The 144,179-nt window shown below is 43.3% G+C and overlaps 2 protein-coding genes and 1 non-coding gene across 4 annotated transcripts; 1 reads left to right on the top strand and 2 right to left on the bottom strand.

The window, feature by feature from the left end:
- Positions 1-24,038: 24,038 nt before the first annotated feature.
- Positions 24,039-113,071, bottom strand: LOC131926762 (24-hydroxycholesterol 7-alpha-hydroxylase). Its single transcript, XM_059282354.1, has 12 exons — positions 112,660-113,071; positions 104,411-104,546; positions 102,555-102,729; positions 100,722-100,871; positions 97,997-98,087; positions 92,039-92,143; positions 84,162-84,252; positions 51,336-51,469; positions 45,552-45,647; positions 44,603-44,691; positions 29,332-29,419; positions 24,039-24,714 (listed from the first exon to the last, which is right to left on the bottom strand). Exons 1-12 carry the CDS (start codon positions 112,843-112,845, stop codon positions 24,643-24,645), a joined length of 1,413 nt encoding a protein of 470 aa, XP_059138337.1. The 5' UTR covers positions 112,846-113,071; the 3' UTR covers positions 24,039-24,642.
- On the bottom strand, positions 87,531-87,712 carry LOC131893995 (U2 spliceosomal RNA). The gene has a single exon (XR_009374789.1). It is a non-coding gene; the product is annotated as a U2 spliceosomal RNA (small nuclear RNA).
- Positions 113,072-113,320: 249 nt separating the features above from the next.
- Slc25a27 (solute carrier family 25 member 27) lies at positions 113,321-141,395 on the top strand. Of its 2 annotated transcripts, none has more exons than XM_059281748.1 (9): positions 113,321-113,587; positions 116,095-116,286; positions 118,265-118,349; positions 122,505-122,627; positions 126,143-126,255; positions 131,125-131,209; positions 132,938-133,030; positions 133,595-133,697; positions 139,806-141,395. In XM_059281748.1, the coding sequence occupies exons 1-9, from the start codon at positions 113,482-113,484 to the stop codon at positions 140,073-140,075; spliced, it is 1,170 nt and encodes a 389-aa protein (XP_059137731.1). In that variant the 5' UTR covers positions 113,321-113,481; the 3' UTR covers positions 140,076-141,395. The 2 variants fall into 2 exon arrangements, with proteins under 2 accessions (XP_059137731.1, XP_059137732.1); XM_059281749.1 differs by having other exon boundaries at positions 139,655-139,923.
- The last annotated feature ends 2,784 nt before the right edge of the window (positions 141,396-144,179 follow it).

The raw sequence follows: 144,179 nt of genomic DNA, 5'->3' as shown, positions 1-144,179 counted from the left end.
TTCATTCATTCAATAACCATTCACTGAATGCTAACTGCATGCCCAAAACCATCTTGTTCTAGATACAACAGTGAATAGGTATCTATTATCGTCTTGTACTGTTAGATTTTATTTTTGAAAATTTAAAAAGATTTTGTTCTGGGATATTTGTACACTGTGTGAAGATATGTTGCTGTGACTGGTATAATATAGAGCTGAATGGCCAATAGCTAGGCAGGAGGTATAGGTGGGACTTCTGTGACAGAGGACTCTGGGAAGAAGAAAGGCAGAGACTCAAGGAGACACAGAGCAAGCAGGATGTGCGGGAGGAGAGGTAACAGCCAAGAGCCATGTGGCAGAATGTAGGTTAATATAAATGAGTTAATTTAAGTTGTAAGAGCTAGTTAGAATCAAGCTTAAGCTATAGGCCGAACTTTCACAGTTAATAAATCCCTGTGTCATTATTTGGGAGCTGACAGGAAAGAGAAAGACTCATTGTAAGACTTTGCATGCCTTTTGAAGACAGACTAATTTAATGTGTTCTAGGGGTGTGTGTGTGTGTGTGTGTGTGTGTGTGTGTGTGTGTGTGTGTATACAAGTGCAGATGCCAGAGGACAACCCAAGGTGTTGTTACTCAGGTGTGGTCCACCTAATTTAGGAAATGAGTCTCTTATTAACCCGGAGCTCACTGATTAGGCTATATTAGCTGACCAGTGATCCTCTATCCAGTATTCAACTCCTCAGTGCCGAGATTACGAGTACATACTCTGACACCTCCAACTTTTTCACATGGGTTCTAATAATCAAACGTGGGTCTCTGTGCTTGTGTGGTACACAGTTTGCTGACAGATATACCTATCTCTTTAGCTTACCATCATAGTTATTACTTAAGAATTTATTTATTTATTTATTTATTTATTTATTTATTTATTTATTTATTTATTTGGTTTTTTGAGACAGGGTTTCTCTGTGTAGCTTTGTGCCTTTCCTGGATCTCGCTCTATAGACCAGGCTGGCCTTGAACTCACAAAGATCTACCTGCCTCTGCCTCCTGAGTGCTGGGATTAAAGGCGTGCACCACCACAGCCCAGCTACTTAAGAATTTAAAGTATCAATAATTAAATACCTTAATTTCATCAACATGAAGTTTTGTTGCACTTTGTATTTTTCTCTTTAATACAGAAGGGTGGGAATATTCTGTATAATACCCTACTTAATCCTGGCAATGAGTGAGCCAAGTGGAGACTACACCTTCAGTTAGCACAAGTGAACTTGAGCTTAAGAAGCTAGCCTACCCGACACATGTAACTCCTAAAGAGGAGTGTTGATTCGGCTGAGAAACGCTCTACATAGACTCCAGCTCCTGAGCACTTGGTCCCATTGGTGGCACACTTGGACAGGGTATGGAGAGGGGCAGCCTTGCTGGTGGAAGTATGTCACCGGGGGCAGGCTCTGGAGTCCACAGCCTGACCTACTTCTTAGTTTTTCTCTCTGCTTCCTACCACCATGGCCGTTGTTTGTCATCGCGTTTTTCCACCATGATGGACTCTTCCCTCTGGTACCGTGAGCACAAATAAACCCCTCTTCTGTGAGTTCCCTTGGTCATGCTGCTTTATCACAGCAACAGAAAAGTACCTAATACAAGAGTAAGTTCAAAATATGTCTAGTAGATCTGAAATAGAAGCCCACCTCCTTTTCTGTCATACCTACGGTCTACTTGTGACATTGGTATAACCGAGCAGTAATTAATAGAGGAAGGAGCCTGAAGCACCAGGAAATTACTAAAGTAAATGGAACTCTTACTTCGCATTTTGTAACAGTCTCTGACTCCCTCCACTTAAGCTCCCATTGCAAGCTCTAGACAATGTCTTATGACTTTCTGCAGAGGCTGTAAGCAGGTGCCTGCTCCACCTCAAAGGCAGAGATGTCCATATTCTTGACATCTGCTGTCTCCCAGGAAATAAGACTAAGTAGAGTATTTCTTTACATGGATGCTGCAAGGAGGAGATAAAGCCAGCAAAGGAGTTAAAGAAGCTTGAGAGAAGAGGAAGATAAGGAGAAGAAAGGCAAGTTCAAACGGAGCTAAAATCAGAAGCCACTCAGAGGTGAGGCTACAAAACTTATCTTGTTTTTCCAGAAGTCCAGGTTCTGTCCACTCACCTGATGTGGGACCTTATCAGGTATCTTGACCTCTCTCTCTCATAGGATGCTATGGGGTATTCCCTGCTAAACCCCGACTTCTTTGATGTGCAACAATGAATTCTCACTTTGGATCTTTTCCCATCATAATCAGCCAAATGTAATCCTAGTTGATGCAAGTGTTATGTATTTTTAGTATTAAAAAGATACATATTTTTAAAAGCCTTTGAGAGTTGACTAAATGTGGGAATGGTTTTTCTCTGAGAAACGCTATTTGAAATTTGCCTTTACAAATAAAACTTTCACTCAACCTGTAACAATGTGCTGTGAGATAATTTAGAGCTGTGTGCACATTCTGCTTACATACTGCGCACTCAGTCTGTTTAGAACTAACCAACCTTCAAGGAAAACAGTGTAATCAATTTTAATATATTTTTATATATACCATCTATGTAATATATATGATATATACCACATATTCAAAGATAAGATAAGATTAGATAGATAGATAGATAGATAGATAGATAGATAGATAGATAGATGTTGGGTATACAGTGTTTCCTATCTTTCCTTTATGAGCCATTCATGCTCCTGACTCAGAACAATGTATGTGTACATAAGAAATGGTGGTTAGTGCTGGGTGGTGGTGGTGGTGGCGGCGGCGGCGGCGGCGGCGGCGGCGGCGGCGCACGCCTTTAATCCCAGCACTTGGGAGACAGAGCCAGGCGGTAGCCTGGGCTACCAAGTGAGTTCCAGGAAAGGCGCAAAGCTACACAGAGAAAACCTGTCTTGAAAAACAAAAAACAAACAAACAACAAACAAACAAAATGGTGGTTAGGGGCCATGTCAGTTTCAGTGTCCTATACTTCTACCCAGTGCCATGGTGACATCTGGGCCAGAGCTGCAGCTGAGGGCCACGTCTGAGTCTGTGGCCTTACTGTAGCCAGGGTCTGTGTTGATGTCCTGCTGCCATCAAAGGCCATGTGGAGGCCTGGGGTCTGGGTTGCCCCCTGAGGCCGTGTTAGTGTCTGAGGGCCATGCTGCCGCTGGGCCATGCCGATCTGAGTGGCTTGCACTGCCACCCAGTGCCATGGTATTGTTTGGGCTTGGGCTGCTGCCAAGGACCATGTCTAGATCTTTGGTCCTGCTGCACCTGGGGTCTGTGTTGATGACTGTGGCTCATGTCACCTCAGGGGACCATAGGAACCATGTGTGATGAATCAGAGGGCCATCTTGAGCCAGCCCCGCCTTTTGTTGGCCCTGGGACAGCTGGCCCTGCTGCTCGCTGGACACTGCAGCAAGAGAGCTGGCCCCACCCCTCACAATGGGCATAGGAGAACTGGCCCTACTGGCATGGGTATAGAAGAGTTTGCTCCCCACCTTGCCTGATGGGGGGTAGCCCCAGTGGCCCCGACTGACCAGCTCGGTTGCCACCAGGCCCACATCCAGGGCATTGGGTTGTCCCACCCTAATATCTACCTCATGTCCTGCAGGAGCTCATGAAGGGACTGGGACTGGTCCTGTGGAATGACACTTGCAGGATCTCCATGACTCAGGGTGGCTATGGGATATCCAAGAGGAGTTTATTGAGGGCCCAGTGATGATGGTGCATCAGAACAAGAGGCCTCGAGCCAGACCAATGACTCATTGCAATGAACATTTGCAATGAAGGCTGATGGGATAAAATGGTATCTGTGTGACACACCACAGCTCCCAGTGCAGTGTCACTAAGACAAATGAAGAGGTGTTGGAGAGGTGGGGAAGATGGAGGAGTGAAGAGGTCTTGTTTGTTTGGTTTGGTTTTAATTTTCTTTTGTGGGGATGCTGCAAGGGTTAGGAGCAGATATGGGAGGTGAGCAGAATTGGGGTGCATGATGTGAAATTCCCACAGAATCAATAAAGAAATTATGTTTAAAAAAAACAAGAAAAGTAGCATCATATAAAAAAAAAGTTGTTGACAACAAAAAAAGAAGAAGTGGTGGTTAGTTAAACCTGAGATCTTTTGCTAAAAACAGTGAGGTGTTGAAAATAATACATCCTCCCAAGAAAAATGTTGAAAGCAATGTATGGGTACAGACTGGTAACATATGATTGTGGATTGTGTTATTCTGAGTCAACAAGGCCAAAAACTGTCTTCTCCCTTGTGAGATTTCTGTAAAAGTTCCTCGTTCCTGCTTGATACCATATTTGCTGTGCTGCTGGACGGGAAGAGAGGGAGGTGCCCTTTGTTCAAGAGATCAGAACCAAGAGCAGAACTCTTCTGGAAAAATCGGGCCCACTCTTGGATTACACAGCAAGGGTCAGTTTCTTTTCTTTTTTTTTAATTGGGTCAAGTAACTATTCAAAGAATTTAAGGGACAGTAAAAAAAAATGATGAGAAAAGAATAAGAAAAAGAATAGAGTGAGATACAGAGCAAGAGGAGTAGGAGAAACAAGGTGGTTAAAGGTGAGGTAGAGGATGGATGAGGAGAAAGAGAAGGAAGAGGGATGATGAGGAAGAGGAGAGAGAAAGGCAGGACCAAGTAAAGAGAAGGAGGGAAGAGGGGGATGAGGGATGGGATATGAGGGCAGACAGCAAAAAGGAAGGGCCGTATGAGGGGTAGTACGGAAACTTAATACAGTATAAGCATCTTAAAATATATACATATATGAAGATGTTCTAAATGAAGTCACCAAATAATGGGGGAAACAAAGCCCTAACTGTTCATCTCTTCTCACCAAATGAGGTTTTCAAAACTGGGCTTGTGTTACATCTCATTGAGATGTTGGCCAAAGGGGCCCCATGGTAACCCTCAAATGACCCAGGCTGTTCCCAAGACTTTAAGTTGCTCTCCACAAACTGATGGCGAGAACCCATTGCTGAAGACAACATGTACACAACTCATTGAACACGGAGAAGCTGTTACTTACACAGTCTTCACCCTTGCCTGCTAGGGTCTTCAGTGTAGGACGGTGCTATGCATGCTACCAAAGGAGAAATGTGAACACCAACCCAGCCACAAAATGCTTGATTTACAATAGCATCCTGCCTACAAGACGTGCTAGTGCCATAGAGGCACCAAGCTTATGGGAGTCACCAACCAATGTCTGATTTGACTAAGACACACTCCATGAGATGGAACCCATACCTGACACTCCGTGCGTGGGTGGAGGAGATCAAAAGAGTGTAAGAGCCAGAGGGGTGGAGGACACCAAAGATTCAAATAAGGCCCTCTGCATGAACAGGATCGGCGCACATATGAACTCACAGAGACTCGGGCAGTATGCACACAGGTCTGCACTAGATGGGGACCTAGAGCTGAAAGGAGAAGTGGACACATGCCCCCATCCCTAACCTAGGAGACATCTCCAACTGATAACCACTTGCAAATGAAAATTTAGTTTCCTCCGAGGAAACTCACTGGGGAAACAAACTGCTTTTAAGGTTAGGCCTCATGCCCAACAGCAGACGGCCAACAAAAGGAACTTAAGAGCATCTTTGGAGGTTCCTTGTCTTATAGTGTCATGGAGTCTTCTTTTTTCTTTAAATTTTATCGTATTATTTTTTTAATTGACATTTTTCTTCTTTCTTTCTCCCCTCCAGGCCTTTTGTGTATATATTCTGGCTTCCAGTTTAGTGTTTTCTAGAGGATTCCTGAGTGTGCAAACAATAGGTCTGGTTCTTGTGCCTTCTCCTAGGCTCTTTGCCTTCTGCTTGTTCTGTTCTGTTCTGATACATTAGTTTGTGTTTTCATTACTATATTTTATTTTATTATTATCCCTTAGAAGCCTGTTTGTTTTCTAATGAGAGAAAGGGGGTGGATGTGAATAGGAGGGAAGAAGGAAGGAATAGAGGGAGGGAAACCATAATCAGGATATAATATATGAAGGAGGGAAAATCTGTTTTCAATAAAAGGAAAAAATGGTAAAAACTGAGGGGGAAATGACCAAGAGAAATTAGGACTGAGAGAGAGAAGAGGCGGCAGCGTGGTCTATGTTCGAGTCTCAGTTTTGTGTCAAGCTTGCTTTGTGGTTCTGAACTCCTTCAGAAAGCAGTGCTATATTTAAACTGGAATGATTGATTGCTGCCAAGTATATTAGTTACTTTTCTGTTGCTGATAAAACACCAAGGCAATTTATAGAAGAAAGAGTTTATTTTGGGTTTTGGCTCCAGAGCAAGAAGAGTCCATCATGGCAGGGAGGTACAGCAGCCGGGGGCCAGGCATGGAGGGAGGAGCTGGAAGCTGAGAGCTCACATCTTCAAGCTCACACAGGAAGCAGAGAGAAGAAACTAAAAGAAGGATGAGGCCCTGAGGCCTCAAAGCCTCATCCTGTTGACAGACTTCCTTCAGCAAGGCCATGCTCTTCAACCTCCCAAAACAGTGCCGCCAACTGGAAACCAAGTGGTCAGATGTCTGAACCTGTGGAGATATTTGTCTTTTAAACTACCACACTAGGAATCTGCTCATCAATAACCGTATAAGCACTAGTTTGAACAGCCAAAGCCAGGACAGGGTTGAAGACAAGGACTTGGAATTCCTGACCGACTTACCATGGAAGAGTGTTGCCTAAACAAAACCGTGAGCAAAATAGAGGAACGCATTCAAGGGTAGCAAAGCTCTGTGTGAGCATGATGCCTGTTAGCGAGAATCTCAGACTTGATGTGTTTCACCCACACAAATCCTGTATAGCCTTATCTACTCACCTGAGCTGGATTCGTCCTCCTTCCTGCCTGTACAGTGTGAAAATGTTCCTTGGGCAGCAGTCAACATACTGTTTACTTAATATGTTTGGTCTTCATTTGAAAAGGAGTAAATTGTTCCAGGCAATGTTAATTTCCCTTGTGTGTACAATTCCCCCTGCCCCATGCTTCGCCATGTGGATGTCCAATAGTCACAACGCTTTTCCGCCTTCACAGTGAGGGTGCTTTCAGGGTAGAGCTAAGCAGGAAGGGACGCTGGGATGGCCAGCCTTTATTGTCAACTTGACTGGATTTCGAGCCACTCAGACATCACACCTCTGGGCATGCCTTTGAGGGTGTTCCCAGGGAGAATTAACTGAAGTAGAGACCCACCCACCCCATATGCGCACTGCACCATCCCACGGGCTGGGATCCTGGGCTGAAACAGGAGAAAACAAGCTGCAGTGCACCAACAATACTCTTCCTCCGCTTCCTGACTGAGGGTGAGCCATGAACCGCTGCCTCCTGCTCCTGCCGTAAAGCCCTCCCTGCCCTGGTGGACTGTACTCTCAAACTAGGAGCCGAAATAAACCCCTCCTTCCAAAAGTTGCTTTTTGTAAGTGTTTCGCCACAGCAACAAGAAAAACAGCTAATTCAGATGGCTTTGGGCTTGGGATTTGTGTGGGTACAACACATTCTTTCTCAGATTCCCCCTAACTGGAACCATGCTCATCCATCGCTTTGCTATACATGAACATGCCTCCCCCATTGCTCACTGTTGGGGTTGGGCAGTTTTCCTTCATGATGTGCCTTTTCCCTACATGGGTCCCCCTTCAAGAACTGGTCTCAGTTCCATTTTCAATTCCAGGACCTGATATGGCTTCCCTGGTTTGCCTCTCTTCCTTTCCTATGTGGCCCCCTCAGCACACAGCTGTCCATCCATCCTCACTCCTGCCAGAGTCTTCTCTGCTACAGACGTGTATCTTTCCCATGATGAACATCAAACAAAAACTCATCAGTCTTCAACTATGAAGTACTGAATGGTAAATATGCATTCTTTCCTCCCTCCTTCCTAGGACAGAAGCCACAGGGGAAAGACAAGAAAACCTATTACGGAATTTCAAACACGAAACCTCCTTGTTTTCTCAGTCCTAAGGGCAGGAATTCCAGGGTCCTTTTCTTCAGTCCCATCCTGGCTGTGGCTTTTAAAAGCTAGTGCTTGTGTTATTAATTGGTGGATGCCTGGCAACAACCAAACATTCTGGATTAAATATAAAACTGCTTTCTGAAGGAGTTCGGAATCACCAAACAAGCTTGATACAAAACTCTTGAAGACTCATAAATAGGACAGGAAACCTTGAGAGATTTATCCAGACATTTCAACACATTCCCTCTCTTGATAGATGAGTTACAATAAATCATATTAGACAAATTACTAATCTGGTATAAATTAATTTGGTTTCATTTCATTTGGTAGTACTTTAATTTTCTTCAAGACAGGAGAGTAGAAATAATTTTCAAGGGATGTTAGGTTTTTTAAAGTTTTATAGTTTTTATGTGTATGAGTGTTTGCCTTCATGTACATCTGTGCACCGTGTGCATGCAATACCTACAGAGGCCAGAGAGGGCATTGGATCCCCTGGAACTGGAGTTACAGATGGTGGTGAACTACCACATAGTGGGTGCTAGGAACTGCACCCGGGTCCTTTGGAAGAGCAGCAAGTGCTCTTAACTGCTGAATTATCTCTCCAGCCCTGATATTGACATTTATTTAAATCTGACCCAAAAGACAACACATTTAAATCATGTTGCATAACTCTAATACAAACATACATGAGGAATCTAACAAAACCCCCCCAATTTTTACCAAACAATGTAAAAGTCTATTGTTTATTATTTTACATTGCAATGTAGGCTATGCTCCAAGAGAGCCCTCTCCACATGGCCATTCAGGGGTCCAATCCTCTTCCATTTAGGGCTGCTCCATCCTCTAGCCGCCTCAGAGCATAAGCAATCCCTGAATCCTGCTGCCTGATGGAGAGAGGAAGCCAAGTAGGACACACGAAGTCTTCTGTAGGCATTCCAATGGTCAGAACTCACTCATGGGCCATGAGGAACTACAAAGGAATCTGAGAAATCTACTGATGTCAGAAGGTCAAGGGCATTCATTTAGTAGGACCATTTGGGGAGTTGCCAAAGGCTGGAAAGAGGCCCCCTGCTCTGCAAAGGAAAAGCAGGTATAGAAGAATGTGGCTGTGTATGAGAGGCACAGAGCAAGGGTCTGCAGCTTGAGTGTTGCCTCTCCAGGTTAAAGGATGCAGTGGCAACAAGATGCAGATAGCCCACTGGTTACAGCATCTTCTACAAGTTCAGGAAGATATGGCCGGGACACTGACCACTGAAGGGGACATCACTCTTCAGCCAGTCTTTGTTCCGCACAGAAGTGTTTAAGTCAACCTCCCCTGTGTGAGAGGAGGTCGGCATTCTATTGCTGACTACATTTAAAAAGAATGAAACCTAGTCATATATCTTTATGATGTGTGCTAATATTCAAAAAATCCTAGGGAAGGAATGTGTGTGTGTGTGTGTGTGTGTGTGTGTGTGTGTGTGTGTGTGTGTGTTGCTGGAAGTAACGGATGATTATTGATGAGACAGGCAGAGGACTGAACTAGTCTAGTGAGAAAAATAATTCACAAGAATGAATTTCCTGGGAGGAATTATGGAAGGTGAAAAGGACATTTGTTTTCCCTGAAACGATACCATCAGGCACCAGCCACACTGGTCATTGCTGACTGGCAGTTTTTATGTTGGAACTATGTCCAAACCCTGTGACATGGGCTGCCCCCACTGTCTCTTACTCACAAGGTCTGAAGATTATTCCTGTGGGAAAATGGAATGCTGATGGAATGCAGTAGCTGTTTTCAAAGTGAAATCACTGGAAAATCTTGACAACATAACAAGCTGGAAGGAGGGAGTGTTTCTTACAACTATATCTCTTCTCTGTGATGTTCTGGTCTTCCCAGGAATGGCAGGGAGAGAAGAAAACATTTGAAGAAAATGGATTTTTAAAATGAAGGTAAAATTGCATCAAAATCACACCACTTTGGGGCAGCACCCACGCAAGGTATGTAGAAAGTTTTGGATAGGTTTGAGATTTCCGTGGCATTTGTGATTGCTTACTTAGCCTCTAGAGATGTGGGGGTGTGAAGGTTTCGGCCAGGTGTCTGGATATCTGCGTGGCTCGCTCCTTGGGGGTTAAGTGCTAGCGGTGACCATAGACGAGAAAGGAGAGATAAAGCGAATCGGTGTTTGCACTGGATCCGGATTCTCCATCTCCTGTCTGTGTGATCTTAGACAAGTCATTGGCTTCTCTACGCATCACTCTACTTCTGAAAAAACGCAGAGGATCTAAGTGTCTCAGTTTTCACAGGCACACCATACTGGCAGGAGACATGATCTCTGTCTGTCTCTGTTTCTGTGTCTCTATCTCTGTCTCTCTTTATGTCTCTGTCTCTCTGTCTCTCTCACTGCTCATGCCTGGCACTGACTGTCTTGCCCTGTTGTAAGTGATGAGTCAGTAACTGACTGTCCTCCTGCTCTCTGGTCTGTAAAGCCATCCTGAAAGCTTTCATGATACCCACAGAGCTCAGCCACATCTCAAGTAGCACAGAGTCTGATAAATGGAATGGCTGCTTGGGGACCAAAAAGCCTTGTGCAAAGCTTACCTTGCAGTCCCTGGCTCTGGGTTTTCACCTTGCTTGTGTTTTAACACTCACTTGGTTTTTGCTTTTTGTTTTCCTTTTGACTGGACAAAAAATTAGCACAGCATGGGAAAACAAGGCTGACACTTGGGGACCAGGTCGCCATGCCTGCCACTTGTTAGAGCTGTTTCGCCCTTCACTCTTCCCGTGATAAAAGACAAAGAAAGAGCTGGGCAGTAACTCACTAACCCCTTTAGCTCCGCCTTCCTTTCTGCTGTGTTGACTGCACAGCCTCGTGTGACAGGCAGTCATGGGTCACAGCCCCAGAGACCTAGGCAAGGCTTCTCATGCTGTAGAAGAGGAAGTAAGGGCAGAAGGTGTGCCTCATCTGTGCACCAGGACCTGGCTGAAGAGGCTTTTCCTCCCAGTCCCATCATTCGGTGCAGTCAGGTTCATCCTGTATCCAGGACTCTCGCAGTGCAAGTATGAGATGCTCTATGCGGAGGAAACTTCCTCCCTAGAGACAGTTATCTTTGTTGCAAACTCTATTTCCCTCTCTTGATGAAGAAATCATTTGGGGGAAAAAACAAACAAACAACAAAACCTCATTGGCTTGTTTCCCTGGGTACAGAAAACTGAAGAGCAGAAATCTCTTGTTTCTGACCAAGTCACTCAGCTAAGTAATACGGACAGTGTGCAGAGAGAAGCTTATTTCATGGCTCTGTTTGTTGCTACTCTTCGAACTGGGAACCCAAATCGGCATTTCCTTATTGAGTACAATCCCTATTAAGGAGATGCAGGTCTAGTTCTTACAGGATGCCAAACAGTGATCTTGAGTGTTAACTTGTGACTTCAGTTTCCTCATGGCTCCGCTGTATCTAGATATATCAACTCACAGAGTGTTCTAACACAGCAATGCAACCATTCTGTTGGTCCTTTCCTTCCCTGCACTAGAAGAGATGGAATGTAACTATTTTTATCACGTCCTGAAAATATTTTCAGTTTAAGCCTTTGTGGCCTTACAATTTAGCTTAGCTGTGGGTTTGATGAGTCATCAAAACCATCTCTGGGGTGGGGAGGGGCAGCAGGGGTGGAGAAGGCCCTATTGCTAAAGCGGTTGTCATACAAGTGTGAGGACCTGAGTTCAAACCCCAGAACCTACATAGAAATTTTAAAATGCAATGCAAGGCATGGAGGCTTGTGTTGTAATCCCAGTGCAGAAGTGGTAGTGGCACGTATTTCCCCAGGGCTTTCTGATCAGCCAGCCTGGCCTTGGAGAGCAGGCCTGTCTCCAAAAACAAGGTGGACTCTTTTTGTATACAGAGAGATGTTGGGCCCTGACCCCCGTTCCTTGGGTAGCTGTTGCCTTGCTTGCTGACCTTGATCAGATGTCCTCCCTATGCTAATTCCCTGTCAGTTTCCTTCATCCAGAACAGCTTACCGGAGGTTCCTTGTTTGTGTATCCTGCATATTGGTGTAAACAGCTAGGATGCAAGAATGTAAAACATCTGTAGTGAACTTCTGCCCTCCGGGTTCTCCCACTGTGCTGTAAGCCTGTATTTAAGGCCTCTTCTCTCCTTCAATAAAGGGCATTCTACTGAGAGGAATGACCTGCTGTCTTGTCTCTGTTTTAATCCACAGCCCTTTGCTCGGACATGGTGAACAGGTGTTATGCCCAGATTGGGACCCCAAAGATAACCACCACAGACCTTAGGTATAGAATGCAAAATCAAGGTTTATTTCTGTTTACAAGCCGCGGGCAGCGAAGCTCGATCCAAAGCACTCACTCGTAGTAACCGTGAGGCCGGGAGGAACTTGCTTTTTCTTTGTGTGGCTAGCTTTTTAAAGGCAAAATCCACAAGCCCTTCAGGGGGGTTGAGGGAGTTTTGCACGGGTGCAACTCGGATTGGTTTATTTTTATCTCTGTTCTCTTTTAATTGGGTGAGGGTATGTAACCTTTGAATTTACTGGTTGGTGGTTACAATTTATTACTTTGGGGGCAGTCCAGCACAAGTCCCAGGCTTTGTCCTTGAGCCACCATGGGGGCTGGCTGGCCAAGCACGTACTGCACATAACTCTAAGTTGGTGAGGGGCCCCAGAGAGTAAACATCTGGCTGAACTTTGAGCAGTCAGAGTACGTGCAGAAAGGGAGCTACTGCAAGGACTATGTCTTTTGTTCATGGCATGGCCCTCCCAGAAACTGCTTGCTCAAGTCTCAGGAAACTGAAATTGAGGCCTGATCTCTGAGAGAAGACTGAGCAGCCTGTTATGGCATCTGCTTGGTCCTTTCATGGGTAGTAGCGCTGGCGCTACAGAGAGAGAGAGAGAGAGAGAGAGAGAGAGAGAGAGAGAGAGAGAGACTTCTGGGAGACCAGAGTGCATCTTGAAATCAAGGCAAGAGCTGAAAGAGGTTCTTCCTGATAGATTCACAACACGCCCCCACGGTTGGGCATGGTTGCTGGTTGTGCATGTCTGGCGGACCTAGACACTTCCGCCTAGCCAGTTCCAGGTCAAAATAGCCATTTCTGGGTCAAAACATCGACCCCTTGGCTTTGCATGGTTGTATAAAGCGCACAACGCAACCATGTGATCTATGCACATGCATGGAGTAGCCACATGAACCTGTTTACGCATGCGCGACCCAGCCTTTATAAGCCGGCGCCATATTCCTGGCTTCCTTCTTTATGCACGTGTCCTTTCAACAGGCCTGAGCACACCTGTCTCTCTCTCATCTTAATAAAACTCTTGTTAGTGGATTCTGTCATGTTTCTTGACATTTCCTCACAGGGTAAGAGCGCCACCAAATAACTAACACATCCTGCAATAGAAAGTCTGGCAAGGGTTGAAGTGGCTGAGCCTGGAGACATGAGAGCTTTGACTATGAGGGACACATGAGACTCAGGGAGTTGGGCAGAGGGAAACACTGGTTCTATGCTGCCAGCCATGCTGGGCAAAGTCCGGAAACCACAGGCACTGTGGGTATCCAGCAAACAACAGAGGTGCAGACACCACAGGCACCGAGGAAAGCCAGCAGACAGAAAAGATGCAGAAAAAGACTTGCAACAGTACTCAGTAGAGCACATCCCACTTTTGGGCACCAGGTGCTCTACCATGATGCTGAGGACAGGGCTCCTTGGAAGAAATCGTCCATAAAGAGTTAACAACTGGCCTCAAAAAGGCACACCAGGGACTCAGAACTGTGATGTTTCACAGAGTATTTAGTAGCTTGTATTTTTCGCACATCTGTCTCATATTCTGAGATACATACTTGTGGGAATACTAACACATTGCTCTCACACACACAATAGTCCTTTAAAGCAGTTTTATTGAGGAACAACTAACATTTCAGACAATTTATCCACCTAACATTTAATATCCAGCAGCATTAGAATGTCCTAGAATTGTGTAACCATCACTACACTCAATTTAAAATGCCTTAATGTGAATTTTAAGTATGCTACCACATTTTAAAATTTTTAAATATTTATTTTTAGGTGCATGAATGTTTGCCCACATGTATGTATGTACACCATGTGCATGCAGTCCCCATAGAGACCAGAAGAGACAATGGATATCCTGGAAATAGAGTTTCAAGTGGTTGTGAGCTGCCATGTGGGTGCTAGGAACAGAACTCTGGATCGTCTGCAAGAGCAGAGTGCTCTTAACCACTGAGCTGTGTCTTCAGCCTCAATATGCTATTTTTTAAACTACAATCACAATGCTGTATAGGGGTTCCTCAGAACCTACTTATCTTTCAACCACAAAAATCTCCACCAAGCATATCTTAATTTTCCCCAGTGCCTGGTTCCTAGCAACCACCATTGTTTTCTGAGAAAGTGAAATACATCATAATGGAGAAAAGAATGTTCCGTTACCCTCAAAGACTACCTCTACCACACAGCTGTTATCCACTTGATCATCACACAGGTGCTTGTGTACACACACACACACACACACACACACACACACACACACACACACGGAGGAGAGTTCCTGCCCAGCCAGAGGAAATCACTAATCTACTTTCTCTCTGCATGACTGCGTGTCCTAGATAGTCCACGTCACATGAAGTCCTTTATGGCTCTTTTCACTTAGCAGGATGTTTTCAAGGTCCAGTATCTGTCAACAATCATTTCTTTCTTTTTTCTGCTGACTTTTCTTTTTGACCAGCTCTAAATTCATAGCACAATTGAGGAGAAACAAAAATTGTATATGCTTTTTTTTTTGTTGCCAAATGATATTTAGGGTGTGGCGAAATGCACTTGGTAAAACAATGTGATCAGCTCACTCTCGTGCAGAATTGTGTGACTATGTGGGATTTGAACATGTGACTTTCCAGAATTCAACAGATATTGTGAGACAACAGATCCCCCCCTTATTTCCTAGAGAGCCTGTGCATCACACTCTTGAATGGTTTGCTTCACTTTAAAAAGTGGAAGAAGATAGACTCTGCTAAATTAGTCTTTGCCATGGTAGTCTTATGTGAAAATGAACAGATGGGAAATATTACATTAGGCATGATGGACATGGCTTATGTAACTATGATCCAAATCAATAAAGCACACTGGGATAACAAGTTCAGAGGGGAAGTAATTAAGCACTTCGTTTTTAGCCAAGGAGAGATGACGGTGAGTGGGTTTGATGCAGAGAGAGATGGAAAGACAGAATGTTCCTTGCTGCCAGGCAGGAAGACATCTTCAGTTCTGCAAAGTGGTAGCAGAGCCAAGTGGTGCTTTAGTTTTACTTGAGACAAGAAATTATGGTCTAATTCCAGCAAGACTTTCTTACGAAACAGAAGTACAGTTTCCCTTCAAAGGCAGAGGGGCTGAAATTATTCTATCCATAATAAAGCCTGTCTTTGTTTCACTCTGATTGTGAGTGATGCTTTATGCACCAGTTCGAGCCACAGCAGATGAGAATGCTTTCCAAGCACCATTTTGGTCTCAGAGGAGGGAGGCCGAGGAACCTGCAGACTCCCACACACTCGGAAATGGATAGGGTTAGAGTTGAACACAAATGACCACAGTATATTCCCACTCCAAACTTACTTATTCTACTGAGTATAGGCCCAGGCATGGTATTGTTACAGGCTCAATAAATGTGATGTTGAATGTCTACTACATGAGTCAGTAATCTGTGTGACTTGGGAATTAAGCTGAGTAGGAATTATTTTCTATTTTATAAGCCAACTAATTGCTCAGAAAATGAAGTAAATAATGAACATATAATTTTGGCTGCAAATATTATGACTTAAAAAAAGATCTCTACATAGAGTATCCATGATAATATTTTGGTATAACATGCTGATGCTCCTGTTGAGAGCATATGACTTCTATCAGCATCTCACTGTAGATGGCAACATCATATCACAATGTCAAAACATTGTACCCACCCCTGATCTATATGGAACCAGATTGGAGAAAAGAGGATTAAAACCAAAAGGAGAGAACAGCAATTGGAGCTCTTCAGCTTCCAAGTTGCCCTGGTAGGTTCTGATACTGCGGTAGAAAATATCACTGTCACTCACACCATGTCCCAGTGTAGGCTGTGGCAAAGGGCTTTTTCCTTCTCAGTGGTACCCAGGAGCAGCCTGAGAAACAATCTGCCCTGCTCTTGCTTCTCCCTCCTCATCTCACAGGAGAAAGGAAGAGGGTCAATTATATCCACATGGCATTGACATCTAGCACCAGGACATTCATCCTATCATCCTATCAGCCACACGACCCAGCATAACTACAGAGCTCCACAAGGGGTTGAACACCCTGCTCAGGTGCATGGTAACTTCACCAAAGTCCACATAGACACTCTTTTTTTTCCCATAAAAATTTTATTGATTATTTCAGAATTTTATATCATCAACTTGGATCACACACACTTCCCAATCCTCACATGTCTCCCACACATACCTTTGTGACCCACCCAAAAAAAAAAGAAGAAAAAGAAAAAGAAAAAAATAAATCCAATTTGTGTTTCTCATATACTCACATAGACATAAAGCTGAATAGAAAGTCTGTATGGAGTTTCTTCAATGCCCATCATCTTCTCTGAAGTAAATTGGTGCTGCCAGGAGCAGATATGTCTCATTGTTATGAAAAGCCTTATGTTATTAAAACATTTTAAATGTCATATTCTATAGGTCTTTGAAGTGTTTGAAAAATCACCTATCTATCTAAACTAAATCTCTGTTTGACCTTGAAAACATTCCTAACATGAATACCAGTTTGTTTGATATATAGGTGACTAACTACTAACCTGCATTTCTTTATTATCCTAAATAGTTTGTAATAATGACTTTCAAGGACTAGAAATTTATATTATATTGTTAAATGAACTGAACAGGTACAATACCTTAAACAAGAGTAGAAAGCTATGTACAGTATGTTCTAACAAAAATAACAAATTTGTATCAATACACAAAAATACCTTAAACAAAAGTAGATATATACAGTATACAAAATAATCTTAAATTTGTATCAATATATAAAAATCCATTCTAATGTAAAATATTTAAGACTAGCAGGCTTTTTTTTAGTTTAAAAGTAGATTTAATACCCTTTTTTCCTATCATTTCCATACTCTATCCTCCCTTTTCTCTTCAGAAAGAGATCCCTGCATCTAATTGCCTTTGTTCGTTTTTTTTTCCTGACCATGACCAATAACAATTTATAACCAATCCCCCTAAACAATGACAAATATCCATAACCCACCGAATGACCAAAAACCACCCATCCCATCCCTTGATAATATGGGTGTCGTGTTCTTTAGACTGCTTCCTGTTGTCCGGGGCACTGGCATCTTTGGGGGACCCTGAGAAAATCAGGATAATGGTCAAGTCCTGGGTAGAATAGTCTGTGAGGCTGGATCATTTCAGCCAGTAACCTTGAAGCTGTTCTGAATCTAGAACTCTGGGGAAATGGCAACAGAGGCACTCTGAGAGGCTGGATCACCTGGGCTACCTGTTTTCATTGGGTTCTGGTCCCCTTGCTCTGAAAACAGAGGTTTTCAAAGGTGACACAAATCTGCAGTAACACAAGTGTGGACTGTGCACAAGCCAGGCAAAGATGATTTTTTTGTTTTATGCTTGAGCAGGTAAAATATATGTCACCTGTCTTGTAGTTTTTCTAGGTTTATTTATGTCTGTAGCCAGGATTTTCAGGGGGTCTCCCCTGATCAAATCTAATCTCTAAATCTCTATCAACCTTGAATGAATACATAGCCTTTCATTTTCTGTGGAAACAAAAGCATAACCTCTTCCCCAATGTAACATATTTTTTTACTTCCATTTTGAAGTTAAGATAGTTTTAAAATATATAGGTTAGTTTAATTTAGTAGTTTTCCCAATCCAGTGTTTCTCAGCAGCTATTATTTGCCTATCACCAATCAAAAAATTTAAAGTCAATATAACACCATACAGGATCCAGACTCTGTGTATTTTCCATCTTTATGTGGCTTATCCTTTCGATATTATTTTTTCTTTAAAGACTATCTCATTTATAAACTATTTTTTCTATGACTGTCCATTCCCATTTTCTTTTCTTTCTTAAGCCTAAGCACATTTTTAAGACACTTCAACCTGTTTAGTTTTTTCTGTCTGAACCTGCTTTGCTGTGTATCTGTAACCTTTTCTGTCTGCATGAGTAAAACTTAGACCACTGTGCAGCTTAGCTCATGATGCTGGCAGTTCAAGCCCTCGGGCAGTTGCTGAGAGACACATTTCTGTACAATGGCCCGTGTGAGAGACTGTGGGACTAGAAAGCTGCATTTGGCTCCATTTTTGTGTGTTTGGAACCTTTTTTTTTCCCCTTAAGCTTTCTTAGGTCTTATGTGGAAATAGGTGCCTCCACATTGTCTCCATTTATAAACAGACTTTCCTAGACCTGTCATCAATTATGAAAGCTAGACTGATAGCTTAGGCTTGTTTCTAACTAGCACTTATAACTTAAATTAACCCATTTCTATTCATTTACATGCTGCCACGTGATTCATGGCTTTTACCTGTCCTGCATGTCTTGCTCCTTCTCTGTCTGGCTGGTGACTCTTCCCTCCTTCCCAGCATCCTCTGTGCCTAGAAATCCTGCCTAGCTATTGGCTGTTCAGATTTTTATTAAAAGATATGCCAAGTGGCATATCTTCACAGTGTACAAAAGGATTATTCCACAACAATCTACCATATAGATAGGGAAGTGGACCAATGCTGTTTTTCTAGTCCATCGCCTTAACCACTCGGCCACGACCAATGCTGTTTTTCTGGAGCAACACATTTACCATTCAATTGCCTAGCCCATATTTGCCCTTAATCTTTCATCTCTCAGAGTATGAGATTGTATGTGTAAGGTAGCTTAAGAAATCCTGCATACTTTTGGTCACGGACACATTGCTTGGAGAGGTAGAAATAGCATTGTTTGAGCCAGGAATCTGAGATGGTGACTGTATGGGCTAAAGAACAAATAAGACCATTTGGTTTGGGGTCCAAATCTGTCTTGTAAAATACTCATTGGTCTCGAGCCTGTATCCCAGTGACTGAATTAATGTCAAAACCTGGAAGTCTGTCAATTGTAGCACAGGAAGTGGGGTAATACTATACACCCTCAAAGCCCAACTTCAGTGATGCACTTCTTCTAGGAAGGCTACATGTCCTAAAGGCTCCACAATCTCCACAGACAGTGCTAGCTGCTAGAGAGTCAAGTGCTAAAACACATGAGCCTCTGAGGACAGGTTTCTCTCAAACTACCACAGCCTCCTCACACGGAAAATCCTACAGATTCAGAAATCCTGGAATAAAAAATAGTAATTGAATAGAATGTCTCTATAAAAGCTCAAATAGTCTAGTGGGTTTATTGAATAATACACATACTTTGGCTTAGAATAATCTTATGGACTTTTCTCACAGTATTCCCCATCAAAAATACCTTAGTTTTCCTATTTCCATTATTATCTTTAGTTTTGCTTATCATACACTAATTAGAATTTTCATTCTTAGCAACTTTAATTTCTTGTGAAAAAAATCTAAATAGTAAGCTTTTTGAACTGCTCTCTATCAGCAGTTTTGAGGTGATTTTTAGAAGTATGCTTCCACATGAAGCAGTTTTTGTTTTTATTATTTTTATTTGAGAATTTCACACATAAATACAATACATTTTGATCATATCCTCCCCTCCTTTCTCCTACCCCCCAACTCCTTTCAGCTCTCCCCAATATTCCCCTCTCAAATTTACATCTTCTTCTGCTGCTTTTTTACACAAGTCCAATTAGTCTTGCCCATGTGCACAAGGGTGTAGGGCTGACCACCAGAGCATGAGCCACCCAACAATGGCCATGTCCCTGAAGAAAACTGACCCTCCCCCACTGCAGCTAGCAATTGCCTGTGGCTCCTCAAACAGGATTAGGGTCTTGGGAGCCCTTCCCCACATCCTGGCTAGAATGTTTGATCTTGTACAAGTCTTGTACAAGCCCCAGGCTTCGAGAGTCCTGGGCACAGCATCCCTGTCATACCCAGAAGACACTGTTTGCAGCAGTACCTTCCTGGGCCCTCTTGCAGTCTTTCTGCCCCTTCTTCCACAATGCTTCTGGGCCTTGAGGTGGGGGTGAGTCACAGATGTCCCCTTTGAAGATGGGCACTTCACAATCATCACTCTATGCATTTTGACCTACTTTAATTAACAACCCAAAATATATTTAGCTACTATATTCAACCATATAACAGCAAGATGCCAAAATATGTAAACTTTAAACTTATATTTAATAAGTATCATCTTAATAGTTTAACTTATTGAGAAATGACCCAGACACTCGAAGGATATCTATTACTTCACATCATGTCAAGGCCTCTAATTACCAGAAAGATTTCTGAAATATGAAGTGTTCATTTATAAATGTTCATGTCATTTGTATTTACCCAGTTTACTAATTTTTGATGGTTAAATTTGAATTGCTTGTGGTTAACAATGCTTATCTCATTTGTTAAATGTTGTCTTATTTTTTTCTTTTAAAAGAGCAAAATCAAGCTAAAACTCCATCAACCAGCCTTGTTCTAGGCTCTTGAGAAGACAGACACAGATGCCTAGTAAGTAGTCCACACTCCCTAGTTGTCCTGGGTCTTGGACCCTCATATAATATCTAAGATGGATAAAAATGAAAGGGTGTGGCTAGATCTTTAGCTCACACACCAGGTGATAAACCCAGGACTAGGGACAAGAAGCTGTAGTAATGATGCCTAAAGTATCCAACCCAACAGTTTCCAGCACGGGCAGGAAGGAGGCAATTCTACGCAGAAAAGATGGAGGAGGCCATAGCAGGCCTTGGTTCACCTGGTAGCTGGCAACCCAGGTATTACAAAAACACCCATGTCCAAAGACCACATCCCAGATCCCAGAGGCTCCCAACCAAATGTACATAATTCAAGGACCAAGGAAGCACCGCGGATGGTCCCAAAGTCTCAGCTCACTGGCAAACCAAACAAATATCAAAAACATCATAAATGGAGCCAGGCATGTTTGTGTATGCCTGTAATCCCCGGATTTGGGATGTGGACACAGGAGGATCAGAAGTTCAAAGCTAGCATTATTATATAGAAAGTTCCAAGCCAGCCCGGACTACAGGAGATCCCATCTAACAATGATCAAATTCAAACATCACAGAGGTAAAGAGACTCAAAATCCAATAGTCAGACACTAATCCTTTTCCTCTCATTTTACTCCCAGGGATGATATAGATGAAGGAGTTTGTTCTCGTACATTTTTCTCCGTGGCTAAACCCTCATTTTGTGACCTAATATATCAAGGGTATAGGAAAGCTTGTTTAACTAGTAAGTCTAACGTAAAATTCTGTAATTAATAACTAGATTCAAACACCTTTTTTCCCCTTTAAGTCAGAAAAACAGAGCTCTGTGGCGGTTCGAATGAGACATATCCTGCATGGGCTCAGGTACTTGAACATGGTCGCCAGTTGGTGGCACTGTTTGGGAAGTGGTACAGCATTTGCTAAAGGAAGTATGTCATTGGGGGGGGCTTTGAGAGTTCATAACCTCACCCTACTTGCAGTTCACTCTCTCTGCTTTGTGTCTGCTGTTCAAGATATGAACCCTCAGCCTCCTGCTCCTGCAGCCAGGCTTCCCCACCATGATGGACTCAGCCCTCTGGAACCACAAGCCGAAATAAACTCTTCCTTATATAAATTGCTTTGGTCACGATGTTTTATCACAGCAACAGAAAAGTGCCTAATAGAAGCTCCTTCATGTATTTTGGTAGACTCAAGCATACAACCCCCCTGCAGACAGATGCAGATCTGATGGCCTCATTCACATTCTTGGTTTGCCAGCTTTTCAAGGTTGTCGTATTCCTTCGTGTTCAGGAGAAACGGAGGCTAGAATACGAAGTCCCTGCAGAGTCTGGAAGGCCAAGTTTTGCATTTCCCTCCGAAAGTGCACTTACTGCCAGAGTCTGTCTCATCCAGAAGCCTGCAATTGGATCCAATCCAATTACTTATGGGACTCAATGCATCTTGGAACTACTCCAGTTTCTGCAAGGGCTTCCAACGGTCAGCAATCGCTTCACAGTGCAAATAAGCACTGGACTCAAAAGTCAAAAGACAGAAGCCAAACAGATTTGGTGCTCAGTGCAAACAGAGCACCAATGCCAAGATGGAACCAACTCTGTAAGACAGAGGGACCCCGGAAGGGGTCAACAGAGCCTCTCCTGCATCCCTCAAGGACTTGGGAGTTGTCAGCACTTTCTTTCTGTCACCTCATCTGCTCTAATAGCTCTGAAATCATTAGAAAATGACAATAAACATGATTTTGTAGCTCTTGGTTTGACTTGCAATACTAGAATTGGATAGCAGTCTGTATAGAAAACCATGCAGATCTGTGCCCTACCAGTTCACAGCACATTACATTTGTGGCCAAAGAAAGCTATGTGCAGAAAATGGAAGATAGGTATTGACAGAGAGCTCACACCTGTCTTATCTGGCCACTTAAGGATTGGAGGAGATGCAGCAAAACATTCTAAGGGCGGGTTATGAGTAGATTACGGTTTTAGGTTCATCATGAGTGGAGAAACCCTTAGGCACATGTTTAAATGCTATGAAGGCAGCTTTAGCCAAGCCTAACAAGTCTTTGCTTGGCAGCCACCACTTTGAAGGTGGTGTGGTGGATCTCAGCAAAGGGCCAGCTGATTGGAGGAGAACACATCCAATGTCACTGTGCCCCCACGCCAGGTGTCCACAGCCCAAACTCAGTTCACAGAATTCAGCAAATCCAGAGAAGCTCAGACTCACCCACTCACTGTGTTGGAGCTTCTCTGGCCATGCAAAGCTGCAGAACCCACTTGCTCCTGAACTCAGCACAGGTTAACTTCTCCAAAGCACTCAGTCACTCCTGCCTCATAGACCCTTGATGCTACAACACACAGCCTGCTAACACAGCTCTCAGGCTTATTATCTGCCTGCCCTGTCTCCTGCTTCCCAAGTAAACTATCTTCATACTAGTCTGTCTCAGGCTCTGCTTTCTGGAAAATCCAGTTAATACAAGAATATTATATATGATACAAACACCCAGCGAGATATAAAAGAAATATGGGGCCTCCAAATATTAACTCTTCACTATTCCAAACACCAACAGATTTCCTTGTCTTTGACAGTTCTTAATGTACATAGGCATGTTAGCGAACATTGACCATTATGAAGCAAGAATAAGCAGACACCAGCTCTGAAATTTAGTTCAACTGTACGCAAATGTATGCAAATACAGCATTTCATTGTGGGCCTTGGCTGTGGGGCAAATAGGCCTTCCCTCAGAAAACAGCTGTTATTGTAGCAGAACCCACCAGGCTGTGGTTGCCACACTCTGAGCTGCTGTGGACTTCTGCACTGCCATCTCCAGACCACCAAGCCTGCAATGAGAAGGCCTGAGCAGCCAGCTAACCTTCAAAATCAATTCACTCACTGGAAAGAGTGAATATTCTTAAAAGCGATCACTTGTCTTCTAGAGATGCAAGTCCTTGTTGGTAAGGAAAAGATGACTATCAACACCCAATGTCAGGAGCTGGGGCCAGGATAGGGAAGGGAAGAGGCCAGGAGAATAGCATGTACTACAAAGCCACAGTGAAACAGGGGAGATGAAGAGAACTTGTATTGGAATCTGGGGGATAAATGATGACACCATTGTTTGTTGTTATGAGAAACGTATATTCCCACGGACATGCTGGGTTTTCTCTCCAGAACTTCATGGCAAATATTCCACTGTCCTGAGACGTGAGTAACAGACTCAATTGCAGTTACTTAAAGGACACAATATCAGATGTGCATTTCTATTTTTTCTTTTTATTTATTCATCTCTTATGCAATAAATCCAGACTAAAGTTTCTTCTCCCAGTGCCCTCCTTCCCCAGATCCACTGCTCCTCCATTTCCCTTTAGAAAAGAGCAGACCTCCCAGGAATATCAACCGAACATGGCCTAACAAGATGCAGTAAGACCGTGCATTATCGCTGTTGAACTATCACTGAAGACACTTTGAGTCAAAAGAGTGCTTCTCCCTTAATTAAAGTACAAATCAATCCCTCAATCGATGTGTACTGATTACCCCCTCCAGAGAAGATGATGCCTGTGCAGGGGTGAGCGCAGCACAGGAACTGGTCCCCACAAGTGCCACAAATCTACTGTTTTCTCCACACTTCTCAGCACTAGGAATGTCTGCGGCGATTGGCATTAATAAGCCTAAGATTTCCAACCTCTAGTTAAGAATCACATTTTAAAAATAGAAAATTCTAGAAATCATTATTTAATTTTTTTCAGTGTCCAAAACTTTAGAGTTTTCTTTTTCTTTCTTTTTTTTAACAAAATATAATTTTAATAATGTTGCCTTCACAGTGAATTTAATGTACCAATATTTCCATTCAAATGACATTTCTACTTGAAGTTCTGATATGGTCATATATGAAGCCAAATTCCAACTTTTTTTAAATCAACTTTTAAGCAATCATTTGAACCCTTTCTCTAAACCTGGAATTGGGGTTTCTGTGTTCCTGACAGTGGGATCAGATGCATGATCTTCAGATAAGAAACACGTATGCCACCAGGATGTCTTCAGGTCAAGATGCTTGGAGGGCAGGAGCCGGGTTACTTCACTCTTCTCGAAGGTTCTGACCCTCTCGAGCCCCAACGGACGTCATGTTCTTCGTTTATATTCAATTCGGCATTTCCCTTCTGGCTGGGGGACACCCACCAAATGGAGACAACTCTAGAAGCAGAAATATAGAAGAGACACAGAAGCTAAGAGACCAAGGCCAACAGCTTTAGTCCTAAGTCTTCCCTGGTTGTGATCTCTAAAGTACAGAGTGGAGGCTGGAAGGGTGGGAAATGTCTGCATCGCTGAGTTTCGAAACCTCGAGCATCAGCTTTACCATTGGAAGAGCAGAGTAGAGAAAGCCAGCTTATTTTAATAATCTCTCAGCTTCACACAGCTCACCTGGGCCCACAGGCCTGTGTTCTGCCCACCCTTCTATCAGGCTGAAGGGCATGCTAAAAATAAACAAGGCTCTTTCTACATCCCTGACTCAAAAGCTATGACACCTCGCGTAGGAAACAGAAGGCCGAATGTGCCACTTTATGTTCAGACAACGTGGCAGTGATATGGCATGAGTCAGCTAAAGCATGGCTGACACCAGATATCGAGGGGACTGAGTCGGCTAACGATGGCTGACAGCAGATGCCCGGGGAACCCAAAGGGAAAACAGGGATGTGATGATACATGACTGTTGCTGATAGAATGCCACTTTCGTGTGATTCTACAGAAGCACGACCTTGAGGTTGGAGGTGAGTGCCTTTGCGTTCCTCTCCTGTGGTGGTTTCAATGAGAAAAGTCCTCCACAGTCTCAGTATTGGAACACTTGACCTCCCCCCACCCCTGTTAGTAGTTGCTTCTCACACACAGGAAGCGTGTCCCTGGGGGTGGACACTGAGATCGCAAAGCCTGGCCTACCTCCAGCTTGCTCCTTCTGCTTCGTGCTTGTGGCTCAAGACATAACTCTCAGCTTCCTTTTCCTGCCGCCGTGCCTCCGGCTTGTTGCCACGTCTCCAAGCCATCGTGGACCCTTATCCATCCAGAACCATACGCCCAGATGCCCGCTCCCTTGATTGAGTTGCCTTGGTCATGGTATTTCATCACAGCAGCAGAAAAGCAACTAGTCCACCTTCCTGCCTGCACTCTACGTGGGAGTCTGCTGGTGTGCCTGTGCCCGCCCACCTGTGTGTGGCCTATGCAGGCCAACCTGTGTGCCGGTAATTATTCTTATCTGTAGGCCAACCTGTGTGCCAGTAATTATTCTTATCTGTAGATGACTCCTTACATTCTCTTCAACCTTCCAGCCTTCTGTAGCCCCCCCCCCCCTTTCCTGGCTCTGGAGCTTGGACCTCAGTCACTGAGTGAAAATCAGCACCTGTGACAGGTGCTTGGGAACTACCTGGAGCTGGTGGACAGACCACAGCCACACCGTTGGGATGACCACCACTTGTGCATCTTTTTTCCTTAGGAAAGAGGAATGTCTGAGTTTGTGGGATAAAGGGACGGGTGACAGTGTACTACTAAAAACACAGAAAGGATTCTAAGGTTTAGAGATATAAAAGGTTCTGTCAGCCTTGAGCTTTGGGGTCAATGAAGAGTGAGAAAAGAGGGGATGCAGTTTAGGTAATCAGCCTTTTTTATTTTCAAGTGTGAACACAATAGAACACAGAATGGATTCCTTAACTCCGCTGATAGAATGGATTGCATAGTTCCCATGAGCCCACTGAAGTTGAACCCATAGTTATACATGAAAATGTATGCACTTCTCCATGGAGAGATGCACAAAATTTTGTTTTCTAAGGTGCTGGGAGGCCCTGCTGGTCGGAGGTTATAGTCTACCATGGCCTGGCAGCCCTCTTCAATCTCGGCAACATGGACGACTCCCTCCCTGCAAGCCCTGTTCTCTACCTGACCGTATTTGGAGACTGTCTCTAGGCCCAGATCCCTGACTTCTCTCTAGTGTGACCCTGGACACAGTTCCCTGCAGAAGCTGTCCCCCTGCTGCCCACATGATAATTAGACATTGTGCTGGGAGCCTTAGGATAGGACCGCGCTTCCACAGATGACAGTAACTGAGACTTGTACTGGAACTTTATGATAGGAATGTGGTGTTTAATGGAAGTTAGGTGATTCTCCAGCTGTTGTTCACAATCTTATATATTCCCTACACTCTGGAATACCGCTGAGCTGATTCATCTCCTAAAGGGCTATCTCCACCGTACTCACAGGTTGGACAAGGCCCTGCTTGCCACGTCTGCTCCCTTTGCCCCCTTGGCCCAGGGGCCAATGGGCTGAGGAGGAGGAGGGGACCTGCACTAATCTGCACTGGTTTGGGGGAGCCTATTCCCTATGGAGGGATGCCTTGTAGGTGGGAGAGTCTAGGCTCTGCCTCAACTTGGTGTGCCAAACTTTGTTGACTCCCCAAGGGAGGCCTTACCCCCTCTGAGGAAGCTGAGGGGGGTGGGAGAAGGAGAAAAAGGGGAACTGGGGTTGGTATATAAAATGAGAAAAAAAATTAAATAAATAAATAAAAGGATCTGCACCCTAAAAATGTTAGAATGCAACAAAATCACCAGGACCAGTGAAATATGTGCCTGACATTGAAGTTGTTTTGTGGATGGATGCCAGGCTGCCAACGTTGGGCCACTGGTGTGGCATGTAGCTTAAATAAAGCTTTGCTGTGTTTCCTTGTTATTTGGTTCATAATGAGAAAGAAACAAAATTATATTTATTTAAAAGGAAATATGTGGCCTTTGGGTCACGAGAGTGGGAGAGTGGCCATGCACCTCTCCTGAGCAGCACAATAGAGCTGACCCTGCTGACAGAGACACAGGTAGTCTTGCCCCACCTATCTGTGTGAGCGATCTGGCCCCACCCCTCATCTGCCACATGGTGGAGTGGGCGATGGAGAGATGCCCTCCCCCAGCCCCACCCTTTGTCACCTATGGCAGGAGGGAGAGCTGGCCTTGCCTCTCACCAGCTGCAGCCACTCAGGGGAACTGACCCTGAACCTTGCCTGGACAGCACAGTACAGCTGACCCTATTGGTGGTGGTGGGGGTGTTACAAGTGAACTGGCCCTGACGGCAGGAGAGCTGATCCTACCCCCCTCGTCTGCCATTTGGTGGCATGGGTGAGGGAAAGATGCCCTTACCCCAACCCTGGACCCTTGCCACTTGTGGCAGGCAGGAGAGCTGGCCCTGCCTCTCACCAATGGCAGCACTCAGGAGAAAGAGCCCTGCACCTTGCCTGGGCAGTGTGGGTTCAGGTGGGCTGGCCCCGAGGGCTGCCGTTGGTGAAAAGAGTGTAAGAGCCAGAGGTGGTAGGTGACTATAAGAAGACTCTGCTTTCTAGACAGCGTGGGGCTGTTGCGTATATGAACTGACAGTGGTTGTGACAGTATGCACAAGATCTGTGCACACTCAAGCCAGACAAAACCCTAGCATGGGGGCGAGGGATGGGTACAAAGTCCCACCCCTAGCTGAGAAGCTACTGGTAATTGATAGTTGTTGCTAAAAGACAGCTCTCTTGAAGGGTGTGACCCCTGGGCAGGTCTAGCATGCTCCAGCGAATGACCATACCCAAAAGCATATAGGCATCACTAACTGAACTCCACAGGTTTAAAAAAAGAAATAAAGACACAAAGTTGGGTCCATAAAGAATGGGGTGTGGATCTGGGAGATGAGGGAGAGAGATGAATATGATCAAAATACAATATATGAGATTCTCAAGGAATTGATAACATTAAAAAAAAACTAGAAGAGAAATGGAAAAGAAACCAATGGAAAGTGCTTAAGTGTGTGTATCTGTGACATATTTTCTGAGCCACTTACGCACTTAGATAATTTCCACTCAAAGAACACAAGGAGCCAGGCGGTGGTGGCATATGCCTTTAATCCCCAGCACGTGGGAGGCAGAGGCAGGCAGATGTCTGTGAGTTCAAGGCCAGCCTGGGCTACAGAGTGAGTTCTAGGAAAGGCGCCAAAGCTACACAGAGAAACCCTGTCTCGAAAAAGGAAAAAAAAAAAAAAAGAAGAACACAAGGAGTTTCATTTACTCCTTCCTACATTAAATACAAATGGTCTTAGTGAATAGCTCTGATGTAATCTCAGGGCCTCAGGCTGTTTAAACAGCACCCTTCATCCAGTCCAAGCAGGTCTTCACACATTTGGGATGAAACTGGACTTTTCCTCACTCCTTACAGCAGTGCTCTCTAAAGCGTGGTACCCAGGCTACCCGCAATAACAGGCACATCTGTAACTTGTCAGAAATGCAGACATGGAGCCCTTTCCCAGAACCATTGGATTAGGAGCTCTAGGTAGGAGAGTGAACAATCCACGCTCTGCAAACCTTCCAGGGTCCAGGAACTCTGAGGCTCCTGTCCCTTCAGGAGCCACTGTGTCTACATAGAGCTAAGTGACAGACAGCCTCAGTGGCGAGGGAGAAGAAGTCTCAGCCTCTTCCTTTGTGCTCACTATCTTTACAGGGAGATAGTGAAGATTCCCTGCATCCAGGAGATAGTAAAGATTCCCTGAATCCAGGAGATAGTGAAGATTCCCTGCATCCAGGAGATAGTAAAGATTCCCTGCATCCGGTCACCCTCTGACTGGACCAAGGGCTATGACAACACTCAAGACAAATGAAAAGACGATACTCTTCATCTACAGACCTCTGTAAATGGAGCCAAGGTCAAATGTAAGGGATTCACTCAACACGTGGCTAGTATTGAAACCCACATTTAAAGTTTATATCAAATCTGAAGTCACGATATTGTTTGAAATTCTAAAAGCACTTACCTGCTTTGGTAATGGGTCCAGAAGAGTGCAGTCATATTTATAAAGCACTAAGATAATGCATATTTGGATCTCTAACAGAGCAAACCACCTGAAGAAAAAAACATAAGGCAATTACTTGTCTCTAAAAGACGCATGAATACCTCAGTCTTTCTTAATACCACATATTCCACTGGGTGGCTGGGATGGCTCAGTTGCTTTAGAAGATGGATAAATGCTTAGTCAGTAGGTGAACACAAATGAAAATCTATGTCTTTTCAGATGTATTTTATCTTAATTTGTCTATGTAGGTATGTCTGTGTCTGTATCTGTATGTCTGTCTGTGTGCCCTCAGAGGCCAGAAGATAAACAGGCGCATGCACACATGCATAAACAAAAGTAAATCAAAATGTTACATTGTATCTTAGCTAAAGGAAAAGGTATGAAAATATGATTTTACCCAAATTTAAATATCTGGACATTCTAGTAGAACTTTCTCAAGTACCCACTGGAGGTAAATTTTTGGCAATGGCAAAATAGAAGTTTTAGGCATTTACTGCAATGTTGAGTTTTCTTCCATGGCTAACACTAGAATCTGGCCATCTGTGGCACTCAGTATTTTTTTTTTCAGAGTTCATCAGAAGCCAGCTGAGCTATGTTCATGCTAACAATGTTTTCCCAACACTTCCAATGTCAAAAGAGTGAAAATAATGAGGTGTGTTATTTATAACAGATTCAGTTTTTACACTTACAGGAACAAGAGTGCACATCTAGAAAGAAAACCCATTAAAACACAAACATGTTGAAAATTCCTTAGATACTCAGCACTTGTGGATTTTCCCCAACTGTAAATACCCGTCAGGACAGAGCTGCAGGGGCTTTGGGAAAAATGAGGTCCCAGCGAGGCTGCCAAGGCTGAATGGGGTGAGAGGGAAGCGGTAACAACTAGGGCAAAGGGGATATGGTGAATGTGGGCCCAAAGACGCTGCAGAGATCTGGGGCCTAGAGAGCAGTAACCTGGATGTGCCTGAAGGCAAACCTGAGCTAGATCTTCAGGAAGGACAGGCTTTAAATACGCAGGCATGGTGACTGAAAGCCTTTCAGAGCACCAAGAGCAGGGAGCATGGGGGACTGGATACAGGAGGATAACCCCTGGGGGAGGGTTGCCAGGGGCTTCCAAAGATACAGCTGGGGTCACATTAACAGAGAACCAGGAGTCCCGACAGGTAAGGGTCTGATTTCCAGCACTGGTGTCAGGCTCCTAATCAGAGAGCGGCATTCACAGGCCAATTTCAGGAAAAACTCATCAGTGCATACAAAAGATGGGTGAAAGGGAATGAGTGGGAAGCCAGGGTAGCTGACATAAACTATCACCGAGAAGCTGGTTCCACAGGAGAGAACGCAGGTGGGGTGCCAGAGTGGGGGTGGGGTGGGCAAAAGACAACCTGGACCACCAGGTGTCTCGGAGGATAGCAATGTATGTCAAAGAAACGGAATGCTTACGGAGAGCTAGGATTGGGTGGAATTACTGATTTCCATTTCGGATGTTTTGATTTTCAATGAACTTTTATCGTTGCTGTTGTTTTTGTTGCTGTCGGTTTCAAACCCAAGAAGTCCTAGAACCCCATACGTAACCCCAGGCTGTCCCCGAACCTCTTCTGTCTCCTGCATACTTGGATTACAGGTGTGTGTCACCACATCTGGCTTCTCCCTGACTTTTGAAGAGGAAAAACCTCTCTTTTTCCCCTCCTAGAAGTCATTGTAGGCGATGCCAGGGAGGGCTGGAAAATCATCCCCGCTGCCAGGAGCAGGAGCTCTGCCGTGTATTCCTGGTTGCTACCAGCTGCAGCTCATGAAAATAGAATGCTCTTGCCCTGGAATTTGGAGATGGCAGCAGGCAGGCATAGTTTCAGAGGTATCATGCATTGAAGCATAGCTCTTCAAGTTCAAGGGGAGGCGCTTCCCCACAAGCTCATCCTCTTAAGAAATCTTGGAGGAGGGTAAAAATCAAGTACGTGGTAGGAGGCAAAATAACCCAGACTCAGTGGTTCTCCACCGTCAGCATCTGTCAGAATATCCTGGGAGAACGGGGAAGGCAGAGCTCACTGCACCTTACCCTTGGGTTTCTGACTCCAGAGGAAGGGGACAAGACAGAAGCTCTGTGTTTCGTGCAGGTTTCTAGGTAGTTTTTCCACTGGTATTGTGAAGCCCACAACTTGGACATGGACTATCTAGAGGAATTTAGTGAAGAGAAGGGAGGAACGCACCCTGGCAGGTGTAGACTTACCATTGCTCTTAATTTTAGTGCCCAGCGTCCAAATGACAAAGAATGCATGAAAGGATTTGGCTGAGGCACCAGACTTTTAACTGGGGTTAACAGTAGGCACAGACAGGAAGATGGAAGGTAAATACTTTGTGCTGAGTGAGGAAAATCAAATGGAAGAGGATATGACGGTAAGAATGGTGTGCGAGTGAGGAGGGGGTGAGAAATCATGCACAGGGTAAGAGGACTTGTTCTTTCGGAGGACTGGAGTTTGGTCTGCACTGAATGTGCCTTTACTCACTGAGCCATCTTGCTGGCCCTAATATCTCTCTCTCTCTCTCTCTCTCTTCTTCTTCTTCTTCTTTTTTTCTTTTCCTTGAGACAAGTTCTTATTATATAGAGCAGTCTGACCTCCAAATCACAGAGGTCTGTCTGCCTTTGCCTCCCAAATGCCAGAGTTAAAGCCATGTACCACCATGTCCAGCCCACCCCAAGGAATGCTGCTGAATGCAGTTCTGGCATTTTATTGAGATTTATTTTTAAGAATGTGGTTTTTTTTCAAAAATAATTATTTAATTTTTATTTTTTTTAATGTATGGATGTTTCTCTTTTGCCTGAATGCATGTTTGCATCACACGTGTGCAGTAGCAGCTAAGGCCAGAAGGCAGCATGGGATCTTCTGGAACTAGAGTTGTTAGCTACCACCCGAGTGCTGGGCACTGAATCTGGGTCCTCTTCAAGAGGAACAAGTCCTAACCACTGAGCCACCACTCCAGGCTTTTTACATCAATTATTCATAAGAAATGTTGCTCTATCTAATTAGTGTTTGCTTTGTGGTATTTCTGTGTGGAGTTGACTGTGGTAGTGCTGACCTCATCAGATAAGTTAGGAAATTCTCTCTCCATGTTTTGAACAAGTTTGAGAAGAGTTGAGATTACTTAATGATGCACCTGAAGGCTTTGGGTAAAGGAAAACAAACAAAAAGAGAAGATAGGAAGAGATATTCAAAGTCAGGGATGACAAAATTAATAAAAAAGAAAAGAAAAAATACAAATAATCAATTAAGCGAAGAGTTGAGACTTTAAAAAGATTAATAAAACTTTGGCCAAATTGAAAAAAACAAAATTAATAAAATGTGAAATGAAAAGTGAGTCATTACAACAGACATTGAGGAAATTCAGAAAATCATAAGGACAAACTTTGTTCACAAAATAACATCAAGTACCTACAATATACCAAATTAAAAGTATAAAAGTAATACACCAAAACATTGCTGGGTATTGAGAGATGGTGCATATTACTGTGCATATATTTTTCTTCTTTCTACTTATCTATAATCATGACTGTTCTAATAGCTTACAAAATTAATTTTAAATGGAAAAATGAGTTCATGACTTTTTGTGAAAGGGGAAAAGATGTATTTATAATACTGCTCTCCAATTTTGAAAGACAAAAAGTTAATGTTACTAAACTGGAAAAGCTACAAGAAACCAATTTCTAAATGTAGTTGACCTACCAAAGTTAGTCAAGATGAAATAAATAACTTAAACAGACACATAACCACCAATGAGACAGCAGTAGTTAAAACTCTCCCAACCAACAAGAGTCAAGGGCCAGGACGGCTTCAGCATAGAATCCTACGCAGAGTGCAGCTGGCACACATGAACTCACAGTGGCTGGGCCTGAATGCCAAGATCTGTACAAGATCAAGCCAGTCCAAACCCAGCAAGGGTACTAGAGGGACTTATGAAGGTCTCCCCACCCCACCCCACCTCTGTGTGAGGAATTATTGGTAATGGAAGCTGCTGGAAAAGGGACAGTAGAGTCAGTTTTCTTCTGGGTTGCAATCCTTGAATAGATACCCACGTTCCAGTAGATCCAATACCCAGGCACATACAGGCAGTACTACATAGACTCAGCTGGTATTTTTTAAATGAATGAAAGGAAGGAAGGAAGGAAAAAAGGAAGGGAGGAAAGAAAGAAGGAAGGATTGAAGGAAGGAAGGAGGGAAGGAAAGGGGGAGAGAGAAGGGGATAGATGGAAGGAGGGGGGAGGGATGATACAAAGTTGGAGGGGAGAAGTGGTGGGGGTAGAAGAGAAATTGAAGGGAATGAGGAGTGGGTTTGATCCAAACATATTATATGCAAGTATGACTGTTTAATATATTTTTAAAACGAACAACCACAACAGAAAAGGACAGATGCTATCAGTTCTGTGTCTACATGCCTCTTTATTCACATCTGAGAGGAAGTGACCACTCTTGAAGTCTCAGTAGGAATCCTGATAGCTAACTTTCTTGCTGCAAACATCTGCCATAACCTAGACTAACTACTATGGGGTGGAAAAGATGGATCTGGGTTTGAATGAACTGATTCATTGAGGGGGCAGTGACCCATATCAGTATAGTGGGTAGAATCAGAGCCACAGAACACCATGGCTCTCCATGTGAAAATTAAGACTACCAGAAAGTGAGAAGGAACAAAGTCATGACAAGATAGTGGTCAACAGCTGATACTGGGGCCTAGTGCACTTCAGTTCCAGCCCCATTTTCTGAGGAACGAAACCTTCTCTCTTGGGTTTTATTTAGAGACAGGGTCTCACATGGCTCAGGCTGGCCTGGAACTCCTGATCTTCCTCCCTCCATCTCCCAAGGGCAGGGATTACAGACATGCACCAGCACGCCTGTCTCTGAAAGCCTTTTTCTGAACAGCACATATCTCTCTTTCTGGGAGATAATGGAGATAACTAAAGAGCATTCAGTAGCTCACTCAGCTGGGTATCATGAGACATCCACAGGGAAGGGGTTTGGAGAAGAGAGCATACCCCACTGGAAGTGACTCCTTTCTCTCTGTAGACACATGTAGACAAATACCCTCTCCCTGAATCTTGTGCACTACAAAGGGCTTGGGGTTCTATTTCACATATGAAAAGAAAAAAAAAAGACTCCTTTTATGAAAATTTTGCCCAGAAAAGAACATGTTCTGTTTTGGAAGCATGCTCATCTGTTCAGTTCTCAACAGACTTAAATCTCAGCCTCATAATTAGTATCAGAATTACGTGGCCAGGAGAATAATGAATGCCATTCTTTAGTGGCTTCTGTGTTCTTCTGAGTGAGCCAAGGATCCTTAGCAAGGCACCAAGAAAAGGGGTTCTAGCAGCCTGGCTGAGAGCCTTGGACCTAATGACACTTACCCATCATCTGCCCTCATCCCTAATCCCTTTTTATAGACCCTAACAGACATGTCCACACTTGGTAAAAATATTAGAATGCATTTCCAAATGTTAGAGAAATATTAAACCAATGAATACTTTCATTTACTTATATTTAACTAATGGAATTTAAGAGACACACTTATTCACAGAACACATTCCTCAGAATAACATGTTATTTCATTCACTGACCAGTAAGTCCATTGGGATTAGAGTGTGCTCACTCTTCAAAAGTACTGTGCTGTTTCTATGCATGAATGTGTAAAAGCTGTTCATGCTCCTTCTCAAATGCAAGATTATGCAAAAATAATTTACTAATATCTAACCATAAGAATTATAATATCTGCATGATAAATACATAGGAATGAATGTACTCACAGCTCACAAATCCCAAATAGCAGTAGCCTTAATACTAACAAATATGTACATTGCATTCCTATGATTCCTAGGGGAGCTTTTTTTTTTCTTTGCAGATTAACAGGACCATACCCCAAGAAGACATACTTTCTTGAATGTTTTTACATTGATTATTCCCATGTTATGGAAGTTATTCTACATGTAAGTCCTCTTGCTTACCATGTGCCAACTTCCTTTAAGAAGGGCTAGGGGTTGTATTAAGTGTTTGTGTGTGCATACAAGCATATAGGAAGGCACAAGCATGTGAAGGTCGGACGACACCTGTGGTAGCCAGTCCTGCCCTTCCACCTTCTGTGGGTCCTTGTGACTGGGCTCAGATCATCAGGCTGGCACAGCAAGTGCCTTTACCTGATGAGCCACGTTTCTAGACCAGGGCTAGCTTTGTATCCTGCCACATCTAATCCCCCCAACCACGGTAAGCTATTTGGGAACATTTCCTATCTTTGAACCTGCAGTTTTTAACAAAGTGATCTGAGTTAGAACACAGGTTAGAAGCCCTTTTGTGGAGGAAGGAGCTTCCTCTGATTGGTTTCCAAAGGTGATGTTCAGAACCCTACAGTGAGCATAGCATACATTCAACAAGTAGTCACTGTGTCAGTGAGTAATCATGTTAATGTTGATTGCTCAGGAGCTGTTAAATCAGTTGACTAACTACTACTCATCTACATTAGCTGAGTCCATACTTTTAAGGCATTTTTCAATAGTTGTGAGGTTTCCATTGGTAATGCAGGACACATCAATGACTTTGTAGCCTAGCATTGCCCTGGGATACATAAACACCATTGACCCTGCACAACACACACACACACACACACACACACACACACACACACACACAGAACCAGTTTCTATTCTTCAAGGATAAAAAGGATAATTTCATATTTCAAATACTGAAGCCTCACTCTTATCACACCATCTTACCAAAGAATTTATTTATTTCTTGCTATAGATCACTGTTAATCTTGCTAAAGATCAGGGTCTTTAAACATATTTATTTGTATGTGTGTTTTCCTGAGTTTATATGTGTCACACGTGTGCAGGTGGCCTTGGAGACCCAGACCCCAGGAAACTAGGGCTACAGGCAGCTATGAACCACCTGAGGTGGGTGCTTAGAACTGAACCTATGTCCTCTGCAAGAGCAGTAAGCACTCTGAACTGCTAAGCCAACTCTCCAGTCCCAGAGTTGTTGTTTTGCCTTGGAATTTAACCCATAGCATTTGGTACAGCTGAGCAGATATCCTCTTTTAAGTGTGGGAACAAAGTAAAGTCAGCTTCCTTTGATGGACATCCCAGGGGGCAGACAAAGCATGTCCCCTTCTTGTAAGATCACCAGCTCTCAGAGAGTCCCATGCAAGGCAAATTCTCCACTTATAATCCCATCTTTCTCTTCCACTTGAATCTTATAGCTCAGTATGAGCCTGTCTACTATGACAGGGCTCTTCATTTGGCATTCTACTATTTCTAAAAAAGTTTGATTGCTCACACTGCTTCCTCCTGCTGGAAGCCTGAACTTCATTAGCAATAGAATTAATTGAGGTTTTTAATTAGTGAGGTTTTTTAAAATAGATCAGACATAGTCAACATTTGTGTTCAACCCACAGAATATGGTTATATTCTTCCCTTCCTATGATGCTATAGGGAAATGCTGCAGGATATTTGATCACATGGTGTGAAGATGTGTCTCAGTCCTTTCTTATTTGCCTACAGTACCTTCTGATTGGTTTAATAAAGAGCTGAACTGCCAATAGCTAACCAGGAGAGGATAGGCGGGACTTCCTGGCAGAGAGAAAAACTCTGGGAAGAATCCAAGAGGCAGAGATTCGCCAATGAGAACAGAGGAAGTTGGACAGATAGTACTCAGGAAGGGTAACAAGCCACGTGACAGAACATAGATTAATATAAATGGGTTGATTTAAGTTTTAAGAGCTAGTTGGGAACAAGCCTAAGCTAAGGCCAAACTTTCATACTTAATAAAAAGTCTCTGTGTCATTATTTGGAAGCTGGCAGTCCGGAGAAAGACCTGACTACATTGGCATCCAATGTGGAGGCCCATATATCCAAGCATGGGGCCCGTGAGCAGCTGGCATGCTACTCCATGGGAGAATAGGTAGAAATGCCTGTTGCACCCAGCTCAGCCCAGCAACTTCCCAGAGCTGGGGTGGGTAGACACGGCTCCCCAGCGAGTGCCTGCAGGCTCTTGTGGACCTGAGTGGGGCAGAGCCAGCCACCAGTGCCATGTGCTAAACAGAGCCACAGAAGGAGCCTGCATACACATAAGGGCTTTGCAACACTTTCCCAGAGCCATGTGTGCATACTCCTCAGTTTCTCCAGCAAGATTGTAACTGTTCATATGTAACCATCCTTCCTGTAGGGTCAGTCACAGCAGGTAGCCTGGCCCTTTAAGGCTTGGCTCACAGGATCAGAAAGCTGAAAAAAAAAAAAAAAAAAAAAAAAAGCTAGGTCCAGACCAAGAAAACCTCTGAACAGGTACAGTATGCTTGAAAATGTGCTTAGGTGCAGAAGAAAGAAAAGAAAATGAAGAAAATGGGTATAGACAGTCATAAAAAATAAATAGTTTAAAAATAATAAAATCTTTAGAGAGTAAAGTAACATAAAAAGAATAAGCCACGTGAGAATGGGAAACATGACACAGGGAGTTTGGACCCTATATAATGCTTAACTAATTCTTAATTTTTAAAATGCTAATAAGCTGCTAAGAGACATTGGATTGTGAGAAAAAACACTACTAAATTAAACCAGCCTGTATATTTTAAGAATGCCTTAACTTCAGAATGGAAGTTACAAAATGTGTTGTGTTGGGGAAGTGGTTATGCCTTTGTTCCCAAAGGAAACAAAAAGCTATGGATTCCATCAAAATTAATAAAGATCAGATTTGACCAGGGGGACCTCCTGAAAATCTTGGCTGCAGACATATAGGAACAAACCAAAGAAAACAACTCCAAGAAAGGTGATGTAAGCTGATCCCTGGACATGGGAACAACTCAGAACCTGGATGAGACATGATACATTTTGTTGGCTACTGAGTCCTCATGACTTATTATTACATGCCATCCTTTCATATGGCATGGAGATTTATATTACAGTTTGGTTATATAGTTCAAATGGTCTTATAAAGTTGACAGATGCCTTTTACCTGCTCAAACATAAAGCAGAGAATCATCTTTAGCTGACTTGTACACACTGCATATTCCATACTTGTGTTAATGCAGGTATGCATGTTACCTGCAAAGTTTGTGTGTTTTCAGAAAAAAAAAAGGACCAGACACCAATGAAGACAAGTAGCTCAGGTTATCCAGCTTCTCAGAATGCCTCTGTTGAAGTTTCTTCAAAAATTTGCTTCCATAACAACTTCAAAGCTGTTAGCAGAGATGGTCCAGCCTCACAGACTACTCTAGCCAGGACTTCAGATAAGCACTTTCCCATCACACAGAGACTGAACAACAAATGATACAGCTACCTCTTCCAGGACTTGACCATTACCCAATTTTCTCAGGGTCCCCTAAAGACACTGTCAACCCCCAGACAACAGAAGTAATTTTAAGAACACAACACCCAAATTTCCAAGAGGTAGGGTGGGTGGTTTTTGGTCATTTGGTGGGTTATGGATGTTTGTCATTGTTTAGGGGGGTTAGTTGCAATTCGTTATTGGTCATGGTCAGGGATGAAACTAAGCAAAGGAGGTTAGATTCAGGGATCCCTTTATGAAAAGAAAAAGGGGGGATATAGGAAAGATAGGATAAAAGGGTAGATTATTGAATCTATTTTTAAACTAAAAAGCAACTACTAGTCTCAAATATTTACATTGGTGTTCATTTTTGTATATTGATACAAGTTTAAGGTTATTTTTGTTATAACATACTATATATATGTTTCTACTCTTGTTTAAGGTATTGTACCTATGCAGCTCATTTAAAAATGTAAAAGTTCTAGTCCTTGAAAGCTATTATTACAAACTGCTTGGGATAATTAAGAAATGCGGGTTAGTAGTCATTTGTGACAATCAAACTTGTAGTCATATTAGGTATGTTTTCAAGGTTAAACAGAGATATGTTTTAGATAGATAGGTGGTCTTCAAAAACTTCAGAGATCTATAGAACATGGCATTTAAGATGTTTTAATAACATAAAACTTTTCATGACAGTGATATATGTCTGCTTCTGGCAGCACCAATCTACTTCAGAGAAGATGATGGGCATCGAAGAAACTCCATATGGAGTTTGCTTTAAATGTGTCAAAGCTAGCCACTGGGCAAGAAACTGTCCTTGCCTCAACTGCTGACAGTATGCTGTCCAAATTGGACAAGCAAGACACAAAGGAAGCCAATTGCCAAATTTTGCCAAGACAAGGTAGGCCAGTCCTTCAAAATTCCTGCTTCACAGAAAAGTCTGTCAGATATTCTAGGCCTATAGGTCAAAGATGGATGCCCCTACACTGCAGAGGAACCTTGGGTGACTGTCCAGACAGCCAGCTGTCTCTGTCATTTCTATAGCTTTGGAAGTTGCTTGTTCTGCACTTCCTGTTCACTCAGGTAATATTTTATCCTTCTCAGGTCTCTGTTGGTGTTGTAGATTAGATAGTTACCATTTTCATTGTTACCAAATTCAAAAAAGAAACTCATAAAAGAGATGTGAACTTTATAAAGCTTGAGAGACATAAAAACTTAAGTTGTTTAAGAAAATAGTTTAAGTTCTAAAAAGTTATTTTTAGGAGGGCAATACTAGTTATAATAAAAAGTGGTTTAGGTATAGAACTTTGTACTCACCAAGATATGATAGATAATAGAGTACTTTCTTTGAATTTGCCAAATACAAATGGACTAGACATTGTGAATTACTATGTTAGAGTTAAAAACCTTTCCTTTTTATTTAGACAAAAAAGGGGGAAATGTTGTGGGATAATCTTTTTGTACACTGTAAAGATGTGTCTCTGTTTTAACTCACCTGCCTAAGGCACCTTCTGATTAGTTTAATAAAGAACTGAATGGTCAACAGCTAAGTAGGAGAGGATAGGTAGGACTTCCAGGGAGAGAGAAGAACTCGGGCAAAGAATCTGAGAGGCAGAGATTCACCAGCAATATGTAGAGGAAGTCAGATGTACAAGATGGAGAAAAGGTAATAAGCCACACGGCAGAATGTAGATTAATATAAATGGGTTAATTTAAGTTTTAAGAGATAGTTGGGGACAAGCCTAAGCTAAGGCCAAGCTTTCATACTTAATAATAAGTCTCTGTGTCATTATTTGGGAGCTTGTGGTCCAAAAAAGTCTGACTACAGGGAAGTATCTAGAAAGGGGCTCCTCTGCAACCCCTTAGAACTTCCACTATTTCTAAGAGGTGCTACAGCTCTGCCATTGTGTCTGTTAGTTGCTGGTGGCTGTACCAAGTACTTACTTAGCTATATCAGCAAAACTTTCCATGCTCACCCAAGAGAGGGGCTCTCATGGAACACCAATGGCATGAACTCTGAGCAAACAACAGCTGTGTGGCCATAAGAGTATGTGTTTATGATGGACTTTGATGGTCAGCTACATTGCAGGGAACTTTGACTCGCTGAGTATTTTGTGCATGAGAAAATAAGTTGGCCCCTGATATACCGATTAGTAATGGGTGTCATTTGCTGGTGTTTATACTCAGGATTCATAGGATTAAATTCCCAGTGGAAAAGCTTTCTTGGTGTACATTGCCCAAATGAAGTCATTTGCTTGCCTGAACAATTTTTATCTCTCTTTAAAAACAAAATGTTTCATGAATTGCCTGTTTAAAATAAGTGACAGGAAAAAGAGATATTTTGAAACAGAAACTTAGCAGAAACCTAGACTTGATGTGGTTTTTAAAAACATGTAAGACATAGGCAACATTTGTAGTCAACCTGTAGAGTCTAACTATATGACAGACTCTTGCTACATTTCATAGTCAGAATTTCCAAAGGAATACTTACTATCCTGCCCCCAAACCCCTCCTGCTCCTAATTTAGCTATCCACACCATCTGTGACAGCCACTTATATTCAAAGCATCCTAATTTTGGTTTCCAGAAGCAACATGGGGAGGTAAGAGTTTATTTCATCTTACAGGTTACACTCCATCATGGACCCAAGTCAAGGCAGGAATCTGGAGGCAGGAGCTGAAGCAGAGGCCATGGAGGAACATGGCATACAGGCTTGCTCCCCAAAGCTTGCTCAGTTACCTTTCTTCTAAAGCCCAGACCCACTTGCCTAGGGATAGCACTGCCCACAGTGGATTGGGCCTTCCTACATGAATCAACAATCACAAGAATGCCTGCAGACACCCCCAGGCCAATCTGATGAAGGCAATTCCTCTTTGAGGACTTCCCAGATGTGTCAAGTCGATTACCAAGATTAGCCAGCACACCAACCCCACATTCATAGCCAATCTTTCTCCTCAACCAATCCTGATCTAATCTGGCCCAAACATCTGTAAAAACATAAGCTCCAAGCTCCTCTGTGCTGATATCCCTTTTGTTCATTCTATTTTCTTAACCTAAAAGTTCTTTGTTCCCTTAAAAGGCCACTTTTCCTGTGAAATCACCAAGATCCCCCTAACCAGTTATACCTCTATCTTGAATCTTCAGTATGGTATGTGGCATCGTTATTCTCCATTCCTTGAAGCTATTTATGAATCCCATGTCCTCCTTGTCAACACCAGGTGTTCACCTCATGACAGGTGAGAATATGGCTCTTTCATATTCACATCCCCAGAGGTACATAGGACACTGCCTTGCATATAGGAAGAATTCAATATATTCTGAAAATATAATTTTTGTGGTCAAGATATTCTGAAAATACAATTTTTGCCCCAAATAAGATACCACTGATTGAGTTATAGTTTCATGGTCTTCTTTATAGTACCCATTACCTTCATACTCAAATAGATGTCTCTCAGACTTAGAAGCTTGCAGGGAGGGTGGCAATAGTTCCTCTTGGGAATAATACTCATTAGGCAATTGTCTACCACTGGCCCATGCTACATGCTTCACTATAAATACTGTAGTCCTTGGCTTCAGTAGCAGACTCAAAGCCAAAGAAGATGAGTATAAGAGACTCTTAAGTTGCTATGGAGAATTTATGAAAAAAGTAACACCTGCTGTCTTCAGAAGAATTACAGCTATGATGATGTCTTACTAGTGACAAAAATGATGGACTTCTCATTGGTTTAAGAACTGCTTTTCTGGGATTGGAGAAATGGCTGCTCTGGTAACGTGCACAAGTTCAAGCACGCACATCACCACGTCATAATCGCTGGTAACATCAGATCTATGTGTTCTGATGCCCTCTTCTGGCCTCTGTGGGTATGTATACACATGTGTACATACTCACCCAGAGATACACACATACACACACACACACACACACACACACACAGGGAGAGAGAGAGAGAGAGAGAGAGAGAGAGAGAGAGAGAGAGAGAGAGAGAGAGAGAGAGAGAATTTAAAAAGTAAAATAAATCTTTTTCTCTTTAACGAACTGGTTTTCTAAAGTGACAATAGAGAGTCAGAATGAAAGAGGTGAGTTTTGTTGCTGCTGCTGTACTGTTTAAACTCTCCTCATGAAATATCTGGCATGCATTTAGCTCTTGTAAATGAGGTGGATATGTGAGCATGTGTCCAGTTCTAATCATGGAACCTCTAAAACTGGCTTTAAAATGTGTACATTCACTATCAAATAAAACAGGAACTAGACAAGCTCCTCAAAATGCTGCCATATTGCGACACAGTGCTATTTATCTCACAGACCCAGGATCTTTCCACATCTCTGCTCTTTCATCCACAGGCTCCAACCTGTCATAAAGATCGCCACTCGAAACACTGGCTGATTTGTCATTGTTATTGTTGTTGATGAGGATGATGATATTTGATTGGGGTGTGAGGGGTTAAAGTGAACATCTTTCTCTAATTATGTAGATAAAAGTCTCCATTTGTTCTGATTGGGCCATTTTATGCCGACTGCCTAGTGAAGAACAAACACCTGTCTTCAGGGAAACACCATGTGCCAATCTGCTTAGATTCAGTTCCCTGAATCCATCCTAAAGAGGACATTAGATGCTTCATGGTTGGCTAAGACTAAATTACAATCATTTAGGAAGAGATGCAAACTATTAAAAGCATATTGATACTCTAAAACACACAGAAAAGAGGACTAGAGTTGGTGCTTTATAGGATAATAATTGTAAATATGACCTGAAATTACTATTCAAATGATGATGAATGACTTTTTAAATTAAGAAACTAAAATCCGTTAAATATACTTTTTGAAAGGATTTGTAATGATTTCCTGAGTGAGATTATTACAAATAAATGCCAACATTACCCCAAGTGGGTCTTCTTCAGTGAAGAAATGGGACTTATTTAATGTAGACTGTGACTCTCATGAGGCACAGACCATGCCCATCTTCCCCAGTGCCTATCCCTGGCAAAGGGAAATGTTCAATTTTTTTTTCTGGTTGGAAAAATAATATACACAATCCATTAAATGATGGACACTTGTGCTAGAACAAGGGCCAAGTGCACGGAACGCAGATGTATTGAACAGTAAAGGGTGCCCAAGGGAAGGTTCTGCAAGACAAAAGTGACTACATGAAGGACCGTGTCAACTGCTGCCTACCTCTAAGCCAGCAATGTACCAGAACCATAACGAACATCCGACAACGCTGTATTTAAGCAAATGTACACCTTTGTTCTTTAAAATGTGGCACTCGGCTTGGGAGATAACCGCAAGGCTGTCACAAGGACCCAGGTTTGACATTACACACACACACACACACACACACACACACACACACACACACACACACAAAGTAAAACTCAGGCATAAAGGCATGCACCTTTAATCCTAGTACTAAAGAGGCGGGCACAGGCAGATTCCTGGGATTCCCTGGAGTGCCAGCATAGTCTGCTTGGCCAGTTGGAGACCATGAAAGACCCCAACACAAAGAAAATGTGGGGAGTACCTGAGGAACAACACCTAAGGTTGTACTCTGATCTCCACTGGCACACATGTACATATGCATCTGCACACAGGCATCACATGCCCCTCCCATGACATCACACACACACACACACACACACACACACACACACACACACACACACAGGAAAGTAGTGCTTTAAACTGCTCGTCCATGGACTGTGGAAGCCCCGATATCCTCTGGCACCAGCTAGTGCAGTGTCGTCTCCTGAGGTCTCCTGTCAGAAGCTACCACAGACATTCCCACAAAGACACCCCACCCCACCACTGACCAAACAAACAAAATGTGCCCTCCTAGATTTCCCTGCGGCTCCATAATGAAGGGACTGGGTGGTGTGTTTCCCCGTGCGCCACTGACTTTTTGTACACTCTCTACATCGATGCTGCCCAGCTGCCGCACTGACCTTCCAGGACACTGGAACTTCCCGCCTCCAAAAGCCATGAAGCCGTCCAAGAAAGCATTCTTATCTAAATTTGCCTCTTTCCAGCGTTCCTGTGGGAAGAAAACACTTTTTTTTCCTAAGTCAGTCTTATATAAATAAGCTTAACTCTGCTTCTCTGGGCTAAAAATGATGCTGTACAGCTAATCCTTGCATACAAAGTTGCAGAGTTGTGGGTCATTTTTTCCCCCAACCTGTTATTAATATCAGACACAATTGTGGTTTTGGAACATGAACTTATAAACAAAAAAGGCTTAACAAGAATCCTATTAAGTGGCGAATGTAAATGACAACGTAAATCACCTACAGAATTGACCTAAGAAGAGGAAGGCTATTTATAACGTGGCCTCAGGCTTTATCATAAAATTGCTCATAATAATAAATTCAACAGCAAGACGCGAACAGAACTGCCTGCTGGAGGAAGCCTGTGGAATAAGTACATCTGGGTGCCAGTTCTCTCAGACTTTCCGAAAGGCAAGGCATGAACTAGCTGAACTCTTAGAATGGCTCGGTCCTGTGAGTCCCCAAGCACATGAAGTAACAGATCACTATTTTAATTTGCTGTGTTTTTATTTTGTGGGCTCCTTGGAAACCAGTAACAGAAGCAGTTGCCCAAGGAATACAAAATAAGGCTTCCTTCCAGCAGAACCAGGGCTACTGGCTTTCATGTTCCTTCCCAGCATTGTATAAAAGTTCCTCTTTGAGGATGCTCACTCCAACTCCTCTCTCCGATCGGCAAATGTTGTAACATCTACATTGCAAATGCTGTTGGTCCATCATAGCCAACGTTGGGCACAGTTACCAGAAAATATGGCTGCTTACTGATACAGGCTCAGCTAATTTATTCATTCATATTCTTGGCAAGAAACACAGACATTATAAAGAATAATACATATTGAAAGAGAGCACTTACAGGTTTGAATGAGTCGGGTTCGGGAAAATATTTTGGATTTCTGTGTAGCCAGAATGGAGACAACATCAACAGATCACCAGAAGGAACTGTATGACTCTAAGATAGAAAAATCAGCTTCAAATCACTTATTCTGAAATAAGTTTTAAGGAGGGTTTGGGTCATTAAAAACCAAGCTACAACCATATCGTGAAAAAGAGACATTTTATAATAAATGAGAAAAACCTAATGTTCCTGGTTAGGTAATTTTCTCTCTCTCTCTCTCTCTCTCTCTCTCTCTCTCTCTCTCTCTCTCTCTCTCTCTCTCTCTGTGTGTGTGTGTGTGTGTGTGTGTGTGTGTGTGTGTGTGTGTGTGTTCATGTGCATGTGTTTGTGCCATGGCGTATGTGTAGCAGACAGAGGACAACTTGTGGGAGTTGGATTCTGGAGACTAAATTTAGATGTCAGCTTTAGAGGCAACTGAGCCATCTCCCCAGCCCTGTTTCAGGTGCAGGGTCTCTCGCTGAACCTGGAGCTAATCATTCTGGCTGCACTTCTTGGCCAAATAAGCCCCTGAGACCTGCCTGTCTCTTTCCCCCAGCACTGTAATAATGAGTGCTCACTGCCACACCTGGCTTTGCATGTGGATGTTGGGGATCCGAACTCAGGTCTCTATGCTTGCAAGGCAAGTCCTCTTACAAACCAGGCAATCTCCCTTTTTCCTTGGATAGATCATTTCTGTGGTCCAATTAAGAGATGACTAATTTCTAATTCTGCTTATGAGTCACCTGTACATACATGTTTGACTACATAGAGGGATATATTAGTTAAATGTCAGCATTTTATTTTCTTAAAGATTTACTTTATTTTGATTATGTGTCTGTGTACTTAATGCAATATTGGGGTGTCCAGAAGAGGGCACTAGATCCCCTGGAGCAGGAGTTATAGGCAGTTGTGAGCTGCCATGTGGGTGCTGGGAACCCACACTTGGGTGTTCTACAAAAGCGGTACATGCTCTTAACCACTGGGCCATCTACCCAAATTGGATTATTCTTTTAAATTATGTGTATGTGTGTGTATATGCATGTGAGTGTTAGTGACTACAGAGGCCAGAGAGGGTGTCCTCTTGACCTGGCATTATAGGCAATTGTGAGCCACCCAGCATGGGTGTTGGGAACCAAACTAAGCAAGCAACATGTGTGTGTATGTGTGTGTGTGTGTGTGTGTGTGTGTGTGTGTGCACAGCACGATATATATTCAAAAAGAAGATTGACTACTTTAACTCAGTATTATTAATAATTAGTATAATTAATTAAGCAGTCATTGTTTTCTCTTGTGCTTATTTTTTTAATAAAAATACTTTAAAATTTAAAAAAATTCAACAAAACAAATCCAATAATATGTATAAAGAATCAGTAAAAAGTGGTTGAGGAGGCACCCTTTGTCAATCTCTGTGAACCTCTGTCCTCCAGAGGCATATGCATACAACATATAACATACACACACACACACACACACACAGCACATACTACACACACTATGATCAAGTGATTTATCAAAGAAGCAAAAGGCTGATTCAGTATTTGATTACTAGTAAATGTGACCCATCTCAGTAAGACAAACAAGGAAAAGGATATGGTTCTATCAGCTGATACAGTGATTTATGATTCACAAAATTATCAGAAAAGTAGAAATAAAACGTCTTGAACTTGACACAGAGCATCTATAAAAATTCTATGCCCAGCATGGCACTTAATGGTGGAAATGAAAGCTGTCCCCTCAAGGCCAGGACAAAGCACCGTTGGACACTACTAGAGTCAACAGAGTGCTGGAAACTATAGCCAGCGTGATAACAGAAAAAAACAAAACAAAAAGACAGAAATAAAATTAAGGCCTACAGCAAAGACATCACCAAAGTCTACAAACATTCCCTGCTGTTGGCTGGGAATGCGGCTTGGTGGTAGAGTGCCTGCCAAGCCTGCACAGGGGCCTGGGTTCCAGCCCTGTTACCACAGAAAGAAACGAAGAACCACTGTATTTCTACAAACAAGTTGTATAAACCTGAAAACCAAAACTTTAAACAACAATTATGGAAGACCATAAATAAACCAGATAGAGTGGATCACACCTACAACACTAACACTTTGGAGGCTGAGGCAGGGGAATCGCCACAAGTTCCAGGCCAGTCTGAGGCATCCACATGTGTTCTCATAATAAGACCCCGCTTCAAAACCCTGCCCCAAACAGCCATTTATAAAAGTTCTAAAATGAATGAAATATTAGGAATAAATATTTTTTAAAAATCTGTTTGCCTGAAAGAGTCATCGGGACACCCACTGACACAAAGACATCTATATCAAGTCTGGGATTTATTTTTTTAACCGTACTTAGAGAAAGTATAATCCAATCAGGATTATACCAACACACAGAGAAACACACACATTTCTCTGCTTCACTGCAACAAGCAGACCATTTCCTCTCAGAGTACACTCACAGTTTAAAGTAATCAATAGAGCAATTAAAAGCAAAGCTATCTAAATCCCAATAAAACAAAGCGCCATACTTTATGTAAGATCAATGAAACTAGCTTTGTCTTCAGGGGGTGCAAATGTTCTAACTGTTACAAATTGGGATTTTTATCTCTTTTGTGTTCTACCAAAACCCCCTGGTATCAATCCAAAATCTCTCAAGCTATGTATAAAAAAAGGTAAACAAGAGAATGGAGGGAATCGGTGTGATCTCCCTGGGAGGATGGAGGGAATCGGTGTGATCTCCCTAGGAGGATGGAGGGAATCGGTGTGATCCCTCTGGGAGGGTGGAGGGAACCCGTGTGATCTCCCTGGGTAATAAAGGCCCCTGAGCCAAGTAATTCCTGTAAAATTTTGGTTCTGGTGACTGATGACTGATTCACAGATATTTCTCTGCAGTCTGCCATGTGCACAGACTCCGCATGGTGACCTGGAGACTTCTCCCCGACTCTGTCCTCACTCCGCTGCCGTCCTCTTGCCGAGCTGATCCATGCCACACTTGCTCTCTTCTTAGCCATGTTCATCTGTGGCTAGAAACTCCTGCCAGTCATTGGGAGGCACTTGCTGAGAATCAGTGCAGGAAACAGGTGTCGATGGAGTGCGTGCCTAGAAATGGTATGTCTGCATGTTGGTATTACAGCTCCTTGCTGCAAGGCTTAGGGAATAGCAAGGAGAGAGACTGGGGAGGAAGAGTGTGTCTTCTGGACATGGCGGAGCTGTGGCACTCAGGAGCTCCTGGCAGCTGTGGTCGCCTGCTCCAGGTCTGCACAGGCTGGAGCCAACATGGGGAGGGGGGGCAGAGACACAAGTCCCCACCCCTAGCTGAGGAGCTCTGTAAGGTGGATGGCTGCCAGGGGGGAGGACTCCACTCTCTTTGAGGTGTAGCCTCTGGTAGGTTAGCCAGGCCCTGTATTCATGTCAATAGGAGCAGCACTAACTATAGTCAGTGGGTGTTGACTGAAAAAGAGGACACCAAGTTTGGAAGGAGACATGGGGGGATCTGAGAGGAGCTGGAGGGGGAGCAGAGGGGTGAATGTGACTGAACATCACCATATCCATATATAAAGTTCTCAAAAATAAAGTTTTTAAAAATAAATCCTGTTGAGTCAGCTGACAAAAGACCACCTGCTTGGCTTCAGCCACATTATATAACCGATACAGAAGCACACGGCCAAATTTCTATTTGAAAGGTTATACGTTAGTGAAAACCTTTTCCAAAAGACAAATCTCCCTCTGAATGAGACTGTGTCACTTAACTTAGTGTTTCAAACTGTTCTAGGGTCACTTAGAACTCACGGGAACTTAGGGGCCCATATACATAATACACACTATCAAAATCCAATGACGTTTTCCAGTGGAAAAAAATGAAATCTTAAAATTCATGTGGAATCACAAAGGGCCCTAAATAGCCAAAGGAATCTTAACCAGAATGAACAATGGCAGGGCACCATAGGTCCTAAAAGGTACTACAGAGCTACAGTAATCAAAACGGCACAAAACCAGACTCACAGACCGACAGAATGGAAGAGAGCCCTGAAATCAATCCCTCATTTATGGCTTTTTATAAATAAAGAGCCCGAGAACATCCAATGGGGAGAATATCCAATGGGGAGAATATCCAATGGGAAGATGCCAGTTTTCTTAATAAATGGTGTTGGGATAATTGGATATCGATATGCAGATGAAAGAAATTAGGTTCTCATCTCACACAGTATATAAAAATAAACTCCAATGGATTAAACTTGAGTGTAAAACAACCAGAACAAAGCACAGAGGAAAACCTTTCTGATACTGATCTGGGAAATGAGGATTTGAGGAACTCAAAAACTCGGACAAACCAGATTACTCTAAACTATAATCCTTCTGGACAACTAAGGAAGGCACAGCTAAGGAAGGACAGACAACCTTTGGGACAGGATGAGATAGGTGTGATGCACACATCTGAGAAAAGGTTCATGTTCCCAACACAAGCAGCTCAAACAACTCCATAGTAAGAACAAAAGGGAGCTACAAAATATGCAAAAGACCTAAGTAGACATTTCTCAAAAGAAGACTCGAGAACTGGCTGGAGAGATGACTCAGCAGTTTGGAATGCTCTTTGTACTTCCGGAGGACCCCAGTTTGGCTCCCGCACCCACACCAAGCAGCTTGCAAACGCCTATAATTCCAGCTTCAGGGAGTCCAACACCCTCTTAAGGCACTGAACTTGTGTACATAACCACCCCCCCCAACACACACACACACACACACACACACACACACACACACACACACACACATGCACGCACACACGCACACATAAAAATAAAAACATTTACTAAAGAAGACCTACAAAATATTCAACAAGTTTTTTAAAAAACATGCAATACCATTGTCAGGGAAATAGGAATCCAAACCTCACGGGATATTATCTCAGTCTTGTTAGAATCTGTATTATCCAAAAAAGCAGAGGTGTCAGAGGACAAAGACAAACAGGGAACCACTGGAGACTGTTTTTTCAAAATGCACATTAGTACAGCCATGTAAGAAATAATATGGCGGTCCCTCAAAAGATTAATAGTAGAACTACTGTGTGATCAAGCTATCCAACTGCTGAGTTCACAGAAAAGGATGTGAAATTAACATGTCAAAAAGGTAACTTCACCTTCACGGTCACTGCAGCATGCTCTACAGTGACGAGGACATGAATCAGAGTGTGTCCGTCTGCAGATGAATGAAGGAGAATGTACCATGTATGTGCATGATGAGACATCATCCAGCTTTTTAAAAGATGGAAGTTCACAACAGCACAGAAGAAGCCTGAGGAAGAATAAGCCAGGCACAGAGGGACAAGAGCCGGGTCATCTCAAAAATCAAAGATTCAGCCCATAGAGGTAGTGTTGAGAAATGTCGTTATTGGAGGCTGGGAGGTAGGAGACTTGAGGAATGTTGGTCGAATAATACAAAATTCCATTTAAACAGCAGAGTGTGTTAAAGAGATATGGTACACCATGTAGTCACTATAGTCAGAAATAGTGTGCTAACTGTTCATAGAGTGCACAAATATTTTCGTACAAGAATGATTAAGTGTGTGAATTAATATACAGGTGCATGACTTGATTTGGCCATTATAAAACAGGTACATACTTTAAAGCATGCTGTATATGACAAATATATATATATAATTTCTATTCAGTTAACTACGTGAAGAAATCAATAATACATCAACCTAGGAAATGTATGAACAAAACACAAACTTTTTCTAGAAAGCTCACTGTTTTCAAACAAAACCAAAGCTCACCAGAATTTTAATTGGCTTCACGACTTTCCTAGTAATGACACCAGGGGCTCTTAAGCGGATGGCTTCCAGAACACACCACTTAACGAGAAGGAGCTTCTTCAAGTCTTCGTCCGACACTTTCATCTTATCTTTACCTGTAAAGAGAATTGTTTAAAGATGAAAGGAAAGACGCCCTAGAGAGACCAGAAGGTAGTTAGTTTCGAGCAGGCTCGTCCACGCAGGACAAGCTCACCAACAAGGGAAGTGCGGCTGGGTTGTGCTGATTTTGTTTCTTCTCTGTGCCAGGATGGACTGGCACCCAACCCTAGCTGTTACAGTCCTGTGGCTACAGAACAGCTAAGATGGCCTCTGTCTGGAAAGGGTTCAGTGTCTCCTCATCTCATCCTTCCTTGTCAAAATCCCCATCGCACTTAAAGAAATAGCAGTAAACGACTGGCCGAATAAGGCCAGTAAAGTAAACGTTTCCAAAAAGTGCTGGACATACTTAGCCATTGGGGGATGCAAATCGACATTGCCCTAAGGAGCTGGAAGATGGCTCAGTTGGTAAAGATGTGCCATGCAAGCATGGGGATCTGGGTTTGGATCTACGGTCCCTATGGAAAAAGCTAGGGTGGGGCTGAATGTCAGCATTGGGAGGGTCCCCGGGGCTTGCAGGCCAGCCGGCCTAGCAGAATCAGGGAGCTCCACGTTCACTGAAACACCCTGCCTTGAAAAGTAAGGTAGAAAAGCAATTGTAGAAGACATCCACCATCGACCTCTGGCTTCCAAGCAGATGTAAAGAATGTTCCCGGGATTCTGATGCCCTCTTTTGGCCTCCACAGGCACCGCATGCACACAGCACACATATATATATATACATACATGTAGGTAAAAACACTCACACGCCGGGCGGTGGTGGCGCATGCCTTTAATCCCAGCACTCGGGAGGCAGAGCCAGGTGGATCTCTGTGAGTTCCAGGCCAGCCTGGACTACCAAGTGAGTCCCAGGAAAGGCGCAAAGCTACACAGAGAAACCCTGTCTTGAAAAACCAAAAAAAAAAAAAAAAAAAAAAAAACACTCACACACTAAAAATAATTCTTTAAGTTCTAGAGATCATTACATTGAAAATAAACCCAATTGTGAAAGATAAGTATCATCTTGCTCTCATATGCACTTACTTATTCATATACATACACATATACCCATACAAACATACACACACATACACACACACACACACACACACACACACACACACACACACTCAAAAATTACTTTAGGATCACATCTCATTCCAGTAAGAATGACTATCATCAGAAAAACAAGTGAAAACAAGTCCTGGCATGTATGTAGAATAAGCAGAGCCTGTCTACCCTGCTGGGGGGACAGTAACTGGTACGGCTTCTACAGAGATCAGTATGGAATGTCCTCACGCAACTAAAACAGGAACCACATATGATACGGCTATACAACTCCTGGGTATGTTCCCAAAGAACTCTACAGAGCCAGCACACCACAGAGACACTTGCACACCCATGTTTATTGTTGCTCCGTTCATCATAGTCAAGATATAGAAACAACCCAGACATCTGTGAACAGAGAGATGGATAAAGAAAATGTGGTACATATGCACAATGGAATTTTTTTTTTTTTTTTTTTTGGTTTTTTCAAGACAGGGTTTCTCTGTGTAGCTTTGCGCCTTTTCCTAGAACTCACTTGGTAGCCCAGGCTGGCCTCGAACTCACAGAGATCCGCCTGGCTCTGCCTCCCGAGTGCTGGGATTAAAGGCGTGTGCCACCACCGCCCGGCGCACAATGGAATTTATTCAGGTGTAAAGAGAAATGACATGGGATTCACTGGAAAATGGATACAATCAGAGATCACTGGGGCTGGAGAGATGTCTCAGCAGTTAAGAGTAGTGGTTGCTCCTGAAGAGGACCTGGGTTTGGTTCGCAGGCAAGCATATGACACACATACACACATATAGTCAAACACACATACACATAAAATAAATAAGTTTTTTTAAGTGCTGGAGACCATTATTTTATGCAAAGTAAGCCAGACTGGGAAAGAAATACATGGCTTGTTTTCTCTTATGTGCAGAATCTATACTGAAATGTGTGCATTACACATACATATGATACAGCAGTAGAAAGAAGCCGGGAGAGGGAAGAAAGGTCTGGGGAGAGGAAGAGAGGGTAACGGGGTGTGTATTTATGGAGGAGTCAGTAACAGGAGAGATCAGATGGGTGAGGGCATCCGGGGGTGAATAAAAACAAAGTACATCGAGAGACTCGTGTATGAAAACATCACAATGAAACGCATTTCTTTGTATAACCAAAAAATAATTTTAAAAGACATACAGACACACACACACAGATACACACATACACAGACAACACACACATAGACAAACATAGACACACACACACACACACAGACAGACTCACACAGAAAGACACACAGAGATACACACAGACACAGAGACACACACAGAGATATGAAAAGTCACCTGGCCTTCCTTCCCAATGACTATTGTTTGTTTTTTGTTGTTTTGGTTTTTGTTTGGTAACTGGAAACCAGGTCCGGCCTTGAACTCAAGATCCTCCAGCCTCATCCTTCTGATACTTCGATGGAAGGCATGCACCACCATGCCCAGCTCTTTCACTTTTCTGTTTAATCATTGATTACAGATGACGCAAAGATAGGGACAGGGGGGGTGGGGGTGGGGTGACCTCTCTGGAATGAAGAGCATGCCCTTTCAACACAGACATACCAGACTTTCCTAAGATGAATAGCTGAAGATACTAGACTAGATCCAGTCTTTACAAAAGGAATAGACTATGTCAATCTTTACATGGCCTTAAGTGTGGTCATGGAATTTCAATCAGATTATACAACTTAATGGTGAATAATTCAAGGAAAATGCATTCTGAAAATTCCTCAGAACAACACTGCTTTCAGTCTGGTCCTGACATCACTGACTTTGTAAGTCACCATGACCAATCCATCCAAGTGGATTCCTGTGGCCCTTCCCTCTGTCTCCTCACGGCACCAGAGACAATGAGCCAGTCGACCATGGACGAATCCTAAGGAGCCCTGAGCCAAAAGAAACCTTTACTCCTTGATCTTCTTTATCTGTACTAGTCACATGTGTCTCTGTATATGTGTGTCTTTGTGTGTGCACTTGTCTTTGTATCTCTGTATGTGTGTGTCTTTGTGTGTGTGTGTTTGTCTATGTGTCTCTGTATATGTGTGTCTTTGTGTATTTGTGTGTCTGTATATGTGTGTCTTTGTGTGTGCACTTGTCTATGTGTCTCTGTATATGTGTGTCTGTGTGTGTGTGGACATGCACTCACCTGCGTGTCTGTGTACACACATGTGGCGGCCAGAGGCTGACACTGACATCTTTCTCTCCTGTCCCCCACTGTATTTTTTGAATCTGTCACTAAACCTGGAGCTTAGCATTTTAACTAGACTGGAGGGTCCTCTGGATCCATCTCTCTCCATGGCAACCCCAGCACTGGAGTTACAGTCGGGCATGTGTGTTCATGCCTGGCTTTTCACGTGGGTGCTGGGAGCCCACTGTGGTCACCGTAATTGTGTCCTGGGCACTTTACCCACTGAACCATCTCCCTGGCCCTATTACATCTCGATTACTTCCCTAAGCTCCTGCTGTCCCCACCCACCTGGCTCTGCTATGGAGTCTAAAAGGCTTATCAGAGCACAGTGACCAACACTGAGCCCTCACCTTCCTCCACTACAATAAACAGACACTCCCGACCACACTGTCTGGCCATGACAGAAAGTGGCCTGGGCTTACCCTAGTGAGGTGATGCTGGCAATACGGGGGGGGGGGGGGGGGGGGTGTCATGCACGAAATCAACCATGTGATCAGAAGCCTGGAACCCTTAGCCCTCAACACACACTTCAACTTCCTGAGGGCCACTTCCCTAAAATCTCTTCTGGGTTTTTGAACATACCCATGTGCTGAGAGGTTCACACATACGAGCTCCAAGGGGCAAGACACTCACACTGCCTGCCCATTCCAGATGTTTCCCTCTACCTGGCCACTCCCCTGCATCAGTGACAACAGGCTTCATCATAAATAGGTAACGGTAAGCAAAGCGTTTCTCTGAACTCTGTGTTATTAGGGCAAATCACTGAACCTTGAGGAAGGCTGTGGAGACCCCCAGTTTGTAGCTAAGAAGAACAGAGTTTGAGCGGCGTGGGACCTACTACTCTCTATGGTTATTTAAGGCAGGGGCAGCACTGTGGGGTTGAGTCCTGAACTTCCAGGGTCTGCACTAAGTCCACGGAGCTAGTACAGGAACTGAATTAAGTTCTGCAACACCCGTTAGTATCTGAAGAGAAATATAAAATGTCGTTGTGCAGGATGATAATGCCACTGTTTTCCCTTTGGCAAATACCGTCTACATATTCCTCTTATCACACCTCACATGAAATCTTGGAGACAGTGTGACCTTTGTATATTACCCAACCTGTTGATCTGGCTCAGCTGGCATACCTAATATAGGAACGCTGACTATATCTGCCTTATAGAATGTTGTCAGGACTGTAAATGTATGTAACTCTCTCAAAATCATAACTGCCAAGGGAGAAGAACTCAGCAGGTGTTATGTGTCATTACGATTCCCTCTGCCCTTTGCAACTGTTTGGGAGGCTGGCACCCACTCACTCTTAAGGCCACTGGTGAAACATCCTGAGAAAGCCTTTTGCCAACTACCCTGGTTCTCTCCCAACTCACTGCCATGCCATTATATCTTCATGGGTTTGATACAGAAAGTAATTCAGCTTATAATTTTACCATGGAGTTCCCAAATGTAATAATATTTCATTTCTTTCTGAATCTCATTCATTTAAGATCCATTGATGTGTGCTTACAATCTAACACGATGTCTTGTGCGTGGGAAGCAGTCTGCACATTATTATTGATGGGATAAATGAACACACAAATGGGCCGATGTCTAAAACAGCGTTAGAGAAGATCAATTTTAAAAAGCTGTAGCTTGTGTGCAGGTAATGGGAAAGATTTAAAGACAATTCTGGGGAAGACTGGAAAAAAAATGTTTAAATTAAATAGAATTTACTGCAAACCTTGCATATACTGGACCCAAGAACTGATAGTTCTGGGAAGTTCCCCAATAACGCTACACTGTGGGTCTGGGAGCCATACTTTAAGAAAAAAACACAGTGACAGATTAAAAGAAAAAGAAGGGAGCTGTGGATACCCCCAGTGAGAGAGCACCGCCCTAGATGTAAAAGGCCTGGGTTCAATTCCCAGTGTGGTAAGTCAGTAAATAAATAAACAAATAAATGATTCTCTTGTGTTTTATTTATTAAATAGTCTCCTTTTAAAGCTGCTCTTATCACTATAGTACTTTTGAAATTATCCCTTCTCTTTAAAAACAGAGGTAAATAAACTTAGAGGGTGAAAATTATGACTTAAAACAGAGCTCAGGTCAGAGATCCAAGTGCATGTATTGACATCAACCATCCCTCACCTAGCTTTGATGACCATCAATACGTAGGAATGGACTTTTAGTTCCCACCATGAGCCATAAACTGGGTCATATAGTTGTCAACTCTGATGACTTTTAACCCAGAAATTCCATCCATTTCAAAATTACATTTTAATTTTTGTATTTGTGTGCATGTTGAGGGGGTGAGTGTGTGCCAGGGTATATACACAGGGGTCAGGGTAACTCAGGAAGAGTCGGTTCCCTCCTTACACCATGTACATCTTGGGCATAAGACTCAAGTCTTTAGGATTGGTGGCAGGGGCAGTTATCCTCTGAGCCATCTCACCAGTCACCAGTTTTATAATTTTATAACTCCGAAGGGGTCAGCTCCCTCTGAGCTGTGGTACATCGGAGGCCACTGGCCGAGCTTATCTATCTATCTATCTATCTATCTATCTATCTATCTATCTATCTATCTATCTATCTATCTATCTATTATCTGTCTGTCTATTATTGATCTATTATCTATCTACCTACTTGTTATCTGTTTATCTATCTATCTACCTACATATCATCTATCTATCTATCTATCTATCTATCTATCTATCTATCTCCCTCCCTCCCTCCCTCCCTCCCTCCCTCCCTCCCTCCCTCTATGGACCTCATGTTTCTCACCTCACAGACACGGAGTGTGGTTCTTTAACTGGGACAACAGGCCAAATCCAGCTCCCTGCTTTGTTTTATAAAGACATGGCTTCCAATACAAATATCAACACTCACCTGTGGTTGGTTTTGTACTCCAATGACAGGTAAGAGGAGGTCATAGAGATTTTATGACCCATAAAGTCTAAAATGAAAGGCCTAGTATGGAGAAAAGTCTACTCGTGCCCACGGGGCAAGGAAAGAATGAGCTATTACTGGGTTTGCTCAAAGGGTCAGGTTTTATTCCAGCCCCTGAATTTTAAAAGTATGACAAATTCTGTGTGGTCTTCACTGCCCTTATCACTTCTATGCCCAGGTCAAGTGTGCGAGGCTCTGAGTACTATTTTAATATTAGGAAGCCACGTAAAATGCATGACCAGGGAGGAAATAGCTTCTTTAGAGGATGGCTGCTGTAACGGTCATACTCACATACTCAGAGAGCATGTGCCAGCAGCTGTGGTAAGGAGACCTGTTTCCTGACACTCAGTTTCTACGTGTACCCTTTTCTAAAAGAGATCTAAGAAAACACTGTGACTGAGTCCTATCTTCTCCCCCGGCCCCCCACTTTATCTGAGTGCTTTCCTCTCAGCCATCCTGGTTTTCAGTCTGTTCCATTTCCCCTGTGGTGCAAACATCTCCTGGGTACCAAGCAGAAAGGGCAATTAGGTAACACCTGGCAGCTAAGGCGAAATCCCTTGGAATTAAGTGAAGCAGACACTGGAAAGAAATCTTGACAGCAGATGTGGGCCCTTTTGTCTATAAGCCAGCCTAGCTCACGAACACCCATCTATTTCCATGTATGTCTTCCTATGTTACTTAAGGAATTAAAATTCCTGTGAGGTGTGTGCCACAGCGACCCACATGAGCTGAGAAATAATAAAAATAGATCATTTCTGTCAGAAATAAGTTGGATTGGTCGAGAACTTCAGTAATAAGGATGAGCTTTGGGGATTAGATGATAGGCCAGCTGTTTTTGATAACTGAATGGAGCAAATACCTGAAACTTCTGGCATCTGAATATATTACATAGAACAAGAAAACACAGATAAACAGTTAAATGTGGTATGGTAAGTGATCTACATCAACCTGAAAGCGTGTGGGGAAACACAAAACTAAAATGTACTGAGAGTTTAAGAACACAAGGAGGAAAGAAGAGCAGGCGGGCAGGAGGGAGGGAAAGCCCTCTTCAGGTAGGTATTATGATAGGAAAGCCTGCTGTAGAGGCCTACGATGTATGAGGTCACGAATTCCCCCCAAGTACCTGCCTTGAGATTTCTATCAGGGTCCAGAACAGATGCTACAAGCGGCTAAGAATACTAATCTGAGGGATATCAAATGAACCTAAGCACACTGAGTTCTTTAGTCCATTCACTTTATTCTTCTAGGTCAATTCTCTCTACATAGTTTCAGCCCTGTCCTCACATTCAGCTCTTCTCTGTGCCCAGTTATCCTGTCCTCATAGTTTTAGTAAGCTCCTGTGCCGTTGACCTCATCTATGTCCTCTGTCCCTTCGTCCTCCATCTCACCTTCCTAGCTCCTCACTCCTGGCTCTCAGAAAACTCTACCAGAGATCTGCCTTACCCTCTACAGAACCTCTGTCTTCCTCTCTTCTCTGTGGCCACAGGGTTCTCTGTCTCTGGAATTCCGCTTCAGTCCTTACGGGCCTGGTTATGCAAAAAACCCTATTGTCCTCAATCCCTCTGCCATGCCCCCAGCCTGAGGGAAGGGGATGGTCTGAGCTTCATTTGCACAAGAAACAGAGCTACGCATCTAGTATCCTGCTCTCTCCTAGGCTCAGGGGGTGATGGGGAGAGTTAGTTACCTAGATGTTCAGCAGGTCTGGGAAGCTTAGCTGTTTGCCAAGTGGTCTATAGTATTTGGGCACACAAGAATTTCATAGCAGTAGGTAGCTGAAATATTAAAAACTGGGTAACACCAAATATTTGGTAATGCATGGCTTGTCTTTTGACAGACCCTTGGCTTTAATACACAGTTGAATCTCTATAATATATTCTTGCAGCCTGCAAGAGTGAGGGGGTGGCCAAACAGAAAAGGTATGAGGACTGCTTCAGAATGCATTACAAGGTGGCAGCTGGTGATTTCTAAAAAGAGAGGGACCCTGGGAAAGGCAGCAGGAGATGGGGGTGTCCCATTGTCCCTGGAATCCTGGTTCCTGGTCCTCAGTGTCTGTTCTCTGCCCTTTGCATGCTCTGCCCCCTTTCTGCATCAGGCTGCCTCACTGCTCACCACCCCATCATGGTTGTCCAAGCCTCAACTTTACGTGTTAGTTGACTTTATCAAAACATTAAAAGTATGAGACAAGGGACGGGCAGAGTTATACTGAGGCTGGAAATGCCCTGCAGTGGTAATTCTTGTCTACCATTCAGGCTCCCAGGGATTCTGCCTCAACTGTGAGGCTGTCAGTCACTGGCTATGGAGCTAAGGTTTACCCAGAAGCCTATGGATATGGCAAACAGAGACAGGGGGATGGGGAATGTTTGGTGTTCAGTACTAGAAATCAGAGATCTGAGGCAAGCTTCAAACCAGTTTCTTCTTGATCCTAAAAGCCATGGGAGGCCTAGCAAGCCAGGACCCCCCCAAAAAGACATGACAGATAAGTTGGCCAGACCCTCTGATTCAGATCCTAGCACACTAACTTCTCCGAAAGACTGGTTTCCCCTAAAGTAACTATTTACAGAAATTGTATTTGAACAAATTCCCCACTCATTCCTTCCTCCTGGTTTTTCTGTTTTAGTTCAATATTGTTATAGCATACAGATAATAAATATTTTTCGACTACACCAAGGGTAGGTGGTGACCATCAGTTGGAGCTAATGCTCCAAATCAGATGTGAGGGATTCCAATGGGAACCAGGCTGGTCATTCATCTTTACTGTCCACGGGACAGGAATCACCTAGGAGACAGGCCACTGGGCTTGACCGCGACAGCTTTTCCACAGAGGTTTAACTGAGGAGGAAAGACACGTCCTGAATGTGGGTGGCACCATTTGGTGGACTAGAGTTGTGGACCAAATAAACAGGGGAAGAGAAGGAAGCCAGCTGAGGGCCCGTATTCACTCCTTTCTGCTTCCTGACTGCAGACATACGACCAGCCACTGTGCACGTACACCACCACGCTTTTCCTGCACGATGGGCAGACGAGACCCCTTCAAACCTCATCCAGGATAAACCCTGCCTCCCTTCCATTGCTTTTGCTAATATTTTGTCACATCAATGAGAAAAAATAACACGTGTCTCCATCCCAACAGCTCCCTCTTCTATCTAACACACGTGTAGTTTTGATCCTGGATGTTTGAACTTAGTTGTGGTCAAGTTTCTGATCTCCTTTAGAGAATTTTTTTTTTTAATTTTTAAACCTAAGTATCGCTATTAGACTATTTGCATTGTAGAAAATTTTACATCACATTACAGAATATAGGACTGAAAGCCTGTTTCCACTGGGAAATAGCTAAAACTATGACATACAAATGTATAAGTGATGTGGAAAACAAGTGTTTTTTAATCATGTATTTTTAGTTTCTCAAATCTCAGTTTAATGTGGGAAAAAATAATGTAGTATTCTTGGACAAGACAAAAGAAATAGTCTGTTTCCAAACATCTTTCCGATAAAAGACTGTTTTTGTTAAAACTCTCAGAAATGGTGCTGCTCCTGTACTGTTGGGATTTCAATGCTCATCTGTGGTGTGTTAGCCCAGTCCTGTGGCTCTAAATTTAGAAAGTTCCACTTGGGAGAATGCCAAGGTAATCACCAGAAGGGCAGGAGCCCCACAGAGACCGAGACCACTACGGAGAGAGGCCAGGGAGGGAGCTGAGGGGGTTGAGGGGAAAAATTAGAAACCGTCTGTTTAACTCTTGGCATAAATACAATAAAATCAAACCTTAGGATATTTGAAAACAAATAAAAGAAAGGATGATTCTTGTATTCAGACATAGGGAGAGAGAGAGAGAGAGAGAGAGAGAGAGAGAGAGAGAGAGAGAGAGAGAGAGAGAGAGAGACTTTTGCCTGGTAGTGGTGGCATACACCTTTAATCCCAGCACTTGGGAGGCAGAGGCAGGCGGATCTCTGTGAGTTCGAGGCCAGCCTGGTCTACAGAGTGAGTTCCAGGACAGCCAGGGCTGTTACACAAACAAACCTTGTCTCAAAAAAGAAAGAAAGGAAGAAAGAAAGAAAGAAAGAAAGAAAGAAAGAAAGAAAGAAAGAAAGAAAGAAAGAAAGAAAGAAAGAAAGAGCCGGGCGGTGGTGGCGCACGCCTTTAATCCCAGCACTCGGGAGGCAGAGCCAGGCGGATCTCTGTGAGTTCGAGGCCAGCCTGGTCTCCAAAGCGAGTTCCAGGAAAGGCGCAAAGCTACACAGAGAAACCCTGTCTTGAAAAACCAAAAAAAAAAAAAAAAAAAGAAAGAAAGTTAGTTAGTTTTAATGTATCCCATTTAGTTTTTAGATGAAAGTCATAATTACACAGAGATTATAAACTATTTTTGTTAAGTATAAATGAGAGACTTAAATGCTGTTATTTCAGGTACTGACTCACTCACACTACAAACACGCTACATATCTACTAAGATCAGCTGTACCCTACCCAAACTTATGCCACATTTTGTAAAATACTCATTTTTCAGACTCTGACTTACCTCAAGAAATTCCACTTTACAAGCAGACTTTTTTTACTCAGTTTTGACATAAAGGATAACTACCCCTGGGTGGGCATGTGAAGGGTCATCTACCTGGCATCACTCACACTGCATAGACTGGTAAGTACTTATTTCTGGGAGTTGAAAGGGCACCACCCGATGCCTTGATTACTTTTTGGTTGATGATAAAATGCCGTGATCAAGGCAACTAAGAGAAGGGTTTGCTTAGGGCCTATGGTTCCAGAATGTTAGCGTCCACAATAGCAGAGGAAAGGTGTGGTGTCACAAAACAGCTGAGAGCTCACGTCTTGATCCACAAGCAGAAGGCAGAGCATCCTCGGAATGGCATGAATCTTTTGAAGCCTTAAAGCTCACACCCAGTGATACACCTCCTCCAACAAGGCCACACCTCCTCCAACAAGGCCACACCTCCTCCAACAAGGCCACACCTCCTCCAACAAGGCCACACCTCCTCCAATAAGGCCACACCTCCTAATCCTTCCCAAACAGTTTTACCAACAGAGGACCAAGTATTCAAACACATGAGCCTATGGACACCATTCTCAATCAAACCAAGAACTTACCAGATGCACCAGACCAAGGGAAGGACACAACCCAGACCCCATGAAGAGGGGCACATAGCACTGTGATTGCTTGGCTCCCACCCACATGTCACATGACCACCCATGTCAAGGACTGCCCCCAGGGCTTCTGCTCAGCTCTGTTGTCACTGTTCACACAGTATACCCTGTTGTTTGCCTGTCTGGACCCATCTGTCTGCTAGTTCCTTCTCCTGGACTGGTTCTGTCAGCTCTGAAGTTGAAAACAATCATGTATTTCCACTTCCAGCCTGTGACCTGCAGCAGCCTGACCCACAACAGCAGTTACTTCCCAACAGCTCCTGTTTTCTCTTAGCAATACAGACTCTATTTACATTTCTATCAGCTTCCTAGCTCCTCAAGACTTCAGAAACCTTTTGAATTCTGTGGTGGCCTTTTAGCTCTTTATAGCCATTCTGCAACCTATACATTGATACATAGGGAGAGAGACAGGTATTGTGTGGTATACAACGTGTAATCTGAGAATTAATATTAGTAATTAAGACTATAATAAAAGTGAATCTTGCTCACCCAGGCCAAGATTACCAAAGAAAGAGGGAAGTCTGGCAAATTGCTGCCATAGAAACTGGCATACCCTGTAATTTTCTGTTAGTCAACGATTCTGACATTGAGGGAAGACATGAACGTGATCACGTGCTTCTGACACAGCACACTCCAAACATATCTGTGTTACATGGTGCTCAAACATCTGCTGTAGGAGCCGGAGCAATGTTAATGACTGATTGGCTACCTAACATCACAGACATTTTAGATCTTTCATTGAGTCTTCATAGATACCTCTCAGCACTCCAGGCTCAGACAAGTCAATGTGTCCAACTGTGAGAGACAGGCTTTTCTCCCAAAGATGGCCTGTCTTCTAGAGCCCTCTCCCACCTAGTGAAACCCCCATGCATGGGTTTGTTTGCCCAAGCCCCTACCACTGAAATCCCTGAAACTTCACTCCATCAGACCCTTCCCCTGCATGCCAATTACAAATTAGCCAATCCCATCAGACTGTGAGGTCAAGTTCCCAACAATGGAGAGAGCCAGACCTCCCTTGCCCGAACCTGCATCCGAATAAATGCTAAGTGAACTCCCCATCCAAACTCTTCTAGTTTGGGTCAAGATGCAACCTTTTGGAAAAGTAAAGATGGTCTTGCCCAATGACTTTGGCATTGTTTGTGCATCTGTATGTGAGACGTCGTAAATATTCCAATATTCTTTTCCAACACAGGGAGACATGTTGACAGTATCACAACAGCCTTTAAAGCTAACAAGAAGCCACATTCAGGCTGATATCCCACCTAGTTTTCCAAAGCAGGGCAAAGAATCAAAATGACAAAAATCACAGCCTTAAAGGATCTTGGACACAGGAACACAGGATAATTTATCAGGATATAAATAACTATAATACAAGTCTCAGAGCAGAGGGCTCAGGCATCAGTGGAATTCATCTCCTCTTGCCTGTGGCTGGAATTCACGGAAGCCTAGAAGGATGGGTAGGAGTCACCCAAGCAGAAACAAAAATAACAGATTCTGAAACAAATCATGAAACTATAGTTTTTTGGACTTAAGAAGGAATATGCGCCAAATAGAACACCAAAGAAGGACTTCAGAGACAATTCCACAGCTTTTTCATATTTTAAGCCCCTTTCTTCATACAAATAGAGTCACGTACATATATAATAAATACGTAGAAGTAATGTTTCTTTAGTCCTAAAATTAGGTAGCTAAAGAGACATCAGCAGTCCTAGAGGACGTTAAGGATGGAGTGCTACCTCATAATCAGCTCTAGACACCACCTCCTGTTTCCCTGGTAACCGGAGAAAGGGAAGCATCATATTTCCCCTCCTTAAAATTTAAAATATCATATAAAAAGATGGGCTTTGATGAGGCCTATTGAAGGAAATCTAATTCCGACTGGCCAAAAAAGAAAATGGATCTGGGTGGAGATAAGTTATTCTGATGGATCCTGAAGACTCTTCAAATACCATTGTCCTTTCCCTTCGGGCTCAGCTAACAGCATCTGTTAATCGCCTGGGCAGATCATGCCTCAAAACAAACAAACAAACAAACAAACAAACAAACAAAAAACCACCTGATTTGCTTGAAGACAAGCCAAAGGAATGGGAAGAATAATTGCCGCTCAAGTAAAAAAAAATACAAAAACCAGCCGGGCGGTGGTAGCGCATGCCTTTAATCCCAGCACTCCGGAGGCAGAGCCAGGCGGATCTCTGTGAGTTCGAGGCCAGCCTGGGCTACCAAGTGAGTTCCAGGAAAGGCGCAAAGCTACACAGAGAAACCCTGTCTCGAAAAACCAAATATATATATATATATATATATATATATATATATATATATATATATATATATACAAAAACCAAAAACTTATGCCCTCTAGAAACTCTACCTCAAGGCAGTTGCTTCCAGATCTTTACTACTAGGAGCAAAAAAGAATAACTTTCTCTCTTGCTTCTGTTTTTCAGATACTGGCCCAAGTCCTAAGCACACTTCCCTTGACACTCTGAGCTTTTGCACTCATGCTCTGAACAGCCCGCAACTTCTACAGCTGCCCGTGGAGCTCCACTGCTGGCCCCAGCCCAGAAGACAGGAAGGACATGCTTTCCTCCTCTTCCCATCTTCCTCCTCCTGGCTGTTGCCATGGCTTCTACAAAGCTTGCCTGCTGTGCCTCTCTCAAACTCTAATAAAATGGCCCTCAAGTTCTTTCTGGCTTGGTGTTTAAATTCCCTTCATCAGTTCCACAAAAGGGAATGCTGATTCTCCTGTGACACTGGAATGCCATTCTGTAAGGACTTTGGCAGAAGGTGAGGAAAATGGCAGATGTTTTTGAGACACAATTCAGAGAGACAGAATCAGAAAGTACGTTGTGATGTGAGGTTGGATAGTGAGGTATTCCCCTGCTCCAGGCTCCCTGTATTCTCAGGCAGGTATTACTGTACTGTCAAGAGCTGTGGGGAAGGAAGGAGAAAAGCACATAACAAATTCCCTGCCGAGTTAAAGCACCCATTCCTACACAACCCACAGGGTCCTTCTTGACTTCTGAAATCCTGGGTGCTCCTGCACAGAGGTTATCATTCCATAGTCATAGGCAAGCTTGCTAAAGGTAGTTGAAGCTGAGGCGTGTGCATAAAGGTCAGTGTCCCCAAAGATGAGTGGCTGATGAGAAAAACAGGTAACATAGCCTATGTTAAAGAGGAACTGAAGAGACACCATCCAACAATGATTCCTACCAAAGTTGGGCCCAGAGATCTGCTTCCTAAACTTTATAATAATGTCTCCGAAAAAGAAAAACTAATGAACTAATGAACATTTTCCCCATGTTCACGTGTGTGTGTATAGTGTATGTGTGTGTACTTGTGTATGCATGTTTGTGAGCACACCTGTGTATGGGCACATGTCCATGTGCAGGTCAGAAGTTCATGACAGGAATTCTATTATCCTTGATTACACTTCTGCCTTATTGAATGAGGCTGGGTTTCCATTCAAAATCAGAACCACTGATATGGCTAGGACTCACAGCCAGCTTGCTCTGGAGACTTGCCAACCCAGCACTGTGTATGTGGGTTCTGGCAATCCAAACTTCAATCCTTGCACTGGCCTTGCAAGCTATTAAGCACTGAGCCATCTCCCAAGCCCAGGGAGCTTAGACATTCATTTCAAAAAATTATATAATAGTTTAGAAAAAATATAATCTTTTTCTGACTCCTACTCATAAATAATGAAGCAAGGATACCAGTTGTTGTACAAGGATAAAGATGCCTAATGTTCAGTTTTATTTCCCCAGTCAGAGACTTAAAGATGAGCTTACAAGAAAGTCTGTTGTTTACAAAGGAGAGGAAAATCTAAAGAGAACCAGGAAATAAGAATTTACTGTATTCTGGGTTGCAGGGGGTTGGGGGGGAGAGATTTTATATTTCCTCTTTTATTTAAAAATTTTAAAAACTTAATAAAGGTAATGTTTGAAAACTCCAGTTTTTAAATTATATCTCCATTTCAGTTCAGAAACATCCTCTCATCATTAAAACTTTGTTTATTTTCCCCCCAGAGAAATACACATTCATTTTTAATAATTAGCACGTCTCTCATAAGCAACAGTGGATGAAAATGTCCTAAAGGCCATAGCATTTACAATTGATTTTCTAGGTCTAGCAATCCTTTAATAGTTATTTAAAGGTAATGAAAATGGGCTGAACACAAGTTTGTGGGAACTTTTTTTGGGATAAGATTTAATTCTTCTTGTCTTCCTTAATGGGTAAAGCAGTAAAACTCTGTCTATAAATGTCACTCCCTTTGGAGTGGCACTATTAGGAGATATGGTATTGTTGGAGTTGGAGGAAGTGTGTCACTATGGAGGTGGGCTTTGAGGTCTCATATATGCTCAAGCCACACCCAGTGAGACGGTCTACTTCATGTTGCCTGTAGGTCAACATGTGGCAGCTCCTGCTCCAGCACCATGTCTGCCTGCATGTCACCATGCTCCCTGCCATGATGATAATGGACTGAACCAAAGAAACTGTGAGTTGCCATCTCAATTAAATGTTTTCTTTACAAGAGTTGCCGTGGTCATGGTGTCTCTTCACAGCAATAGAAACGAAGACAATTGGAGATCTAAAATAGAAAGTGGAAATGGTTTTCCTGACACCAGCAATAATTGATTGACTCATAATTACTTAAAGAGTGAAACGGATGGACATCTGGGGGTGAGTTTTGTCTGCTCATCTCCTTCAGAGAGCGCACAGGAACTTGTGGAACACAGAAAAAGAAATCACAGGAAGAAACCCACTCTGGATACTCCAGAATGAAGACACATACTAAAGACTACATCCCTGCCGGCTTCCTGACCACATATGGCCTGTGCTATTGTTTTAAGCAAATTATACATCTGACCGGGCAGAGAAGCCACTCAAAAATTTGATATGAAAATGAATATTCCATATTATCCCCCAAATATTTCTTCAGCAGTTAAAAAGATTAGTTATTCAGGTTTTCTATTTCTTAGAAAACATTAGCATTTTGTTCCTGCACAAGCTCAGTATTTATGCACTGTTACACATGTTTTCCTAGACAGAACACCTATAAAAACAGACATTCAGTCATATCTGTAAAGTTTAAGGGAGAAAGAGTGAGAACAGATCAAAGACAGTGGCCAGGAAGTGAAACACCTTGAGTTCTTTGCTGTTTCCTACAAATTCTTTCTTTGGGGTTTATTGTTTTGATTCACTGCTGGTTTTTGGAATATTAACTCTTTGCAAATGCAAATAACTTGGAAATGTTTCTCTCCAAGATGTGAAAATGAAATGGATACACAACTTTCCCCCTATTTTTTACTTTAAAGATGAACATTACAAATTTGACATTTCTAAATTTTTATTAAAGAACTATCAATTTATCTTGATTACATTCTTTCACCTCCCCAGACTCCTCCCAGCTCTTCCTCACCTCACTACCCACCTAACGACATTTTTATCCTCTCTTGGATGTTCTTTGTTCACAAAAGACAGACAACTAAGTTCCATGTCCCATGTATTTCCTGTGTATGCTGTGTACTCTGGTTATCCTAACTTCCTGATCAGTTTTCATATGTTACTGAAGTCTGGCCTTAGTAACTTATATTTCTAAAAATTTTACTTATTATTACTACCAGTTATTAATCATAATCACAGTTATCCTTCTGTATGAAATTTTAACTGATTTGGGTAATTTCAAGAAATACATTGGAATTCTCATCATAGTTCATTAAAGGTACAATAATTTTAAAGTGTGAAGTAATTAGACATTTTTATGATACTAAATCTTGCCATCCAGGAACATACCATGTTTTTTTTAAAGTATATTTTTATGAAACATTATTTTCTCCATATAGGTCCATCCCAACCTGAGTTTTTTTGTTTGCTTTGTTTTGGGTGTGTGTGTGTGTGTGTGTGTGTGTGTGTGTGTGTGTATGTAGTGTGTGGGAGCCCGTTCTCGGGTTCCTCGTGGCTTTACCCAGCAGGTCCTCATAGAGGATGATTAGACCACGGGCCTGAGTGCAGGTGTCTGAGATGGTCTGCACTTGGCTGTGCTGGGGGAGGAGGTCTTTTGCTCCACCCCTTGGTGTCTCTATAAAAACCCTGGGGCAGAGACAGTCGGGGCCGTTGGAATAGGTTCCAGGCCCTCTCGAGGCTATCCTTTATTTTCTATCTGTTTATCTCCGCGATATTCTCTGCAATAAATCCTTCTATCTAATATTTCCTGCTGCTCGCACTCAAGAAAACTCTGGGGAACTGTGGGGGTGGTTGGGTAAACGCCCCACAGAATGGCGCCATGAACAGGGACTAAAGAAAAAAGAAAAAAGGAACTAAAGAAAAAAAGGGGGGACTAAAAAAAAGGGGGGACTAAAGACAAATGAACAGGGACTAAAGACAAAGTAATAGGGACTAAAGATAAAGGAAAATAATAATTTTATTACAGAGTTTTTGGCGAAAGTGCTGAGTTCAGCCCTGCCAGTGGATGAGGCATGCCGGTGTTATGGAAAATAGATATTTTATATATATATTATTGAGAGGCAGGGGTTTTATCCTCGAGAGAAAAGGAAAGCGGACTGGAAGGATGTCCGATGCTGCAGCAAAATTCTCTTCTGTCAAAATTTTCTATCTTCTATCCCTTTCTCAATTTCTATCTGTGAAAAATAAGGCATAGGGTAGTAATATAGTGTAGGAAAAACTTAGAAGTGTAAGATTGTGTAGGAAAAAATAAGTAAGGCAACTAGACAGAAAAACTCTTCAATTTTCTAACTTTGGGGGCTCTGAATGCAAACTGGGGGAAAAAAATCTTTGGGCTTTACGGGTAGTAAAAAAGCTCTTTGAGCTTATGGGGAAGAAAAGTTTCCTATGGAAGCTTTTGACCTGGGGACAGCTGAAATGCTAAGTCTAAGCGGCAGGAGAAAGTGATTTCTCCCTGAGGCAAAAATGGGGATGTAAAAAGCCAAAAAGTTTAAAGTTGGGAAGTTTTGGGAAAAGTTGCTCTTTCTCTTGGGGGGAAAAACCTTTCTCTTAAAGCTTTTCTTGGAAAATTTGGGGGAAAAAACTCTAAAAAGCCTTCATCTTTCTCAAAAGCTCTTAAACTTGAAAACTAAAGCCTTTAACTTTCTCAGAAGGACAAAAATTAATTAGAATCACCTGAAGATTAATATGGGGACCACCTGTGATTAGCTCAAAGGGAAAACAACAAACCTCTTAAGACAGCAAAACCTAAGTTCTTTCAAGCTTTAAAAATCCTCCCTGCAATGCAGGAGGCAGGGACAAGTTCCTAAAAACCTCTTCTAAACTCTGTCTCTTCAAACTAGTAAAAGACAGTGGGTCAGAGTACCCTGAGGGAAACGCTGGGAGAGTGTGGGTAAAGAGCTACAGAGAGCCCAAAAGGGCAGGAAAGTTTACCTGAGAAAAGCAAAAAAGTCAAGCTTCTCAGTTACAGCCGAGCTGAGGCATCAAGGGTTTTGTTTCTGAGTGAGCGTTTCAGAATGAAAAGGTGCTCCTAATCGTCCTAACGCAAAGATCACCTGAAGCATTGTATCCTCGATTCTGACCAAAAACCCAGAGGTGACTGGCCAGCATCTCTGAGTTGGGGTGCATTTCGGGGATACTAGGGTTCCTGCAGTGGTAAACTTCCTGGAGCACAGAGCTGAGGCAGGAAGGTGCAGGACCCAGGGGAAGATTGCCAATGAACAAAGCTAAAGCCAGTGGGAATGGCACAGTTGCCTGCTTTCCTACAAGTCCCGGGTAGATAGGTCCACAGCTGAAAAAAAGAAATCTGAGAAAAAGCTTTCCTATCAGAATAAGGACCTTTCTGGGAAAACAGTAAAGCTGAACTGTGTCTGAAGCAGTTGTGCTGCTGAGTCAGAACACTGTCTGGGGAAAGAGCCCAGCCAGGGCAGAACAGAACTATCCAGGAGTAAAGCTTTCTTTTCTGTCAGAGAAAACACCTCTTTGAGAAAAGCTTTGTTTCAACTGACTCCCCTGAGATGAGGGAGTATAGCCCTGAGGGGTGATTACCTCTGGAATAAGCTCTGTCCTTGAGCACCCAGACAAGCAAATGCAACCCACTGGGGGACTGGGCCAGGTGAAGGTCTGATAAGGCAAAACGCCTGTCCTAATGGAAGTTTAGAAATGGCAAAAACCTCCCTTGTTAGATTTTCAGTCTGTACGCAAACCACACAGACCCAGAAAACAAACGGACTAAAGCCCCTACCTTCAGTAGCAGGGAAAGCCGCCACTGTAGTGTCGGAAACTGTTTCTGGGGTAGAGGGGATAAACTGAGACCAAACTGGGAACTGTCTGGGAGAAAGACTCTAAAGAAACAGAAGGGACCGATTCCTCCCCCAGAAAAATATGACCTGAAAAAGCTGCTAGAATTTGAGGCAGATTCGGGGGGGACAAAAAAAAGCCCCTACTTCCAAGGGCAGCTAGCAGAGGTACAGAGCCGCAGATACTTGAAGCTCTGCATCTGGGGAAGGAAGGAACAAGCAAAATGAGATAGATCAGTGGGAGAAAATCTCTCTGAAAGAGCTATGAAAAAACTCTGTTGTGAATGTTTTTCACTGACTGGCTAAGACAAACACAAGCCCCGAGGAAAGTTGCTATCAGAAATTGCCCACCTCAATGCGCGCTAAGGAGGCAGGTGCAGTTCTGATTTGGGGGCCAGTGTCAATTAAAGGAGAGACACCTGTTAAAGCCAGCTGAGGAGAGACCAGAAACCTCCCAATGTCCCATAATTAAAAATGTAAAATGCCTGTTCAAATCTCCCGTTGTAAAAGCAAAAAACTTTGTTCAAACCTCCCGGGCAAGAATTTGTAAGCAAGTCTGGTAAAAAAGAACTTAAAAGTTGACTCTCAGACCCAAAAAGAACTATGGGAAATGACTGATATAAGGGAAATGATATAAAGGACTGATTTAAGGGACTGATACTATTATGGACTGATATAAGGGAAATGCATTCTGGGAAAGGTAGTTTTTCTGCTAAAGATGGCGACATTGCCCTGAAACACTTTTGTCAGCTCGAAAATACGTTCATGGTAAACTTTAAAATACAGCTTTTAAAAGAATAAGGAGGAAAATCATCTAAGAGTTTTAAGTGTCAGTTCCAATGAAACATTGAAAGGATATGGAACTAGGCACTTCGCGGTTTGGGGGTTGGTAAAATGACTTATTTACCCTAATAGCTGTGCAAAGTTTTTATAGTAGTTAGATGACAAAAAGCTACCTTTAAGAGCAAACAAGCCACTTTAAAATCCTTAAAACAAGAGAGAGCAGTTTATACACTGAACGTTGTCTTAGATATGAAGGAAACTTATGCTATCTACAAAAGAAAGCTACCATGCTTTGTGGGCCATATTAGAGTTCACTCCAATCTTCCTGGTCCTTTAGCTGAGGGTAATGCGAAATGGAAAGATCCCTGCTCGGGATTGTGGAAGGGTCCCGATCCTGTGTTAATATGGGGTCGAGGACATGTTTGTGTTTTTTCACAAGAGGAGAATGAAGCTCGGTGATTACCGGAGCGTTTCGTAAGGAGCTTGGAACTAAGAAAGGTCAGCTCCAATGATGATCCTACAATGGAACCAGAATGAAAGTGGCTCAATTAGTGTTTCTGAGGTTTTGTCACTGGTTAATGCAAACAGTGAGGAAATAGAATTCGGAGCTGTGCCGCTTTTGGCTTTACTAGCTCCTTTGGAAAAATACTTTATATCACCTAATAACTGTGCGATATTTGGCAAAGAGCTTACAGCAGCTAAATACGGTAATTTCACCGTCAGCGTGAAGGGAAGTTTTTCGGTAGAACAAACCAAGAGTACTGCTGTAATAGAAACATTTGTCTGAATTGAAGCACTTAGGGGAACTATTATGAATTTGGGTGAAGGGACAGCCTCTAGTTAAACACCGTCTACCGCTGACAGTGCATCTCTGCTGGGTCCGGAACGGCTGAGAGAACTAGCAACTTTGGAGTGTGGCGTCTTCCTGGGAGGGTTGCAGTCCCCTAGCAACAACTATCACAATTCTATAACAACACTCACTAAATCCCAGTGTTTTATAACAAAGCTGACTATAAACTCCAAACTTTAGAAATGATGTACGTACTTCCTGTCTAGGTAAGAGAATCTAATAGAGATAGTGATAATAATTAAGAGTAAGAAGTAGAAAAAGATGAAAATAAGATATGTGAGTTTGTAAAAATTCTCTTGTTAGATCTGTGTTAAGAAATTTTTAGGTGTTTGCTAAGTTAAATATATGCTAATGGTAGCCCTATATAAGTTTGTAAAATAGATCTATAGATCCTTTAAGAATATAAGCTTGCAAGAAGTATCTAAGGTAGTCTTAAGACATGTAGTGATAAGCTTGTAAGAAGTAAAGATGTTAGCTGTGAATGTAAGTTAAATAAGAAATATAAGAAGTATATAAGAAGTAATAAGAAATATGTTTGCTAAAGTAGTTCTATTGTTTCATTAAAGAGTATAAATAAGTAGATGTTAATACGTTATATGTGAGTTTGTAAAATGTAGATGTTGAATGTGAGTCTAAATGCTTTGCAAGGCAAAAGGTTATATGTGAGTTTGTAAAGTGTAAATGTTAAGTGTGAGTCTATTCTTAATGTATATGGTGAAAGAACCTGAGACATACAGAAGTTAGTGTCCTAGCAGACTGCAAAGCAGGCAGTCTGAGCGGTTTTTCAAAAGCTCCAGAAGCCACTAAGAAGCTAAGAATGGCGGACGCCAGAACTAGCACAAGGCATCCGCAGCTGAGATTCATGGAAAATCAACGCAACACAGAAAAACCTGAGCTAACATCAAAAACGGTGCGGTTTAGAATACTACTGTACCTAAAAAGGTCTCTGTCTGTGAGAACAAAAGTTGCAGAGACGCTTGTTTGAAGTAAAATTGTTAATGGCAAAAAGTTTTGGTTGAAAACCATCTCTTCATATTTGGAAGTGAAAGCCTGATACTAGAATTTATTTCTTGTTTGAACTTTTTGAACTTAAAATGAGATAAAACTACAAAGATTTTGGTTATGGATTTCTTCATATTTGGAAGGCTCGTACCAGAATTTATCATGTGAATTTTGGGACTTAAGAAATGAAATGAACAGTAGAGATTTCATTGCAATGGGACAATTTTGAGTTTATTCATAGTAATGACCTAGAACTGTTTGCTGGAATTGGGTTAAAAATGGAACTGTTTAAATGAAGAAATTTATTTCTACCTAGAATCAAGATGCAGTTTTGTGTATGCATATATGCTTTATTAACTGGTGATTCATGAATTGTTTTGTGGAACTGTTTATGTAAAATGGAATTACTTATGGAACTGGTTTGTGTTACAAATGGAACTGTTTAAATTGAAAAGTTTGGGTTTTCTAACTAGGCTTGAGATTTTGCTTAAATTATAAAGAAAGGGGGAAGAGTTAATATTTCTTAGTCTAATTTCAAAAGTTGTTTGAGGGATTAATGTCATGTTTTTGTTAGTAAGAAATGCAAATGGGGTATATTAAGAGACTACTTTTAAAGTGTAAAGAGTTTTATTAAGAAACTGCTTTTGGATGTTTTGCTAAGTTTTCAAAGTGTTAATGGTTAGATTGAGAAAATTGCTTTTCAATATGGGTTTGTAGGAATTGTATGAGTTTGGGTTCTTCTAACTAGGTTTTAGATTTTGTTTAAAAAATTATAAAGAAAAGGAGGAGTTATGAGGTTGAATTATGTTTGCAGAAATTATATTTACCCTATTGATATTAATGCACCCTGGTTTTGTGGAGTTAAGGAAATATTTAAGTTTGATGTGAATACATCGAAGTTTTTCCTATGTTCTGTTAGCAAGAAAATTCAAATGATTGAGTTAAAGTTGTAAGGCGGAGAAAATTGTTAACTATATTTAGCACCATATATGCTAATTCAAATGGTTCTGTTAAGAGTTTGCTTTGTGTTATAAGATTGAGAGAATTGTGACTATGTATAGCAATATTTATGTTAACCTGTTAATGGTAATGATGAAGCTAAGGGATTCTTTAAGTTTGTAGTTGCCTTAAGAGTTTTTGGCTTAGAAAGGGCTTGAGGCAGCTAAGACTGCTGTAGTCACCTTGGACCTAATTCAAAAGAGAAATGCCATCTTTATCATCCTCTACTCCCATATTGGGAGGTATAACAGCTATGGAGATTGCTGTAAGCCGTTATTAGTTATTTTTTATATATTAAGAAAGGGGGACCTGTGGGAGCCCGTTCTCGGGTTCCTCGTGGCTTTACCCAGCAGGTCCTCATAGAGGATGATTAGACCACGGGCCTGAGTGCAGGTGTCTGGGATGGTCTGCACTTGGCTGTGCTGGGGGAGGAGGTCTCTTGCTCCACCCCATGGCGTCTCTATAAAAACCCTGGCGCAGAGACAGTCGGGGCCCGTTGGAATAGGTTCCAGGCCCTCTCGAGGCTATCCTTTATTTTCTATCTGTTTATCTCCGCGATATTCTCCGCAATAAATCCTTCTATCTAATATTTCCTGCTGCTCGCACTCAAGAAAACTCTGGGGAACTGTGGGGGTGGTTGGGTAAACGGCCCACAGTAGTGTACACAAACATATGTGCAGGTGCACACACATGTACATAAGAACCCACGGAGGTCAGAGGAGACTATGGGGTGCCCTGCTCTATCACCCCCTGCCTTGTTCCCTTGAGATTAGATCGCTCACTGAACCTGGAGCTGAGCTGAGCCAGCAAGCCCCAGCGATCCTCCTGTCTCTGCTTCCCACGTAGCTCAAGTTACAGACACAGGCACAACCATCCCAAGCCTTTTATATGGGTTCAGGGAATTGGAACTCTGTGCAGCAAGTGCTTTTACTCACTGAGACATCCCAGCCCCCAGCCCCATGGTTCTATGCACTGAAAATAATAAAGAGAGGTGAAGAATTCTAGGAGGGGCCTACACAGCCCCCTAAGGTACTTGTGGTAAATGAACACTGGACACCAAAGGAGTGCCCATGGGCTCTGAGGACACTGCACCACTGCTGGGCAAGACCGCATGTGCCTGGCAGACCACATCTTCAGCCCCTCACCCTCCAGCTGCTAGCCTTTCCACACATGGTAGTCATTTCTGAGTTCTCATGCTACTGCTTCTAAATCTGTGAGAGGTGAGCAGGGCTTCTAACATCTCAGGTATTTGGGATAAAGTGTGTTATCTTGGGTGCAGCTTCCTTCTGAAGAAGTATAAGCAATAACTGTTTGGAAGCAGACGATGCTCGGCTGCTTCATTCTGATGCTGAAGATAAAGGGGACAGTGAGAACCATGGCGTGGGAAAGATGGCAAGGACCACGGCAGGCATTGCCTAGAGCAGATAAATTACAGCTGACGGGAGACAAAGAGGGTCAACAGACTGACCCTCTGTCCTTTACTCCACCCATGCATGCACACAGAAAACAAAAACAAACAAAAAACCCTCTCCACATATTCCACTCTGTCATTTCAAACAAGTCCCGCAATGCTATGCTGAATCAACCTCTTCGGCTCTTCTGATAAAAACTATATCTCATGTTCATTTTACAAGTATTACCTCCCACATTAAACAAGAACACAAAGTGGAGCCTGCTTCAAAATTGTGACGCCTTTTCCTTCTTTAAAAGGAATAAAGAACATGGTCCCATTTATAGAAAACAGAGGTGAGAGAATATTGGGTAAGTAAAACATAAAATAAATCTTGATCTAAAAATGACCCTTACACGTTAGCATTTTATCTATAGGGGGAAAAAGAGATTATCCAAACGCCTTGATCACTTTCCATCAGAACACACTGTAAAAGGAGTATGCTGGAATGAGAAGGGTGGAGAATTAATGAAGCCGAGGAACAGTGTCACATGGGAGTGAGACTCGGCAGGATTAAACTGAGACGCTGTCGAGTGGAACCTCTCTCCCGGCTCACAAACGTGACAGGGATGTCAAACAGCCTATGACCATTAGAGGAGTCACTGTGTGCCGGAGCCAGGTGACGGAGGAGTCACCTCACAGAAAATCTCCTGACTTAAGACCATCACAGGGACCATGTCCAGTACTTCATACAGGAAACAAACAGTATTAGAAACAGCCTCTGGGGACTCCCTTCTCGGCCCATCATCACACAGGGATGTCTGCATGGCTGGGGTATCAGGCTGCCTGTTCCCAACGGCGCCATCTTAGCCTCAGGCCTAGGGGGAGGACAAAGTATAGATTTAGGCTAGAAAAGATAAAATTTGTGGTAGGTCAGATGAAACCTCTCACTTTTGTAAATAGTTACAGTTTTCAAGGCTGGTGACTGAGAAATACTGTCCCAATATGTTTCTGTGTGGTTTATTGCATTCTAGGTCCGACCCAGCTCATAAAGGCCAGGCTAGCAAAGGAAAATGAGTCTCATGAAATATCCCCTGAATAATATGCATTAGCCTCTAACCCCCACATTAGATTCAGGTTATCATATTTCAAGCGGGAACGGAGAAGTTCTTAATAAAATAACTGTTCTGTGCCCATAACTCCACTGGGGTAATCTTGGCTCTGTTATTTGATCCTTTACTTCATAATTTGGGACAATTTGTCACATGAAAGGCCAAAAAGACCCATTCCAGTCATAACTCTGGTTATCGGCCATCACGCCCGGGCTAGCAGAGGAAGAGTGATGAGTGAGATTATTAAGTCATCTAAGATGGCATGATGGAGTCTTTCAAGAATGCTGCTATTGGCTGGCAAGAGGGTACAGAGAAGGCATCCAAGTGGAGAGAAGCTGTGAGTTAGATGCAAGTAAGCGATGATGCTCCGTAAGGTCTACACTTGGAGGAAGTGCAAATATCAGAACGCAATGAAACGGGACTGGGGAGCTGAGGAAGCCGGAGAGGGCAGTGCCACGTTCACCACAAACGTCACCCTGGCTGGCCTTCATTGTGATTTTGCTAGTTTGCAGACTTGTTTGTTAGCAAAGCCAAGGTCATTCTGTATTTGCACTTGGCCACTCCACAGTGTCAGTAATGTTCTACGCTGTTCTACCCAAACGCAGTGGTGCCCAAAACAAAAACAAAACCACCGTAAAAATATTAGAGGCTGTGTCACAAATTAGTGACGAACAGCATGAAAACGCATAGCTCAACTTTTGACTCCACCCAACAGATTTTTTTTTTGAGATTTTATTTTTAGTCTTATGTCTGTGCATGGGTATGTGCACATGAATGCAGTTACCCACAGAGTCCAGAAGAGGGCACTGCATGCCCTGGAGTGGGAATTACAGGAGTTGGTGAGTCACCTGATGTGGTACTGAAAATGGTGCTCTAGAATTCTGTAAGAGCATCGAGGGCTCCTAACCACTGAGTTATCTCGCTCAGCCACCAAATGCACATTTTTGCATGCACATTCTATGATTTATACTTCAAAGAATCAATACCATCTAGGTGAATCCAATTCCTTGTAAATCAACAGGGGGGAAAGGTTGACTCAACAGGTTATTCTTGGTAATACATACGTATATACAAATACATATATACATGCAATAACAATTGATGAAAAAAGCGGCCAGGAATTTGAAGGAGAGTGAGGAGGGAAAAATGGGAGGGTGTGGAGAGAGGAAGAGGAAGGGGGAAATTTCATAATTAAATTGTAGTCTCAAAATTGAACAATAAGTAAATTTCATCTTAAAATAAAGCATAATAAGATTATAGGCAGAAAAAAAAGGTGCTGTGGATGCCACCCTATGTTAAAAAATAAAAAGAATAAATAAAAATGCTGCTAAAATAAAACATAACAAGTATGTAGAAAAAAGCAAACAGGAGTAACTTTTCTCTGCCTGCTGTTTGTTGTTCTAAGACTGAGCAAGTACTGCAGCTGGGCAAACTCCCAGCAAAGAAGCCCTGGGTGAGGAGAGGAAACTGCCTAACACAGGGGCACAGAACCGAAATACAAAAAGCCGATTGTTCTAGGCTGTCTGCCAATGCACAGGAGCGCACGTGCAGAGGTCACTGGGAGTTTGGGGTCCAGGGCGAAGTGAAGTGAACAGATGTCTCCAGAAGCATCTAAACATGGACTTCGGTCTTTTCGCCAAGATGCAGAAAGTAAACGCAGTGGCAAGTGAGTGTGCCGCTCCTTAAACTGATCAAAAGCCACGGCAAGGGTGCAGCCTGTACCCAGCACTCGGAAGGATTCCTGCAAATCTGAGGTGAGCCTGGACTTATCTGTGAGTTCAAGGTTAGCCTGAGACAACAGAAAACCTCGTCTGAAAAATACGTTTAAAAAAAATAGGTAATAACTAATATGTAATTTAATAATTAATGTGCAGTTTAATTGAAAGCAAAGAGGTAAGTAATTTAATTTGCTCTTCAGTTCTGTGGGCACAGCAATACTCACCATTTTGGATAGATGAAATTTCATAGGAGAAGATATATTTGGGGAAATTTCTCTTCATGAAAACAGAATCAAGGTCTAATTGAACTATCAGTTTGTAGATTCTTTTAATTAAAAAAATGACAATAAAGAGAATGAGCATGTTTTTGGCTAGCACACAGTGACTTCAGGTAGCCATTGTATTATTTGAAATTGTCAGTTGTGGGCTGGAGAGACGGCTTGGGCAGGCTAAGAGAGCTTGCTGTGTAGGCACAAGGGTTGGAGTTTGGATTCCAGAACCCACATAGTGAGCTAGGAGTCCCCCGAAAGCCTGTTACTCCAACACCAAGGTGGGTGGAGACAGAAGGATCCTGGAGAATTGCAGGCCTCCAGCCTAGTTGAAAAGACACAAGCCTCAAGTTCAGGGAGAGAACTCGGCCTCAGTGAGTAAGTGGAGATAGATGCAGAATGCCCCCCACACGTGCACGCACACACACATACACACACACATACACACACTCACGGATATGTCACAGACACACTACATTCACACACAGATTTATTTTCATATTAATATGATATAAGCACATTTCTCACACTTCTATACATGCAAACCATATGTAAGTAATTTACACACATCATCACCATTGCCTGTGTTTCAGCAAAGCTTGCCTGAGTACCCCAGAATAAAACCTCAGGATTCTTGCTTGTCTCGTCTCCCCTGAAGCTCAGACAGGACCATGAGGAAAGGCTTCGGATCAGCGCAAGCAGTCTCATATCTTGAATTAAGAGTTAGTGGTAAGAGGACTAGAAAGATGACTCAGCTTGAAGAGCATGTGTTGCTCAACTCAGAACTCATGTCTGGAGCAGCCTCTGCTGTAACTTCAGCTCTAACAGATGCAATGCTCTCCTCTGGCCTTCTCAGGCATGTGCAAGTGCATAGGCACACACACACACACACACACACACACACACACACACATACCTGTGACTATACATACTCTCTTACAGATACACCTGTGAATACACATATACTCTCACACACATACACACTTGTGAATACACACACACATACCTGTGAATATACATACACTCTCACAGATATACACATCTGTGAATACATACACACACACCTGTGAATACACAAACACAGGCATATACCTACACATGAATTAAAAAATATATAAAATAAAAAGAAGGAAGCCGGGCGCTGGTGGCGCACGCCTTTAATCCCAGCACTCGGGAGGCAGAGCCAGGCGGATCTCTGTGAGTTTGAGGCCAGCCTGGGCTACCAAGTGAGTTCCAGGAAAGGCGCAAAGCTACAAAGAGAAACCCTGTCTCGAAAAACCAAAAAAAAAAAAAAAAAAAAAAAAAGAAGGAGGAAAGGAGGAAGAAAAAGCTAGTGATATGAAGACACGGAGATTGAGCTTGTGATTTTCCTGGCATCAACTGCAGATTTCACAGGCTGAAGTTCCCAGGGACACAATGTCATTTAGCTCAGTGTCTTCTGCCAGTGTCACCGTGTGCTTGGCATGAGTGGGCATACTGGGCTTGCCAGACAGTCCGTGGCCTGGTTGGGAGCAGTTGCTGGCTATGCACTCCAGGCACAGCACATCAGCCCTCCTGGAAACTCCACAACATTTTAACTAATTCATTACGAACAAAACAAACAACCAAACAAAAAGCCACCCTCAGTCAGCTGGAGGGAGCTCCTGCTGCTCACTCTGGGAAACCCTGCTGACCGCAAGGCGACAGGAAGCAGAGCCAGGGATCTGGAGAAAGAAGCAGGTGCTGCTGGGAAATGAACCACAGGAGAGGAAGGGGCAGGGATGGCTTCTGGGGCAGAAAAGGGAAAAGGATGAGACAAGATGCATCTCCCCAGAGCGTCTGCTGTGATCAACCCACAGTACACGCTTTATATTAGAAATTTCTAGAAATGACTTGGAAGCAGATGGCTGTAAAATAGAGAGTTAAAGCCATGAACTAGGCAAGTTCTTGTGGTTTAAAACAAAAGAAAACCAAACAAGGAAGGGCAGGTATGCCTGTCAAGGGGAAGGGAAGGGCCTCAGAAGAGATGGAACCTTAGAATTCCTCCCTCTATGGTGAATCCATCTCTCACACGTTCTGCTGGGGAATGAATGGCAGGACCGTGTTAACAGAACTGCAGATCCCGTGGGCACGCAGCATGACCACATCTGCTGCCCCTTCCTCTAGATTCCTTCCTGTCACTTCACATCCTTGCTCAATGCATCTCATCAATAAGGCCAAGGCTGGTTGTGGTGATACTGTCTTCCCTAAAATATTGGGTACCCTAATAAACTTATCTGGGGTCAGAGAACAGAACAGCCACTAGATACAGAGGCCAGAAAATGATGGCATATACACCTTTAATCCTAGCATTCCAGAGGCAGAGATCCATCTGGATCTCTGTGAGTTCAAAGCCACACTGGAAACAGCCAGGCGCAGTAACAAGAGCCTTTAATCCCAGGAAGCGATGGCAGGAAGCAGAAAGGTATTTAAGGTGTGAGGACAGGGAACTAGGCCTGGTTAAGCTTTCAGACTTTCGAGAAGCAGTTCAGCTGAGATTCATTCTAGATGAGGACTGAGAGGCTTACAGACTGAGGAAGCAGGATCAGCTGAGGAATTGGCAAGGTGAGGTGGCCGTGGCTTGTTCTGCTTCTCTGATCTTCCAGCATTCACCCCAATACCTGGCTCCAGGTTTGTTTTTATTAATAAGACCTTTTAAGATTCGCACTACACCTGGTTCACCTACTCAACACACATTTCCACCCCAGCACTGGTAATTATCCACACTCAGTTTTATTTTCTTATGTTTGACAGCCATTAATAATAGTCTTAGTGTACTAATGCATTAAACTGATCATTGCTTTTTTTTTTCTCCCAAAATAATGCACCAAGTAGAATGAAATTCATTGTTTGTCTTCCAGACTTCTGAAGCAGAAGGGCAGGGAGCTTTTCCCGAGGGGTGCTGGGAGAAAACCCTTTAAAGGTCATTTGTTCACCTTGCAGCCACCTGAGGCAGTAGACAGTAGATGGGACAAACACCATCTGAAACCCAAAGCCTAGGGAACAGGCGTCTGTAGCAGCTTTGGCGAGGTCTGTATTCCTGTGCAAGCTGAAGTCTGTTCAATTATGCAGGGCTGTGTATCCCACTCCAGAGAGCCCTAAAAACACCCACAGCCTACTGTGGCTGGCCGTGAGGCTCTGCACAAGCAGAGGGCAGGAGCCAAGGCAGTTCTCAGTGGCTGGCTGGATGCTGAGAGCACCTGACATGCTCACAGAGGCCCTTGGCCAAGAACGGGAGGCACACAGCGTCTCGGAATAAAGGAATCCACGTCCACTTCTGGAGAAACCACCAAACTGACTGAACAGACTTCCATGAGATCACATGACTAAGACTGTACTATTAGGATCTGTAATCACACCAACCAACCAACCAACTTTGCATCATAAAGCTCTTTCTGGGCTCCGGGGTGAAGAGCTCACCCTGCTGCTCTTGCAAAGGACCCATGTTCAGTTCCCAGCACCCCAGTCAGATGGCTCTCAAGAGCCTGTTACTCCAGCTACAGGGGATGTGACTCCATCTTCTGGCATCTGTGGGAACCTGCACTCACATGCTTATACCCACATGCAGTTACATGAACATCCATATAATTTAAAAGTACAAATAAGCTTTAAAAATAAACTAAATCTTTCTAGAGCTCTCTATTCATTTATTATCTATCTAATTATATACCTAATAACCTATGGTCTAGGCATGTATCCAACCATCTTTAACTGGTTCTATTTTTCTGGAGAATACTTGATAATGTGGCATCCTCTAATATTCCTTCTCTGACATGTTCCTTTGTGTAGATTCATGGATATCTTCCTCAATATCAGTCTCCAAGACTCCTGGCTTCATGGGCTCCTCCCACATCTGAATCTCTGAGCTGTTACTACAGCTGACGCATCATTGGTTCTGAGATATTTTATTTGTTCAGAGGGCTCTGGGCTACCTCTGTACACATATGGTTTTTTAAAGTTTTATATTTTTATGAGTTGTTTTCTTTTCTACAGTAACAACTTATAATGGAAATCATCCATATACCACCACAACTATTCCCATGAGACACTGTTTGAAGGAATGTTTTTCTGTTAACAGAGAATAATAACAGGTTCTGAAAACAAACCAGGGTACAGAAGGGGAGAAGGGGGTCTCGTCTCCTTACCCTGGAGCCACATGTAAGAGCTCCGAATTCAAGCCCTGCAGATACTCAGATTAACGTCACAGTCCAGTTGTGGCCTCTGGGCCACTTGGGCTCTCCACATCATCCCCACCATTCCTATCCTGGCCTTGTATTTCCCGAAGACCAGGAATCCGGAGAACTTGAAGTGGGGACAGAGCGTGAGTCAGGGAGCCCTGCTTCCCTTTCTTTACCCGTGGACACGGGGCTCTGCACACCTCTGGTCAGCTCTGTAGACCCGAGCTCTGTGGAGGGCAATGGCCTTTCTCCGTACTCATCAGTGTGTTTGTGGGATCCCACAGTGAGCATCACTAGTTCTCAGTGATAAAGCCCAGTACTGCTGGCTTCACCTTCTGGGCTGGCAGGGCATCGTTTAGGTACCAATGCTAGCCAAGTTTGCTGGAGTTTGACAAAAACTCCAAATAAAATATTTTCGAAACGATACTTTCAGCCATTATGGAGGAGGCAAGGGAGGGGCAACTTTTAACTCGTGTGGTATTTTATACAATGATATTAAACTTTTCAACAAGAAAATCAAGGTATTTTCTATTTTTCTCATCACAGCCCATAATTTTACATGCTAAACACTGGGATTGCAAGTATGTGTCACCATGCTCAGCCTTTAATTTTATTTTATTTTTAGTGTCGGTGCTGGGGATTGAACTCAGGTCCTCATGCTTGTGCAGCCAGTGCTTTACCACCCGAGCCATCTCCCTAGCCCTGGTCCCTGACTTTAAAACATGGTAGACATTCAAGATCCAAACCATAGACACTAAATGTGTCCTTAATGACGGAAACAAAGTTAGTACCTGCAGTGCCAAACACAGAAGCTATGCCTTCTAAAATGGTCTTGTGGATGTCGGGATGAGACAGGACAAACCCGAGTGTCCAGAACGCAACCTGGAAAAGAGGAACACATCCAACGTGAAACCTTCTCCCAAGGTAACGAAAGCAAATTTAGTGTTAGCTGTAGGCAGTTGAAAGCAGCAAGGACAGTGTTTCAGTCGACCTCAAAAGCACACGATCAGGGGCTTAGCAGTCAAGAGAACTTCTGGCTTTTCCAAAGGACACAGGTTGCATTCTAAGAATCTACATTATAGCTCACAGCCATCTGTAATTCCAGTCCTAGAGGATCTGACGCCCTCTTCTGGCCTCTGTGGGCATTGCACACATGTGGTACATGCAGGTAAAACACCCACACACAGCTGTGGAACCTGCATGGGACCAGACTAGCCCCCTCTGCACGGGAGACAGTTGTGTAGCTGGGTCTGTTTGAGGGGCCCCTGGCAGTGTGATCAGGATCTACCCCTGGTGCATGAGCTGGCTTTCTGGATCCCATTACCTATGGTTGGACACCTTGCTCAGCCTTGAGGCAGGAGGAGCTTGGTCCTGCCTCAACTGAATGTACCAGGCATAGCTGTCCCCCCATGGGAGAACCTGGCCTTTTGGAGGAGGGGAAGGAGGGGTGAGTCAGGGGGAGTGGGGGGGTGGAAAGAGGGATGAGAGGGGGATCTATGGTTGGTATATAAAATGAATAAAAAAATTTTAATAAAAATAAAGGAAAAAACATTTTTAAATGCATGCTATTAAGTATCACCTTTCCAAACAACCAGATTTTACAAATGAGAGTGATATCATTAAGATGTCAAATTTAAACATCGATTTTGTCGCTGTAGTTTAGCTATAGTATTTATATAGAGGCAACTATCTTTGCTGAACTAAAAAAGGTAGAATTGTGTTTACTAACAAGAAGCATGAAATGTCATGAAGCCATTCATTAAATATTCAGAACAAATAATCTAAGAATGTTAATACAACATGAAAATATTGTCATGATTTAATATCCTTAAAATACAAATGAAGCAGGGAGAGTAGTGGCACAAAGCTATAATCTGGGGAGTAGAGGCAGGAGGATTGCTATGAGTTCAAGGACAACTTGGTTTCCACATGAATTTCATAGCAGCCAGGCCTACACAACAAGGCTATGTTGAGAGCGAGAGAGAGAATGAGAATGAACCAGAAAATTTTCTTCTTGCAAATAAAACATAATAATTTTAAATAATTCCAGGAAACCATACTTAAATCTCATTAAGTAAACTGTGGGGGGCTGGAGATGAGGCTCAACGGTAGGACACTGGTATGGTATGAACATACGAGTCCTGGTTCAGTACCCAGCACTCCTCAAAATTAATATAGAATAAAAGTAAAACAGACAGAAGATGAGACTTCACCACAAGAAAAAAAGAGCTGTTTTATACCCAAGTACACCTGTAAATTCTCTCTTCTGGCATATCAGGATTGTTTTGTATCTAATAATGTAATTTTCAATGTTCAATGGAAACATAGGTAATATATACATGATTATCTATTTGCTATTTGTAGGAATTTCGAGCCTCAGTCTAGGGTTTTAAAACTAAGTTGAATGCAGCTGCTTCTGATATAGATTGGACAGGTAGGATCTCTACTGGAATTTGTCATCAGTTATAAATGTCTCCTACCAAGTAGACTACATCCATCTTTTCGATTGTGCAGACTCCTGCTTCTGCCCTGGACCACTCAACCCGCTGGCTTTGGATGCTTCCGTGAATGGTCTCTCTTGCTTTAACGTCTGACCCTCAAATAAATTCCCCGGAACAGTCCTCATGTGCGCATTTTTTATTCAGGAGCTACCATATTTTGGAGATTCATGATTTTTTTCATCCCTAATATTTATCACAATAAATTAGTTTGAGTAAAAAAAAGTGTATTTCATGTCTTCCCTATATAATATGCATAAGACAAAAATGTGCATCTTAAAAATGAGCTTCCTGCTGAGGTGGAAGTTTTTGCTTCTAAGGTTAGACAATACAGGAATGTTTGATCCTGAGAAGCCTGGATCTCCCTCTCACTGTTTTCCTATCAGCATCTACTGTATTGAGGAAGAAATTGTGAACTTGAGAGGGAGTGGAAGCAGGCAGAGGAGGAGTTGGGGGAGGTGGGGGCAAGGGAGAGGTGGGAACGATGTAAATACAGTACCGATGCAGGGAATTCTCAAAAATGGAAAATATCAATAAAATAACTGCAAGTGGAAAAAATTATTTTGAAATCAATTCTGAGGTGACCCAGGTAACACTTTGTATAACTTACGTCTTTTGTCTCTTTATTGCTTTTGTGAAACAGGATGTCCCTTGAAATGATCCCAATCCTCCCCCGTGTGGTCAAAAGGGGAAGAGCAGTAGTGAAGGGACGTGTTGGAGACAGCCAAGCTCAGGCTGCCTTCCACCCTGGTGCATGGAGTTGGGAACACAAGGATGTATATACAGCCTTGTTCAGACAGAGGAACGAGAGGGCCCTGGAGTGCAGACAGTCTGGAGCAGCATCCGACCCGGAAGGACTTAGCCTGGGGATTATCTAGCTCATCTTCACACACCACTCAGGGAGCTCTCTCCTGTCCCCCTCCTCAGGTTCTTCCTCCCATCAGCTATCAATGGAAGCGCTAAAAGCTATTGGCTTTGATTAATAATCACTCCATACTTGATTCACTGTATTTGAAGTCAGAGTTCACGCTGGGGAACACATCTCAGTGATGCTCAGGGACCTTCAATTACAAAGAAGAGCTCCTGTGTGCCTGACTGTGGTTTTGAGACTCACTAAAATTGGGCATCATTTATTTTTACAGAAAATTCTAGAATTCAGCTCAGTAACAAATGGCTGCACGATGATGTGAAGTGTTTTTCCCCTTAACAGCTTTCCCATTGTTAAAGTCTGCTTTTTTTTTTTTTTTTTTTTTTCCTTTAAGGCAGTACTTTTGAGAGCTGGTGAGATGGTTCAGCGGTTAACAGCACTTGCTACTCTTGCAGAGGCCCTAGGTTCGGTTCCCAGCACCCATGCAGCAGCTCACAACCACCCAGAACTCCAGTTCCAGGGGAATCTGCTGTCTTCTGACCTCCACAGGCACATGTGCGGGTAAAATACTCATAGATAAAATAAAATGGATCAAAACAAAACAATGAACTTTTGGTGTGAAGGTGCAGGACAGTGATCCTAGCACCTGGGATGTATAAGAGGATAAGGAGTTCAAGGCCATCCTCCCTGACACAGACAGCGTGAGGCCAACCTGGGCTACATGATTACATGAGACCTTGCCTCCCCTATAATAGTTAGGGGAAAGGGAGTACTTCTTTTAGATACTCCCCCAAGTGGGGTGCACCATTGCTGGAAGTGCCGCAATGTAGTGGGTGGACAGTGCAAGCTCTCATTCCGTCTCCCAGCTCCAAACGTCCGTTTTTACTATCCTGTCCTGAGATGGAGGATGTGTGTGATATTACAATGATAAGAACAGATAGCACACTTCACCTTAGCCAAAAGGACAAGAAGTGATTTCTTTACTTCTTAAAACTAAGGAAAGGGCTAGGCAGTCTGGCACATGCCTATAATCCTGGACTCTACTTGAGAAACTGAAGCAAGAGGATTATGAGTTCAAGGCTAGTGTGGGACCCTGTCTCAATAAACAAAAACATAAAAATAGGGAAAGGTATTAAAGAGTTAATAGAATGTTTCCACTCAATACTGAACCAAAAAGCAAAGGTGGCCCTAAGGTCACTGACACGTTTGGTAAAGGATTTCAAAAGGGCTGCCCAATGGAGTAACAATCAATATTACGCCAAAGGGTCAATCCATGCTCAGATTGCAAAAAAAAAAAAAGAGCCACCTGGCCACTAAACTGCAGGGCGGCTACAAAAAGCCACTAGTAGGAGAGCTAAGGAGGAAGTGAGAAGAGGTGAGGAAGGAGGCTCTGAGGCTGGCTGGCTGGATCCTTCACCAGCCTCCAAGAGGAGATGTGGTGGATGCTGATGGAGTCCAGGAAGTGCCACATGTAAGTTAATCGCCACGTGCTGTGTAAGTCACTGAGTAGCTGGCACTGGAAGTGGGGTTGGTCCCCCCACTTCAGGCCCTAGTGTGTTAATGTCAGGAGTGTGCCAGCCTCCTCTGGTGTGAGAAATGGGACCCGCTGCACTCTGGGACAGAGAAGAAGGACAACAGATGAGTTAGCTCAAGACAGCACTGTGCCCTGGAGAACAGCAGGAGGGCAGGCCATTTCCACCAGACACTATCACTGTTCAGCCATGCTGTAAAAGTTGCGGAGTGGGAAGGAGAAGCCAGAAGCATCACCATGGCAAGCTCACCCCTGGAGAGCAAGCTTAACTGGGAAGTCCGGCTGCCTCCGTTTCCCCAGCTGGTTTCCGATGGACGCTCTGAGCACCTGATTTGTTGATATTGTCTCTCTATGCTGCTGCCTGTTCTTCCACTTGGGACTCTCACCAGAGAGGACACTGCTCTGGCTGAGACTCTCTCCATGGAGATCCAGAACTGGATGTCTTCAAATGTCTTCCCAGCTGATTTCTGCTGGATGTTTAGAGTGCCTGATTTGATGATGTCTTTCTATGTATCCATCTGGGATCCATCCATCCACCCATCCATCCATCACTTGCTATTTATCCTTTTACTTTGGCTTGTTGTATACTTAAGAAATATACTCATTTAGAGCTCAAAGTGATGGCTATCATTGAGCATTTTTTGAAACAAGAAAGAACAAATCTCTATAACATTCCAGATAATCTTCTATCAATCATGGCAAACACCAATACATGTAAAGCAGTTTCTGACCAAAGAACTTCATGTTTAGTTAGAGATGTGAAATACACGCAACTGGGGAGGGGAGCAGAGGTCACTGTGCAAGGCCACACATGTGCTACCATGACAATAATTGAGCAGAATGGGGCCATGATGGCCGCTGAGCATAGTTACCACCTCAGAGAAGCAGCAGATAAAAATGGTGAAAGTCAGCTTTGATACAGCTGAGAAATGTTCTAGAAAGTTCTTTTTGCCAGTCAGGAACTTCTTAGAACTAGGAAATGGTTTTTCCATCAACACAATCTCGTGAATTATGGCCAAAATCTTACAATGGTCTGTCAAAGCACACCTGAGTCAAAACAGAGCCTCCTGGTGAGGAGGTAACAATCCCATCTAGAGCACAGGCTCTGGGTCCTGTGGGCTGCAAGGGAGCAGAGAAGCACTGATCCCATCTAGGCCTGAACAACCCACCCATTACTTACAGTTCTTAGGGTTCCTTTAGCAATGGGTGATCCTAAAAGCCAAAACAGTAGGGCCATGCCCACCCTGGCCATTAAGGGGTCGAGCATTTGGGACCCATGGCAGTCTACACTCATTATTAATGGGCCATTGAAAGAAGCCATTGATTTCAACAAGGGTGGTGTTTTTATGTACGGCACACACATTATTTATTGAGCACCAATGTTGTTAAGCACTTTTCATTACTTCCAGTTAAATCCTCCCAACTATCCTTGGAGGCAGTTCAGATGAGGACATGGATGCAGGCTGGGAGAGGTTAAAGGAATAGCCAGCCCTCTGTTGCCCAGCTATGGGAACTGGCTTCGGATCTGATGAGAAGGCCTTTCCAAGGTCTCTGCTCACCCTGCCCTGTGGAGGTGCCAACAAGGAAGATCCAGCAAGATGAAACTTTCGGTCATCATCAGACACATCCTTTCAGACCAGTGCCAGGCCCAATCACAAAGAACTGACCTCTGTGTTCGATCAATAGCGCTTTGTGTGGCTTTCTTCAGCGGACCTTTCTGGAAAGGTCCTGAGAACTAACGCCCTGACTGTGGCTCTTGTGTGCATGTTTGGAGGTTGCTCTTCGGTGTTGCTGTAGTTCGATCAACTAGTTGAGAAGAGTCAGAGAGGAATAGGAGAACGGACAGAGCAGGGGGAGGAATGGGGCTCTCCACTTGACTGCTGAACTATATATTCTTCTGGGTGCTACATGTTTGAGCAGAAAGGCCAGAATATCTGTCTCTGTTATTTGCCACAGGTTAAAAGAAGTAAAGTTATTGGGGCCTAAAAATCATCTAGCTACCTAGGCCTTCAGAAACAAGAAAGAGAAATGTATAATATTTATTTCTAGTGGTTAGAGAAAAAGAAAAAAATGACTACACTTGCCAGAGACGAGCTGAGTGTCCCTGTTTCATCAAGCACAGATACACAGACAGCCGTCCTTCCACTGCAGCCAACGTAAGGAAGAGCTTGGGTCAACCAGACAGTGTGCTGACTAGGGAGTCAGGGCGGGCTGAACAGAGAATCGCAGACAGATCTCCTGGCTTTCACCTAGTTCACAGTAGCTTTAAAGGAACACACACACACACACACACACACACGCACACTCACTCACCTGGAAGCAGATGGGGGACCATTTGGGAAGAAGGAAGGGAATGGGTGGGAAAGGGGGCAAGAGGTAATGAGGATGGCCATGAGTTCAATGATCTACATGGATAAATATGTCCTATGGAAACTCAGTATTTTGTTCACCTAGAAAAAGAAAAATATAATAGGAAACAGTTGCCCAACACTGTGCTTCATGTCTCTAATCTCAGCACTTGAAATTGCAAGTTCAAGGGCAGCCTGAGGCTACACAGCAAGACGGCCTCAAAACAAACAAACAGAAAACTAAATCAATCAATTAAAACAAGTACATACAAATCAATGGGTTTTAAAGGTCCCTGCTGTCCTTAGATGTGCAGTGAATTTCAATGTCACAAGCCCCATTCACTGAGAAGCTTGTAGAACCAAGGGGCCAAGAAATATAGATGCATTGGTACCCTGGAGGAGAGGGGGCGCTCACATTCACTGGACATGACTAGAGCATCTTGTTGGATCTCAGAGAGACTTGTAGGGAAATGAGCAACCCCTGGGATTGCTGCCAGGGTCACTGTCAAAAGTTTTTATGCTCATATTCATATTCTCTCTCTCCCTTCCCCCCTCCCTGACTTCCTGCAAAGGAAATGGGGGCACAGAGATTGTAAGTGACCACCACTGTGGCTGGAGATGAGCAACTCCATCTGAAACCATCCGCTGCCATTCTCTCAGCCTGGTCCAAAGCTGGGCTAGGCTTTGTTCAAGTGTGCAGCATACAGAGCATTCAGCCTGACAGAGTCAGAGCCCCTTAAACGGTACACAGCGGGCCCAAAGGGCAAGCATGTCAGGGGGCAGAATTCTCTCTGGATCTAGGCTTTGCTTCCTTAGTATGCAGGGGTGGGGTTTTCGGGGAGGAGGGGGATTTGATATGTAAATGTGAGTGCTGTGTGTGTGTGTGTGTGTGTGTGTGTGTGTGTGTGTGTGTGCGCACATGCACACATGCACCTGGTATGTATGCATCTATGTTTGTGCAGAAGTGTGTGTGGACGTGTGTGCACATGAATGCTCCTACCTGTAGAGGCTAGGGATTGGTGCTGGTTACCTTCCTTGGTCACTCTTTGCATTATTCACTGAGACAGAGGCTCTCACTGAACCTAGAGCTCATTGATCAGGCTAGATTAGCCGGCCAGCTTGCCCCACAGATCGCTGATCTCCACCTCTCCAGGAGTGGGATTTCAGGCAGCCTGCCACACCCACCAGCATTTATGAACTAGGGTCCTGCAGCTTGTGAGGCCAGCATCTCACCAACTGAGCTACCTAGTCGGATTCTGTCAAGCATTCACCTTTGCCTTTCATCTTACATCCCAGTGCACTGTTATCTTTTTGTTCCCCAAAGTAAGTGAAGAACTGAAGAGGAAGAGAAAATAATGCCAAAGAACAAACGAAAGTCAAGCGGATGGAAGTGAGCCCCGTCCGTCGTTCCCCTCGTACTCACAGGAGGTGCGTTGGCCAGGGAAGCCCAAAGTACCAGGAGTCCATAGTTAGGACTGTGTTGACATGATTCCATTTCCACAATATCCAGTATGGCCTGCATGAGGGTCTGTGTGAAGGAAATGACTACTGTTAGACCACAGCTGTGTGATGAGGACCGATGTCCATAAACAAGAAGTCGTTCTATTGTTTTTCCCTCTGTGTGTGCTCTATGTACTTATTGGTGTGGATGTGTAGGCATGTGCACGCACAGGAGACCAGAGGCTGACACTGGATGTCCTTCCTCTGCCATGCTCCACCTTTATTTTTGAGACAGAGTCTCTTACTGAGCCTGAAGCTCCTCAGTTCAGCCAGCTGGGCTAGCCAATGAGCTTGAGGAATCCACCTACCCCTCCGTCGGCCCAGAGCTGGGGTTACAGACACGTGTCACTACACCCAGATTTTTGTGTGGGGTCTGGGGGTTCTGAAACTCAGATCCTCATGCTTGCTCATTGGGCACTTGGCTTAGACTGACCCATGACCCTGGAACCATTCATTCATCTTTAGTCCAAGAGACACTGTGTCTGATGTTCACAGGCGTGCAGTCTAAGGCACTTACTAAGGCACTTGTACCCTGGGTGGTAGTATGGGAATGGGAAACAGGAACTCCAGGGGAGCAGAGCTGAATTTCTGCCCTGTGGCTTCACTGTTAGGGAACTGAATGATCCTGTATAAATCACTAGACTATTCCAGTGGTTGAATTTCCTTATCTATAAGATGGCCTTGATGTGGTACCTACCCCATAAAATTTTGAGAAGTAAATATTAGTACAGTTGCTGATAAAATACTTGAAACAGTCAACTTTCTCCGTAGCTGAAGATGACCTTGAGTTCCTGCTTCTCCCACCTCTCCCTCCTCGTGCTGAGATTACATGAATGCACCGCCACACCTGCTTTAGTCAGTACTGGAGATGAACCTGGGGTGTTGTGCATGCTAGGCCAGCACTCTTCTAACTGAACCACACCCAGACCCAAAACGTTGTTTTTTGGTTTTTGTTTTGTTTTTTTGCTGGGGATTGCTTGGTTACTTGTGATGTTTGTATTTTCATAAATACCGTGTTTGATTTTTGAGACAGAGTTTCACTATGTAGGCCTCACTGACCTGGAACTCACTATGTAGCTGAGGCTGGCCTTGAGCTCACAGAGGATTAAAGGCATGCACCACCACACCCAGCTGTTACCATTATTATTATGCAATGTTAGAGATTGAAATCAGGTCCTCCTGCGTACTAGGGAAGCATTCTACTAGCTGAGCTACATGCCCAACCCAAACATTACCCTTTTAACACAAGCAAACCTCTGCTCATAAGAAAATTAAGTAGCTAGGCCTGGTGGTACAGGGCTGTAATCACGCAACTTGGAAGGCTGGGGCAGGAGAATTTCAAGTTCAAAGTGTGTTTGGGCTCCAAAGTGAGTTCAAGACCCTATCTGGAGACTTCGTAAAATTCTTCCTCAAAATAAAAAGTAAAAAGGAGAACTAGAGATCTGCCCCGGAAGTAGAGGGCTGGCCTAGCATATACGGGGAGCTCAGGTCAAGGTCCTGGATAAACCAACAGATGTTCTGACTTAAATGGCACCAACTCAGAGCGAAACAACCCACTCTGCTTGTTCCCCAGGTGACCACGGAAATACTAAAACTGACTTCATGCAGGGATTGCTCCTGTTTGCTTTTGCCCATGGTGGCTTCTCCACCAGAGGGCAGACACTCAGGCGATGGATGTGCTTTACATCTTAACTCGGTACCATGATAGGAAAACAATATGGACGCTATGATCGATCCCCTGCTTGCCTGGGGCCAGTGCAGTTTTAAGGTCTTTCTGAGTGTTTGGCTCATTTGTATATTAGCATGGTTCCAAGAAGCCGCTACTATTATCCACATTCGGTGTTCACAAGAGGAAACTAGCACAACAAAGAAGTTAGTGGGAAGGAAATGCAGGATGAAAACGGAGTTGCTGGTGTCACTTGCTGTTAATGAAGCATGCAAGTTTCCCAGATTGATTAGCCCTGCCAATCAATCGTCTTCTTGGCATTAAAGTTGTCATACGAAACAAGAAATGACTTCGTGCAATGGGTAACCATGACTGGCGCATAGCAACAATTAGCTGGTGCATCCTTATCTATCACGTCCATAACGATGGGAGAGCAGAACTGATCGTTTTAACTATGGATTTCATTTTCTGCTGCTCCACAGCACATCTAGCTGTTCCAAGTGTCTGAGAGGGATTGTCTTGACTGTGTTAACTTCTGTAGGATGGCCTAGCCCACTGTGGGTGAAGCATATGCCTGTGAATGAGTCAGAGCCTTAAGCAAGCACAGTTCCTCCATGGTTTCTGCCTCTAGTGTCCTGCCTGGAGTTCCCACCCTGACTTCCCTCAGTGATGAATTATGACCTGGAAGTATAATGAGATAAACTCTTTCCTCCCCTAAGTCCCTTTGGTCAGCATGTTTATCACAGCAACATAAAGGATACAAAGACAAGGAGAAAGATAATATGTTGGTTTCATTTCCTGCAGCTGTGATTAAAAAGAAAAAATAATAATAGTACCCCAACAAAAGCAACTTAGGGGAGGAAAGAACTATGTTAGCTCATCATTCCGGATTACAGTCCACCACTTCAGGCAAGTCAAGGCAGCAATAACTTGAAACAGCTAGTCACGTCCATCGTCAAGAAGAAAGAGCAATGAATGTACACGAGCCAGTGCTCAGCTGGCTTTCTCCATTCTTAAACAAGCCGGGATCCTCTGCGTTGGGAATGGTGCCACCCACGGACAAATCAAGACAATCCCTTGGAGACACACCCACTATAAAATCCCTCATTAAGGTTCTCTTTCCCGGTGATTCTAGATTGTACCAATCTGAAAATTAAAACTCACCATCACAGATACAAATCATTTCCATATTTCTTTTTCCTAAGGCTGTCTTCTTCTCTAGAGTGAATCAGCAAGCATTATTGGTGACACTTAATCTACAACTAAAATCAGAAGCTCTCGATATCATTTTTTTTTCTTTTTTGGTTTTTTGAGACAAGGTTTTTCTGTGTAGCTTTTAGAGCCTGTCTTGGAACTCACTTTATAGACCAGGCTGGCCTCGAACTCACAGAGATTCACCTGCCTCTGCCTCCCGAGTGCTGGGATTAAAGGCATGTGCCACCACCGCCCAGCTCTCTATATCATTTTTAAATGCTAAAATAATGGAAGTGGATGTTTTTGTTTTTTTTGTTTGTTTTTGGTACTAGAGATTGAAACCAGAGCCTCAGCATGCTAAGAAACCACCTATCCCTGAGCACATCACAGCCTTCTCTTTTTATTTTGAGATAGTCTCACTAGGTTGTTCAGGCAGGCCTTGAACTTGCCATTCTCCTGCCCTAATCTCCTGAGTAGCTGGGATTACAGATCTTCAGGCCCAGTTTTTAAGTGACTATGTGTTCTCTGCATTTATGTTTATGTGTGTGCAGGTAGATAGATAGATAGATAGATAGATAGACAGACAGACAGACAGACAGATAGATGGGTTTGTATGCATGAATGCATGAGCATGTGAATGCATGTGGCTTCAGAGGACAGCAGCAGGTATTGTCACTTATCAGGAGCCACCTCCTGCCCTGTTTTTTAATACGGGGTCTTGCACTGGCCTGGAGATAGAAGATTAGGCCAGTCTGTATGGCCAGTGAGCTCCAGGGACCTGCCTGTGTCCACCAGTATGGGGACTGTAAGTACGGGACCAGTTTCATGACATAGGTTCTGAGGATGGAACTCGGGTCCGCGTTTTTTTTTGCAAGGCAAGCACCTTACTAACAGAGCCGTCTTCCTGTCCTTGAGATGAGTTTTTAAATAGTGACAAAAACAAGCTCTCACCTCGTCCTTACTATGTTGTAAGCCCTCTACAAAAATGAACTAACGTAACCTCCTAATGTTCTACAAGGCAGGTGAGGAATGTGAGGTCTAGAGGTTAGGTCCTGTGTTTAAGGTCACACTTTTGAAACCTAGAACCCAGACCAAATGGAACCCAGGCTCTGAGGGCTCAGGGCTCGGGAATTGTTGTGTGATATTTTGTTTGTGTTCTGACAAATAAAGCTTGCCTGGAGATCAGAGGGCGGAGCCAGCCACTAGTTAACCAGGCAGTGGTGGCACACTCCTTAAATTCCACCACTTGGGAGGTGGAGACAAGAATATAAGGCAGGTGGAGACAGGATCCTGCCCATTCGGTCTGAGATTTTGTAGAGGTAAGAAGTCTCTGGTGGCTGGCTGCTCTGCTTCTCTGATCTTTCAGCTTTCACGCTCAATATCTGACTCCAGGTTTTTAATATTAAGACTAATTAGGGTTGCACTTCAAGGAATCAGATCTGACTTTCCTTAAAAGTTCCAAGAGGTGACTCAAACTACAGCCAGGGATGAAAATCTCAACTTAGCGAGCCTCAGGGGTGCCTTGAAAGCTGCTGACCCAGACCACTGGGCCCCACCCATGGTTTGTGATGTGCCCAGGTGATGCTGGTAGTCTGTGGACCACACTGAAAGAATCGTGCCTCCAGAATAGCCCCTGGGGACTGCTCCTCCTGCCTCATGTTTTAACTCACGCTGGATCAGCTCCTTACAGCCATGGAGACAATCAGTGAAGTGGCTCCTGGGTCACAGTGTACCTTCCAGCTCCTGAGAGACCAACACGCTCCCTCAGGCAGTGAAGCATTCATGCGCTTTGTGTTTCTCTGTATGTTCCCTTGGAAGTCCAGGAAGCTTGACAGCACAGTTGGTCTTAGATATTAATCTCGTGTCCCTTGTATGGCTTGCAAACATCACTGTGTCCTGGCAACTGCATCTCTATTGATCCTGGTAATTCCCATTATATTCTGTTTCAGATAGAGGTACAAAAAGTCTGATTGCTCTTAATAAAATTGCCACAGCTTAAGTTTTGCTGTGGCCCCCTCCAACCTTGCCTGGTTTCATGCCTTGAGGCCCTATCAGGTGACCTTGGCCTGGTGAGTAAGGGCAGGCACCTATAACCGATCAACAACAACAACAAATCAATATGGCGTTGCTCAAACCAAAGTCATTGGATGAAAGCTAAGTTCCTGTGTGACCTTCTTAGAAATCTAGGGGAGAATGAGAAGCTGATGTGCCCAAACAGGTCAAGAGTGATGACAAGGATTCTGGGTCCAGTTTACTCCTTCCCTCGTTAAGTAACCAGAATAATCCAATTTTAAGCCATTGGTCATAGTTTTTTGGTTTTTTTGTTTTGTTTTGTTTTGTTTTGTTTTGTTTTTTTTGTTCCATGCTCAGTCTTAGAAGGGAAGGGTTTTTGTTGTTGTTTGTTTCTGAGTTTCATAGTGCTCTACTCAACGGTTCTCAACCTGAGGGTTGTGGCCATCAGAAAACACGTATTTCCACTGGTCTTGGGAAGTGAGAGACTACTCAATAGTAAAATTAGAGTTATAAAGTAGCAAAGAGAATAAATTTATGGTTGGGGTTCCTAAAACCAACAGAAATATGTGCTCTCCAATGGTTGTGACCCACAGGTTGAGAACCCTGCTCTAGCCTTTTTCTCTATCTCAGTTCTGCTTAGCCTATGAAAACATTTCATCTGTTGTACAGAATGGGAAGTTGCCTAATTTGAGAATTATGCCGTAAAGCAACAAAGAACTTTAAATTGTAATTCTGTCCTTTGACATAGACAACTTTGTGAGGAAAAAAAAAAAACAAGAGTTTAATTTAATTTTATTGTAGCATCCATTTTCGTAATCCTATGGAATAGAATGCCTTGGTGCTGTGAGGCCATGTTATTAAAATAATGTATAGAAGCATGCCCAGTGTATCACATGGTACAAAAATAATATCCAATCACACTCATTTCCTAGCTAAAAAACCATTTTGTATAGTCTCTTTAGTCCCACATTCATTACATAGATCTTAGTGAAGGAGGAGGACACTCACCCCAGAGTGACCTGCAGACTCCTGAGCTTTCATTTCTTCAATATTTTTCTCAAACAGCGCCAGGAGCCATCTTTTGGATTTCGACCAGCTTCTGCATTAAAACAATCAAAAAAACCCCATATAATTAGTGATTTGCAAGGGTGTTTAGGGTGACAGGTTATGACATAAAAGGAGCGAATGTTGGAGCTGGAGAGATGGCTCAGTGGTTAAGAGCACTGGATGCTCTTTCAGAGGACCCAGGTTCAATTCCCAGCACCCACATGGCCGCTCACACCTGTCTGTAACTCCCTCACAGAGACATGCAGGCAGGCAAAATACCAATGTACCAAAAATAAAAAAAAAAAAAATGAGTAAATTATATTTTAAAAAAGGAAAAATGCTTCTGAAAATAGAATAATTTCCTCAAATTCATCTGTTTCCAGTTAGAATTTCCAAAGAGGTCCACTTCTGAATTATTAGTTCACAGGTAAAACTAGGGGCAAGAGAACACATTTCAGTGCCTTTGTAAATAGCTGTTGGGATTCCTGTCGGGCTGTCCGCCACTGAAGGAGAAAATGGTGGGTCAATTGCTTGGTTCACGTTCACTGTGCCTGTCCTAAGAGTGACAGGTGAAAGTCCAGCACAGAGGCCAGAGGCTGATTTAGCTAAGCAGAGCCCATCGGTTGTCACCATTTTATTCTCGTCTGACCATTCCCATCATCCACTGCTAATGATCTGGGTCCCCTGCAAAATCAAGTCCTGAAAGTCTCAACTTGGAGGTGATTGTATTAGGAGCAGGGAGTTAAAGACAATATTACAAGATAGAGAGTGATTCGAGAAATCTACGGAGTCTGTTTAACAAGCAAAGGAATTTATTTGGGGGTTAACTCACAACCATGGGAGATTTATCGTACAGTTCGGGAAAGCTGAGCTATGTCTCATGCTGATTTGCCTGGTCCGAGATCTCAGCATCCAGAACTACGAGGAGGTGAAGAGAGAGCTGAGTAAGTGCATCCCAGGTCTTAGGGGTCCCAAGTGGCCACACCCTGGGGGCATGTACTTCAAGGTCACAGGCAGGTGTAACAGTTACCTGCTACCTCACTAGGGACAGTGCTTCAAGGTCACAGCTACAACAGCTCCCCACTACAAGAGTGAACTCTTTATCAGTGGGACTAGTGTCTATAAAACACTGGAAAGCACTTGATTTGCCCCTTCTACTCTGAAGGCACAGTCAGAAGTCGACAGTCTGCCCCCAGAAGGAAGTCCTCCTCAGAAACCATCCTGCTGGTACCCTTGTCTTGGATGTCACAGCCTCCAAACTATGGGAAATAAATATTTATTGTTTATAAGTTACCCATCCATGCCACCTATGACTGTCCAAATAGTATAAAACATAGAGCAATTGCCAAGAACTTTTTAAAATGCAGTTAGTTTTCACTGCATTTTACAAATGTTTAGCGGAGCCAATGATGACAAAAGCATTTGATGACGCCTCCTTACGTCTTATGGAGGCGGGGGCTGAGTCAGCATGGATTCAAACAGAATCAACTCAACAGTGACACACTGTACTTGAGCATCAGATACATTCTCCATGCCACCTTCTCATCTTCTCCCCCCACCTCTCTCTCCCTCCCTCCCTCCCTCCCTCCCTCCCTCCCTCCCTCCACACCCCCCCCACACACACACTGTTTTTCATGAAGGAAGGGACAGGGAAGACGGGGATGAAGGCAGGAAGGAAAGAACAGAGAGAAGGATGGAGGAAGAAGTACATCTCTTTCTGATCCTCCTGCACTTTACATGTGCACACCACAACAAGCAGGTCACAGAGCCTGGTGTGATGGTGCCCTCCTGCAATGCCAGCATCCTGGAGCCCGAGGCCATGACTTCCAGGGCCAGCTTGGGCTACACAGTGAGACCACCACACCCTCTCCCACCACCATTAAAAAAAAAGTCACAGAAACAGCTGCCTTCCACCTCAACCGATGTGATTCTACTGAAGAGGAAGAAATGTGGCCAGAAACATGACTGAATGGATAAAGCACTTCCACACAGTACTGAAGACCAGAGGAGTCTGATTCTCCAGAACCTACTAAAAGCTGGTCATGGTAGCATTCATGGGTAACCCCTTCATTCCCACAGGGAGATGGGAGACGGAGACAATAGAACCCCTTGAAGCTTGGCCAACCAACCTGAATTATGCTGAGATGTTTTAGATCCTGTCTAAAACAAGGTGGGAAGCGAGTGCCCAAACCCAAAGTTTTCCTCTGGCCTCCTCTACACATTCACTGCGGCAAGTGCACTACACCCTACATGCATATACTCACGTGAAATAAAAATAAACCATTAAATAAATAAATAAGAGAAATGAGAGGTAGGAAGGTGGTTCAGAAGGTAAACCGCTTGTTGCGCAGGCGTGAGTTCAGATCACCAACACCCACATGAACGCCAGCATGCAGCATGCACTTGCAATCCCATGCAGAGACGGGGAATGCTGGGGACTGGATGATCAGCCAGTCTAGGCAAAACGGTGAGCTCTAGGCTTGGCGATCAGCCTTGTCTCAAAACCTACAATGAAGAACGATAAAAGCAAGACTCCTGATGTCATCCTCTGGCCTCCACACTCACACAGGGCACACGTGTGCATCCACATATTAAAGAGAGAGCAAGATGGAGATTAGGTAGATTATAGACACATGTTGCCGAAAAGAAATATGATCAAAGAACCAACTGCAGAAGGCCACCTTACCTCAGGAGCCATTCCGGCAGCTGGGATCCATACTCAAAACTGTCATCGTAAGTTTTAAAATGCTGGTAGAACTCCTTGGTTTTCCTCTTGTCTGTGAGAAACAGCCCTTTCTTAAAGAGAGTATTGACTGTGGCTGGATAAAGAAGATGCCTGCGAAGACAGGGACACTCAGGAAGTTAACCGAGCAGCCAATGAAAGTTTTAGAGACAAAGATGGAATTATCCTAAAATGACAAATGAGCAATGGATAATGTGGCACAGCTTTAGGGGACAGTCATTCTTAACAAGTTTTAACATCTGCTGCTGGAAGTCAAGCTGTCATTCGAGGATGATTGAAACATGACTATGTTTATCTGAAGATTTAAAAACCCTTTCTTAAAAACCAACCAACCAACCAACCAACCCCTTGTTTCTAATCATGTGTGTGCATGTGTCTCTGTGTGGATGTGTGCACATGAACAGAGGTGCCTCGGAAGATCAGGTAAGTCAGATCTCCCTGGGCCTGGGGCTATAGGCAACTGTGAGCGGTGCAATATATGTGCCGGGAACCGAACTCGGGTCCGTTGGAAGAGCATGTGTGCTCTTAACTGCTGAGTCCTCTCTTCAGCCACGAAGATCTAAAAATCCATTCTAAGGAAGCATCTTTGTAGATGAATTTCTAAATGGTCTCATTAAATAAAAAACACGGAGCCAAATATAGGGGTGAAAAACTTAGAGATCAGGGAAATAGGAAAAGCCACCAGCCAACTTTACCTCACCAACCCTGCAGCTTCCAAAAGCAAGCTACTTCCTGTCTACCTACACCTTTATATGCCTTGCTTTTCTGTCCTCTCATTGGCTCTTAGCCCAGCTACCTCACTTCCTTGTGACTGTCTGTCTGTACAGACATCCAGGTCTCTATGGTTGGTGCTGGGATTAAAGGCATGCGTCACTACACTTGGCTCTGTTCCCTAGTATGGCCTTGAACACACATAGACTCTGCCTGATAAGTGATCAGGTTAAGGGCGTGTGCTGCCTGACTTTGTTTACTTAAAATGAATGGCCTTTTCCCCCTGATCTCCAGGCAAGCTTTATTTATCAAAGCACAAATAAAATATCACCACATTTCAGCACAAATAAAATATCACCACACATCTTAGACCCAGACAAATGCAAAACAATAAACAGAAATAAGCTGAATGAATGCCATTCAATAGGAATTTATTTAGAAAATAGTAAGAAGCAGGCTACCACTCATGTCTCTGAATGTAGTGGCAAATACACTAGGAATCGAAGGGGGTAATAATAATCACTCATTTCTTAATTGCTCACAAAAGTCTGTATCTTAAACTATTGCTATTGAAATATCTGTTGATGTTATCTGTTGTGGCATGAACAAAATGAGAAAGTCCCCTTCAGGCTTCTGTATTTGAACCCTTGGTCTCAGCTGGTGGCACTATTTGGGAAGGTTATGGGATGTTTAGGAGGAGGAGTCTTGCTGGAGGAAGTACATCACTGTGGGGTCGGGCTTTGAGAGTGTATAGCCTCCTTCCACTTCCAGGTCACTCTCCACCTCTGTAATCCTGGGATTCCAGGGGGGTGAGAAAATGCTTTGGTAATTCAGTTTTTCACGAGAAGACTTTATGACTATTCATGTGTCAAATGATTGTTGGTTTATTTGCTCACCATAAAGTAAAAATGCTAATCTAGAAAGTGCCTATTAATTAGAATTTAAATGATTTTTTTTAAATCTCATAGTAGCTTAGTTAGAGAACATTAATCCAGCAGGTGAATTTTGAAATCCAATGTATTGGTTTAAAGTTTTTATTTGAAGATGAAAACAACTACTATTTACCTTACAAAGTTGTCCAGGTCCATTGTCCCATGAGTGCCTAAATCTTCCAGTCGCTCATGAATTTCCTCAGTCAGCTGCCCAATAAACTGATGTATGCTGAAAGTACCCATCTTCCCCTTCATCAAGACATACAGTCTTTCATGCAGTGTTAAAAAGACATTCTTTGGAATCCATGCTAAGGACAGAGGGAACTATTTTCAAAACAACAACGAGAAGCAGCGATCCCTTGCAGCATGTAATCTATATGCCTCTGCTACAAATTGGCCAGTGGGGACTATTGACCAAGTCCCCACAGCACACAGAATCAGTAGATCTGTTTTGCAAGATGACTTATAAAGGAATGAGAGGGCTGCTATTTCTAGCCCCATCTTCCTCCAGATCTATGGTCAAGGCATATTGAAAATGCACAATATCCTGAAATTCTTAGCATTCTGAAAGCTATTATTTACACTTTGTACACTCACTACTCTCCCATCTCAACCCCCATTTCTACACACATACCAATATCCCTCAAATTTCTTCAGCAGAATAACTCTGATCCCACTATAGAATACTTCTTTACAGAAGTATTCCTCTTCCTTCTACAAAACCAGCTTCAGGTTAGGTCGGGGTAGGGTCAAGAGTTTTGGTTTTTTTAGACTACTTTCCAAAAAAAATTTTAATCTGGTTTATCTAGTTTGATTAACCAAATAAAAGTATCTTTTTAAAAGTCTTTAAAGAATCTTTTAAAAAAAATAATTTATATTTTATGATTCTGCTATGTTCAGGTTATATTTTGTATAAATTAATTAAACTTGGATCTCCTAAGCATGGTAGTGGACTGTTTGACAGGGATAAGAGGCTGGCTGAAGAGTAAATGTCAACAGATTTTATCTGATCCATAGAAATGAACATGAAAGGTCACTGGGGAGCCTCAGGTGAACATTCCGATAATATCAATATTCCTCTAGCAGATGAGTTAGTTCTTTTACTGAAGAAATATGTTAGCATATAGAAGAAGAGCCTTCAAAATATTTATATTCATCGACCAGAAACTCCATAGCTTATATATCAACAAACACTAGAGAGCAGTGAATTTAGCTAATATACTGTGGTCTTTCAATAGAAAAGTAGTTAAACTTTTAACCACTGAGAGGTTTTCAAAGATTTTTGTCTTAATACTAAGAAATGCATGACAGAGTACATTAAAGGGCTCTGAGAAGGAAAGGAAGGGGGGCCGGGGGCAGAAGAAGGATGCCTTAGGCAAGAAGAAGCCAGGGCAGGCATTCTGGGGAAGATGCATGGTCTGGGCTCAGGACCTAGGGAGCAAGGGAGACACAGCCACAGACAAGCACATTCTCCAGTAATAGCAAGCGGGCTAAGACAGATGGAGACTGTAAGAAAGGAGAAATCAGCCCAGCTAGCCTTACTGCCCCTATGGGCACTCTCAGGAGAGGCCATATTAATGGCTTGCTTATTAAGCAGGGCACTACTCTGGGCAAGCAGAGTATAATCAAGCCAAGAGCTGTAGCTGGTAGAACATTGTAATCACAGTAGAAGGCTGTAGTTAATAATACCTAGATGCTGTAACACACTAAAGATTCCAAATAATCCCCAAAATGCATCAATGATGATTGATGAGCCTATCTCACTTACATGTCTAAGTGAAACTTAAATGTATTAGATTGCCAATAATTTCCTTTTCAATGACCCAGTCTATTACATATACTTTTTTATCTTCATTCTAACCCTACTTTAATAACAAAATAATTGCCTTTCACTATTCTTGATAGAGGACTGAGGATGTAATTTTACTCAAAATAACTCTTGGGTTTCAATGTTATACTTCAAAGGAACTATTTAAAAATACTGGTTACCAGTGTGATAGACAGGATTTTGCACAGCTAGTTCAAAATCTACATGTTTAGATTTTAGAAACACATCGATTCCTTCTTCTTCGGTAACAAAGGTCATTCGGTTCCCCATAGCAAAGATGGTAAATATTGGTCCATACTAGAATAAAACACAAAACACAGATGTATTAGTAAGCATTTCTAAATCGTGGATTATGTATAACACAATTTTCCTCCATAATACTAATGCTGAGATTGGAGCAATGGTTCAGTGATTAAGAATGTATACTGTCCTTGCAGAGGACCTGAGTTCAGCTTTAAACACCAAGACTGGGCAGTTCAACAGCTATCCATATATAACTCCAGAGGATCTGATGCCCTCTTCTGGCCTCCATAGGCACCTACACACGTGTGCACCTGTATGCATATGTGTGGACACACAAACACACACACACACACACACACACACAAAGAATAAAATAAAAGAAGAATAGCAATGATGAAGTAATGGCCCAGACTTGAAAATATGGTTACATCTAGTAGTTGCTAGAAATTCTGTGGGTTACATTTAAATTATATGAATCCTAATTCATTTTGTCCTAAAATGTATATAATAAGATGCATATTCTATCTTCCTTTCTTGGTTATTAGAAAATAATAAACAATTAGAATATATGTATTACCATAGTGATCTTGAAACCTTTTATTCAAGATATCAGGAAACTTATAAGCAATATACAGCTCGCTACTGCTCAAGAGAAGTATACAAAGCTAAAGGGAATAGAAGACCTTAGGGGCCTGTTTATGTTTAGACATCCTGGCGCTGACATGGATACCAGGCCTCCACCAAGATGGCTAATGGTAGATATAAGGTGTCTATCAGTCAACAAAAACTGACTGACACTGGAGGTCCAGCAACCCCCAAAGCAAGCAATAAAACGGTCTGTTATATAAGCACTTCTGGCAAATTGTCACCTTAGTATGAGTCTGTATAAATATGTCCTTCGCCAGAGCCTGTATAGATAGGTCTGTGTACCTACTTGCAGCCTGTGTGTTGGTATGCGTGTGCGCCTGCCTGCATAAGCCATCACACATTTACATGCGCTAGCATTTGCCTGGGTGTCTGGCAGCACCTGCCTGCCTCGCAGCCTGTCTGCTGGTGCATAATGCATGTGTGTCTGTCTAGGACTCCTAGCCATCACTTCATCCTCCTGCTTTCTGTGACCTTCCTCCTCTTTTTCTGGCATCGGAGCTCAGACTTCACAAACTATACATTCTTCCTGATACAGAAGTAATGTTTTCCCTTCTCTCTCATGTAATTTCTAGCATGAGGTTTGCCTTCTGGGAGTCTGCCCTAATTAGCTTTAACGGTTGACTTGACTCAGCCTAGAGTCAACTGAACAGGGAGTCTCAATGGAGGGTTAGACCATAATGGTCTGTGGCCATGTTGGGGGGAGAGGGCTGACTAATTTTTCAATCATGTAGGAAGGCCCAGACCATTATGGGTGGCACCATTCCCTGGCCAGGTGGTCCTAAGCTGTATAAGATGAACATGAGTGTGAGCTCCTGTGAACTCCTGTGATGAACCTGTGAGCTCCTGCCATGACTTCAATCAATGGTGAACTATAATTTGGAAGCATAAGCCAAAAAAGCCCATTCCTCCTCTAAACCGCTGTTGGCTGGTGTTTATCACAGCAACAGAATGGAAACTAGAACAGAGTTTATGACCTTATTGGAACAAACATAAGCCATTTTCAGAGCATTCTAATTATGCTCTAGTATCCATTATGAATGTTGGCAACAAACTGTATACCATGAAAATGAGCCACACATCTGCATACCATTTTGAGTCTCAAAAGAATCTCAAGACATCATTTACACTCATCTCTACTTCAGTGCTACTCATTCTCACACTAGTCATGAGACTGGCACGTGGTACACTCTTGATAAGACTACTAGGTGCTACTAGGCACACTGAAGGCTCAAGAATCACTGACCACCAAAACCAAACAAATAACAAGAACAACAACAAAACCAACTGAAGTACCATTTCTCACACCCATGACCCAGACATCATCACTGCCTCCCAATATTACCTTCTGACAATTGTTTGCTAGTCAGTACTTCAAAGAGAGCGGGTCATTCTCATTGTTAAGGTTGTGTTTAAATGTACATTCTTAACTTTCTACTAGGAAGGTGGCCTTCCTAGTAGGTTAGTTAGGGACTTGGAACATGGTTAGTTAGCGGCTTCAAGTGGAGGACAAGTTCAAACACACTGAGCCACGGAGATTACTGCTGCCCCAGGCTGGCACTGTTGAAAAGAGCTCACTGTAGTATTCTGCATAGTGAAGATCATTCAGCGTGGGGACACAGACTCTCCAACAGTGGGTTTTGGTTTTATTTGTTTCTCCTTTGTTCTCCTATTCTTAATTTAATGTCCGACTGCATACAAACCCTTGGGAGCGACTTTTCCCATTATTACCATTCTCTAGACAGACGTCTAGCTAGATTCTGGGTGTTGTCGAGGCTTCATGTCTATACGTTTCTGAGCAGAATTCCACACAACATGGAAGGATATTTGCTAAAGGACATTCGGTGTCCTATTTCAAGGGTACTGTAAAGAGGGATTATAGATAAAGCAATGGCCGGGTTACAGTGTAGACCTGAGTTTCCATTTCTGCAGGAGAAATATCTAAAAATAGAAGTGCTGAGTTACACGATTAGCTGCGTGTTCCGTTAATAAACTGCTGATGTATTTTCCACAGTAGCTGGACCATTAGGCGTCTTCAGGCTGATTTTATCTTTACCAACGGCTGTGACTGTCACTAACCTTGTGTGTTTGCCATCTGGAAACCCTCATCATGGACGTGATGTCACATCCATTTTCAATTGGACAGGACTTTGCGTTTGACTGTCCATGGCTCTTTATACACACCACACACTGGTCCTCTGTGGGGGATGGGCCTTGCACGTACTTTATCCTGTTCTGAAGCTTTTCTCTTTGTCCTCCTTGGGGGTTCTGTCACAGAGAAAAGGTCCCCAATTTTCATAGAGTAGTTTATCTTCTCTTCCTTTTATGGACTTCACTTTGAGTGCCAATCAAAAAAGTGTTTCCTAGACCCACAAGGGTGATATTCTCTTCTTTTTTAACTTTTTGTTGTTCACGTTTCTGGTTAGGACTGGGATCTACCTTGAGTTACTTTTTTGTCTAAGATGTGATTCTTAGGTTGAGGTTCCTTATTTTGTTTTGTAAATTGCTGGGTTTTTATTTCCTCCTGGCTCATGAGCATGGAACTGTTTCACCAGCGTTTAAAAAGGCGTCATTACTCCATTGAATTATTGTTGTGTCTCTGTCACAAGTCAGCTGAGCACACTTGTGTGGACAGCTTACCAAGCTCTCTCTTCTGGTCCATCTATCTTGGTGTTTATGCCTCTGTCAGCACCACAGTCTTAATGACTAATAAGCATCGATATTGAGTGAAACAATCCCTCTTGGGTATTTTTCTTCCAAACATGTTTTAGGGACTCCATTCTCTTGGCCTTTCCACCTAAGTTCTATAACAATAGTCACAGAATCTAAAAATAAGGCTTCCGGGGAATTTGAAAGTACTCCTCCTGGATTTCAATCTGGACACTGACATCTATACTATATGGACTTTTCCAATCTACTATCACGACCACTGCATATCTCTCCCTTAGGATCTCTGATATTTTAATTAGCATTTTGGGGTTGTTAGCAAATAAGAATTGAACCTATTTGGTCATATTTTTAGCAAAATATTTGCTTGAGTGATTACAAGCGTTATTGTATGTTTAACCACACATGTGCAGCTCCAGCACGTGTGCAGCCACACAGTAATTGTGTGCCAACCTTTCTGAACTCACACATGAACGCCAAGTTCAGAGAAACACTCCAACCGGATTGTTTAATGTGGCTAATGAGCTGTACCTTAAATCTGACCTCCTTCTGACCTGTGATTAATGATTTATTTCTAACATTCCCTCTCTGCCTTGAAGCTTATATATTGCACCTTCAAAGTTCCTTCTTCAAAGTCATGCTTTTATGGATAAGGAAACTAAATTGCACCAGCAATACCATGCCCTATCTCCCAACTCCGTTGCAGATCATGTCCGTTTACAGTCCCAGGTCACATACAGAGCCACTACTGATGCCTTAAGTTATTCCTTTCCTAAGCCCACACATGACTCTCTTCAAGTGTGTCTCGTCTCCTCTGCTTTATTATTTGTTATCATTTATTCTGCTTCATTTGCTGATGAAAGATCACTGCCTCGCTAGGTTTGCTTCACTCTGCATCACGGTGAAATTCTTTTTCAGCGGGGGATGAAAACTTGAAAAACTGGGACATACCAGAGTAAAACCCCACCCTGGCCCCCAGAACCCTCGGCCTGCACTGCCAACCACAGCAAACTCCATTTCTGGTGACAGGTGAGAAAGGAACTAGTGTTACAGAGCTTGGGAACGAGAGCTGAGAATTCAGTGGAATAGAGACACACAGTTGTGTCTACACGTTTGTGTGTATGTTTGTAGAGGTGTGTGCACGTAGAAGTCAGAGGTCAACACTGACGTTTCCCACCGTTGCTCTCATCTGATTTCTTGAGCCAGGGCCTCTCCCTGGACCTGGAACTCAGGGACTGGCTAGGGTGGCTGGCCAGCAAGCCCCAGGGACCCCTTTCCTCCACAGGTGTGTGCCAGGATCTCCTGCTTTACCCTCTGGCACTTTTCTGCCTGAGCCATCTCCTAAGCCTCCCTCCCACAAGAGTTAATATTTTAAAATGTTAAACCACATTAACGCATAATCCATCCAAAGATGAAATTAAACTGCAGGGAAGACCTTGGCAGCCATCACGGTTTTCTCTGTCTTCTTCACAGGCTGGAGCTGGAGGGATGCTCACCGTGAATGTCTGGAAGTCCTTCCTTAAAGATCCAACAAGCCATGTGTTTCCCATACAGCTTCCAGATAAATGCAATCTATCTATCAAAATGTTAAGACTGGCTGCAGATACTGTGAAGAAGCAGATCACATCCTCTTCCAACATTTCATTCATTTAAAATAGAAGACAGACGGCATCACAAGCATGCAAAGAGGCTGCAGAAAGTTTAGTACTTCCGCCATGGAGCTCCTCTTGACTGCTCTGAGAAAGCAACTAATATGGACGTAGACTGAGAAAGCTGAGTGGGAGCAAGGCATACCGTGCACACCTGAATCCCAGTCCTCAGAAGGCTGAGTACTCAGGCAGGAGGACTTAAGTTCAAGGCCAGCCTAGGCTACTTAGTGAACAGTAAGAACTTGTATAACACAAAGAAGCAAAAGCCTTTGGTTCCGTTTGGTTTCCCTTTTGTGTGTGTTGGTTAAGGAGTGGGTTAAGGAGGGGGTGAGTGTTCCTGCTTTGGGACTTTTGGCTTGCATGGTTTAAATTTCTCTAATGCACCGTTTATCATCCTGACCATATGATAAGAATAATTCTTAAAATCAGCTTCCAGGATTCAAACATCAAACAATAGAGCCATAGTCTTTTTATACGAGAGAAAGACCACACACACACCCTGTGTCGTGTTATATAAGAGTTGGCTCTACAGAGCCCTCACACATACTTGATCTGAGACAACTTTGTTAAACATTCCATAAAAATTACTAAACTCATATGACCATGGAAGGCTGTGGGAAACAAAGAAATATTATTTTAGGAAAGATTCTTTTTCATCTTTTATGCATTCAACTAGTAAGCGTTTCACATAATTATGGCACCCAGTATGGCCCAGAATTTAATATGTTAAGCAAATCTATATGCTAAAACAAAGGTTAAAAGTGTATACTACAATGGGCGCATGCCTTTAATCCCAGCACTCGGGAGGCAGAGCCAGGTGGATCTCTGTGAGTTCGAGGCCAGCCTGGTCTATAGAGTGAGATCCAGGACAGGCACCAAAACTACACAGAGAAACCCTGTCTCAAAAAAAAAAAAAAAGTGTATACTACATCTTTTTCAAAGCTGTACAATAACACAATACAATCATAAACAATTTAATTGTGCATTCCCCCCCCCCAGGCAAATCTATTGGAGTTTATTTTGGAGTTTATTCTGAGGAAATAGTCAAATAAGCTTTAAATATACAACTACATACACACACATAAGAATATCCATCGAGGGCTGGAAAGATGGCTCAACCATTAAAGGCTAGGCTCACAAGCAAAAATATTAGAATATCTATTGAGGTATTGGTTGAAACAATGAAAAGCAGTTGGCGACAACCTATATAACCCAACTCTCGGAATTTAAGTAAAATATCCTATCCTTATTTGATGAAACGCAGCCATTAAAGACCGGAGACGGCTCGGTGGACAACGTGCTTGCTGTGCCAAGACTCCCCAGAACCCACATAAAAGCCAGGCACAGAAGCTCACATCTCTACCTCCCCAGCACTGGGGAACAGAGGCAGGCAAAGACAGAGACACGCAGAGGCTTGCTGGCCAGCCAGTCTAGCTGAAAGAATGAGCTCCAGATTCAGTGAGAGACCCTGTCCCAACAAAACGTAGTGGAGAAGTGCATTAGGAAGGCACCCCCGTCAGTCTTTGATCTCCATACGCTCCTTCGTGCACGGCCTAAAGCACCTGCACATGAGTGGACACACACATTATGCAATGCACGCACACACACACACACACACACACACACACAAAGACTGAGGGAAATACTTAATGATAAGGAAATATTATTCCTATATTGTGTTTACATGAGTATGGGCACGCATGTTATCACAACCCCTGTGTGAGGTCTGAGAACAACCGGAGAGAACTGCCTCCCTCCTTCCGCCATACGGGTTCTGGAGATCTATCTCAAGATATCAGACTTGGTAGCGGGCACCTTCACCCACTGAGCCATCCTGCTGGCCTTCCACCTTATTATCTGAGACAAGTTCTCTCATTGAACCTGGAGATGGGTGATCGGCCTAGACTGGCTGATTAGTGAGCTCCAAGGATTCTCCTGTCTCTGCCTCTCCCACAATCGAATCTGAGCGCATTTGGCCACACTGGCTCTTTTTTTTTTTTTTTAATTATTATTATAAAGATCCATTTTATCTGTGTGTGTGTGTGTATGTATGTGTGTGTGTGTGTGTGTGTATGTGTGTGTGTGTGTGTATGTATGTGTGTATGTGTGTGTGTATGTGTGTGTATGTGTGTGTGTATGTGTGTGTGTGTGTGTATGTATGTGTGTGTATGTGTGTGTATGTGTGTGTATGTGTGTGTGTATGTGTGTGTATGTATGTGTGTGTATGTGTGTGTATGTGTGTGTGTATGTGTGTATATGTGTGTGTATGTGTGTGTATGTGTGTGTGTGTATGTGTGTGTGTGTATGTGTGTGTGTATGTGTGTGTGTGTGTGTGTGTGTGTGTATGTGTGTGTGTCTATATATGGGTATGTGCATGTGCACCGACGCCTCTGGAGGGCAGAGGCTTCAGACCTTTGAAGCTGGAGTTGTAGGCAACTGTGATTCAACCCCCGTGGGGTGCTGGGAAGAGAACTTGGGTCCTCTGTAAGAGCAGTGTGTGCTCTTAACAGCTGAGCCATCTCCCGTCCACTTGTTTGCTTCCCCCGCCCCCCACTTTAAACGCAGGTGTTGGGGATTGAACTCAGGCTCTCTTCTACCTGTGTAGAAAGCACCTTCATCCACCGAACCATCTTACCAGCCAAATACAGTAAGATCTTGGCGGCTAAAATATGAATGAGAATTAAAAGGCTAACAAAAGTGTCTTCTTCAAAGTGCGCAACATTCAAGAGCTGCTTTAAGGACAAAAACTTTTATAAACGCATCCGGGGGTCGAAAAAGAAAGAAAGAAAAGTGGCAAGCCTTGAATCTGTAAAGATAACTTAGCAAAACAAGTTTTACAAAATCTCTATTTGTGATACAGATTTATGACTCATTTTCACAAACTGAAGTCATGGAAACTTATCTTCCCCAAGTACTATACGCTTATAACATGCACTTTGAATTAATGCGAGGAAGTCACTAACACTTAAAAGACATCTCTACTTCCAACAAGCTGCGTTGTCTTTCATTTAATTTCCTGATGCCTTGCTTAGGACGCAGCTGAAGATCATGAGGAGAGTAACAACAGATGTGATTAATTGCCGGAAGTATGCTTATGTCCAATGTTCTAACACTGCGCTTAATAAAAATATAATTTGAAAATAAAGTACTACCTCCCTCCAACCCTACCCCCCCCCCGACCCCCAACCCCCGGCACAGCTACATACCTTGATTCTTGCTTTTTCTATAAATTCAAGAGGGGCTTTCCCAAACTCAAATCCCGCTCCGAACCAGGGAATCCAGCCCTGGATGCACGGGGGTCCGCGCAAATTCTTCAATCGAAGGAATAAGAAAAGAACACAGCTTCCCAGGACGGCGATGACTAATGGTGAGAATAACTCCACGATGCCCATCTTGCAGAATCACAGACGTTTAAAAATGTCCTTCTCCCTGGGCATTTCCTCCTCCCCTGCCGAGTGAGAAAAACGCACCGGGTCTTCCAAACTTTGAGCCGAAACTTTGGCAACTAATTCTCTTGCGTAACTGTAGCTCCTTTGCCCCGCCCCGACTTTTGTGTAATTTTTGCATTGTGGCTCCCTTCCACCTTCGCATTGCTTTCAAATGCTGGCCAGCAGGCAAAAAAGAAAAAACGAAAAAAACAAAGCAAAACAAGACAACAACAACAAAAAAACGCACAATGAGTTGAACTACACTGGCCTGGGTTGGGAAGGGTGGGCGGGAACACGCGCTGTAGCCGTAGCTATGGAGTAGCTGGCAATTTGCAGAGGGCGCCTAGCTGCTAGCCAATCAGAGAGGGCGCGGAGCCCCCCAAGAACTACATTTCCCAGAAGCCTCTTGGGTTCCGCTTTGTTTTTCGGTACCTGAGGCCCCCGGACCGGTCCAGCTCCTAAGCGGGTGGAGGCTTTGCAGTGCCTCCCTGGTGCACATGGTCCCTCCCCTACTGCTCTTGGGCTGAAAAGGGGCGGCGCCGGCAGGGTGGCAGGTGCACAGGCGACTCGGGGTGCCCAGTGGTCCTGATCTGCTGCTGAATGTCTGTCCCCGAGGAGGAGGAGACGCTGCTGCCGCTCACGCAGAGATGGCCCCGGACGAGCAAGTTCCTACTGTCCGGCTGCGCCGCAACCGTGGCCGAGCTAGGTACCAGCCGCCCCTGCCTCGGCCTCCCCAGCGAGTGGCCTCATCGCTCTGGGGGAGGGATGGGCGGGCAGCCCTGCTCCAGGCTGGAGCATCTTCAGAGGTTGCGCCCTCGCAAGATGTGGTCAGGTGCCCAGTAGGCCAGCTTCAGGAGGAGCATGGATTGGAGGTGTCCAGGGTCCTTGTCTTCCCATCCCCAGGGATGTTATCCTATGCCTGAGTGAGTACTCTTGGGCTCTTCATGAGCCCTTATACCTCTCTAGGAAACATTTCCCCTTTCGTGAAGATGACCTTTTTTGGAATCATAGTCCATTTGTTCACATATTTTTCATCCTCCCTGAGGTCGTCTTTTTCATGGTTTATGCAGCCTCCGAATCTTTGAGTTTGGGGGGCGGGGTGTGCCACCTTGGGGATTTCAATTATTAACCATTCCTCCTGAACATCTGCCTAAAGTCAGGTGCCCACATCACTTCTTGAGCCTATATCTTGTTTACCTGACAGGAGGGACCCTGAGAAGTAATTTTTATAAAAACGGTAAATGCTAGGCAGGGTGACTATTAATTGGGGCATTGTTGCAGTCGATACAGTAGTGGGTCCTGGCTCTACAGTTTCAAAGACCCCTGCGTAGCCTTCTTCCAGGCCAGTGGGGGCACATCCAGAGAAAGACATTTACAACTGCTGCTTGTTGCAGAGAAGCTATTTTTGTGTGTCACAAGAACATCCTAGAAAACAGATTCATGTCTAAGTGAGTCAAAAAACAACAACAACAACAACAACAAATGAACAGACCACCTAGAGTGGATTATGGTACCTTGGCATGAGCAGATGGTAATTGGTGGGGAGGGGTACAAACTGTGATCTCTGTGAAGCTATTCCAGATTACCCTCGCGTTTTCTTGTCCATTAAAAAAAGAAAAAAGGGGGTGTCTCTAGCGCATTAGTCATTTGAAAACGTTGCTCAGTCTTGTTCTAGCGGAGGTTTATTTATATTTATACCTAGTATAGCCAGCACACTATCTGTTGTTTGCCTTTAGATTCTTTCCTTCTGGCTCTTTGGCCCATCTATTCGTCTCTCTCCTCTCAAAGCTAGTGGAGCATTTTTTAATCATCCACTTTCTGAAATAAAATTTACCAGCTTTTAAAGACATCTAAAATCGGGTGGCTGAGTGATTAGCTACATTAACAGCTGAATTCTTCTTTGAAGCTCATTGGCTTGTACAGGGATGCTCCTGTGACGTGTGCTGGAGAGAATTATCTGAAGACTAGGGATCAGAGGCTAGGGAAACAAAGTTCGGTGGTAAAGAGGAGTGCACCCCAGTTCAGCATGAGAGCCTGCATATGAAATAAACAAAATCAAAACTCTTAGAGAGAGGCTCCTACCTCTTCCTATTTTTTTTTTAGCTTCATGTGTTGATAGAACACTTTTAAATGTATGGATATGCAAGATACATCTGTTTAGGGAAATTATTGGCTAGATACTTTTTCAAAACCTAGTGGGAATATGTAACACCCCTTCTCTCTCTCTCTCTCTCTCTCTCTCTCTCTCTCTCTCTCTCTCTCTCTCTCTCTCTCACACACACACACACACACACACACACACACATCTTAGAAAAAGTATTCTAGTGGTCACTGAAAAATCTTAAATACCATCAGCAATGTTTATGAGCTCTTCTCATACCCCCCTTAGAATTATTCAGGACATTGTATGTGATGTTATAAGTGTGATCTTCCTGATGTGGGTTGGGTAGCTAAAATATGCTTTCAGATAAAAAAAAAACTGTTTCTAATTCAACATGTAAACAAATTTTCCAATGAATAAAGTTGGGACTTACAAAGAACTCATGAATGGACCATGTGTAAAACTTATCAGTTCAGAAAAATATAACTAAATATTTGCCTCAGTTTGAAGAGTGTTGAGCATTACCACCCCTGTATATGAAGACATTCTGACTTCATTGCATCTTCTGCCTCTCAAACATCAGTTCTGTGATCTGTTCTCAAGGGGAACCACCCATGAAATTGTAGAAATCAGCTTCAAGTGTATTCTAAAGTTGTATCAGGTCTCAAGTGATCGTGGCTGGGGCTCAAGGAGACACAACAGAATATGGCTACTATAAGCTGTTTCTCATTGAGAAAATCAAAGCAGGTTTGATAGTGAATGTTTTTATTGAAAAGAGATAGAGGGTTGTTCTACTTCTGTAGGATTATTTTGGTTTTGCTTTTTTCTTTTTTTTTTTAAATCTGGGGATGCTCTAGAACAGCAAGTCTTAGATTTGAGAAGGCATGAGACCCTACTTTCTAAATCATCCATCTACTAGTATAGAATGTGTGGGAGTGGGGTAGGAGGTGTGTGTCTTTCACAGATTCCCTGGCTGATTCTACTATATTCTCATACTTCAGAATCTCCAAACCACGGGAGAATATTAATCTTATGATTTTAGAGGTTTTGTTTGTTTGTCTGAATGTTTTGGGTTTTCCTCCCTTTCGTTTGTTTTTTTCTTATTTCATTAGCAACCTTTCCCCTCGATCTCACAAAAACCCGACTCCAGATGCAAGGAGAAGCTGCCCTTGCTAGGTTGGGAGATGGTGCAACAGGATCTGCCCCTTATAGGGGCATGGTGCGCACAGCCCTAGGAATTGTCCAGGAGGAAGGCTTTCTAAAGTTGTGGCAAGGAGTGACGCCCGCCATTTACAGACACGTAGGTATTTATCTTGATTCTAACTGGTAAGTTTGTTATGAGTTCTGTATTCTTTGCTTTTCTCTTCAGCTGTATCCAAAATCCAGTGAGGATATTGTTTTGTTTTGTTTTCCCACTGATACAATAAGTCAGTAGAAGAAAATATCTCCAGTTGTTCTTAAGGAGTTAGTGCCCTGAGTTTTGAGAATGGCATATGGAAGTAAACTGTCCAGGAGATCCTTGGGTCAGGCTGGCCAGCTAGGCTAGCTGGAAGTGGTGAGCAGTAAATAAAGTGGAAGGTCTAGAGGAAGACACCTGCACACGTGAGAGCGTACCCACACATGTGAGCATATCTACACACCAACCACACCACACACACATAAACATGGAAAAAAACCATAAACTACCACCATATCTATAAATCACTTTAGGATAGTTAAACAAGTGTTATCACTTAAAAAATCTTCATATAAAGGGAGTTATAATTGTTTCTACTTGGCTATCTGTTTGAATATTTTTTCCCTGTAAGTTCTTTAATGGTATAAGACAGAGAAACATGAATAATTTACATCATTTTCCCTTACTTCAGAAACCTTAAGTACAGTAAAAACTGAAGTAGGTTTTTAAATTCAAAGTTCTGAATGAACTTTCATGTTCTTTGAAAACTGAAATATATTTATCTTTGCCCTGTACATCAGAGACCAACTAGGCTGATCTGACAGAGCAAGGAACCTTGCCACGTCTAGTTGTGGGACTAGGGTAGACGGACCACAGGTGAACTTGCCTTTGCCTCTGTTCCCAGGCTACTTCTGTGGGTTATTAGTGGTAAATGTCTCAGAGAAGACCTTTCTAACCCTGCTTCCAAGGCACCATTCACAGGAATGGATGTCACTGACCTTTTGGCTTGTAGACAGGAGACCATGAAGTTGGCCCCAAAGAGACGTTGAGATAGTGTGGCCTTTTGTGCCTCCACCTTCCTGCTGTTTCCTTGGCCCAGAAAGCATCAGTTTTAATCATTGCTGTTAATATTCTATTCTTCACATGAATAGGTTAGCATAGGATTTTTTTAAAAGAGTCAGAATTATGCACAGAAACTTACACTTTTTTGTGATTTGTATTTATTCTTTATTAAATACCAAGTCGAACTTCCTAAACTATCAAGAAAATCTCTTGTATGGGCACAGTGTACTGATTTTAAGGATGCCATTTTCCACCTTTTAGACTGTTTCTCTTTTGGACCCCATTATTGTTCTATGCTTTGCCTCTTTCATTGTGTTGGCCACTACATTGTTCTCCACGTAAGATCTTTCTCCTGTGCTTAAAACCTGAAAGTGAAAACTGTTAATGAATCCTTGAGTGCGGTTACATGTGTTTATTCAAAGAGAATATCCTTTGTACACCAAGCTCCCTACGTGTGTGTTTGAGTTAAAATCAACACACAGAACTATTTTGTGAGGTTCCTCTTCATTTTGTTTCTCCTCCCCTTTCTGTGGTAGTGCTCAAGATGGTTAAAATTAGAACAAGAAGGCAGATATAGCTCTTCTTCCTTAGCCTTCCTTCAAGTTCTAGAACTCAGAAACCCTTAAAACCTTGAGCTTCAATGTAGTTGTGTGTCAGTCAATAAATGGACTCAAGTTTGGTGAATTAATGTCTGTCAAAAAATAGAGAAATGAATAACCAACACCGAGAACCCACCTGGAGAAGTCCTGCGGGAAAAATAAGAAATTAATCGCTAATGAACTTGATAGCTGCTGTGTTCGAACATGCCATGTGGGCCAAGGATGCTGAGAGGAAGGTCAGAGAGCAGCTTTCTGAAAAACAGAGTGAGCCGAGTCCTAAAAGACAAAGAGGGATAACAAGGTAGAAAAGGGAGGCTTTACTCTAGAGATCAGAGAAGGAGTAAGAATTCCTCCTCTGGAAGACTAAAGAGGCCAGGTCATACGTTCCTCTCACTTCCTTAGATACAAGACTGAATTTGTGTTTCCATCGTCTGTTTCATGTAGTGTATTCAGGAGGTCGGATGGTCACCTATGAACATCTCCGGGAGGTTGTGTTTGGCAAAAGTGAGGATAAGCATTATCCCCTCTGGTAAGTCTAGTTTTGAAAACAATATGCTGTGACCCCAAAAACTATAATGCCTTTTGGTTATATTTACGTAAAATTATACATTTGTACTAAAATTGCTTTTAGTAACAGACTTAATAAATAATAGAAATCCAAATAAGTGAGACTTCTGTACATATTGTATACAGAAACAACAGAAATGCATGTGTGAATTATTCATATTTATCTAATATTTTAATCTTAGTGAATGCAAAGGTTGGAATGAGGGTATATGTCCATTACTCCCGCCCTTGAGAGGTGGAGGCAGGAAGATAGAGAGGTTGAGGCCAACCTCTATTACATCCGACCCTGTCTCAAAAACAAATAGTAATAATAATAATAATAATAATAATAATAATAATAATAATAAAGAATCCCATTGGAGCATCGTCTACTGGGGCATCCTTTTTCATTAGTTAGCTTTCTATTGTTATGATAAAACACCATGACCAGAAGTAACTTGGGGAAGAAAGGGTTTATTTCACTTACAATTCCAGGGAACAGTTCATCACAGAGGGTGGTCAGAACAGGACCTCAAAGCAGGACCATGGAGGCAGGAACTAAAGCAGAGACAGCAGAGGAATGCTGCTTACTGGCTTGCTCCCCATGGCATGCTCAGCAGACTTTCTTATATATCTCAGAACCAACTGCCCAGGGGTGGCATTGCCCACAGTGGGATGGGCTCTCTCAGAACATCAGCTATTAATTAAGAAAATGCCCCACAGACTTGCCTATGAGCCAGTCTGGTGGGGAACATTTTCTCAGTTGAGAATCCCTCTTCTCATGACTCTAGCTTGTGCCAAGTTGATACAAGAGTAGCCAGCACATGACTTTGATTATAGCTAGTCTGTTTTAATGAATCTAAACTAACTCATTAAATCATTGCATTATCATGTACTTTTGGAATTATAATCAAAAGACACCAGTCTCACTTTTAGAAATCCTCTGGTTAAATTCAAGGCACATCTGATAAAGTCCTTTAAACCCTTTACATCTTGATGCATTTGCCCATGTGCCTTTTATTAAGATACCATTAATCCCAAAATTAATTTTCTGAATGAAAAAAATATGCTCTCAGAAAATGTCACCCAAAAATAAACAAAATAATGTCTCTCTCTTGAAGAGGGCTAACCTGTGATTAATGCATGTTTTGTTTCTGTTTTTTTCAGGGTATGGCTTTTGTATTAGTAGAAGTTTTTGTGTGGTCCAGTTTTGAAAGCCTGTGTCCAGGAAGTAAACCATGATTTCCATTTTTTTGTATCAGTTCTACTGAGTACAGGCTAACAGTAAGGTCTGCCGCCTTCTGCACCGGATGGCTCTTTCTTGTTTTCAGACAGTGGGCTAGCATAGCCCCCACCCCTTAGGAATTATGTGAAATTTCTTAAAGAAGAAATACCTGGAGTAGATTCCACAGTCATATAAAGGACAGCGGGCTTCCTGCAGGAACTTGTTTAGTGTTGCTTGGACCCTTTTCATAACAGAAGGAAGACGCTGTAATGAAGATACACCATTTGTCAGCTCTGCCAAAGCGTGTTTAGCAAATGGCTTTATATTCAAAGCTCATTCCCTGAAGTTTAGGTTGTCACTTAATTTTTTCTATTGTCCTTTCTTTTTTTTTTTTTCATTTTTATATGTTTTTTTCTTTCTTTTGTTTTTAGGTTGTAAATGTAGATGTTTGGAAAAGAGCGTTAACAATTGTGGGACTTGAACCCATACACTAGTGTTCTTCTCCATTCCCAAGATGTAAGAGCGATGAATGCATTTCATGTAATTTAAACCAGATCCTTGTTGTCCTGGGTGTTTAGGTGCCTCTGGTCCTTCTTTGGAGTCACTCACTTCTTTGGCTTCCTGGACACTGTGCTCTTTGACCTTTTGAGCATCTCTTTGGCTCTCTTTTGTCTTTCCTTCTTCCGTGGGCTGCAAACTATGACTGAGCACCAAACTGCAGTCATTCGTGTTTCATGGCAAGAGCCCCATGCTGAGAGGATACGTGTTTATCCCTGAATGTTGAGGAGTTTTGCTCTCTTTGCTCTGTGTACCTGGTGTGTTCAGGCATCCCTGTAGCCTTGACTACACTTCAGGCTGAGATCCAAACCACCGCGGATAGAGTTGAAGCTCAACTTCCGGGTTGTCTGTGTGACTCTAGTTTAATACTGCATTCTTCCATTTTGTTAATGCCAAAGACTCATTTCCACCATGTCATTGCTTATTGAGAACCACAGCAGCAGCCAATGAGATGGCTTGGTAGGCCAAGACACTTGCTGCCAAGCCTGATAACCCGAGTTAATCTTGGGGACCTAAATACTAGAAAGAGAGAAACGACTCCCACAAGTTGTCTTCTGTTACTCTCTGTCTCTGTCTCTCTATCTCTCTGTCTCTGTCTCTCTGTGTCTCTCTGTCTCTCTTTGTCTGTGTCTGTCTCTGTCTCTCTGACTCTGTCTCTCTGTTTCTCTGTCCCTCTGTCTCTTTGTCTCTCTCTTTATGTCTCTCTCTGTCTCTGTCTCTGTCTGTCTGTCTCTCTCTCTTTCACACACACACACACACACACACACACACTCAAAAAGTTTTTTTAAGAACCACAGTAGCTTTGTACACTCAGAATTCCTATGGCTGCCTTTCAGCACAGCCGACTGTGTTCTGCTTGCTGTTGGAAAGCTCTGGGCTTTGAAGTCAGAGATGGGCTTGAATCTCGTCTCTGCCCCCTTGATGAGTAACGTGGAGAAACTGTCTCACCTCTTCTGCCTGCAGTCCTCTCTGCTGCAGAAGTGATGCCAGCCTTTGGATGAGACAATGTACAAGTGCTGGTTGCTTTGAGATTTAAAATTTATACCCAGGCAGTGGGAGGCAGAGGCAGGCGGATCTCTGTGAGTTCAATGCCAGCCTCATCTACAAAGTAAGTTCCAGGATGGCCAGGAGTGTTACACAGAGAAACCTTGTCTTGAAAAAAAAAATGGTTTTTGTTTATAACAGAAATGTAAAGAGTAGTTCACAGGGGCTGGAGAGATACTCAGCAGTTAAGAACACTTCCTGCTCTTCTAGAGGACCAGAGTTCAATTCTCAACACCCCTACTGGGCAGTTTATAACCAACCACCTGTAACTCCAACTCCAAGGGATCTGAAACCTTCTTCTAGCCTCTTCAGGCACCACACACACACACACACACACACACACACACACACACACATACACACACACATACACACACACACACACACACACACACACATACACACACACACACACACATACACACACACACACACACACACACACACACACATACACACACACACACACACACACACACAGAGGGAGAGAGAGAGAGAGAGAGAGAGAGAGAGAGAGAGAGAGAGAGAGAGATTAAAGAAAAATATTTTTAAAATAGTTCACCATAAATAATACACATGTGCACCATTAAAACAAAACAACAAAACCAAACCCATAGATAGCACCCAGGAAAAATAAGAAAAGGGTGCTGAGAGACCCGATTCCCAAAAGAAGTACAAATGTTCATTATGTAAAAAAACAAGTAACATCACTGATAAATGGGGAAATTAATTTAAACCCCCTTCATAGTGTTGTGAAAATGTAAAACAACAGAGCCCTTTATAATATGCACTGCCTGTCGAGCTTCTAATGTGTGATTTGGGGGTGCAACACTGTGATTGTTGTGGCTGAGTCCTGCTCACTGTTGGCTGAGAGTAGGGGAGCTTTGGCCTGCAAGTTTCTTCAGAGAGAGGAATGCTGTCAAACCTGTCACTTGGAGAACCAGTTCAGTCCTCACCTTTGCCTCTGAGGCTGACTGTCTCTCTGCTGTTTTCTTACCCTGCAGTCAGATGTCGGGGGCAGAGAAATGATCAGTTCAAGTGTCCGTACTGTTGAAGTGTCCATTTTTCTCTCCTTTGGACTCGGGTGGAAGGATTTCAGACTACTTTCCCTTTAGCGCCTTTTGAGCCCTGGCCCTGCCCACCAGCGAACAGTCAGGCTGACCCTTCTCTCCCCTGTGTGTCTGTTCTTTATTTACTGCATCTTTAACCTTCCACCCAGGGCCTGTGCAAGTTCAATGTGGTTCCCTCACTCAATCTGTGACCTGGGTGGCGACTTAAAACAGCAAACCAACTGTCTCCCTTTGCGATTAGGAAGTCGGTCATTGGAGGGATGATGGCTGGTGTCATTGGGCAGTTTCTAGCCAACCCCACTGACCTGGTGAAGGTCCAGATGCAGATGGAAGGGAAACGGAGGCTGGAAGGGAAGCCCTTGAGGTGAGTCACTCAGGCATGGCTGCTTTCCCCTCCCCCTTGTCAGTCACCCGTGTCTTGCACATTTATCCAGTGCGGTCACTTTCGTTATCTAACGTCTACTAAAGGGATTAGCACCGGTTCTTTCCAGTTACATCTGTGAAGAGACGTGCTAGCCCAGGTCTTCCTTGTGCACAGTGATGTGTGTGTGCTCTGTATCGGATGGACTGTATGTTTATCACTTTTTGCACCTCCTCAGACTCAAAGGCTGTTGGACTGGTCCCCTGGTCCAAGTTGATGTAAAGAGTGTAGACAGCCAGGCACTGTTGTTTTGGGGTCTGTAATCTCAGCACATGGGACGCTGAGGCAGAATTGCTGAGAGTTGGAGGCCAACCTGGAGGACACAGTGAACTCAAGGCTAGCCTGGTCTATGGGTGATGCTGTGTTTCAAAAGGAGAGAGGGAGAGAGAGAGAAAGAGAGAATGAGAATTTGATCATGTGCCCTGGTATGAGCCCTAACATTATCACTGTGGGCTGGCATCCTAAAAGTCACTTACCACACAGTCTCTGTCTTTTTGTGTTTTTTTGGTTTTTCAAGACAGGATTTCTCTGTGTAGCTCTGGCTGTTCTGAAACTAGCTTTGTAGACCAGGCTGGCCTTGAACTCACTTCCCTCTGCCTCCCTCTGCCTGCCTCTGCCTCCCACACGGCCCCGCCTTGTGTCTTTATTTTTAAAGGGGATTCCTGATTAACACTACTGTCTCTAAAAAAAGTCTTGATTTTCTTCTTGGAAAGAATGCAGAAAGGTCAGTGTTGCTAATTTCTTGTAGCCTGTTTCTCCTGTGAAAGGGGAGCTTTAACAGACAGCAAGACCCCTCCCAGGAAAGAGGAAAGTGCAGGAGATCTGAGCTGAGTCTGAGGAGCTCTGCTCTGGGGAACACTGTCTGCAGCTGAGCTGGACTTGAGTGAAGAGGGCTGGTGTTTTCCTTGAGTGAGGAGGGCTGGTGTTTTCCTTGAGGAGTGTTCACCACTGAACACTGACTGCTCTGCTGTCCTCTCTAGCCTACCCTGCTACAGCTGGGGCCTCCTGCAGACCAGGTGGGTGTGGAGGGCTCCACAGCAGGACAAAAGACGACACTCTGACTTAGCAAGGGGGTTACAGGGTCCCAGGGCCTGTCCTGATGCTTTTCTATCAGCATCTAATCTCTGAAAGCGTGCTACAGGAACCCAGGAGGACACGTGTGCATCTGGGCTCCAGTTGTCTCTGTTCTTGGGTGGGTGGGTGGCTTTCTTTCCTTTGTCTCTAATGTTGGGAATTTTTAGTTGACTGCATTTGATATATTGTTAAAGAAAAAAGGAAAGAAAGGAAGAGGAAAGAAAGGAAGGAGGGAAGGAAAAGAAAGAAAGGAAGGAAGAAAGAAAGAAAGAAAGAAAGAAAGAAAGAAAGAAAGAAAGAAAGAAAGGGAGAAAAGAAAAGAAAAGAAAAGAAGAAGGAAGAAAAGAAAAGCACACATCAATCCTGGGAGCATGGGTTCCCACGCAGACAAATCACAGGATCACAGGAATGATGATGCATGTCACATTGTCCCCGGGTGAGGTTCAGAGACCGCAGTGCCTACATTAAAGCCACATAGCAAGCACATGAGAAGCAGGGACTCCCACTCCCGAGCCTCTTGGACTGCACTGCCTGGATGTTTCTTCTGGACAGATGCTGGCAGACTGTCTCAAGTTCAGCAGAGGTTTTCACCTGGGTACAAAAGTGAGAGAAAAACGGGGATGGGATAGAATTTCCACAAAGATGACAGTATTCGATTTTAAGAACTTTTTGATCATCTTTTCTAGTTTTTGACCTAAAAAAAAAAACCACCTTGCTTATGAGATAGAAGGGTTTTTTTTATTTATTAGTACTATGTCATGTGTATGGGTGTTTTGCCTGCATGTATGTCTGTGTACCACGTGTGGAGGAAGCCAGAAGAGGGTACTGGATCTCCTGTCTCTGGAGTTATAGACGATTGTGTGAGCTGCCAAGTGGATGCTAGAAATTGAACCCAGGTCCTCTGGAAGAGCAGCCAGTGCTCTTATGCACTGAGCCATCTTTTCTAACCCAAGATGATAAAAGAGTGTGAGAGAGCCAGTCAAACTTTACAGGGTTTGGGTCTCTTTGTTTGTTTTGTTTTATGATGCTAAGGGTCACCAGTAAAGGCAAGGCTAACGACTATTGCTTCTTCCTGTAATTAATGTAGGAATTGGCAATATAAAAATTCCAAACTGTGGTATTTTGATCATTTTACTAGACTAAGAAGAGAAAATGATGACAGAATTTCTAATGTTGCCCACTAAAAATGTTTAAATCGTGTTGGGCATAGTGGTGCATGCCTGTAGTCCAAGTGCACAGAAGGATGAGGCAAGAGATTTATAGGTTTGAGGCCAGCCTGTGTGAAATAATAAGACTCAAAACTAGAAAAGAAAAGAAAAAGAATGGAGACAAAAGGGAAATGTTGGGCTATGGTTCAGCAGTTAAGAGCACTGGCTGCTCTTGGAACAGGCCCAGGTTTGGTTCCCAGCACCCATATGGTGGCTCACAACCACCTGTAGCTCCAGTTCCGGGAGAATCCAGTGCTCACTTCCAGCCTTCATAGGACCCAAGCATGTGGCACTTACATGCATGCAGACACATAAAGTAATAAATAATAAATCATTTTTAAAAAGGGAAATGTTTGAATTAAAGGTTGGCCTTTCAACAAGTTATTCAGTTTATCTAGAAATCAGAGTTTCATAATCCTTTAATTTCTAAGTAACTCTGAATAAATATTATTTCATTCCTAACTGTATCTATTGACTTTCGCCAACCTATGCAGATCTGGATCTGTCTGCGAGATCTGGGATTTGGAGACCTTAAAAAATGGAGCAGAGTACAGTCAAATGCTGCAGACAATCTTACTTCAGTTTAGTGTACTTTTATATGAATGTAACAGAGAAAACAATGGTCCAAGGAAGGTTGTTTGAGTTCAGGAAAACATGTAAGTAAACGTCAGGAAGCACATACCAAATGTTAACAGAGCAGCCCTTTCCCAGAACTTTCTCAGGGCGGACAATTTAAATACAATTGCCAGGCACGTACTGTAGATTATAGCATCTCTGTATATATCTGTGAAAGCATGAAATCAAGGCAGAAGGCCAGATCCAGAATCAGGGTGCCCTGAGGACAGCACTCAGCATATACCCTTTCACCAGATTGGGTTCTATAGCTATGTTCTGACATCCAACAAGAGTAAACATGTCTCATAAATTGAATGTAAATGTTTAACACAGGAGGCACGGAATCATGTCCAAGAACAGTCCAGGGAACAGAGTGCACCTGAGGTTGAAGGCCACGCCCCTGCCTTTTCCCTGGAGCCTCTCTCCCAGTTCCAAGGCACTGTTCACCACACACCATTCCTTTGCCTGAGTTCCAACCGTATCAGCTGAAGGTGAAGTTTACACATCTGCCTTCCACACACATGAGTACACAGACTAACAGTTCTTTGTTATTTTCCTTAGATTTCGTGGAGTCCATCATGCGTTTGCAAAAATCTTAGCTGAAGGAGGAATACGCGGGCTGTGGGCAGGCTGGGTACCCAATATTCAAAGAGCTGCGCTTGTGAACATGGGAGGTAATGCACTTCCTGAATCTCTAAACCATAATCACCGAGTTCTGAGTACCAACATCGGGGTGTGGAAGGCATTGCTGTACTTTTCAATAACAGGAGTCAGTGTTGGTAACTGAACACTTATCCTGGAGCATCTTTACCTCATTCAGTGACGTACAGAAAGGACCAAAGACAGAAAAAATGTTCCCATAAGCCGAAAAGACCAAGCTATCTAAGGCCTCCTGCCGCAGTCCAGACCTTTGAGATGAAACTGATGGGTATAACTGCCTGGCAGTCACTCTGCCCAGACACCCAGGTCCCTCCCTGCAGCTCTGCCCCTGTTCCTTTGGAATTGTTCCCGAATAGCATTGTGCGCAGCCTGGAAATGGGAGCATTCCTCCCACAATTTATCTCTACCCCTCACTTCTCATCTTTAATTACTAATTTTTTGTTAAATACCTTAACTGTAAAATGTAGATTGGTCAATTATATATCAAGAAAGCTGGAAAAGACTTTTTTTTTTGAAGGTTGAGCCAGGAGGGTCATGAGTTCAAGGCCAGCCTGAATCATAAAATAAAGCCCTTGTATCAAAAAAAATTTTTTTTTGTTTTTGTTTTTCAAGACAGGGTTTCTCTGTGTAGTTTTGGTGCCTGTCCTGGATCTCGCTCTGTAGACCAGGCTGGCCTCGAACTCAGAAAGATCCACCTGGTTCTGCCTCCCGAGCGCTGGGATTAAAGGCATGTGGCAAAAAAAAATTTTAAGACATAAACAAATACTCTTATTTAAAAAATGCTATTAAAATGGTAATATATTACTAGTGAAGCTACACTTATACTATTAGAGAAAATATAAGAGGAGAAACATTTTAAAACTATATATTGACAGATACCTTTATTGATGTTAGATATAGCCTTCCCTAAAAAGATACATTATTTTAAATGTATATGCCTAATTTTATAACTTCAAAATCTAGAACATATAAACATACATGGAAATAGCATTTCATAACGTCAAGAAGCTAATGGCCATTCCACCACCAGACAGACAGGCCTGAAATCGGCAGTGTCTATGCTTTCGATATATGGTGGATGTTTCTACACCATGGGTACTGGTAATGCCAGCCGTGTTTGTTCACCAAAATGAACTTGAAATCTTGAGAATTAAGGTATAGGAAAGATTAGAAGCAACAGTGTAGAGTAAAGAAGCAGCTTGTCTGCCTTATTAAGAATACAGAATTTGGGGTGCAGAAATGAAAGATGTGTTCCTGTCATCCTAGGTTTTCATCTCTGGGGATAGTCATTTCATGTGTATATGCACAGCAGGCCTTGGGATGTAGCTGTCAAAGTTACCAACTACTTCCATCTTCTGAAATCATCTTAAGCCAACCCCCCCAACCACAATACCTGCTCCTTCAGTATCCTTAGTAACCATCTTAGAGTTTCTATTGCTGTGAGGAGAAACCATGACCACAGAAAAACATTTCATTGGTGCTGGCTTATAGTGTCAGAAGTTAGTCCATTATTGACATGATGGGAAATGTGGCAGCACACAGACAGACATGATGCTCGAGAAGGAGCTGAGAGTTCTACATCTTGATCTACAGGCAGCAGAAGGAGACTGTGTATCACATCAGCCAGATCTGAGTGTTGTTGGTTATTTTTGCTCTTTGGGGGCATCTCCCACCCAGCTCCCAAATAAATCACACATGAAGGTTTATTCTTAATTATAAATGCCTGGCCTTAGCTTGGCTTATTTCTTGCCAGCTTTTCGTAACTTTAAATTATTCTGTCTACCTTTTGCCTTTGGACTTTTTCCTTTTCCTACTTCTGTATATCTTACTTTCACTCCTACTCTGTGGCTGGCTGTGTAGCTGGCCCCTGATGTCCTTCTCCTTCCCTGATTCTTCTTTGATCTCTTCCTCCCAGATTTCTCCCTCTATTTATTCTCTCTGCCTGCCAGCCCCATCTATCCTTTCTCCTGCCTTGCTGTTGGCTGTTCAGCTCTTTATTAGACCATCAGGTGTTTTAGACAGGCACAGTAACACAGCATCACAGAGTTAAACACATGCAGCATAAAAGAATGCAACACATCTTTGCATCATTAAACAAATGTTCGACAGCATAAACAAATGTAACACATCTTAAAATAATAGTCTACAACACTTGAGCTTATAAGACCTCAAAGCCCACCTCCACAGTGACACAATTCCTTCAACAAGGCCACACCTACTCCAACAAGGCCACACCTCCTAATAGTGCCACTCCCTTTGGGCCAAGCATTCAAACACACTTGTCCCTGGGGGCCATTCCTATTCAAACCACCATTGTAACCTTCCAACACGACAAACCATCAAACTCCCAGCTTGACCCCTGACATGGCCATCTAACTGGCCTTGTCCCCATCCCCAAAGTTGTACATCGTATCTGTCCAGAGAGATTTCTCTAATCACTGATCCAGCATGCCATCAGTGTCCTTATCACCTTCCACTGGCCTCTCACTAGATAACAAAGTGGGGATTTTGGAACATGATATAGGATCTCTCAGAACTTTCCATATACCTTCAGCTCCCTGAGCAGTTCTTTGTGTCTGCTGGCAGGAACACAGCAGAAAGCCATGAGCTGAGAGACCGCAGCCCTGCACACAGGAAGCTGTTCTTCACCTCTCTGCTTTCAGTTTTGATCCTCTTGTGTCTCATTTTCTTCTACATATCCCTTTAATACCCAACTAAACTGTCGTCTCTACCCGGGTATTGTTCCTGAACCTCTTACAGTCCCTCCCCATACCTGGTCGTGTTAGATGTCCTTTTCCATGTCTCTACAGTTCTCTGAGGTTATCACTGTCATTCTCTTCTACTGTGTGTCTGTATCTTCCATGACATGGTGAGCCCCTGAAGGCCATGGCCATGGTTTTACTAATCTTTTCCCCCAGTCTTTTATATGGACTCATCAAACGTTCAGGGCTTAATCAGTGAAAGAATCTTTTCTAGGACGGACAATATGTCTCTCAGGAATTGAGAATTCCAGTAACAGATCACTTAAATGTGGAAGGGAGTAAATCGTTTTCTGTGTACTCCATATACATCTACTGTGTCTCATTGATAGCTAAATTTTTCCCCAGGAAATCCTTGTGATTGTAGTCTCTCAATTTGTTCCTTCAAAGTTTTGCCTCAACTCTCTGCCAAGTTCCAGTTGCTTTCTCAGGGTCTTCCTTTGGCTCTCTCACTTTGAAGGTACCTAAACCAAACTTCATTCTCAAACCACTTCCTCCTCCACTGTCTCCAAATGCCCCACAAACCACTCTGTTGTGTGGGTAGGAACTTAGTCTCTTGTCCTGGTGTGGGTTAGCTACTGAGAGCAGTTGATCCTGTCTTCTCTTTGTCGCTGGAGCGTCTTGCTTCATCCATGACTTACTGTGTCCCCTATGGCCACTACAGATGCTTCCTCAATGGTCCCTCCTTAGGTACCCCACCCACCATCCCTGAACTGGCTTTACAAAGGTGACCAATGCTGTTGTCTTGTAAAAAAGACATACATACATTCATACATACATACATACATACATACATCTGTTTACATCTTTATCTCCAAACATAACAGCTCTTCCCTTTAAATTGTTCACATTTAGCAGCTTGCTTTCATCTTTTCTTTTTTTCTCTGTATTTAATCTGCTGGCCATTTCTGCTTTCAGGATTTCTGCAGAAGCTGAGCGGGGCTCCACAGCACCGTTATCAAGGCAGTACCATCTCTTACTAGGATTAGCGCGATGGTCTCATATCTAGTCCCCTTGTCTTCCTACAGTGTGACCTCTGAGCCTCTCCACAGTAGCCTGGGCCAGCTCTTTCTCCTAGAGCTCTCTGTCTCCCGTGCATGCTCTGCTACCCCAGCCTTCTGCATCCTCATTCACATCCTAAACCAGCTCCTGCCTCATGGCAAAGGCTTTCCTTTCATTGGGACAGTTTCTTTTAGCCATCTAAACAGCCATTTGTCCGTGCTTTCTTTGGGTCTCTGGTAGGTGTCATTTTAGCAAGAGCCTTCCAGATTCATGGCATTGTCTGTGTTTGGGGCTCCCTTTTCTTTTCTCGCTTGTCTGCAGAGCGCTTCCTTTAAACCTGCTGACATCTGGACATGCGGTGGTTTGTTTTGCTTGTTCCAGCTGCCGGCAGGGAGCAGAGGTGCTCATCTTACCGACTCTTGCCCCGACTTCTGGAAAAGGAGCAATCACACTGCATCTCTACCTCAAACATGCCCGTCTGTTCTCACCACATCACCATTCATTCACCTGTACTTCGGTGTGGGCTATCGCCAGAAATCCCAGGACTGTGGTGTAACTCCTCTTTTTAAAAAATCCTGGAATAGAGCCGGGTGGTGTTGGCGCACGCCTTTAATCCCAGCACTCGGGAGGCAGAGCCAGGCAGATCTCTGTGAGTTCGAGGCCAGCCTGGGCTACCAAGTGAGTTCCAGGAAAGGCGCAAAGCTACACAGAGAAACCCTGTCTCAAAAAACCAAAAAAAAAAAAAAAAAAAGAAAAAAAGAAAAAAAAAATCCTAGAATAGCTTCCTATTGTCATTCAAAAAAGCTGTAACAAGCTGAATGGAAAACAGTGGTCCAGATCTGTTGATTATAACTGTCAGGTTCTTAACTTAATCTAGCTTAGGTTCAGACAGAAATTTCTCAGACCAAAGACCAGAAATTCCAGAGTCACATAGCTAGAGATGAGAGCCCAGTGCTTTTTTTCTTCCTCTCCTACTGTTTGTAGCTTTGCCTGCCTCTGCTTAAAAACAAGAACAGTGTCTTTCACTCCGGCACACGGTACAGCCCCAAGCCCAGCATCCTCTTGACACAAAAGACATTCATTGTTGGATGAATGACTATTCAACCCTTTTTCCCTCGCCAGACTTAACCACCTACGATACAGTGAAGCACTACCTGGTACTGAACACACCACTTGAGGACAATATCGCCACTCATGGTTTATCCAGGTAGGTGGCTGTGTTGAGTCATTTTGTTTTCTCTATTTCCTTTCCTCTTTTAGGATTTGGTTTTTAGTTATGTGTATGCATTTGTGTCTGTTTGTGGGCATGTGCATGTGAGTGCAGGTGGCTCCCGAGGCCCAAAGAGTGGGTCGTATCACCTTGAGCTGGAGGCACAGGTACTAGGAACCACACACTGGTCCTCTGTAAGAGCTCGTAACCCTCTGCCATCTCTCCAGACACGTATATGGCCCTGTCTTGAATTGTTGGCATAAATTCTAACTTTGGGGATCTTTTGGTCAGGAATGTCATGCTATCACCCCGAGAGAAGGATGATGCTAGGTTTTTAAAGAGCCTTCAATTTTGTTGCAATTAAAATGTGGGAGAGACAGATGAAATCACGCCATATTTCAGATTAAACTCAGCAAGGATTTGTACCTGATGGGGCTGCCCCAGGGGCAGTTTCTGATAATGGTTTCTCCAGCTCAGTTCAGCAGGTATGTGTGGCCTTCTGGGCTGATTGTCCCAGCCTGGATCTTGCAGTGGCCCTGTCCAGGAGCTTACCAACAGGGGGAACTTAGACACGTGTGAAAACTATGAACAGTAAATAATAAAGAGAGAGAAGAATGAGTCACTACAGACCTCAAAGGAGTGAAAAAATAAACACAATAAAACAAAACAAAGCAAGAACTAAGGAACAGGGCCCAGAGGAAGCAGAATTAGGCACGAGGGTTTGAGGGATGCGGCTCTTCGGCGTCCCTTCTCTCACACACAATTCCAACTTCTCCATCGGAATGAGTGACTCTTGGTTTCTGCTGTACTTCACATTACAGTGATTTGTTTCATCTGGCTCCTGGTTTTGTTGCCAAAGACTGAAAAATCTCCAATCCTCATATGCTATTGAGATGCCCCTAGATATGTGGTGTGATATTAATATTCTCAAGTTGATATTGGAGTTACACCTTCTCCCTCCTTCTCTCTCTGTCTCTGTCTCTGTATCTCTCTCTCTCTCTCTCTGAGTGTGTGTGTGTGTGTGTACCAAGAATATTCCTTTGTACCCGCTGCTCTCTGTCCCTTGTAACACTTCCTCCAGATCTGTACTGACAGGTGACTCAGTCACCCCAGAGCCTGCCCCTGCCTGCCCGTCACTTGCTTAACTGGTTGGCACCTGTCACATTTACCCATTTTGCTTTTTCCTAGCGCTGGTCAGCATCTGAAGATGGCCAGTTTTCCTTAGCCTGTCCTTAAGCAGAGCATACCTCCAGAACAGGGTTTTCTTAACCATTTATTATTTAGTAGTAGTAGTAGTAGTGAGTGAGTGGGGGAGGTACAGGGTGTGAATATGTGCCCTGCGGGTGTGTGCATGCCAGAGCATGCTTGTGGAGGTCAGAGGACAACTTTCAGGAGTCAGCTTTCTCCTTCCACTGTGGCTCTGGGAACTGAAATCAGGACTCAGGTCATCAAACTTTCCTGACAAGCACCTCCATTTCCCAAGTTCTCTTGAAGGGAGAATCTCATCTCTCTCATTCCCTACATGAAAGGAAACCTGGTACCAGGAGGCACATACCTGTTGGCTGGCCATGCTTTTATTTTCTGTCTCTTTATAGAAATAAGCATTAATTTTAATCTCAAAGAATGTTTAGCACTGCATTCTTTGTCAATATTAAATGCCTTTTCTTATAATTTGGGAGGTGTTTAAAGATTCTTTTTATATTCCTTTTTTTTGTGTGTCTACAGTTTGTGCTCTGGACTTGTAGCTTCCATTCTGGGAACACCAGCTGATGTCATTAAAAGCCGAATAATGAACCAACCCCGAGACAAACAAGGAAGGTAGATAAAGCCCTTGGTGCCCACACGCTGGAGTGTCTGCAGCAGGCTTGGTATTTCAAAGATGCTTTTCTTGTAGGTCTGTGTGATAGAGATGTATTCATGTGTTTTCCTGTTCAATGGGGCAGTTGTTTGTATGAAATTACCTCCTCTTTGTCTGATGCAAATAAGCCTTTGGGGTCATATTATTTAGACACAAAGTAGTTACTGTGACTTTATTGTTTTCCAAGCATTTTTGAAAGCTTACTCTGCTGACAATTTGCAGACTGCTGTGTTCATTGCCTATGCCTTTCAGGTAACAGAATGTGATGTAGTATCAAATAGTGTGTTCTCTTTGGAAGAGGTCAGGTGGGATGAACTCAGAAAGGCCCAAGGGGGTGATGGGAAAAAGAGTCCGCAGGGAAATGCCTCCGCTCAAATGAAGATGCCTATGTCAATGAAGTGCTGCTACTGTTTGTTCTAAATAAGCAGAAAGCATTTGGTTCATGCCGACCTTCCTGAGATGGCTTTGTTTACATCTCTGTTTACACAGGAGGAAATCTGACTACAGGCTCTTTCTCCTTGCAGGGGACTTTTATATAAGTCATCAACTGACTGCTTGATCCAGGCTGTTCAAGGGGAAGGCTTCCTGAGCCTGTATAAAGGCTTTCTGCCATCCTGGCTCAGAATGGTAAAGATGGGGTCTTGTTTTTCCTTAATTTTTGTTTTCTTTGAATTTAAATGACTTGTACTTTACAGATAGTTTCCATTTTCTCTTCTGGTGTGTAGCTTGGCTCTACCTCCACAACAGGCCATCCATCCTTTCTTTTTAAAATATTGTATTAGGTTTCTTTTTTCACCTCTCCTTAGAATCATGTTTCTTTTCTTGACAAAGGCTAAATGAACCAGTCACATTTATTAATAAATAGGTTGATAATTTGTTACGAAATTAGATAAAGACATGCTATTTATTATTTACTTATTTGCTATGTGTGTGATATAAAGCCTTTACTAGTCTTCTTAACTAAAATACCCTGGGTTGGGGTGGATATATAGATTTAAAAATGGAGCTCTTTCGGGGAACTTTTGCTGCTTCCGAACTTGTTATTTTGATGACAAGCTATACAAGTATTATTATCACAGAGACCCTGCTTTAGGAGAAAGTGTTGTACCACTGCTTCTGTCATTTACTCCAGTGCAGCGAGACACAGCATTAGACAGAGCTAGTAATGTAGTAAGTATAATTAAAAACAAGGAACTTTTGTGAGTACTTATAAATATTTGAAAACGTGGATGAGTTGTGGGGTTAGAAACTTAATCAAAACTCAGCATAATATAATAATATACATAAATATCTCTGCCCACATCTGAGTGCATGCCCTGCAGTAAGGGCTTAGCCTTGCGTAAGGAACTCTAAACAGTGAGTTCACGGGAGGAATTGCGAGTGCTGTGAAGATACAGAGCGAGTAGGTTCAGCCCACACCAGGGAATGGAGAAGGCTGCCCTAGAAAAGAGCTTTGAGCTGAAATTTTAAGCATGAATACGGCTTGGCCATGCCAAATGGTAAGAAAACGGTTCCTAGAGAGGAATGGGGGCATGCCGAAAGCCGAAGGCAGGGTAGGAAGCCCAGCTGGCCAAGATGCAGAGAGGAGGGCAAAGGGCAAAGGGCAAAGGGCGAGGCAGAGAGGCGAAGGCAGCTGCAGCAGGCCAGGTGAGCAGTACGCACTGGGGTGGGCTGAGGACAGGCCCTTCTGCACTTTTACGTTATTCTGTCTTCCCTGAGGTGAGATAAAGGCCTGGGGTGTTTATCGAACATAACGGTGGTGCAGACGGAAGTCGGGCGGTGAGGGAAGAGGGCAGCTTTTGATAGGTATTTGGGATACAGAAGACTGATTGGATGAGGATAGCGGAACAGCCAGAGAAGATAAAGGAAAAACAGGTTCTGGGCAACTGGTGCCAACAGTGGTTTGTAGAGATGGGCATCATTTGCAGGGCAAGGAAAGTGTAGACTCAATCCGTTTAATCTTTGATGCAGATAATTTTGGAGTGCCTGTAAGACATCTGAATGGATAGATATACAGAAGACAACCTTAATATCAGAATTAGATCAAAATCGGAATCTTAGTGGGGACTGTGGAGATGGAGATGCAGGGAGTGTAAGAACCGTCCACTTACAAATGGCAACTGGGAATGTGTGCTGTCTATCACTATGGGATAGTATCTGCTGATTAACAAGAAAACCAACAGCAAAAGCTCTTAGCAATGTCTCACAGAAGTACATCAGTCAGCCTTTCATTGCTGTAACAAAATAACAAGAAGAGTCTATTTGATCTCAGGGTATCAGAGGTTTCGGTTGGTCAGCTGACTCCATCGCCTTTGTGGGCTGCTGAAGCAGAGCATCCTGACAGGAGCATGTGGCAGAGCAAAGCTGCTCGCTTCATGGTGTCCAAGAAGTAGAGAGCGCTCTACATGAAGGGGCCAGGGAGAGGTGCACCCTTCAAACACTCCCCACACACCCTGTCTAGGAAGTAGAGGGTGCTCTACAGGAAGGGGCCAGGGAGAGGTGCACCCTTCAAACACTCCCCCCACACACCCTGTCTAGGAAGTAGAGAGTGCTCTACAGGAAGGGGCCAGGGAGAGGTGCACCCTTCAAACACTCCCCCCACACACCCTGTCTAGGAAGTAGAGAGTGCTCTACAGGAAGGGGCCAGGAACAGGTGCACCCTTCAAACACTCCTCCTGCACACCCTGTCCAGAGGTTGAGGAGCTGGATTAGTGAGTAAAGTACTTGCCGTGTAAACATAAGGACCAGTTTGGACCCCCAGGACCTGTGTAAAGAGCCAGGTGCAGTGGAGTGCACCTGTAACCCAAGCACGGTGGGGATGCGAGCGGATACATCTCAGGGACTTACTGGTTGGCTAGTCTAGTAGAAATGGTGAGCTCCGGGTCTCATTGAGAGACTACATCCCAAAAAATAAGGTAGAGAAACAATTGAGGGAGATAACCCAACATTGGCCTCTGGCCTCTCACACACACATACACTGGTGATGTGCACACATATGTGCACACACATACATATAACACACACACACACACACACACACACACACACACACACACACACGACGCCTCTGGTGACCTACTTTCTCCAACCTTCTAATGGATGGATTAACTGTCTACTGATGAGGTCAGTGCCTTTGTGATCCCATCATCTTCCAGTAGCTCCCCCAGCTGGGGACCAACACTTCAGCATATGAGCCTTTGGGGGAAACACTTTAGAGTCAGACCATGATACAAAGTGTACTAGAACAAAAACCCACCTTATCTTGGTGGTCTTGATTAGCCTAAAATCATTTTAAAACTGAATATTTCTTACTGAAACTAGAGATTTTTTTAAATTGGGCTTACAAAAAGAAGGCGGTATTAGAGGTACTGGCCACACTCAAGAATAAGACACTCATTAAAAGAAATAACAATGAAAAGTAAGTAGTTAAAAATTATAAAAATGATAAGCACCGATGAATCACCTTGTGCATCGCCAGCACGGTTCTCATTGTAACTGTGGCGTAGCCATGGGATTCTCCCAACTGTCTATGCATCGAGCTGCTGTACAGCCCTCTTTTACAGAGGAGGAAATAAAGTCATAGCAACTGCATAACTTGACCAAATTCAGTCATCAACTGGTATTTCTCAGTGTCAACACCAGGCAGTGTGATGTTGGAGGACATCTTTCTAAGGAGCTTGTATCTGTTGGTGGCATGAACAATACTGTGTGGGAACACGGACGATACAGAAAACATGGCTGTAGCCGGTGGCTGTCTGAAGGCCACAGAAGGCTGCAAAGGGTCGTCATTCTTTTCTGGGCTATGATGCTTCTGTAGGCGCTTATCACATGAGAGGGGATGGAGTAACATGAGCATCAGCATCATGTGTGGAGGCAGAGGTGACGCAGGCATATTTTAAAGTACCTACTATGCGCTAAGTGCTCCACACACAAGAATCATTTCTGAATTTGTACAAGAACACAGTAAGGCAGATACTGTCATTTACATTTTCAGGTGAGAAAACTAGGTCTTGGTGTGGAAGAGATTTGCTCAAGTTCATACAGCCGTGGCAGAGCAGAATTACCTCCTAGCTTTTGCTGTTGTTGTTTTGTTTTGGTTTGGTTTGGTTTGGTTTTTGTTTTTGTTTTTGTTTTGTTTTGTTTTTTTTGGTTTTTCGAGACAGGGTTTCTCTGTGTAGCTTTGTGCCTTTCCTGGGACTCACTTGGTAGCCCAGGCTGGCCTCGAACTCACAGAGATCCGCCTGGCTCTTCCTCCCGAGTGCTGGGATTAAAGGCGTGCGCCACCACCGCCCGGCCTTGTTTTGTTTTTTGAGACAAGGTTTCTCTGTGTAGTTTTGTTGCCTGTCCTGGATCTCACTCTGTAGACCAGACTGACCTTGAACTCATAGAGATCTACCTGGCTCTGCCTCCCAAGTGCTGGGATTAAAGGCGTGTGCCACCACCTCCAGGTCCCTCCTAGCTATTTTTGTCTCTGACTCCCTTTCCTTATTGGTTCAGTGTACTGAGTTCCTTAAAATCCTTTAGCTAGTTGATAAAAATCTTAAAAGACTATAGAAAGATGGGGGCTGGAGAGAAGGCTTGGTGGTTAAGTGCTTACCACATGTGTCCTGAAGTTCAGATCCCTAGACCAATGTAAATGTCATCTGTGTGTGGTGGCCTGCTATAATTCCAGTCTCTGAAGGCAGAGGTGGGGATCCTTAGAACAAGTGGGCTAGCCAGACTAGCCATATCAGTGAGCTCTGGGTTTGATTGAGAGACCCTACCTCACTGTGTAAGACAGAAGAGCAATTGAGAATGATTTCTGATATCAACCTTGGGCACCTCCTACATGCATACACACACACACACACACACACACACACACACACACACACACAAGTATACACACACAAACATGCACACTGTACACACAGGAAAAACTAAAAAGTAGGGGTGTATAGAGATGAAGGGCTGATACCAAGGAAAGGCTCCCTACCCAGCAAGCATCACCAGTGTGCTTGTTATTGCTCTGGTGATTGCTGCTATGCATGATTGAACCCAGACATCTGACTCATAAGCACCTTCAAATACCCAGCTGACTTCACTGAAGCTTATGATTAGGTCACACTGTACAATACATTTGGTAACTAATACAGGTAACTGATGCCTCCGGGCCAGCATGTTCTTCGTAAATCCATCCCTATGTGAGCTCAGGTTAGCTTTGGGAGGTACTTGCTAAGCATCACATTGGGAGGAGCTTATTTGTAAATTTAAGATTTAAGAATATCAAGCCAAGAGAGCTTTTGAGTATCCTGCTCTGCAGAGACAGAATTCAGTAGGCTCAAGACAAACCCGAGGCAGCAGCACAGGTCCATATGCAGGTGGATTATTGACAACAGTCATAACTGTGCTGATGGGGAACTCAAAAAGACAGCATGGATGTACAGAGGCTCAGTCAGTCCCACTGATCAGCTCCCCGCAGGATACAAGCTCTCTCTCTTGAACTCACTCAGTACCCCCACTAAACCCCACCACAGTCCTTTCCCCCAGGCAGAGGAGGCATGAAGTTGCTTCCCCTGGCCCTATGGTTTCAAACCTGTAATGTTGCATTCATATGACCACACCATTAGAGATGGCTGCAGAGTCCTACTTCACCAGCCCCCCTGGCTCCTTGGTCTCCCTGCAGCTGCCTCCTTGACTGCTTCATTTCTGATGACACAGGAATATGGCAGGGTCACAGCTTTGTGCTTATGATTTCAGCTATGTCTATGCAGATCAGCTAACCACTACTTAGTAAATCCTCGGTCTGCCTAGGTGACATGTTTAGTATATCCAAACACAGGCATATGCATTCCTTTACAGACACACTTAGCAAATACTGTTTAGATTCCAACTGGTTAACTCTCCTATAGAATGGAAATCCTCCCTAGTCAGTCACTGATCAGAACCAAATTAGAGAGGAATCCCCTCCAGGCACCCGTTCTCTGATAATCTCTACTTGCTAGTGTGGCATGTCAATCCACATCCCTCCTGGTTCCTGTGGATGTGGTCATTCAGATTAAGGTTAAGCCATTCAGAGACAGGAGCTCCTTTTTCTATTTAGTGTGAACTTGTTCGTGCCGATTGCAAGACATCTGAGACTGGATTTTTATGACCCAACTTTTAAAGGATGATCTTCGTCCTCCTCACTTCCTAAGTGTCTCTGGAGAGCAGCTTAGTACAGAAGTCAAGGTGTCCCACATCACAGCCTTGTAGCCAGCAACAGCTGGTAGAAAGAACTTTGTGGTTTAGTCCGACATCATGTCAGTGGGCAGTGGACTACTAAGCTGAGCCCATCATTCTCATCTGTAAAATGGGGATAAGAGCTCTCTTTTTTTTTCCTATTGCAAGTTGTTTTTAGGGAAATCTGTGACATGAAAATGCTTTGTAAGTTTCAAGGCAATTTACAACGGTAAACAACAAGATATTTGTGTGTGTTTTGTTTTGTTTTGTTTTGTTTACAAGTGGTTTGAAAATGACTCTGTCACTCAAAGATGTATATGCGATATGTAGAATATTTCTAATTGCTTTGAAATGTGCACTAACCTCTTTGGTTAATCTTTCAGACCCCTTGGTCAATGGTGTTCTGGCTCACTTATGAAAAAATCAGAGAGATGAGTGGAGTCAGTCCATTTTAAGCCCTTAAATCTAGAGGACTCATTGTTACTGAACAAGGGCATCCGCAACACACGCCCCCTATTATTTCTACCTCTTTAGGAAGATACTTTACTCCACAGAGACTGTGATTTACAGGGGGCAGCGCTTTATATTTCTGTGGACACCCGAGTTCTCTTAGATCCCACTCTTTCTCTAAGAGTGATCTCTCTGGTCCCAATCTCTCAAGACCAACCACTGAGACCCAGGGCAGCATTTCCTGAAGAATGGAACCTGGACCACTTTGACCTTGGACCGGAAGGTTTAGACTTTGAACTGCCGATCTCTGCAAAAGTATCTGCCAGAGGGAGCCAGGCCCTCAGACCTGGGTAGACGTCAGCCATGTGGAAGACTGCGTAGTGCTTAGGAAACACATTTAACCTGTGCGCCACTATTTATTGTTGCAGTGTGACAACTCACTTTTCTGTTATTAGAGTGCACATATCGTATACTCCAGAGAGGCAAGTGAAAATTCAAGAATAAACATTTTTGAGTTTCCCTAGTGCTGAAAGAAGTGGCTTTACCTTTCCTCGAAAGGAGGATGGAAAGATAAAAGAGACAAGTTGAAGTGATGTTTGAATTGCAGGGAAAGAGGCTACTTGCTGTCAGGGCCCACCTTTACAGATGTGCTCACCCCTCCACACATGCTAGAACCTAGTAACTCCCCCTGACAGCCACAGCCTGTCTCCGCGAGAGCAGAACACTTGCCGTGCGTAGCGTACTCCACCACAACCCGCATTTGTCAGTAGCTCTTGAGAATCATAACACCCGGAAACCACACCATGTTTGACTGAGATTCAGCTCTCAGCGCCGTCTTATGGAGCACCTTTAATGTCCTCAGCTCTTCCTGGGTGTTTTTGGAGCAAGACTGACATGAAGGCAGCTCACTCTGGTGTGTCTCCTTCTGTACCTGTCCCCTCTGTCCCAGAGAGGGGAGAGCAGAGAGAGGGAGAGAGAGGAAACTCAGATGCCATTCTAGAACTTTCAGAAGCCCGAGTATTAGTCGTTTTGAATCTTACTCATTCTTGCATACAATGTGACAAGTGTATGCCATCTGTGGTACATCTCTCCAGTCTGCATCCCATCCTTTTTCTTGTTTTAGAAAGGTTTCTCCAGATTCACCTGCCCACAGCCGCTCCCCCCAGCCTCAGACACGGCGTTTCAGGATGGATGGCGGTAGCTAGGGGTAAAGGCTGGAGGTGTTACTAGGAAAACCCCGACCACTCAGGCCCAAGGTAGACCTCAGAGCCAAACAAATAGATGTGATGGACATAGATGCTCTTGTGCAGCATGACTGTGGGGATGAATAATCACTGCCATTTTAAAGGAGGAAGCACACTTTTAAAGATCTTTCAATGTGTGTAGCCGTCTCATTTTTCTACTTGCAGAAGGTGGAGTTCCATCTCTTTGTCTTCAGGTTGCCTACCTTTCCGTTGCGTTTGTCAGTCTGTAACTGAGTGGCTAGATATATATAGTCCAGATCATACTAAATTATATGCTTAAGTCCTCACGTATTCTGCTCCACAATGAATCATTTTGGGGAAATTTTGCTTTTCCTATGTTTTGTAATGTTTATGACTGAGTAAATATGGAATTAAATAATTATATGCAAACTGGACTATTAAAAATTGGCTTCGCTTTATTCTTTTGGGGGCTTGGGGCTGAAACACTGCTTCCGTACTGACACGTTGTTCTTTGGTTTCTGAATGCGTGTGAATTCCTGAAACCGTTTGAGTTATCCTTCAAGATCATCTGATTGAACTACGTCACTTTACAAATTTGGAAACTGAAGCCCAGAGAAAGGAGCTTGCTCAGGCTGCAAAGGGCAAAGGTCCTGATTGTTATGGGCATTACAACGGACCATCATTGTACTCTGGTTAGGTGCCCAAGCAACTCTAGCATCTGTCTCACGACAACCCCATCTTGGGTTCTTGAGTCATCCTGGGCTTTTCTGTTTTAATGTTGATGTTGTTTATCTCATACATGTTCAGTAAATCTGTGTTGCTTGCAGCGTAAAGTTTAGATGAACCCCGGGACTCTCCATCACTGGCTGTTTGCTGTGTCTCTAACTGATATCCCATCACACCCACGCTTTACTAGCAAGCTTGGTTTCTCGGTACCCACTTGGAAACCGCTTGGTCGTCTCCAGAAGGGAACACAGCAGAAGAGTCCTGTCTGTCACATTCTCACTTTCCTACTGTGCGACTCTGTGGCACCTCGCACGTTCTCTGTGACTCGGTATTAAAAATTCTAGGCAGTTTTCTTTTGCTTTCACACATTTTTTTCGCATCAAATACTTTTTTCTTCTTGAAAAAAATCTATACATTTTTTTATAACTAGTTCTCTGCTCTTTATAAGCAAATTTACATGTATATCTAACTAAAGGAATAGCATCTCTTAAGACTGATTTTAGTTAGATATAATAAGGGCTTTTACTTATTTTTTGATTTTACATGTGTGGGTGTTTTCCCTGCATGTGTCTTTATGTACCAATTGCATGTGGTTCCTAAAGAAGCCAGAAAAGGGCACTGAATCCCCTGGAACTAAAGAGCCAGGTGGTCATGAGCTGCCATGTGGGTGCTGGGAATTGAACCCAGGTCTTCTGGAAGAGCAGCCAGTGCTCTTAACCACTAGGCCATTTCTCCAGCCCTAGGAGTAATACATGTTTTTAGAGAGCTTCGGGACCTGTTGGATTATAATCCTTCATGGGTAAGACTAGATAGATCTTCTGCTTTTATGTGAATCACTGCCCTCATTAACAGCTGTATCTTATTTATTTATTTATTTATTTATTTATTTATTTATTTATTTATTTAGCTGTCCTCAAGAAAAATTGTTTATTGCTACAGATAATGTATTTGTTTTGTCTTCATTAAGACTGTAGCTTTCATGTAGGTCTCAAGTGTCTCTTTTGCTGTGTTAATTTAAAAAGGAATCAAATATGGGAAGATTTAAGTGGAAAAAATTTGTGTTGAACCTTCAGATTTTCAAATACATTTATTTGCAATTGAGAAAGTTAAACTTTTTTTTCCCTCCATGAACAAAAACAGATTCCTTCCAGGAATCTTTTGGGGGAAAAATGCATAATTTTAATATTTGACGATTCAAATATGAGTTTTGACATGGCATAGTAGCACATACCTGTAATTCTATTTCTCAGAAAGTGGAGGTAGGAGGACTGGAGTTCAAGGTCATCTTGACTCTTTGGTAAGTTCAAAGCCAGCCTGGGCTACCTGAAAGACCTTGTCTCCAAATAAAACAAAATTTGGGAAGTAAGCCGTTCTCTTCCCCGCTGTTAAACCGAAGCTCCTCTTCAGAGATTACCAGACAACCATGTATTGTTACTGAGGGCCACTTAACATGGAAGGACGCCTGGCCCTGAAGTCTAAGAACCTCCTCGAAGTCTGGGCTCTTCTTTTAACAGAACAGAACTTTGACATTGTGGTCTAGTCCTCCGCATCTCTAGGTGCCTGTTTCATTATAGGAAGATCTAGACAAGCCACTGCCCTTAGACAAGCCACTACTCTCTGTATGTTAACCAGTCTGTATCTGATGGGCCATAATTTTGATATCCTGTTTTTAAAAGAAAAATACTTTCAATTAGACTTGCCTTTCCCTGAGTATAATATTTCCTCATATTCCAAGACTGGAAAATGCTATACTCAGACTTTGTAACATAAGCTGGTCTCTGTCACCATGGACTTTGTGTTTCTCAGGGTAATTTCTTTTAGTAATTGGGATGCATCACATAGTAGCACCTTCAGCTGCTCCTTCATACCTACAATAAAGTTAAAATCTTCAGCGACGTGTTGAAGGCCCTCTCGCTCTGACTCGCCGTTTGTTTCTGGCCTTTTCTCTCCCTGCATTCCCACCTCGGCCTCCTCTCAGCTACACAGCATGCTGGTTATTTCCCTAGAGGTGCGCTCCACTTGTCTGCACATCATACAGCCTCTGTTCTGTGTCCTCTGCCTAACTTCCGTCTGATCACCCCGCCCATCCTTCATTTCGGATGGCTAGTTAGTTCCAGCTTTCCTCTATCAGAAGCTTTCAAGAGCTCTAGCACCCATGGGTCCCTTTGCTTCCTCTACTAAGTGGATAAATATGCCATTTTTCCCCTACACGGAGGAGCTATCTGGAAGCAAGGATTCTATAGTACTTCTCTGGGAGCGCGTAGAGGATGTCTGTTAAATCAGAAGCGGTTTCTCTTTTTAAGGAAATGGAGAGAAAAACATTTATGGACAGATTATTATATTTTATTTTCCCCCTCTTTTCAGAAGATAATGTTGAGTAGTGCCTTGAACTTCATTACGGTATTTACCGAATGCTCAACTTCCCACTGAAAAGATATTGGTGTCAAATGTATTATTTTTAAGAAATACCATCTTTATCACATGAAAACCTTCCATGATGGGCTGGCAGGATGGCTCAGTGAGTACA

This window comes from Peromyscus eremicus, chromosome 16_21, assembly GCF_949786415.1.
Source record: "Peromyscus eremicus chromosome 16_21, PerEre_H2_v1, whole genome shotgun sequence".
Classification (NCBI taxonomy): Eukaryota; Metazoa; Chordata; class Mammalia; order Rodentia; family Cricetidae; genus Peromyscus; species Peromyscus eremicus.
Note: the sequence above shows the minus strand (reverse complement) of the source record. Positions and strands in the feature narration are given on the sequence as shown.

What these genes read in the sequence shown, in the direction of transcription:
- LOC131926762 (XM_059282354.1), bottom strand. Translation starts at nt 112,845, where the DNA reads ATGGGCATCGTGGAGTTATTCTCACCATTAGTCATCGCCGTCCTGGGA. An exon ending in TTCTGTGTTTGGCACTGCAG is followed by an intron (nt 51,470 to 84,161) that starts GTACTAACTTTG and finishes TTCTCTTTACAG; the next exon opens with GTAAAGATAAGATGAAAGTG. An exon ending in TGGACCCATTACCAAAGCAG is followed by an intron (nt 24,715 to 29,331) that starts GTAAGTGCTTTT and finishes TTCTGCTTCTAG; the next exon opens with AGTTGTCTCCATTTGGTGGG.
- Slc25a27 (XM_059281748.1), top strand. Translation starts at nt 113,482, where the DNA reads ATGTCTGTCCCCGAGGAGGAGGAGACGCTGCTGCCGCTCACGCAGAGA. An exon ending in CGCAACCGTGGCCGAGCTAG is followed by an intron (nt 113,588 to 116,094) that starts GTACCAGCCGCC and finishes TTATTTCATTAG; the next exon opens with CAACCTTTCCCCTCGATCTC. An exon ending in TGCCATCCTGGCTCAGAATG is followed by an intron (nt 133,698 to 139,805) that starts GTAAAGATGGGG and finishes CTACCTCTTTAG; the next exon opens with GAAGATACTTTACTCCACAG.